This window comes from Poromitra crassiceps (genome assembly GCF_964638095.1).
Source record: "Poromitra crassiceps genome assembly, chromosome: 8".
Lineage (NCBI taxonomy): Eukaryota > Metazoa > Chordata > Actinopteri > Beryciformes > Melamphaidae > Poromitra > Poromitra crassiceps.
Genome location: NC_139629.1, coordinates 2,323,509 through 2,467,687, shown reverse-complemented (window position 1 = coordinate 2,467,687; position 144,179 = coordinate 2,323,509). Strand labels below are relative to the sequence as shown.

The 144,179-nt window shown below is 43.2% G+C and overlaps 6 protein-coding genes and 2 pseudogenes across 9 annotated transcripts in view; 4 read left to right on the top strand and 4 right to left on the bottom strand.

Annotated features, from left to right (window-relative positions):
* The window catches only part of map3k13 (mitogen-activated protein kinase kinase kinase 13), a gene marked incomplete at both ends in the record, with an annotated part of 26,178 nt that extends 13,411 nt beyond the window's left edge, over positions 1-12,767 (top strand). Inside the window, 4 exons of the mRNA XM_083642236.1 lie at positions 1,345-2,113; positions 2,278-2,348; positions 4,998-5,289; positions 12,606-12,767. Coding sequence (XP_083498362.1) covers positions 1,345-2,113; positions 2,278-2,348; positions 4,998-5,289; positions 12,606-12,767 — 1,294 coding nt within the window. The remainder of the gene's footprint in view (positions 1-1,344; positions 2,114-2,277; positions 2,349-4,997; positions 5,290-12,605) is intronic.
* Positions 12,768-18,419: 5,652 nt separating this feature from the next.
* On the bottom strand, positions 18,420-19,527 carry LOC310781844 (thioredoxin-like protein 4A pseudogene; annotated as a pseudogene). The gene is made up of 2 exons (XR_014554058.1): positions 19,398-19,527; positions 18,420-19,152 (listed from the first exon to the last, which is right to left on the bottom strand). The product of XR_014554058.1 is annotated as a thioredoxin-like protein 4A pseudogene (transcript).
* Positions 19,528-46,274: 26,747 nt separating this feature from the next.
* On the bottom strand, positions 46,275-50,455 carry LOC310781058 (thioredoxin-like protein 4A pseudogene; annotated as a pseudogene). 2 transcript variants are annotated; one of them, XR_014554057.1, is made up of 2 exons: positions 48,055-48,186; positions 46,275-47,808 (listed from the first exon to the last, which is right to left on the bottom strand). The product of XR_014554057.1 is annotated as a thioredoxin-like protein 4A pseudogene (transcript). The 2 variants fall into 2 exon arrangements; XR_014554056.1 differs by lacking the exon at positions 48,055-48,186 and adding an exon at positions 50,391-50,455 and having other exon boundaries at positions 46,276-47,808.
* A 1,112-nt stretch (positions 50,456-51,567) lies between these two features.
* pfkla (phosphofructokinase, liver a) lies at positions 51,568-78,752 on the top strand. Its single transcript, XM_083642135.1, has 22 exons — positions 51,568-51,810; positions 52,340-52,413; positions 52,680-52,757; positions 56,020-56,209; positions 61,390-61,555; positions 65,786-65,830; positions 66,152-66,260; positions 66,601-66,696; positions 67,029-67,121; positions 68,121-68,246; positions 69,572-69,636; positions 70,465-70,528; positions 72,114-72,260; positions 73,222-73,292; positions 73,810-73,897; positions 73,988-74,140; positions 75,201-75,365; positions 75,535-75,596; positions 75,852-75,963; positions 76,511-76,610; positions 76,853-76,958; positions 77,086-78,752. Exons 1-22 carry the CDS (start codon positions 51,726-51,728, stop codon positions 77,231-77,233), a joined length of 2,343 nt encoding a protein of 780 aa, XP_083498261.1. The 5' UTR covers positions 51,568-51,725; the 3' UTR covers positions 77,234-78,752.
* Positions 78,753-84,537: 5,785 nt separating this feature from the next.
* tmem169b (transmembrane protein 169b) lies at positions 84,538-87,469 on the top strand (the record flags this gene model as incomplete). Its single annotated transcript, XM_083641926.1, has 2 exons — positions 84,538-84,829; positions 86,832-87,469. The coding sequence occupies 2 exons, from the start codon at positions 84,538-84,540 to the stop codon at positions 87,467-87,469; spliced, it is 930 nt and encodes a 309-aa protein (XP_083498052.1).
* Positions 87,470-90,180: 2,711 nt separating this feature from the next.
* On the top strand, positions 90,181-104,661 carry LOC310781172 (X-ray repair cross-complementing protein 5-like). The gene is made up of 21 exons (XM_083641724.1): positions 90,181-90,230; positions 90,810-90,923; positions 91,027-91,210; positions 91,867-91,915; positions 92,050-92,172; positions 92,542-92,733; positions 92,911-93,025; positions 95,281-95,419; positions 95,626-95,738; positions 96,677-96,739; positions 97,544-97,681; positions 97,761-97,851; positions 98,082-98,212; positions 99,278-99,474; positions 100,236-100,326; positions 100,536-100,605; positions 100,782-100,891; positions 102,580-102,676; positions 102,887-102,954; positions 103,561-103,635; positions 103,848-104,661. The coding sequence occupies exons 1-21, from the start codon at positions 90,213-90,215 to the stop codon at positions 103,860-103,862; spliced, it is 2,193 nt and encodes a 730-aa protein (XP_083497850.1). The 5' UTR covers positions 90,181-90,212; the 3' UTR covers positions 103,863-104,661.
* A 286-nt stretch (positions 104,662-104,947) lies between these two features.
* Positions 104,948-126,475, bottom strand: LOC310780372 (collagen alpha-2(VI) chain-like). The gene is made up of 28 exons (XM_083640950.1): positions 126,373-126,475; positions 125,335-125,530; positions 124,509-125,116; positions 124,382-124,402; positions 123,525-123,590; positions 123,378-123,431; positions 123,204-123,248; positions 121,884-121,910; positions 121,777-121,803; positions 121,619-121,663; positions 121,472-121,525; positions 118,921-118,983; positions 117,782-117,844; positions 117,642-117,695; positions 117,471-117,506; positions 117,314-117,376; positions 115,903-115,965; positions 114,261-114,323; positions 114,101-114,163; positions 113,949-113,999; positions 113,771-113,869; positions 112,180-112,242; positions 112,049-112,084; positions 111,907-111,952; positions 110,119-110,271; positions 107,620-108,075; positions 106,820-106,858; positions 104,948-105,687 (listed from the first exon to the last, which is right to left on the bottom strand). The coding sequence occupies exons 2-28, from the start codon at positions 125,516-125,518 to the stop codon at positions 105,086-105,088; spliced, it is 3,144 nt and encodes a 1,047-aa protein (XP_083497076.1). The 5' UTR covers positions 125,519-125,530; positions 126,373-126,475; the 3' UTR covers positions 104,948-105,085.
* A 9,691-nt stretch (positions 126,476-136,166) lies between these two features.
* The window catches only part of LOC310781037 (E3 ubiquitin-protein ligase MARCHF4-like), a gene marked incomplete at both ends in the record, with an annotated part of 19,045 nt that continues 11,032 nt past the window's right edge, over positions 136,167-144,179 (bottom strand). The window contains 3 exons of the mRNA XM_083641572.1: positions 136,167-136,585; positions 140,994-141,186; positions 142,830-142,985. Of these exons, the coding sequence (XP_083497698.1) occupies positions 136,167-136,585; positions 140,994-141,186; positions 142,830-142,985 (768 nt within the window). The remainder of the gene's footprint in view (positions 136,586-140,993; positions 141,187-142,829; positions 142,986-144,179) is intronic.

The window sequence follows — 144,179 nt, the reverse complement described above, 5'->3', positions numbered from 1 at the left end:
AAGCACATTACCTGAAGTTGACTGTTTTTTTAAATATCTAAATGTGCATGTTAATTTTCCCTATAGATTTAGGCGATGTCTCGTCATAGACACTGGGGTAGCTGGCTTCCCAGCCAGCATAGTTCGCATTTGGCTGCTAGCCCAGCCCAGGCAGACAGGATCAGGGATTCAACCACCACAGTAAACGCACATCTGAACAGACCTGCTCTAGAATCCCCAATCCTGTAGTGTAGAGTCAGCCCATTGAGATATATGGGGTTTTTCCCCCCACCCGTCTAGTCTCGCGCGCCAGCCCTAGTAGCATTTTGTGGGCGTTCCCACACAGACCGACTGTATCTATTATTGTCTCCAAACAGACCAGCTTTCTGTCCAGCAGCTGCAGAGCTCAACTCAAGCCCCTGTTTGGTCCAAGATAGCTAGATTAGCTACATGTAACAACATCATGATAGCATACATGACCAAACAAGGCAGGTCCGACCTATTATGTAATGTGCTTTCTTTAATCTGGTGGAAGCTTTTTTCAATCAAAGGTGAAATGACAGAGTGACAGCCCACCGCATTCACTTCAATAGAACTGGCCCCAATCCGTGAGTGATGTCTCTTCCTTTTTTATAGGTTCCTTGGTTATAAGTACGCTGCATAGGTCAGCATTTGCAGGTTCAGCAAGGCAGGATTTACATACAGGACACTAATCCATCAAGTAATCCCCAAAAGCCCAGTAAAGTAAGACCAATTGATCTGTTTCAGTTAACTTATGTTCTGCTAAAACCCACAGTGTATAAGGGCTGTATACAGTATCATTAGTAGCCACTGCTTTCCTGGACATAAAATGATAATCGCTGGACAAAATAAAATGAACTTAAAGGAACACTCCGCCCATTTTCAACCAGCTTTGTATCATTAGAACATCAGTAGTATATCAGAAAACTGTAAACTGTTTTGAAGTCTGTCATTTAATTTGACAGTTAGTGAGTGTTAAAGTGTGGACCAGTGACATCACTGGTCCACACTAACTCAAATTAATAACTCATTAACTCAAATGAAGTCTCAATAACTGTCAAACTAGATGAATGATGAATAGTTTGACAGTTATTGAGAGTTGATTTGAGTTAATGAGTTATTAATTTGAGTTATGAGTTGAGTTGAGTTATTAATTTGAATTTGGTCCACACTTTAACACTCACTAACTGTCAAATTAAATGACAGACTTCAAAACAGTTTACAGTTTTCTGATATACTACTGATGTTCTAATGATACAAAGCTGGTTGAAAATGGGCGGAGTGTTCCTTTAAATGCCTAAAACTATATGATGTAATAATTATGTAATTATGTATTTCCTCCAGGCCAGATTTGCTTCGTTCTGACGGCATCCCCCGTGTCGATGCCCTCCCCTCCCCGTCGCCTCTCTCCGCCAGCCCGAAGGTGTCCACACCTCCTGGCAAGACACGCTACCGCAGCAAGCCTCGCCACCGCCGCGCCAACAGCAAGGGCAGCCACAGCGAGTTCCCCGGGGTGCTGAAGCCCGGCGCCGGGGCCGCAGAGGAGACCCAACCCCTGCAGGAGCAGCAGTACCTCCATCACCACCACCACCACCACCACCACCCACCACCAGAGGGCCCCTTCCTCCCCTTGAAGAGCCGCGAGGAGGCCGTCGTCAACTGTGCCAACAACCTGCGCTACTTTGGGCCGGCCGCTGCCCTCCGCAGCCCCCAGACGGACCATCTGCAGCGCCGCGTCTCCGGCACCAGCGGCCCTGACCTCATTTCCACCGCGGTGGACGTGGACTCGCGCCAGCGGGCCGCCAGCTCCGGCCCTGTCCCGGGTACAGGCGCTGCTGGGTCTCTGTGCCCCTGCTGCCAGGCCCACCCCTTCCCCGGCTGCCTACACTGTCAGGAGACCCCCCCTGCCTCCAGCCAGCCAGAGCTGCCCCACTACTCCCTGCTGAGCACCCAGGAGGGGGCGCCGTCTCCATTAGCAGCGCCCAGCAAAGTGCCTGAGCCGAGTGCAGACGGAGAGGCCACGGAGAAGGCAGAGCCCCCGGAACAGGAGGCGTCCCAACGAACACACACCCTTCCCACCGGACTGCCCCGCACGATCAGGCCACTCAGGAAGGTAAACACAACACCATGGACTTCCTCAGCGCGCGCGCGCGCGCGCGCGCGTGTGTGTGTGTGTGTGTGTGTGTACGTGTGTGTGTGTGTGTGTGCGTGTGTGTGTGTGTGGGATGCAGTGAGAGGTTGGTGCTGGACTGACGGCTGTATTTGCTCCTCTCTCAGGGTGGTGATGAGTCATCTGAAGAGGAGGAGGGGGAGGTGGACAGTGAAGTGGAGTTTCCAAGGAGAACGAGGTAAAACACAGCAAATCATGTTTGTTTTTGACCTTGAGCTTGACTTTTTTGGGGCACTATACAGTATATTGTGTATATGATGTATGTGTATACAGTATATTGTGTATATGATGTATGTGTATACAGTATATTGTGTATGATGTATGTGTATACAGTATATTGTGTGATGTATGTGTATACAGTATCACATGGAGGTCAAATGCGACTCAAAAGTTTTGTGACTGCAATAGGACCCACGTATGCCCCTCAGTGGCAGAGAAAAAGTACTACGCGACTTCCACCAAAAAGCAAGTTGTAAATGCGACTTTTATTTTTTTTAAAGCTACTTTTAGGTTTAGGGTTAGGTTAAGGGTTAGGGTTAGGGTTGGGATGTGATTTTTTTCCGGTGGTCGGATTGACTCGCGCATGGTCTCGTTGGATTCCTCGTCGAACAGGAAGCAAAAAACATGTGTGGCACTTTTCGGTGACGCCTTTCGACGCCGAGATATTTGCCGAAAACTGCTTAGGGCTAGGGCTAGGGTTAGGTTAAGGGTTAGGTTTAGGGGTAGGGTGTGGGTTAGGGTTAGGTATTGGGTTCTGGGTAGGGTTAGGGTTAGGGTTAGGGTTAGGGTTAGGTTAAGGGTTAGGTTTAGGGGTAGGGTGTGGGTTAGGGTTAGGTATTGGGTTCTGGGTAGGGTGTTACGACAGCTGACTTTCAAGCCAGGGGCCCCAGGTTCAAATCCCGCACCAGGTTAAGATTTTAGCTAACTCTGAGACTCGGCTGTTATTCACATGACCGCTAGAGGTCGCTTAACGTTGACACGTGGTTTTAGTTCGTATTCAGCTGCTTGTAAAAATGACGTATTGGGTCGTATCCACTTGGAGGTCTGTCTAAAAAAAAAGATCACTACATTGTAACTAAAACAGGTTGAATTTTTACAATTACCGTAAATTCCGGACTATAAGCCGCGGCTTTTTTCCCGTTTTTTGGCCCCTGCGGCTTATATAACGGTGCGTCTTATCTATGGATTTTTTCAGAAAAAAAAAAAAAAATACAAATAAAATCTCTCTTTTTTAGCACTCTTTCTAACTATAAATCCACTTCTGTTTTAATTTCCTCTCTTGCCCTCTTTTCACCACACCGCGGACACTGTGTGCACTGTAAAAATAAACAACGGTGGTGTTGTGTTATGTTGTTTTGTTGAAATGTTACGGTAATACGGTAAATGGGAGCTTCCTCAAACAGCCATCCCGACAATCCCCTCTGTGCGTGACCACTTACATATGGTAATTACGGTAAGCAAACGGCCACTCGGCCATCAACTCCCTCCCCCGACTACCAGGAGAAAATCACAAACTTCGGCGAATTCACACAAAGGAAGATCAAGGAATATTCCATCGAACCGGAGCAGATCATAAATATGGATGAAGTGCCTTTGACGTTCGACCTGCCACTCACTCGGACTGTTAACAAGAAGCGCCCTGGAGGATTCTTTCACCAAAAAAAAGCTTTGCTCGTTCTCGACAGCATGAGAACGAGCAGTAGAAGCAACACTCTCACTTACCATGGGGAAGGTACGCAGAAATTCACACGAGGCAGCTTTCAAGTTGAAAGCAGTCAATCTCGCATTAAAAGAGGGAAACAGAGCAGCCGCGCGTAACCTGGGCATCGATGAGTCAATGGTGAGGCGTTGGACGGTGCAGCAGGAGGAACTGTCTCAGCACGGAATATTATAGGAGTGTGAAAACATCCACAATCACCAACGGGTTCCAAAACGCTGGACTGCTGCGGGATGAAGAGAATGACGCCGCCACAGCTGGCGCTGAGGGCCGTCAGAGGCTTCAGAGGCTGTTCGATGCCGACAGTGATGAAGAGGAGTTCGTTGGTTTTGAGTGACAATGAAGGAGAGAGGAGAGTGGTTGACGAAGCCACCCTGAACCTGTTCGTTTCCGACACTGAAGATGAGGACTTTGGTGGTTTCAGTACGCAGGAAGAAGAGGAAGACGAGGATTAGTGACTTGACTTCTCTGGTTACAGGTTTGCTGCACATATAGCCTATTGTTGTGTGATTTTGTCTGGGGATTAGTGACCTGACTTTTGTTTTGTTTTGTTGAAATGTTAATAAATGGGAGCTTCCCCAAACAGCCATCGCTTTCCCGACATTCCTCTCTGTGCACGAACCCTTTCATATGGTAATTAAACATCAAAACACCCGCGGCTTATAGACCGGTGCGGCTTATAGAAGAAAAAAATAGTCAATTTTGGTCCCGCGGCTTATAGACCGGTGCGTCTTATAGTCCGGAATTTACGGTACTCTTATTTTTGAGAATATTTTACATTAACACAGTAAGCAACATTTCTGACAATCTACATATATCTCACTACGATAATAAGGCGAGAGGTTCCACGCGAGCTGCGTCTGCAACCATGAACCAATGAGGCACAATGGAAATGAGCACTGCCAGTTGAGCGGGGAGCACGCGCAACGTGTGCTGCAAATACTATTTCTAGTAGTGTATATATTCACAATGCTATGACATGTTGCTTTAGTGGTATGAGACATTAGCTTAACAACTCTTTGTCTCTATCCTTCCCTCTGCCCTATCTCTTCCTCTGCTCACCCCATTTTCCTTTCCCCTTCCTGTTTCCCCTTCCTGCCTCCCTCCTAGGCCTCACCGCTGTATGAGCAGCTTCCAGTCGTACTCCACCTTCAGCTCAGAGAACTTGTCGGTGTCGGACGGCGAGGAGGGCAACACCAGCGACCACTCCCACAGCGGCCCCCTGGAGCGGCTAAGCAACAGTCAGGAGGAGCACCTGGACGAGCTGCTGTCCCACACGCCCGACATCCCCATCGACATCTCCACCCAGTCGGACGGCCTGTCCGACAAGGAGTGCGCCGTCCGCAGGGTGAAGACCCAGATCTCCCTGGGCAAGCTGTGCTCCGACGAGCACAGCTACGAGGTCGGTACCACAGGCGGTGTGGTCTTGTAGTCTTGCCTCTGTGTTTTTAATGTGTATTTAGTAGGTGTGTCACGATACACTCAGTTCACGATACGATACGATACACGATATTGGGTTCACGATAACGATACGATACGATATTTTAACAATATGTTTTTGCGATTGATTTGTAAGTTGAGGGGGCATCCACCACGCTAATTTGAGCAATTTTCACCATTCTCATCCTCCGTGTCTGTAACGTCCCTCGTCTGTTCAAACAAAGCAATGAAAAGGAGAGCGAGCATGCAATCAGATGCAGATCAGTGCCACCATGTTCAGCTTCTTTTTCTCGCGATATGAGATTTCATCTCAATGATACATATTGTCACGTTTTGATATCGCGATATATTGTGGGACGATATATTGTGACATCCCTAGTATTTAGTAGGGGTGTGAATCTTTGGGTATCTCACGATTCGATTAGATTCAGATTCCTGGGGTCACGATTCGATTCAAATTCGATTTTCGATTCAAAATGATTCACGATCGAAAATCGATTCTCCATTCAGTACATAGGGGGATTTCGGGATCTACTCCAGTCCGCAGTGTGCTAAGAAAGGCGGTTGAGCAAATTATGGCATGAAAGCAGATTTTTTTTTTTTATCAACTCTTTGCTGCAATTGTTGTTTGTAGCGTAAAAATTGCGATGCAATTTGCAAAGTTTTGTGATTTTTTTTGCAGTAAAATTGCGGTAACTGGCAAAAATTGCATGTTGAGGAACCTGTTTTTTGCTGAGAAATTGCAGAAATTTTGAAAAATTGCAAAGCCCCGCAAATATTGCAGAGATTGGTTGAATTTGCATTAATTATTGCGATTACACAATCGCAATTTCCTGGAGGGACTGGATAATGTAAACACAGTACTCACCTGGAGGGACTGGATAATGTAAAGTAAACACAGTACTCACCTGGAGGGACTGGATAATGTAAACACAGTACTCACATGGAGGGACTGGATAATGTAAAGTAAACACAGTACTCACCTGGAGGGACTGGATAATGTAAACACAGTACTCACCTGGAGGGACTGGATAATGTAAACACAGTACTCACCTGGAGGGACTGGATAATGTAAACACAGTACTCACCTGAGGCCTGTACTACAAAGCAAGATTTAGGTTGATCCTGATAAGTTTGGGTTTAAACCTGGTTTAGCCGTACTACAAAGCAAGTTAACTTCTTACCGACATATATTTCCATAGCAACTTATGCTTCACACTTAACCTGGTCCGCAGCAGGTTAAGTTGCAAGGATAAGATTAGACCTTAAATACACCGCCCACGAACCAATCGAATCAGCAGTTTGGAAAAATGGCCAACCCCTTTCTGGACGAGTTTCCCATCAAGGAAGGAGCACAAATTGTAATGTTGAATTAATCAAGGACTAAAGCCTTGCACTTGTTGCAGGCTACATTTTAATTAAGCCCTACTTACCACTTTGGAATATGTTTTTATATATTCATTTTTGTGCTCTCAAGTAGCCTAGATACGTTGTTTGACCCCGCTGATCGATTGCAGCTGAATAGTGAGTGGAGAAATATCACTAAACCAGCATAAAAAGGTTACATAAACGTCTCCAAAGCGTACGGTTCCGTGTGCGCAACGGAGCTGAGACTGACATTGGGTTGGAATTGAAATGGTCATAGCCTACATGCTAGAATAGCCTACTACATCTAAGCAATTTAATATGGGATCACCTGCACACAGGCGATCCCATATTAAGATGATTCATATCTAGGCTACTCCTGCATTTTGCAGCTGCAACTGTGTTGCTGTATGATGTGATTGAACTTCATATTTCCAGCATCATTATATAAATAAGGATAAGGACAGCACTCCAAGTTAAAAGAATATTTATTGCCACACGGACGTTTCGGGGCAGCCGCCCTTCTTCAGCGTGTGAAGGCAAAAAAACACACAGGTGATTCACCTTCACCCTAATTAAGGAGTCCAGAGTCAGCAGGGGGAGTCAACAATGTAGATATACAGAACCCACACACCTGAGAATGCTATGTGAACATCAAAGTTAATGGATATACTTCAGAAAAAATATATATACTTTACAAAAAGATAAGGAAATTAGTATGTTTTACAAAAAACGATAAGGAAATTAGTATGTTTTACAAAAAACAAGTAAATGAAATCTCCTCATTCAATCCATTAGGAATGAGGGTGTGGAGGGAATGGATCCAATAAGTTTCTCTCTGAAGGAGGATTTTGTCTCTATTGCCCCCTCTCCGTGGCATATTAACTGTTTCTATGCCCATGTAGTGCAAGTCGCTCAAACTGTGTTTTAAGCTGTTAAAATGTCTAGCAACTGATGACTTCTCATCATGGTTGCGTATAGAACATTTATGTTCACAGATTCTTGTTTTTAACTCACGTTTTGTTTTACCAACATAGTATAGATTACATGGACATTTTAGCAAATACACCACATATCTCGTGTTACATGTAATCCTGCCTCTCACCTTAATGTCAGCACCAGACTTAGGATGAGTGAAATGATTTCCCTTGAGCATGGCATAACAATGTACACAATTATGACAAGGAAAATTACCACTGGACAAGTTAGAAAGAGAAAGAAAATGACTTTTACTTTTTGGCAGATCTGACTTAACTAAAAAATCCCGTAAATTGGAAGACCTCTTATAGAAAAATCTAGGTGGAGTTTGAAAAGCATTGGTGATATGAAAGTCACTTTCCAATATGTGCCAATATCTACTCACTACGTCTTTGACTGACTTAGATATAGGACTATAGGTAGACACAAATGCTAAACTCTGAGAAGAGGTGTCTCTGGACCTGGGTTGAAGTAAATCAGACCGCCGAACTTGGTTTATGCACTGCCGTCATATCTCAAAGACACTACAGACTTTTTGAACAAGTTGAAGGACTGTTGTGTAGACTCTAATGATTTTTTATGTACGATGGATGTCTCCAGTTTGTATCCTAGCATTCCTCATAAAGATGGTTTAGAAGCATTGAATTATTTTTTAAATCAAAGAATTGATCTGCATCCTTCCACAGAGTTTTTGTTTTCTTTAACCAATGAAGTATTGACAAAAAATTATTTTAAGTTTCAGGATAAGTATTACCTTCAACATCGGGGCTCAGCCATGGGCTCACCGGTGGCTCCGAATTATGCCAATTTATTTATGGGCAAATTTGAGTTGGATTTTGTTTATAACAACAATCCTTATTTTAAGTTTATTAAAAGTTATCGAAGATATATAGACGATCTATTTTTTATTTGGAGCGGTAATGTAGAAGAATTGAATGAATTTCATGCTCTTATGAATTCAAGAATGGAATCCATTAAATTTACATTGTGTTATGATTTGAAACAAATTTCTTTTCTGGATGTTTTGGTGCAAAAACTTGAATCGGGTTTACATACCGAAGTGTATAAAAAGGAAACCGATCTAAATACTTTTTTACAATTCAAGAGTTTCCATTCCCCAGCCCTCAAAAGAAGTTTACCTTATAGTCAATTACTGAGGATTAAACGCATTTGTGATTCTGATGATTCTTTTGAGTTACATGCTAAAAATCTTTGTGTTTGTTTTAAAGAGAGGGGGTATGAGGATTCATTACTGGAGAATCATCTGAATAAAGTACGCCAAGTTCGGCGGTCTGATTTACTTCAACCCAGGTCCAGAGACACCTCTTCTCAGAGTTTAGCATTTGTGTCTACCTATAGTCCTATATCTAAGTCAGTCAAAGACGTAGTGAGTAGATATTGGCACATATTGGAAAGTGACTTTCATATCACCAATGCTTTTCAAACTCCACCTAGATTTTTCTATAAGAGGTCTTCCAATTTACGGGATTTTTTAGTTAAGTCAGATCTGCCAAAAAGTAAAAGTCATTTTCTTTCTCTTTCTAACTTGTCCAGTGGTAATTTTCCTTGTCATAATTGTGTACATTGTTATGCCATGCTCAAGGGAAATCATTTCACTCATCCTAAGTCTGGTGCTGACATTAAGGTGAGAGGCAGGATTACATGTAACACGAGATATGTGGTGTATTTGCTAAAATGTCCATGTAATCTATACTATGTTGGTAAAACAAAACGTGAGTTAAAAACAAGAATCTGTGAACATAAATGTTCTATACGCAACCATGATGAGAAGTCATCAGTTGCTAGACATTTTAACAGCTTAAAACACAGTTTGAGCGACTTGCACTACATGGGCATAGAAACAGTTAATATGCCACGGAGAGGGGGCAATAGAGACAAAATCCTCCTTCAGAGAGAAACTTATTGGATCCATTCCCTCCACACCCTCATTCCTAATGGATTGAATGAGGAGATTTCATTTACTTGTTTTTTGTAAAACATACTAATTTCCTTATCGTTTTTTGTAAAAACATACTAATTTCCTTATCTTTTTGTAAAGTATATATATTTTTTCTGAAGTATATCCATTAACTTTGATGTTCACAAAGCATTCTCAGGTGTGTGGGTTCTGTATATCTACATTGTTGACTCCCCCTGCTGACTCTGGACTCCTTAAAGGAGGACTTACCCCCTAGATATGTATTAGAACAGTGATTTGAAAATACCTATGGAAAAAACCAAGAAATGACATATACTCTTGTCTATACTAGACTCTTTGGCTGTGTTAAGTCAAGATTTTTTTTCGGAAATCGACGCCATTACAGTTTGCCTACTGCCTCAAAAATAATTTATTTGAGAGGGGCGATATCTTTATAAATATCAACAATTAGCCAACGCTGGTGGCCTGTATGGAAACAGAAAATCCTGAAATGGTTGATAGTTATATCAATTTGGCCATTCAGTGGCGAACTAGAAATTTAATTATTTTTGTCCCATTTTGTCCCATGTGTGTGTGCGTGGCTTGCATGTGGCTTGTCTAAACTTACGTTAAGAGCCTCGCTGCTCGCAGCACACAGCACACAGTGAGGACAAACCTCTCGCTCTGGGGTAACACAATGCGAGATTTCTCCACGTAATTCCCTCGTCTAACTAGAGATAAACCGCGCAATGAAATCCGTTTTTAATTTGCGTTTTGGGGGGGCGCAGGAGGCAGCGCAGAGCTCTTCTCCTCCTCACACTGTTCCCATGCGAATCCCCCCGAGCAGCACACACACACAGACAGAGCCAGTCGCTCTGCTCTGCTGACTTGATTTCCATAAAAGTTGGCGTTGCTTGTACACAGTGATGATATTATATTAGCCGATATGTTTAGAGAAGCTTTGTCACGTTGTCACGTCGTAGTATAGCGTTATATTTTACATGTGCGCTAAACTGCGACCATATTTGTTTGCGGAAATATCAGACTGCTCTCTCTGCTGCTCAGAGCACAGAGAGCCCAGCTGCTGCTGGCCTGCTGCGCGCGCCCGCGGAGCTTGGGGCTCGTCCATGTAACAGTACGACTCTCGCCTGCCTGGGCTGGAGACAGTCCTTGCAACTCGGACTGATAATATAAACATCATCATTCGAGCTTATCCAGGTAAGATATCAATAAAGTAATGACACATTCAGCGGGAAACTAACTATAATTAAGACATGTGCCAACTTTGACGACGTTTGGTTCAGTATTTTAAGAGCAAACTTCAATAAGAATAGGCTTGGAGTTCTGAGGAGCTGAAAGGGTACAGGGGGGGTAGGGGAGTAATTATCTTGAAATCCCATAGTCTTTGGGAACACCGTGACGTAACGACGTGTCAAATATCCCATTCATTTGAGAGAGAAAAAAAAAGCAGTCTTTGACCCTAAGAGGGCGCTTATGCCAGATATGCTGCTGAAAAATGATACAAATGGTAAAATGGCAACAGTTTGGTGTCAAATGTGGAAATTCTGACCAGAATTCTTCACACATCACCCCCAAAGTCATATATATTGGTTAAAAGCTGAAAAAAAGTGTTTTGGAGGTAAGTTCTCCTTTAATTAGGGTGAAGGTGAATCACCTGTGTGTTTTTTTGCCTTCACACGCTGAAGAAGGACGGCTGCCCCGAAACGTCCGTGTGGCAATAAATATTCTTTTAACTTGGAGTGCTGTCCTTATCCTTATTTATCAAATGAACTTTTGGGATCCAGCACCCAGTTAATACTATTATTATTTCCGAGTTGAGCGTGTTGTTTTTGATTTTCAGCATCATTATATGAAATATGGAGATATGCGACTCTGCTGACAATAGCCTATATACTGTATGTGACCACAAAATAGGCTAGTTTTTATCAATGAAAACTATGCCCGCATCGTCTCAATTTAGTTCAGCAGTTTTCTCTTTTATATTAGGATATCATTATTTTATATATGAATTATTCGATCAGTGCAACCACACACATAATGAGTGATAGAGATCATTATTCATTGAGCATGCGTTTCTAAATCTATGGTCTAAATAGGCTTACAGATTGTGGAAATTTATAGACTGAGATTACACATTTACATTTACCCTCGCAAAAAGCTGCTATAGGAGACAGAAATCGCTCATCAAAGTAAATCAAATGACTGATGTGAATACAAGCGGCAGCTTTAGCAGTCCTTCAGCAGACTATATCCAACGCGGATTTTCATTCTGACATAGGCTACATTAAATATCTGCTAAAAACTCTGATCATTGAATGAGGAAATGGGTGTGTGCCTGCCGTGTCAACTCAGCTGTTCATAATGTGATTGGCTAGCGCACCTCTTTCGCATGGACGCGCGCCTGTGCACGAGCGAAAAACGTGCGCGTGCACAGGCAGATCCCAGATAAACCCAGCTTCAGTTATCGAGTAGAAAACCAGCGTCGTAGTATCGTTAAACTAGATAGCTTTGATCCTGTTCAGTCAAACCAGATCAAAGTGACAGATCGCGGATCTGTTAAGATAGCTTCGTAGTATAGGCTACTGGAGGGACTGGATAATGTAAACACAGTACTCACAAAGGCAAACCTAAGACAAATGGTAACATTTATTCATGCTCAAACTTCCAGATTTTTTGGGGACACACCCCAAGTATTTAGACACATACGTGATAGTGTATAGTGTATATATGCATCAAACAGAGAGGAATGCAAAAAAGGCAGTTGTATAGCTCTGTTTCCCTGCCATTGAATAGGTCACTCTGCATTAAATAGCTGCTAAGGATTTCATTGTTGAGTCTATGCCTGGCAAGGATAACCTTCTTGGGGAAACACTGAATATGTCTCATTCTTTGGCATGGAAATGGTAGAAAAAAAATACAAAAAAGTGTAGGTTGAATGTATGTATATTGTTATTGTGCACTAATGTCCCTCTGTGTGTTCACCCTCTTCCCCTTAGAACCCTCTACAGTTTGGAGACTCGGACTGTGACTCATCGGAGGCAGAGGGCTCTGATGCCACCATCAGGAACAACAAACCCTCTGATGCCACCATCAGGAACAACAAACCCTCTGATGCCACCATTAGGAACAACAAACCTGGAGCCCCCTCCTCATGGTGAAACACCCCCTCACCCCCCTCCTCATGGTGAAACACCCCCCTCACCCCCCTCCTCATGGTGAAACACCCCCCTCACCCCCCTCCTCATGGTGAAACCCCCCCCCTCACCCCCCTCCTCATGGTGAAACACCCCCCTCACCCCCTCCTCATGGTGAAACACCCCCCTCACACCCCTCACCCCCCTCCTCATGGTGAAACCCCCCCCCCCTCACCCCCCTCCTCATGGTGAAACACCCCCCTCACACCCCTCACCCCCCTCCTCATGGTGAAACACCCCCCTCACACCCCCCTCCTCATGGTGAAACACCCCCCTCACCCCCCTCCTCATGGTGAAACCCCCCCCCTCACCCCCCTCCTCATGGTGAAACACCCCCCTCACCCCCTCCTCATGGTGAAACACCCCCCTCACACCCCTCACCCCCCTCCTCATGGTGAAACCCCCCCCCCCTCACCCCCCTCCTCATGGTGAAACACCCCCCTCACACCCCTCACCCCCCTCCTCATGGTGAAACCCCCCCCCCTCACCCCCCTCCTCATGGTGAAACACCCCCCTCACCCCCCTCCTCATGGTGAAACACCCCCCTCACCCCCCTCCTCATGGTGAAACACCCCCCTCACCCCCCTCCTCATGGTGAAACACCCCCCTCACCCCCCTCCTCATGGTGAAATGCCCCCCCCCCTCCCTTCACCCCCCTCCTCATGGTGAAACCCCCCCCCCTCACCCCCCTCCTCATGGTGAAACACCCCCCCCCCCTCCCACCCCTCACCCCCCTCCTCATGGTGAAACACCCCCCCCCCTCACACCCCTCCTCATGGTGAAACGCCCCCCCCCCCCCTCCCACCCCTCACCCCCCTCCTCATGGTGAAACACCCCCCCCCTCACACCCCTCCTCATGGTGAAACACACCCCTCACCCCCCTCCTCATGGTGAAACACACCCCTCACCCCCCTCCTCATGGTGAAACACACCCCTCACCCCCCTCCTCATGGTGAAACACCCCCCCCCTCACACCCCTCCTCATGGTGAAACACCCCCCCCCTCACACCCCTCCTCATGGTGAAACACACCCCTCACCCCCCTCCTCATGGTGAAATGCCCCCCCCCTCCTCATGGTGAAATGCCCCCTCACCCCCCTGGGCTCCGCTCCTTCTCTTTGCCTGGAGGCCACCGTGTCCCACTAAGCCCTGCAGGAACTACAGCAATAAGAGGACCACACTGTAAACAAAGCTCCCTGAGCAGTCGCTCCTAGACCACCCCAAAACCCCCATCCCACCTCAAAACCCCCATCCCACCCCAAAACCCCCATCCCACCCCAAAACCCCCATCCCACCTCATCACTTCACTTCCCCCCCATCTCTAACCCAGCATCCAGGCAACCCAACGCAGGGATTCTCTTTTGAATGATATTGTACAGTAATAGTGTAACATTCATAATTTATTTTTGTCTGAGTTTTGAGGGAAAATTCAGGAACTCTGTACATTCTCTGAAATTAACAAACAAAAGAAGAACAACGACAAAAGACACATTTTGAAACTGAGAATGGGCTGACTGTTGGTGAGAGACTGGATGGAATGTATGAAGATACAGATGATGATGGTGAGCAGGAAGAGGAGGATGCAGTGAAGGGTTGATGCATGGGAGACAGGCTGATAATGATGGGGTTATAATAGATCTTGTGCGATGCCGATGTGTGCGTCTGTCAGTGATCGCTGCTCTCTCAGGTGACCCGCCCAGACCAGCGACCACAACAAGCGTCCTGATCTGGGGTCAGCAGGACTGTGAGCATCTTACTGCATTAGACCGACAAAAAAAACACACACACACACACAGAGTAACCAGCACTGTCTCCGTGATGACGACAGTATAACCCAGCTGCTTTATCACTGTCTCCATGATGATGACAGTATAACCCAGCTGCTTTATCACTGTCTCCATGATGATGACAGTATAACCCAGCTGCTTTATCACTGTCTCCATGATGACGACAGTATAACCCAGCTGCTTTATCATGAGATGACAGTACATAGCCCCTCCCCCACGAGGGACACCATGACAACAGTGTGATCACCAGCATGAACAGCCCATCCCTGTCCCCCCCCCCCCCCCCCTTCCCCGCCCCGGTCTGTCTAGTCTTCTGGATCCCTGCTGATACATCCCAGCATGTCTGTGTGGCTTGCAAAATGCTGCCAGAAGACTGCATGACGTGGACAAAGCTAGTAAGAGAGAGGAGATGCAGACTCAGCGGACATGAAGGGATACAAACAAACGACAGAAGACCTCCTTCCTCTCGACCCCGGCGGCTCATCCTTCTTCTCCCGTCTGGACCACATCGTCATCATCGTCACGAATCAAGATGTCACGAGCAGCTGGCGAGTTGTCAGTGTGTTTACCAACACCAAGCCTTTTCTCTCCATCATTACAGTTTCAAGTCTCATCTCAGGATTGCTCTAGAACTGTGAGGAACCAGACTGGACCAATGATTGTGTGTTGGAATGTTCTGGAGTGGCACATTATTATGAACCATGCAGGTATATTACAAAGTCTTAAGGATAGCCTTGATGTTCAACCCTTTATTGTTGTATGTAAACGGACATTAATGTCATGTAGACGAGTTTTTAGTTTGAGTCGCAATCACGGTGCAGTATCCCCTTATCTTAAAGTCATTGTAGGTTTCCGAGTCTAACCCATTTCCCATTTTCTAGCAGGGTAACAACATTCTGTCTGATATGAGTGTCTGTGCGTGATGTGACACCAACTGTGCTGTTTAGTGAAATGCAATGTCCCAAATACATACAGGCACCTGATTGTTTCCTGTGCTGCAATGAATGGAACAGCAATAACGTAGCTTGACGATGCTCAGGTTGCTAGCTCAGGATATGGGGTGTCTAGCTGGCTGGACACAACACAGTGTGACTGGTGGCTAGAGGATAGCAGCGAGTGGCAAACAAAATGAGAGATGCTATATTTTTAAACTGTCCCTTTTTGTCAACTTGCCTCTTTCCTGGTTTGATGCTCAGGGTTTAATTTGCAGATTGGGAGCCTGAGCAATATATGAAACAGCCACTAGATGGCGACAGCTACAATGATTTACTTTGCCTTGTGTTATATACAGTAAATGTACTGGCTTCATTCCCTTTTTCTACAGCAGGTCTATTTGAGTCTAATCGTAGGATTCCAGTAATATTACTTTTTTTGTCTCGTTCTCTTTGTAAAGGGATACTGCACCTTTGGAGAGCGATGATTTTAGCCCCGTTTCAGTGTTTGTCCTCCACTTCAATGATTTCCTAGTTAAAATAGCCAGCCAGGGTTGACTGATAACGAGCTACATGTCCACATGTCAGCTGAAGCGTATGAAGATGGCTGTAAGGAATATAAGCCAGAGACAAGCTGCTCATGGGTTTCTACAAGCTCATCTCAGTGTTAGTTGCACCTGTATATATAGAGATCTGTCAATGTCATGTGACCCCCACTTGACGTATCGCACGGCTCGCTCAGAGCTTTGGGCTTCTGTCGCTGACCAGCTGACTGGTTGACAATAAAGCAGGAAATGATTTAAAACAATACCCATCTGTGTTGCAGTCAGATCAAGGTGCTGAACCCAAAGCGCTGTCTGCTGATGGAATCTTTTGCTATAAAGCTTTGGAAAAATAGGCTACTTAGCACAGGGTTCCCTTTCCAAGAGCCTGTCCTTAACCTCCTTCACTCTGTTTACGTGCTGTGAACTCAAGTATAACTCTAGTGTATTGTAACTACTGGGTCATCAGACGAAGGTGTTAATATAACACTGTCTTTCTGGCATTATATCCTGTGAAGTATGATTGTTGTAAAGATTTAATTTAATTTTAATCTTGTTTTGTTTTTCTTTGTAGCTGGCCTACATGATTATTGGAATTTAATTTATTATTATGAATGACTGGTCAGGTGTAGCGTTGTTTTTAATTTCAGGCAGCTTTAGAAATGTTATGTAGGCTCTTGTCTTATGATTTCTCCTGATAAGTAGTATTGAAAGGAAGCACAACAAATTGGTTTGGGAAGAAGACAGTGTTGCATGGTAAAAAAAAAGGCATTGTCATTTATCTTTTTTTCCCATCCATGTACCATTCATCAATTAGATCCTCATGTACAATTATAGGGCAATCGGTAGAGTGCATGGGCCTACCTCTGCCACGGTGTGGTGGTGTTCCGTGAATCTGTTTGGAAGTTAAGGGCCTTTCTGTGATTAGACACACACCTATTGCCACACATCCGTTTGGCCAGTGGGCATGGAAAGTGAATCACTTTTAAGTTAGCCCATAACCTGCTTTTCTGCCAAGGTTCGTGCAAATCCGTTCATCACTTTTTATGATATTCTGCTGACAAACCGACAAACGGGCGAAAAACATAACCTTTGGCCCCTGCTAACTCCGTGGCGGAGGTAAATTCTCAATTCATGTCACAGACATAACTATGGATTTAGCTTTACATCAATAACCGGTCCGTCAAAGGACCATCACAACAGGGTAAATTAAACTTGATGTCTGGGGACGTGATGCAGGTTTTAGATCAACGATCTCTCCCTCTCCTCTAATCAAAATGCTAGTTACTTACACCTGAGTCTCTGTGAAAGTGTCTCTAACTCTGGACATCGTGTTGCCTCATTCCATGTATCAAACATCTCTTTCTTTGGTTTCCAATTCCATCTCCTGTTGAATGGCATTATGATCAACCAATCGTGTCAAGTTCCTGTATTACTCAGTGTACAGTGCAATGGGTGTCCAGGAGAATAAAATCTGAGCAAACAACTGCATGGAATAAATGCTGATGTACTGTACCAAACACCTTGCAGTCTGTGTCTCTCTCTTCTCTGCTCAAATACAACATGACCACTGATTTTCAACTTTACAATTTGTCCATAATGTAAAAGTGATCAGATGGAAAATAACAGACTCAGACTCAGACTCAGACTGCAAAAATATATATTTATTTGAAGATGGGGTCCCCTCATCTTTAATGCAGTGAAATGCCCTAAATCCTTCTACACTTGGCCTATCTTTGCCTGCCGGAACACCGGGCATTTGTTTTGTTTTTTTTTGTTTTTATATATATATATAACAGTAATAACTAGGGGTGTCACGATACACTCAGTTCACGATACGATACGTATCACGATACTGGGTTCACGATAACGATACGATACGATTTTAACAATATTTTTTTAAACTTGAATAATGACAATATATGACTGGAAAAGTAGTATTTTATTTGAAATGCACAAATACAAAACATGCTGTTGTGGGAAATTGTTATTACAATAACTAGAAAAAACATGAGATTGGAGATAAGGCTTATCTTGAAATAGAATGAGTTACACCGTCACTTAGATTTACTTTGAACTAAAAGGTTTCTCAGCAGTATAAATTCTCATTATGCATCTTCAGTTTTTCTTCAAACTCAAACAACAAGACTTTTCTTAGTCTATTTTTTATGCATCTTCAGTTTTTCCTGTCAAGTAAACAGTTTTGCCAGAAACTCAATTGAATGGTTTCTCTCCTGTATAACTTCTCATGTGTCTCTTCAGAGACTTGTTCAACTGAACTACTTTCCACACATTGAACTTCAACAAACAAAGACGTTTCTTTGTCTACTTTTGAAAAAAAAAAGAAAATTTTTTTTTTTTTTTTTTTTTCACGATATGAGATTTCATCTCAACGATACATATCGTGACGTTTTACTATCGCGAAATTTCGTGGGACGATATATTGTGACACCCCTAGTAATAACATTTATTGACAAAATAAGAAAATTGTCCTGTTTCACCGGGGATGAGGAAAACGTGAGTGAAAAAAAAGTTGGTTTTCCTTGACTTCTGCCACATATAATCTATTTGCCATCACATGTCACAACATAAGAGGAAAACAACTGGACTCCCCAAAAAATGGAAGAAAAAAAATCAATATCTGTATTTTGTAGAATAATCCTTAGGCGATACCACCAGACCTCTTCCTTTCCTTGCCCCTCGGTAAACTGTTTCAACAATGTCTATCATCTCCTGCTTGTTCTCCATGGTCCAGTTGATCTTGTTGTTGTTGCCAGTGCCCAAATCAATCATGATGTGTTTGTTCCTGAAGAAGAACATGAGGGTGCAGGGGTCGTACAGCTCGTACATCTTGTTGAAGTCAGGCACCTCTGTGATGTCCACCAGGTACATGACTGCAAAGTTCTTCACCTTTTCAGCTATGCTGTAGAGTACTTCGTCCATCTTCATACATGTCGGGTCCCAGTCGTGGCCAAAGCGGATGACCAAAACTCTGTCCTCCTCGGACAGAATGGCCTGGTCAACCTGCCAGCCATTGTGGAGATGTGGGAGCATGTACGACATCTTGATCCCGCACTGTTCTTTCCTCACTGTGGAAAAACAACACTTGTTATAGTGCGTGATGATACGGTGATTCACGTCGGGGAAGCGAAAGTTAAATGCAGATTTATCTTATATTATAACGTTAGTGATCTGATGGTGACCAAGTTAGCCAGCTAACGTTATCGGACAGCCGTGAGCTAAAGCTAGGATAACGTTAGCTGGGCATTCAGAAAGAGCACGGATGACAATTTTAAATTAGGAAACTAGTATATTATTGAGATACGGCACCTACCGTAAAGAAACAGCTAACGCTATACAGGCTGATAAACAGTGATTTGTCTGGGAGGAAAAAATATATAGTATAAGATACTATAAGGCACAACAATCTGTTAGCCAGTGTCAAATGAGCAGGAATTTCTGAGCAGGAATTTCTTACTTCCGGTCAGGATTTTTCAGAATAAAAGCGATCATTCAAACTCGATAAAATACACAAATTTAAGTGATATCACACAAATTGAATAACAATACACATGGAAAAGGTTATATTCCATTTAGATCTATATATCCTTTGGTATTGTAGTACTAACTACTTCTATATTATTATATTAAGCTTGCTCCAATCAGTCAGAACACAATGAAAACGCTCCGATTTTGAATAAAGATTAAAAATCTAAAGTCAATTGTTCCAGGGCAAACTCACTTGATCCATGTAGAGACATAGCCCAGCTATCATAAGGAAGTCATCTTGAGGCTGGATGGGTGTCAATTTTTCTGTTTTGGACATGTATGTACAGTGTCAAGTGAGCAGGAATTTTATAGCTGTCCGCTCCCATTCAGAACACAATGAAAACGCTCCGATTTTGAATAAAGATTAAAAATCTAAAGTCAATTGTTCCAGGGCAAACTCACTTGATCCATGTAGAGACATAGCCCAGCTATCATAAGGAAGTCATCTTGAGGCTGGATGGGTGTCAATTTTTCTGTTTTGGACATGTATGTACAGTGTCAAGTGAGCAGGAATTTTATAGCTGTCCGCTCCCATTCAGAACACAATGAAAACGCTCCGATTTCGAATAAAGATTAAAAATCTAAAGTCAATTGTACCAGGGCAAACTCACTTGATCCATGTAGAGACATAGCCCAGCTATCATAGCAAAGTCATCTTGAGGCTGGTTGGGTGTCAATTTTTCTGTTTTGGACATGTATGTACAGTGTCAAGTGAGCAGGAATTTTATAGCTGTCCGCTCCCATTCAGAACACAATGAAAACGCTCAGATTTTGAATAAAGATTAAAAATCTAAAGTCAATTGTTCCAGGGCAAACTCACTTGATCCATGTAGAGACATAGCCCAGCTATCATAAGGAAGTCATCTTGAGGCTGGATGGGTGTCAATTTTTCTGTTTTGGACATGTATGTACAGTGTCAAGTGAGCAGGAATTTTATAGCTGTCCGCTCAGAACACAATGAAAACGCTCCGATTTCGAATAAAGATTAAAAATCTAAAGTCAATTGTTCCAGGGCAAACTCACTTGATCCATGTAGAGACATAGCCCAGCTATCATAGCAAAGTCATCTTGAGGCTGGATGGGTGTCAATTTTTCTGTTTTGGACATGTATGTACAGTGTCAAGTGAGCAGGAATTTTATAGCTGTCCGCTCCCATTCAGAACACAATGAAAACGCTCCGATTTCGAATAAAGATTAAAAATCTAAAGTCAATTGTACCAGGGCAAACTCACTTGATCCATGTAGAGACATAGCCCAGCTATCATAGCAAAGTCATCTTGAGGCTGGTTGGGTGTCAATTTTTCTGTTTTGGACATGTATGTACAGTGTCAAGTGAGCAGGAATTTTATAGCTGTCCGCTCCCATTCAGAACACAATGAAAACGCTCCGATTTCGAATAAAGATTAAAAATCTAAAGTCAATTGTACCAGGGCAAACTCACTTGATCCATGTAGAGACATAGCCCAGCTATCATAGCAAAGTCATCTTGAGGCTGGATGGGTGTCAATTTTTCTGTTTTGGACATGTATGTACAGTGTCAAGTGAGCAGGAATTTTATAGCTGTCCGCTCCCATTCAGAACACAATGAAAACGCTCCGATTTCGAATAAAGATTAAAAATCTAAAGTCAATTGTACCAGGGCAAACTCACTTGATCCATGTAGAGACATAGCCCAGCTATCATAGCAAAGTCATCTTGAGGCTGGTTGGGTGTCAATTTTTCTGTTTTGGACATGTATGTACAGTGTCAAGTGAGCAGGAATTTTATAGCTGTCCGCTCCCATTCAGAACACAATGAAAACGCTCAGATTTTGAATAAAGATTAAAAATCTAAAGTCAATTGTTCCAGGGCAAACTCACTTGATCCATGTAGAGACATAGCCCAGCTATCATAAGGAAGTCATCTTGAGGCTGGATGGGTGTCAATTTTTCTGTTTTGGACATGTATGTACAGTGTCAAGTGAGCAGGAATTTTATAGCTGTCCGCTCCCATTCAGAACACAATGAAAACGCTCCGATTTCGAATAAAGATTAAAAATCTAAAGTCAATTGTTCCAGGGCAAACTCACTTGATCCATGTAGAGACATAGCCCAGCTATCATAGCAAAGTCATCTTGAGGCTGGATGGGTGTCAATTTTTCTGTTTTGGACATGTATGTACAGTGTCAAGTGAGCAGGAATTTTATAGCTGTCCGCTCCCATTCAGAACACAATGAAAACGCTCCGATTTCGAATAAAGATTAAAAATCTAAAGTCAATTGTACCAGGGCAAACTCACTTGATCCATGTAGAGACATAGCCCAGCTATCATAGCAAAGTCATCTTGAGGCTGGTTGGGTGTCAATTTTTCTGTTTTGGACATGTATGTACAGTGTCAAGTGAGCAGGAATTTTATAGCTGTCCGCTCCCATTCAGAACACAATGAAAACGCTCCGATTTCGAATAAAGATTAAAAATCTAAAGTCAATTGTTCCAGGGCAAACTCACTTGATCCATGTAGAGACATAGCCCAGCTATCATAAGGAAGTCATCTTGAGGCTGGATGGGTGTCAATTTTTCTGTTTTGGACATGTATGTACAGTGTCAAGTGAGCAGGAATTTTATAGCTGTCCGCTCCCATTCAGAACACAATGAAAACGCTCCGATTTCGAATAAAGATTAAAAATCTAAAGTCAATTGTTCCAGGGCAAACTCACTTGATCCATGTAGAGACATAGCCCAGCTATCATAGCAAAGTCATCTTGAGGCTGGATGGGTGTCAATTTTTCTGTTTTGGACATGTATGTACAGTGTCAAGTGAGCAGGAATTTTATAGCTGTCCGCTCCCATTCAGAACACAATGAAAACGCTCCGATTTCGAATAAAGATTAAAAATCTAAAGTCAATTGTACCAGGGCAAACTCACTTGATCCATGTAGAGACATAGCCCAGCTATCATAGCAAAGTCATCTTGAGGCTGGATGGGTGTCAATTTTTCTGTTTTGGACATGTATGTACAGTGTCAAGTGAGCAGGAATTTTATAGCTGTCCGCTCCCATTCAGAACACAATGAAAACGCTCCGATTTCGAATAAAGATTAAAAATCTAAAGTCAATTGTACCAGGGCAAACTCACTTGATCCATGTAGAGACATAGCCCAGCTATCATAGCAAAGTCATCTTGAGGCTGGTTGGGTGTCAATTTTTCTGTTTTGGACATGTATGTACAGTGTCAAGTGAGCAGGAATTTTATAGCTGTCCGCTCCCATTCAGAACACAATGAAAACGCTCAGATTTTGAATAAAGATTAAAAATCTAAAGTCAATTGTTCCAGGGCAAACTCACTTGATCCATGTAGAGACATAGCCCAGCTATCATAAGGAAGTCATCTTGAGGCTGGATGGGTGTCAATTTTTCTGTTTTGGACATGTATGTACAGTGTCAAGTGAGCAGGAATTTTATAGCTGTCCGCTCCCATTCAGAACACAATGAAAACGCTCCGATTTCGAATAAAGATTAAAAATCTAAAGTCAATTGTTCCAGGGCAAACTCACTTGATCCATGTAGAGACATAGCCCAGCTATCATAGCAAAGTCATCTTGAGGCTGGATGGGTGTCAATTTTTCTGTTTTGGACATGTATGTACAGTGTCAAGTGAGCAGGAATTTTATAGCTGTCCGCTCCCATTCAGAACACAATGAAAACGCTCCGATTTCGAATAAAGATTAAAAATCTAAAGTCAATTGTTCCAGGGCAAACTCACTTGATCCATGTAGAGACATAGCCCAGCTATCATAGCAAAGTCATCTTGAGGCTGGATGGGTGTCAATTTTTCTGTTTTGGACATGTATGTACAGTGTCAAGTGAGCAGGAATTTTATAGCTGTCCGCTCCCATTCAGAACACAATGAAAACGCTCCGATTTCGAATAAAGATTAAAAATCTAAAGTCAATTGTTCCAGGGCAAACTCACTTGATCCATGTAGAGACATAGCCCAGCTATCATAGCAAAGTCATCTTGAGGCTGGATGGGTGTCAATTTTTCTGTTTTGGACATGTATGTACAGTGTCAAGTGAGCAGGAATTTTATAGCTGTCCGCTCCCATTCAGAACACAATGAAAACGCTCCGATTTCGAATAAAGATTAAAAATCTAAAGTCAATTGTTCCAGGGCAAACTCACTTGATCCATGTAGAGACATAGCCCAGCTATCATAGCAAAGTCATCTTGAGGCTGGATGGGTGTCAATTTTTCTGTTTTGGACATGTATGTACAGTGTCAAGTGAGCAGGAATTTTATAGCTGTCCGCTCCCATTCAGAACACAATGAAAACGCTCCGATTTCGAATAAAGATTAAAAATCTAAAGTCAATTGTACCAGGGCAAACTCACTTGATCCATGTAGAGACATAGCCCAGCTATCATAGCAAAGTCATCTTGAGGCTGGATGGGTGTCAATTTTTCTGTTTTGGACATGTATGTACAGTGTCAAGTGAGCAGGAATTTTATAGCTGTCCGCTCCCATTCAGAACACAATGAAAACGCTCCGATTTCGAATAAAGATTAAAAATCTAAAGTCAATTGTACCAGGGCAAACTCACTTGATCCATGTAGAGACATAGCCCAGCTATCATAGCAAAGTCATCTTGAGGCTGGTTGGGTGTCAATTTTTCTGTTTTGGACATGTATGTACAGTGTCAAGTGAGCAGGAATTTTATAGCTGTCCGCTCCCATTCAGAACACAATGAAAACGCTCAGATTTTGAATAAAGATTAAAAATCTAAAGTCAATTGTTCCAGGGCAAACTCACTTGATCCATGTAGAGACATAGCCCAGCTATCATAAGGAAGTCATCTTGAGGCTGGATGGGTGTCAATTTTTCTGTTTTGGACATGTATGTACAGTGTCAAGTGAGCAGGAATTTTATAGCTGTCCGCTCCCATTCAGAACACAATGAAAACGCTCCGATTTCGAATAAAGATTAAAAATCTAAAGTCAATTGTACCAGGGCAAACTCACTTGATCCATGTAGAGACATAGCCCAGCTATCATAGCAAAGTCATCTTGAGGCTGGTTGGGTGTCAATTTTTCTGTTTTGGACATGTATGTACAGTGTCAAGTGAGCAGGAATTTTATAGCTGTCCGCTCCCATTCAGAACACAATGAAAACGCTCAGATTTTGAATAAAGATTAAAAATCTAAAGTCAATTGTTCCAGGGCAAACTCACTTGATCCATGTAGAGACATAGCCCAGCTATCATAAGGAAGTCATCTTGAGGCTGGATGGGTGTCAATTTTTCTGTTTTGGACATGTATGTACAGTGTCAAGTGAGCAGGAATTTTATAGCTGTCCGCTCCCATTCAGAACACAATGAAAACGCTCCGATTTCGAATAAAGATTAAAAATCTAAAGTCAATTGTTCCAGGGCAAACTCACTTGATCCATGTAGAGACATAGCCCAGCTATCATAGCAAAGTCATCTTGAGGCTGGATGGGTGTCAATTTTTCTGTTTTGGACATGTATGTACAGTGTCAAGTGAGCAGGAATTTTATAGCTGTCCGCTCCCATTCAGAACACAATGAAAACGCTCCGATTTCGAATAAAGATTAAAAATCTAAAGTCAATTGTACCAGGGCAAACTCACTTGATCCATGTAGAGACATAGCCCAGCTATCATAGCAAAGTCATCTTGAGGCTGGTTGGGTGTCAATTTTTCTGTTTTGGACATGTATGTACAGTGTCAAGTGAGCAGGAATTTTATAGCTGTCCGCTCCCATTCAGAACACAATGAAAACGCTCCGATTTCGAATAAAGATTAAAAATCTAAAGTCAATTGTACCAGGGCAAACTCACTTGATCCATGTAGAGACATAGCCCAGCTATCATAGCAAAGTCATCTTGAGGCTGGATGGGTGTCAATTTTTCTGTTTTGGACATGTATGTACAGTGTCAAGTGAGCAGGAATTTTATAGCTGTCCGCTCCCATTCAGAACACAATGAAAACGCTCCGATTTCGAATAAAGATTAAAAATCTAAAGTCAATTGTTCCAGGGCAAACTCACTTGATCCATGTAGAGACATAGCCCAGCTATCATAAGGAAGTCATCTTGAGGCTGGATGGGTGTCAATTTTTCTGTTTTGGACATGTATGTACAGTGTCAAGTGAGCAGGAATTTTATAGCTGTCCGCTCCCATTCAGAACACAATGAAAACGCTCCGATTTCGAATAAAGATTAAAAATCTAAAGTCAATTGTTCCAGGGCAAACTCACTTGATCCATGTAGAGACATAGCCCAGCTATCATAGCAAAGTCATCTTGAGGCTGGATGGGTGTCAATTTTTCTGTTTTGGACATGTATGTACAGTGTCAAGTGAGCAGGAATTTTATAGCTGTCCGCTCCCATTCAGAACACAATGAAAACGCTCCGATTTCGAATAAAGATTAAAAATCTAAAGTCAATTGTACCAGGGCAAACTCACTTGATCCATGTAGAGACATAGCCCAGCTATCATAGCAAAGTCATCTTGAGGCTGGATGGGTGTCAATTTTTCTGTTTTGGACATGTATGTACAGTGTCAAGTGAGCAGGAATTTTATAGCTGTCCGCTCCCATTCAGAACACAATGAAAACGCTCCGATTTCGAATAAAGATTAAAAATCTAAAGTCAATTGTACCAGGGCAAACTCACTTGATCCATGTAGAGACATAGCCCAGCTATCATAGCAAAGTCATCTTGAGGCTGGATGGGTGTCAATTTTTCTGTTTTGGACATGTATGTACAGTGTCAAGTGAGCAGGAATTTTATAGCTGTCCGCTCCCATTCAGAACACAATGAAAACGCTCCGATTTCGAATAAAGATTAAAAATCTAAAGTCAATTGTTCCAGGGCAAACTCACTTGATCCATGTAGAGACATAGCCCAGCTATCATAAGGAAGTCATCTTGAGGCTGGATGGGTGTCAATTTTTCTGTTTTGGACTTGTATGTACAGTGTCAAGTGAGCAGGAATTTTATAGCTGTCCGCTCCCATTCAGAACACAATGAAAACGCTCCGATTTCGAATAAAGATTAAAAATCTAAAGTCAATTGTTGCACACACACTCAGACCAGTGAAGATCCAAGATTTTTATTGTCACTCTGTAGTATCACGTCTGAAATTCTTGTGCTGTGGACTCCATTTACAACATAGTACACAATATAACAGGGCATATGTGTGCAGGAAAACAACAAGAGACACAACAAGTAAGCCAAATAAAAAAATGTTTATTTAAAAACAATGAAGAATCCAATTTGCATAGGTAGCGGCTCTAATCATCATCATCAACCTTTATTTAACAGGCAAGTTAATTAAGTACAAATTCTTATTTTCAAAAGAGGAAAAAAAAACTCCTGAGGGGAAGGGGGTTGGAGAGAAAATAAAAGCATAAAAGTTACACAGAGATAGGACAAGAAACAATTAGATTCAACAGAGACCACAAGATCTCAAGATAATATTAAGTATAGGTAATAATACCCAATATTTAAATTGGAGGGTGTGGTCTTGTGGAAATTATTTCTGCACATATGATTATGGCTTTAATAGGAAGTAGGTCATTGCCATTATGCATCCCCCAGTCTTCTGGTTTTCCAAAAATGACAGGAAACATGCCCTGTAGGAGAACAAATGAAAGAGTAGCAATCAGTAGTATGTCCTTCAAAAGGATAAATACTTCTTCAAATAGTGTCACAGCATCACTGTAAAATAGCACATCAAAGATACAAAGTACACATTGCCAATAAGGGAAGAGTAGATCTGAATGCGAACAAAAATGGAGAGGAAAAAATACACACACACACAAAAGCGTTTGCAAGATGACATTTTTTATTGACGCAGATGCTGTAAAAGCATATATGCCAAATTCTCCATATGACATCGTGGTCCCAAGTGCTGATGACAAGTAATGCCATTCATGCTATTCAAATGAAGTTATACTAAGCCATTAGCCATTGTATCCAATAGGCCCTTCTTGTCATAAAATTAACTTTTGCTCTGCCAACTCATATGCGATGCATTTTGCCTTGTCACACTCTTTGAATTTGTTCATTGTGACACCAAAAATGAATGACTTGGAGTGCAAGCAAGCAAAGATCCCACAGCTGCTACCATCAGTCTGTTGCAGGAAATTAGGGCAGCTATGATAGGATTCATAAATGATTGTAATATCCACAACCGATCCATACAAAGCCAAGTACTGAAGGGTTAAGTATCGCTGCACTAGGCGAAGAACAGTTTTCATCTGGCTTTCACACTGCTTGAGAGAATCCATCAGTTCAGCTGCCACAGTTACAGTTCCTTCTGTCATTTTTCTCTGCTTCATGTCTATTGCAATGGATACCCAATGGGAACCTAGATGGACAGGAATGACCACTTTATCATACTGCCACCAGTTTTCTGAAACTTTAGGAATCTTTGGAAAAATGTCAATATCACAGTATAGACTTTTCAACTGTTGACTTACAAAAGTTGCATTGCAGGCAAAGACAGACACGTTTCCTGCTTTGGCTTTGAGAAGTGTGTGGTAGCTATCAATAGTGCCATCATTAAGCCACCGCCCGCTTAGGATGTCAGAACTGTCATGACTTTGAGATGACATGAAGCCTGCTAGTGTGGAAGGAACTGATACATTGCTCTCCTGGTGTTCTTTGCATCTGTCTGAGCAACTGTGCTGTGTTTCGATCAGTCTATGGTGAAGTGTGTTGTCACTGTTTGTTTTTTCATAAGCAATCAGGTAAACGTTTGCTCCCGCCAACATTTTTAGAGCAAGGTCATAACTATACCCTACTGTCCCTGCAGAAGTGATCCACTTACTCTTGTACCACAACAGATGTTCTTCTCTGGTAAAGGACTTCACTGGGGAATTCTCTGAAAAAGCAATGATGCTGCCTATATCATAACTGTTAGTAGAGTATATGCAAGGTAGTGTGATTGTAGGTTGCAAATCGGTCAAGTTTCTCCTATAAACTAATAAGGTCTGTGGGGTGTGAATGACTTGGCTTCTCTGAAGTTTAAGGTTATGTCTATTTTTACATTTGATGCATGCCCTTTTGATGTTATCTGCCGACAGTTTCAGATGCATTTCAATCCCTCTTTCTGACACTAGCTCTGCGGATATCATGAGCTGTTTGAAATCATGCTGGCTGGAGTCATGGCACTCATTGCAAACATAGTCACAAAGAGTGTGCAGGTACAGCAAATCATTGGCCAGAAAATTGGCCAACAATACATCATTCACAAACCCTTCTATATTTTTTTCCAAAGCTTTAAAATCCAGCTTTTCATTTACATTCAACTGGCTTTGCTGTACCACTACTTTGTCTATTTGGTTCAGTTGGTTGAGTGCCTCTTTGAACTTTTTAGTGGGCAGCAGTGTGTGCTGCAATTTATCTGCGCTCTCTAGCCTTTCATAGCATTCCTTGATTGCAGATGTTTTGACCAAAAAGCAAAGTAACGGTACAGCACTGTCAACGGGGTCTTTGGTCACACTTTTGGCTACATGTGTAATATCAGCGGCTAAAGTGTTTGTGTGGCAGAGTTGTATTGACTGCTCATTGGAAAGCTCATAGAGGTGTATTACGCCAGCCCTGTCTACATCATTAGTGAAGTCAATTGAAATGTCAAGATCATCTGCCGTCATAGCAGTTTTGTCATAGACCAACCGTGACCAGTAGTGGCCCCTTTTTGCTTTGTTTCCAGAATGACAAATGCTTGCCCTCAGCTTGCACTTACATGTAGTGTCCTTCACAGGAACCTCAATGAAGTCAGATGGAGTCACCAGAGTTCTGCTTACGGAGGAATCTGTGTGTACTCGATTCACATAAAGAGCCAGCATAGCAGGAGAGCTGTCCCAAACAGTTTGTCTGACACAGTTCAAACCACATGTGCTGCACCTGTGTGTACTTTCCCCCTCTGTGATCACATGATGAAATGCATATGAAAGTGTCACCCCACCTTTAGGTAACGGCAAACTCCACAAAGTATGGTCTGACTCTTTCTCTTGCAAAACAGTTGTATTGCACTTGACACATTTGTGTGTGTGTGTTACTAACCCCCCAGTGTTCATGCCACAATCAGTTACCCTGTTAAGCCTTTCAAGAAATAACACACGGTCTCCTTTGTACAGTATGTCTATTTTCATTCAAACATTAAACTAGAGGTTTATCTTAGTGTTCGTATGTTCATACTACATGTTATATATAGTGTAAAAAAAATGAAACGTGCGCTCACTTGACACTGTACTACAAGATTCAAGATTCAAGATTCAAGTTTATTATTTGTCCCAGAAGGGCAATTTGTGTGCAAGCAGATATAAAAAGCATAGCGAATACATGAAAAAACAAAACATCAACAAATTAAAACAAACATGGAGCATGGCAGCAGTTTTCCAGCAGAAAATGGATCAAGTAAACACAGGATAAAAGTAAAATAAAAGCACACCTAGTACTTTAGATTTTTAATCTTTATTCGAAATCGGAGCGTTTTCATTGTGTTCTGAATGGGAGTGGACAGCTATAAAATTCCTGCTCACTTGACACTGTACATACATGTCCAAAACAGAAAAATTGACACCCATCCAGCCTCAAGATGACTTCCTTATGATAGCTGGGCTATGTCTCTACATGGATCAAGTGAGTTTGCCCTGGAACAATTGACTTTAGATTTTTAATCTTTATTCGAAATCGGAGCGTTTTCATTGTGTTCTGAATGGGAGCGGACAGCTATAAAATTCCTGCTCACTTGACACTGTACATACATGTCCAAAACAGAAAAATTGACACCCATCCAGCCTCAAGATGACTTTGCTATGATAGCTGGGCTATGTCTCTACATGGATCAAGTGAGTTTGCCCTGGAACAATTGACTTTAGATTTTTAATCTTTATTCGAAATCGGAGCGTTTTCATTGTGTTCTGAATGGGAGCGGACAGCTATAAAATTCCTGCTCACTTGACACTGTACATACAAGTCCAAAACAGAAAAATTGACACGCATCCAGCCTCAAGATGACTTCCTTATGATAGCTGGGCTATGTCTCTACATGGATCAAGTGAGTTTGCCCTGGAACAATTGACTTTAGATTTTTAATCTTTATTCGAAATCGGAGCGTTTTCATTGTGTTCTGAATGGGAGCGGACAGCTATAAAATTCCTGCTCACTTGACACTGTACATACATGTCCAAAACAGAAAAATTGACACCCATCCAGCCTCAAGATGACTTTGCTATGATAGCTGGGCTATGTCTCTACATGGATCAAGTGAGTTTGCCCTGGAACAATTGACTTTAGATTTTTAATCTTTATTCGAAATCGGAGCGTTTTCATTGTGTTCTGAATGGGAGCGGACAGCTATAAAATTCCTGCTCACTTGACACTGTACATACAAGTCCAAAACAGAAAAATTGACACGCATCCAGCCTCAAGATGACTTCCTTATGATAGCTGGGCTATGTCTCTACATGGATCAAGTGAGTTTGCCCTGGAACAATTGACTTTAGATTTTTAATCTTTATTCGAAATCGGAGCGTTTTCATTGTGTTCTGAATGGGAGCGGACAGCTATAAAATTCCTGCTCACTTGACACTGTACATACATGTCCAAAACAGAAAAATTGACACCCATCCAGCCTCAAGATGACTTCCTTATGATAGCTGGGCTATGTCTCTACATGGATCAAGTGAGTTTGCCCTGGAACAATTGACTTTAGATTTTTAATCTTTATTCGAAATCGGAGCGTTTTCATTGTGTTCTGAATGGGAGCGGACAGCTATAAAATTCCTGCTCACTTGACACTGTACATACATGTCCAAAACAGAAAAATTGACACCCATCCAGCCTCAAGATGACTTTGCTATGATAGCTGGGCTATGTCTCTACATGGATCAAGTGAGTTTGCCCTGGTACAATTGACTTTAGATTTTTAATCTTTATTCGAAATCGGAGCGTTTTCATTGTGTTCTGAATGGGAGCGGACAGCTATAAAATTCCTGCTCACTTGACACTGTACATACATGTCCAAAACACAAACATTGACACCCATCCAGCCTCAAGATGACTTCCCTATGATAGATTGATTGATTGATTTATATTTAGTACAATAGTATTACATAAAGTATGTGACAAAAAGTAGTACAAGGATAAAGAACACAGACAGTTGTTCAACTGATTTTCACTGTGGTCCCAAGAAGGATACAAAGAACATTTAATAGGCTACCTACTTCTCACAAGACCACATTGTTCATGCTTTGCATAATGGGTCACCTAGCCTAGCCTATAGCTTGATAATCTCTTCTATTGATGTCTTCCCTATAGAGGCCATAATCAGGTGAGAGGTAGGCCTAGCCTCTATTGACCAGTGTGAGCTATCGACACACCCTGTTAAGCCTTTCAAGAAATAACACACGGTCTCCTTTGTACAGTATGTCTATTTTCATTCAAACATTAAACTAGAGGTTTATCTTAGTGTTCGTATGTTCATTATATTGGACATAGTTACATTTCTACTTCAATTTTTATGGTTAAAAAAAACGAACTTTATCATGCTTTTACTTTGAAGGCAAAATCATTAAACCCGAGTGAAATTCCTGCTGGCCGGAAGTGAAATTCCTGCTCATTTGACGCTCGTAATCTGTTAGCGCTAGCTTGTTCCTGTTCGTTGTTTACGTGCTATGCACGTCATCAGCGAGCGACCGTCTGACGTCACTACGCAGACACGCAGCGTGATTCCGTCATGCGTGATTTCTAACCCCACAATAACCATAACCACGCCCTGTGGCGCCGGGATTGGCCAGGAGCACTGAAGCTTGGGACTAAAGCACCTGGGTTTTTTCATCTTTTAAAATAAAGATGTTTAAAAAACGATTGCTTGTTACATTTTATTATTATTATTACTATGCTAAGGAAGGTAGGTGACTGAGTAAGGTGACCATAATTCATTTCAATGTCCGCTCTCAATGTCTCGAAATCGCTGTCCGTTCTCAAGAGCACACAGTGGCTCGTTTGAGTTGACTGCCGCCTCGCCTGGAAAGCAGACGAGAGCTGCAGGCGAGCACAGTCAGGCGAGGCGTCAACAAGTCGAACACCCCCGACGGCACACTCGCTGCTGCTTTTCTTCTTCTACAGTTTTGTTTAACAGCGGTTTGTAAACAAATTAAAACATGCATTAGCGCCACCCACACTCACTGCTCAAATAACACAGCCCTTCAGATTCCTTATTTTTATTTTAATGTAGGCATTCCAGGTGGTATTTATGTAAAATATGGAGTGACAGCTTGGAATAGATATAAAATTGAAGTTTCTACTAGTCAGGGATCCAGTCACCCAAAATTTGAGAGGACCTGACATGGCATGCTATACTTTTTGTTTGTGTTTTATCTATTCATTTGGACATTAAGGTCCACTGAATGAGAGGTCTGCTCTGCCGGAAACCTCGCGAAAAAAAGTTGTGGCCATTTTTGGATATAAAGCCTTTATTTTTTGACCAAAAAATGTGAAAGAGTTTTTTTCCCTCAAAGTCCTCAGTGGGTTGCGTAGGCTGTCAATAAATTCATCCCAGGTACACAGAACATGTGTGTTGACAACACCAAGTTAAGAAATACACTTACAAAACCTTTCCAAATGATTTATAGCCATTTTCTATTACAAAAAAGCACTCGTTTTCTGAATTTTCTCCATTATTTTCATCTTTACTTTGTTAGTAAGCAATTATATCCTGAAATATGACATCAGCCAATGTGTCATTCTTTTCAGCAGATATTATAGTCATTCCACACTAAAGATGATTAAAATCAACTCAAAATCAATGGATCTGTGGTGATTTTGTTACCTTTATGCTCGAAATTCCTCGAGACATGTTTTTAGTTTTAACAAAACCCTGTACCCCAAAGACAATACTTGTAACACAAGAAATTCAAAACAACAAAATGATTTTAATCACAAAATGTACACTGCATGACAAGCCAACAAAACAATTATTGTTATACAGCTTAATTTGGATAGATTGTGACCAGTATCTAGAAAACATTAAATTAAACATTAGCTGAACAAAATTATTGAACACAACACATTAAAGAAAGAAAGAAAAAAGACTGGCAACAAGGTCTATAATATAACAAAATTAACTTTGCAATGAACAAAATAACTCAATCACTGTCACTGTCTTCAAGTGTGAGAAATAACTCAATCACTGTCACTGTCTTCAAGTGTGAGTTCAAACCTTGAACATTTGTTGGGGTCCCCAGTGCAGAGACATGCGATGACACACTTGACATTGGCTCTCACACAAGAGCATCCTCGGGCACACATGCTTTTCTTGCAGTGACAGTATTTCGTGTGTTTGAATTCTGCAGGTTTTGCCTCCTTCAGCATCATGGTTGCCATCAGCTTACCACTGACAAGCTCTCTGCCAAAGTCAATGGCAACAGGGTAGGTTGGTTGAGACATGTGTGCTCGCTTGCATACAGCCAACTGATGCAGGGCTCGGCGAAGGTGTAACTGGAACGAAGGCATCTTCGGTAGGTGGAAGGCAACGCATGTCTCCTTTGATATTGCCAAAGAGATGGGCTCGCAGTGCATCCAAATTACCACTGAAGTCACTCCTCTCATACAGTGACACCATGTACTGCCTAGCCGCTGTCACAACATCTTCTTTAACATCCAGGCTTTCCCCAGGGTTACCGTATCTGCACAGGGGCAGAAGGTCTTCCAGGTGATCAACGGCAGTTTTGTAGGCGTGCTTTTTTCCTCTTCTGTAGAGCTAGCTGTAGAGATAGCTCACTGTGTCACAGCACAAGCTCAAGGTCCTGGGACTAAACACAGCAATGTGTGACTGGATCCTGGACTTTCTGACAGACCGCCGCCAGGTGGTGAGAGTGGGCAACCTCACCTCCTCCCCACTGACCATCAGCATAGGAGTGCCCCAGGGATGCGCCTCCAGCCCCTTCTGGTACGACCTCTACACCCACGACTGCGTGGCGACTCAAACCTCGAACACCATCGTGAAGTTTGCAGACGACACAGCAGTCGTGGGGCTGATCTCCAGGAGCGACGAGACGGCCTACAGAAAGGAGGTGGAGGCCCTGGAACAATGGTGCCAGGACAACCACCTCTCTCTAAATGTCTCCAAGACCAAGGAGATCATTGTAGACTACAGGAGGGGGGGGGGGGGGGGGATCACCATCAATGGCACAGTGGTGGAAAAGGTGGACAGCTTCAAGTACCTGGGAGTCAACATCCACCAGGACCTGACATGGGCCAGCCACACCGACACTGTTGTCAAAAAGGCCCAACAGCGACTACACGGACTCAGACGCCTGAAGAAATTTGGGCTAAGGCCAAAATCCTCAGGGACTTCTACAGAGGCATCATTGAAAGCCTGCTGACTGGCTGCTTCACCACCTGGTACGGGAACTGTACCACCATGGACCGCAGGGCACTAAGAAGAGTGAGGCGCGCGGCCCAGCACGTAACAGGATGTGAGCTACCAGAACTGCAGGAACTGTACAATCAGCGGTGCCTCAGGAGGTCCCTGAAGATCATCAAGGACACATACCACCCCCACAACAGCCTGTTCTCCCTGTTACCCTCAGGGAGGAGATACAGGGTCCCAAAAGCATGAACAAATCGCCTGAGGGACAGTTTATTCCCGCAGGCCACGAGACTCCTTAACACACACAAATAAACAATCATGTAGCAGCTGCTACCATTACATATGATAATTATGCCTATGTTATTTGCACCTGTGCAAACAGAATGTTTATTTATGTTTTAAGGTGTCTACGCTAGAAAAGAAAAGGAAAAGTTTACTGTTATTGCTTGCATCTATATGCCCTGTTTTTGCACTGTTATACTGCACTATGTTGTAACGGAGCCTACAGCACAAGAATTTCACACGTGATACTTGTACTACGGAGTGACAATAAAAATCTTGAATCTTGAATCCAGTCAGTATGTAGGTGCTGAGGAGCATGGAGGAAAGATCTGCAGCTTGAACATCATAGTTCACTGCCAGAGCGTCTGCGATTGCATCTTCTTTACCCACAGCTCCTGCAGGCCATCCATGTAATTTTCCGTGATCCTGGTCGCACTGTTCTGTTAAAAGCAGATTGTCAAGTTGAGCTTCCAGAACTATCCTGTGAGAAGCATGAGGAGGCAGATACCAGGATGTTTGCCCACATTGCATACTCATTACAACATCTGCACCACAAACGGGCTGTAGTGGTGGCTACTGACACAGACGTGATCATGATGTGCATATACTACATTGCACACATGGATGGCCTGCAGGAGCTGTGGGTAAAGAAGATGGATATCTACCTGCTCATGCAATCGCAAACGCCCTGGCAGTGAACAATGATGTTCAAGCTGCAGATCTTTCCTCCATGCTCCTCAGCACCTACTGACTGGATGTGACACAGTGAGCTATCTCTACAGAAGAGGAAAAAAGCACGCCTACAAAACTGCCGTTGATCACCTGGAAGACCTTCTGCCCCTGTGCAGATACGGTAACCCTGGGGAAAGCCTGGATGTTAAAGAAGATGTTGTGACAGCGGCTAGGCGGTACATGGTGTCACTGTATGAGAGGAGTGACTTCAGTGGTAATTTGGATGCACTGCGAGCCCATCTATTTGGCAATATCAAAGGAGACATGCGTTGCCTTCCACCTACCGAAGATGCCTTCATTCCAGTTACACCTTCGCCGAGCCCTGCATCAGTTGGCTGTATGCAAGCGAGCACACATGTCTCAACCAACCTACCCTGTTGCCACTGACTTCGGCAGAGAGCTTGTCAGTGGTAAGCTGATGGCAACCATGATGCTGAAGGAGGCAAAACCTGCAGAATTCAAACACACCAAATACTGTCACTGCAAGAAAAGCATGTGTGCCCGAGGATGCTCTTGTGTGAGAGCCAATGTCAAGTGTGTCATCACATGTCTCTGCACTGGGGACCCCAACAAATGTTCAAGGATTGAACTCACACTTGAAGACAGTGACAGTGATTGAGTTATTTTGTTCATTGCAAAGTTAATTTTGTTATATTATAGACCTTGTTGCCAGTCTTTTTTCTTTCTTTTTTTAATGTGTTGTGTTCAATAATTTTGTTCAGCTAATGTTTAATTTAATGTTTTCTAGATACTGGTCACAATCTATCCAAAGCTGTATAACAATAATTGTTTTCTTGGCTTGTCATGCAGTGTACATTTTGTGATTAAAATCATTTTGTTGTTTTGAATTTCTTGTGTTACAAGTATTGTCTTTGGGGTACAGGGTTTTGTTAAAACTAAAAACATGTCTCGAGGAATTTCGAGCATAAAGGTAATAAAATCACCACAGATCCATTGATTTTGGGTTGATTTTAATCATCTTTAGTGTGCAATGACTATAATATCTGCTGAAAAGAATGACACATTGGCTGATGTCATATTTCAGGATATAATTGCTTATTAACACATTGACTGCCAGCCTTTTTTCAATGCTGTAGGTAGGTTCTGCCAGTTTTTTTTTTGAGGATTCTAGGCTCATTTTACAAGAGCCGAGGATTATTTTCTGTTAGGACTTCGTGAACACCAATCATCTAAAAAGAACTAATAGAAGGTGTGCTTTCTCTGTCTAAAAGAGTTAGTTTGTAGAGTTAGTAGTTATGTAAGCATTAGCAGTTGAATACAGCATGGTTTCAGCGTCAGAAAAAATATTCAGAGATAAACGGCTTTTTGTGAAATTCGATAGAACAGTCACTTTAACCATTCATTTTTGGCATCAGTAAGACCTAAACAATAGTTTTGAACAGTAATTTCCTCCATAACAGCAGGAAACTTCCCTCTGCTTCCAACTCCTCCCTCCGTGGGCATTCTTCTTGGCTGCAGCGCCGTGTCACAAGCACTTTCCTACCTGTGCAAATGCACTTTCTCATACTCTCGACCTCTCAAATAAATTTCTGAATAGAAATTAAATTACTCTAAATTAGAGCGAAAAAGAAACAAAAAAGAATGGGTTGAAAATCCCATTCTAAAAGCCTTTTATGGCTGTTTCCAATTTGGTGCTATTTTGCAAGGCAAAATGGCCTGCTGCACCACAAGCTTGTCACCAGTCTCACTGCTTTGCTGCTGCTGTGCGGCTGTGAGCCTGTCTGCGCGGCCGCTCTTTGAGGAAGTCTGGTTGGACTCGCTCGCTTCTTGGAGTTTTGGTTGAGAGCTTTGATAAAGCTTTTGCGATTCTGGTCATATTTATGCTGCGTGTTTCAAAGTGTGTTCCATCCGTAATATATTATGCAAATTTGCAATCCCGCACTGCCAGCAATCAGCGCGAAAACGAAAGCGTTTTCGCCAAACCATTTTCATGAGAATGGCTTCGTCACACTGCTTTTTGCTTGCCTTCCTCCTTCCTTGTCGCCACTTAGTGGGTCGGTGGAATGGGTTGTACACGTTGTACACGTCCAATACTTATATAAGAGATGTAAAAGGGTTAGATGCACATCCCACCGTCAAAAAAAAAAAATCGATTCTGACGACGTGTTAACACGTCGTTGGCAGTCAACAGCTGGATTCTGAAAACGTGTTAACACGTCGTTGGCAGTGAACGTGTTAACAAAGTAAAGATGAAAATAATGGAGAAAATAAAAAAAACAAGTGCTTTTTTGTAATAGAAAATGGCTATAAATCATTTGGAAAGGTTTTGTAAGTGTATTTCTTAACTTGGTGTTGTCAACACACATGTTCTGTGTACCTGGGATGAATTTATTGACAGCCTACGCAACCCACTGAGGACTTTGAGGAAAAAAAACTCTTTCACATTTTTCGGTCAAAAAATACAGGCTTCATATCCAAAAATGGCCACAACTTTTTTTCGCAAGGTTTCCGGCAGAGCAGACCTCTCATTCAGTGGACCTTAATGTCCAAATGAATAGATAAAACACAAAAAAAAAGTATAGCATGCCATGTCAGGTTCAACCCATTTTCTTGAGCTTTTGGGCCTGTGGATCCCTGACTACTACACTTCACTGTGGGTTTGTGATGCACCTGTGTTGAACCAATGGGCGCTCAGCTTGATGCGTTTCTCGTCATCCTCTGTCAGCCACAGTCGGGCGCAGTTGGTGGGGAGCAACTGCGGCGCCTCGCTCCAAATCTGCACCCGCCTCGCTCTCGCGAGAGTCACGTGACTCACGCAGTCGGGCAGGACGGAGCAAGTCGGACAACTTTCTAACCATCATGCAACGGGGCAAGCAAGGCGCTGGTCGAATCTGCGCAGAATTTGCTCATCTCAAACGAGCTAGTCAGTTGGTTCATGAAATCGCTGGGCTGCGTGCCCTCCAGTGTTGCTCCTGGCCAATCCCGGCGCCACAGGGCGTGGTTATTGCTTATCCTATGTGGGGTTAGAAATCACGCCTGAAGCGTGATTTCTGTATAGTGTATATATGCATCAAACAGAGAGGAATGCAAAAAAGGCAGATAGCTCTGTTTCCCTGCCATTGAATAGGTCACTCTGCATTAAACAGCTGCTAAGGATTTCATTGTTGAGTCTATGCCTGGCAAGGATAACCTTCTTGGGGAAACACTGAATATGTCTCATTCTTTGGCATGGAAATGGTAGAAAAAAAATACAAAAAAAGTGTAGGTTGAATGTATGTATATTGTTATTGTGCACTAATGTCCCTCTGTGTGTTCACCCTCTTCCTCTTAGAATCCTCTACAGTTTGGAGACTCGGACTGTGACTCATCGGAGGCAGAGGGCTCTGATGCCACCATCAGGAACAACGGTAACACTTTACAATAACGTACACAAATACTATAGTAGTTACTAGTAAACTAACCATTAACTAATAGCCAGTTAATGAGTAGCTAATGAAAAATTTGGCATTAGTCAATCACTAGTTAATCATAGTTAATGAGTAGGTAGTCATTAGTTAATGATTAGTATCTAATTTCCTGAGTAGAGTAGTTAATCAGTACCTAATGATTACTAAATTTCAGCTCGTGAATAGAGTAGTTAATCATTACTTAATGATTCCAAAATGTCAGTGCGTGAATGTATTAGTTAATCATTAGTTAATCATACATTGTGAGTATAGCAGTTAATCATTAGTTCATGATTAGTTGTTAGTTCCTTAGTAGAGTAATTACTCATTAGTTAATGGTTAGTCAATGGTCAGTTTGGGAGTATATAGTTAATTGTTAGTTATTCATTACTTAATTACTTAATTATTACCTGTCCATTAGTTACTCTTTTTGTGTACCCTATTGTAAAGTGGTGCATCATACTCAGTAGTTTATGAATACTGAATCATTACTTAATTATTACCTGTCCATTAGTTACTCTTTTCGTGTACCCTATTGTAAAGTGGTGCATCATACTCTGTAGTTTATGAGTACTGAATCATTACCTGTCCATTTGTTACTCTTTTCGCACCCTAACATAAAGTGAAAGATATCCTTATCAAATAAACACTCCCTCTAGGTGAGATTCAAACCCTGAACCCCAAGATTGTTAAATTGTAAGTCAGGTTCTCTACCATCTGAGCTAACCAGCCTGTTATTTGGTAGAGCCATACTATAGGTCTGTAGAGTCAGAGACTAAGTATTATGTCCTATCCACATACTACTTTCTGTTCAAGTACTTATAGTTTTTAAGATATATTCCACCCAAATACTACCTTCTCTCCAAATACCAGTACTTATAGTTTTAAGGGTATATTCCATCCAAATACTACTTCAGGTCCAAGTACTTAGGTATGTTTCAGCCAAATACTACTTCTAAGTCTAAGTACTTGTAAGTAATTGGACAGAAAGTAGTATTTGGGTGGAACATACCTTTAAACTATAATACTTGGTCTCCAGCTCTACATTCGATAGTATGGCTCCAACAAGTAACAGGCTGGTTAGCTCAGATGGTAGAGAACCAGACTTACAATTTAACAATCTTGGGGTTCAGGGTTCGAATCTCACCTGGAGGGAGTGTTTATTTGATAAGGATATCTTTCACTTTATATTAGGGTGCAAAAAGAGTAACAAATGGACAGGTAATGATTCAGTACTCATAAACTACAGAGTATGATGCACCACTTTACAATAGGGTACACAAAAAGAGTAACTAATGGACAGGTAATAATTAAGTAATGATTCAGTATTCATAAACTACTGAGTATGATGCACCACTTTACAATAGGGTACACAAAAAGAGTAACTAATGGACAGGTAATAATTAAGTAATTAAGTAATGAATAACTAACAATTAACTATATACTCCCAAACTGACCATTGACTAACCATTAACTAATGAGTAATTACTCTACTAAGGAACTAACAACTAATCATGAACTAATGATTAACTACTATACTCACAATGTATGATTAACTAATGATTAACTAATACATTCATGCACTGACATTTTGGAATCATTAAGTAATGATTAACTACTCTATTCACGAGCTGACATTTAGTAATCATTAGGTAATGATTAACTACTCTACTCAGAAAATTAGATACTAATCATTAACTAATGACTACCTACTCATTAACTATGATTAACTAGTGATTGACTAATGCCAAATTTTTCATTAACTACTCATTAAATGGCTATTAGTTAATGGTTAGTTTACTAGTAACTACTATAGTATTTGTGTACGTTATTGTAAAGTGTTACCGGAACAACAAACCCTCTGATGCCACCATCAGGAACAACAAACCTGGAGCCCCCTCCTCATGGTGGGGGCTGTAAACAAAGCTCCCTGTCACAAAACCCCCGTGCAGTCGCTCCTAGACCACCCCAAAACCCCCATCCCACCCCAAAACCCCCATCCCACCTCATCACTTCACTTCCCCTCATCTCTAACCCAGCATCCAGGCAACCCAACGCAGGGATTCCCTTTTGAATGATATTGTACAGTAATAGTGTAACATTCATAATTTATTTTTGTCTGAGTTTTGAGGGAAAATTCAGGAACTCTGTACATTCTCTGAAATGAACAAACAAAAGAAGAACAACGACAAAAGACACATTTTGAAAGTGAGAATGGGCTGACTGTTGGTGAGAGACTGGATGGAATGTATGAAGATACAGATGATGATGGTGAGCAGGAAGAGGAGGATGCAGTGAAGGGTTGATGCGTGGGAGGCAGGCTGATAATGATGGGGTTATAATAGATCTTGTGCGATGCCGATGTGTGCGTCTGTCAGTGATCGCTGCTCTCTCAGGTGACCCGCCCAGACCGGCAGCGACCACAACAAGAGTCCTGATCTGGGGTCAGCAGGACTGTGAGCATCTTACTGCATTAGACCGACAAAAAAAAAACACACACACACACAGTAACCAGCACTGTCTCCATGATGACGACAGTATAACCCAGCTGCTTTATCACTGTCTCCATGATGATGACAGTATAACCCAGCTGCTTTATCACTGTCTCCATGATGACGACAGTATAACCCAGCTGCTTTATCAAGAGATGACAGTACATAGCCCCTCCCCCACGAGGGACACCATGACAACAGTGTGATCACCAGCATGAACAGCCCATCCCTGTCCCCCCCCCCCCCCCCCCTTCCCCGCCCCGGTCTGTCTAGTCTTCTGGATCCCCGCTGATACATCCCAGCATGTCTGTGTGGCTTGCAAAATGCTGCCAGAAGACTGCATGACGTGGACAAAGCTAGTAAGAGAGAGGAGATGCAGACTCAGCGGACATGAAGGGATACAAACAAACGACAGAAGACCTCCCTCCTCTCGACCCGGCGGCTCATCCTTCTTCTCCCGTCTGGACCACATCGTCATCATCGTCACGAATCAAGATGTCACGAGCAGCTGGCGAGTTGTCAGTGTGTTTACCAACACCAAGGCCGTTTCTCAATAAGCATTCTTGTGTGTTCTTGCGTTCTTGTGTCCCTGTGAAACGTCATCAGTCGCAGCCCAAGTACTGTTCCAATACAAAGTTCACATTTCGCCAAGAACGCTTAAAATTCCCGGATGTGTTCTCGACACGCCCACTTTACCGAGGATGCTCTGGTTGGTGACTTGTGTCAACTTGGCAAGGCAGATATCCCAGCATGCATTTCGGCATAAGCAGAGGCAGAACGCAGCAGAGAAGACGCCATAAGCTCCGGAAAGTTTTTTACAATTTAAAGTTTTATTTCATCACTAAATTAATTTCTGATGACTTTTGATGCCTGCAAGCAGGGTAGTAGGTTTCAATAAGTGCCACTTTACGAACATTTATGGCGAAAAATGGCAAAAAGTTCCAGAGCACAATTGGCTGAATCTACATCAGCTGAGCTTTTTATTTGTGTAGTACTGCAGGCGGCCTCTGCGCTGGTATTGCGCAATACTCTCAAGAACGCATCGTCTCAAACTGCCAACAGCGTCATGTGTGCTTGTGACCTAGCAAGTTAATTCTTCCAAGAACGACTAGCAAGAACGTTCTCCCCAAGAACCCAAGAACAAGAATGCATTCTTGGTATTGAGAAACGGCCCAAGCCTTTTCTCTCCATCATTACAGTTTCAAGTCTCATCTCAGGATTGCTCTAGAACTGTGAGGAACCAGACTGGACCAATGATTGTGTGTTGGAATGTTCTGGAGTGGCACATTATTATGAACCATGCAGGTATATTACAAAGTCTTAAGGATAGCCTTGATGTTCAACCCTTTATTGTTGTATGTAAACGGACATTAATGTCATTAATGTCATGTAGACGAGTTTTTAGTTTGAGTCGCAATCACGGTGCAGTATCCCCTTATCTTAAAGGAGAACTTACCTCCAAAACACTTTTTTTCAGCTTTTAACCAATATATATGACTTTGGGGGTGATGTGTGAAGAATTCTGGTCAGAATTTCCACATTTGACACCAAACTGTTGCCATTTTACCATTTGTATCATTTTTCAGCAGCATATCTGGCATAAGCGCCCTCTTAGGGTCAAAGACTGCTTTTTTTTTCTCTCTCAAATGAATGGGATATTTGACACGTCGTTACGTCACGGTGTTCCCAAAGACTATGGGATTTCAAGATAATTACTCCCCTACCCCCCCTGTACCCTTTCAGCTCCTCAGAACTCCAAGCCTATTCTTATTGAAGTTTGCTCTTAAAATACTGAACCAAACGTCGTCAAAGTTGGCACATGTCTTAATTATAGTTAGTTTCCCGCTGAATGTGTCATTACTTTATTGATATCTTACCTGGATAAGCTCGAATGATGATGTTTATATTATCAGTCCGAGTTGCAAGGACTGTCTCCAGCCCAGGCAGGCGAGAGTCGTACTGTTACATGGACGAGCCCCAAGCTCCGCGGGCGCGCGCAGCAGGCCAGCAGCAGCTGGGCTCTCTGTGCTCTGAGCAGCAGAGAGAGCAGTCTGATATTTCCGCAAACAAATATGGTCGCAGTTTAGCGCACATGTAAAATATAACGCTATACTACGACGTGACAACGTGACAAAGCTTCTCTAAACATATCGGCTAATATAATATCATCACTGTGTACAAGCAACGCCAACTTTTATGGAAATCAAGTCAGCAGAGCAGAGCGACTGGCTCTGTCTGTGTGTGTGTGCTGCTCGGGGGGATTCGCATGGGAACAGTGTGAGGAGGAGAAGAGCTCTGCGCTGCCTCCTGCGCCCCCCCAAAACGCAAATTAAAAACGGATTTCATTGCGCGGTTTATCTCTAGTTAGACGAGGGAATTACGTGGAGAAATCTCGCATTGTGTTACCCCAGAGCGAGAGGTTTGTCCTCACTGTGTGCTGTGTGCTGCGAGCAGCGAGGCTCTTAACGTAAGTTTAGACAAGCCACATGCAAGCCACGCACACACACATGGGACAAAATGGGACAAAAATAATTAAATTTCTAGTTCGCCACTGAATGGCCAAATTGATATAACTATCAACCATTTCAGGATTTTCTGTTTCCATACAGGCCACCAGCGTTGGCTAATTGTTGATATTTATAAAGATATCGCCCCTCTCAAATAAATTATTTTTGAGGCAGTAGGCAAACTGTAATGGCGTCGATTTCCGAAAAAAAATCTTGACTTAACACAGCCAAAGAGTCTAGTATAGACAAGAGTATATGTCATTTCTTGGTTTTTTCCATAGGTATTTTCAAATCACTGTTCTAATACATATCTAGGGGGTAAGTCCTCCTTTAAAGTCACTGTAGGTTTCAGAGTCTAACCCATTTCCCATTTTCTAGCAGGGTAACAACATTCTGTCTGATATGAGTGTCTGTGCGTGATGTGACACCAACTGTGCTGTTTAGTGAAATGCAATGTCCCAAATACAGGCACCTGATTGTTTCCTGTGCTGCAATGAATGGAACAGCAATAACGTAGCTCGACGATGCTCAGGTTGCTAGCTCAGGATATGGGGTGTCTAGCTGGCTGGACACAACACAGTGTGACTGGTGGCTAGAGGATAGCAGCGAGTGGCAAACAAAATGAGAGATGCTATATTTTTAAACTGTCCCTTTTTGTCAACTTGCCTCTTTCCTGGTTTGATGCTCAGGGTTTAATTTGCAGATTGGGAGCCTGAGCAATATATGAAACAGCCACTAGATGGCGACAGCTACAATGATTTACTTTGCCTTGTGTTATATACAGTAAATGTACTGGCTTCATTCCCTTTTTCTACAGCAGGTCTATTTGAGTCTAATCGTAGGATTCCAGCAATATTACTTTTTTTGTCTCGTTCTCTTTGTAAAGGGATACTGCACCTTTTGGAGAGCGATGATTTTAGCCCCGTTTCAGTGTTTGTCCTCCACTTCAATGATTTCCTAGTTAAAATAGCCAGCCAGGGTTGACTGATAACGAGCTACATGTCCACATGTCAGCTGAAGCGTATGAAGATGGCTGTAAGGAATATAAGCCAGAGACAAGCTGCTCATGGGTTTCTACAAGCTCATCTCAGTGTTAGTTGCGCCTGTATATATAGAGATCTGTCAATGTCATGTGACCCCCACTTGACGTATCGCACGGCTCGCTCAGAGCTTTGGGCTTCTGTCGCTGACCAGCTGACTGGTTGACAATAAAGCAGGAAATGATTTAAAACAATACCCATCTGTGTTGCAGTCAGATCAAGGTGCTGAACCCAAAGCGCTGTCTGCTGATGGAATCTTTTGCTATAAAGCTTTGGAAAAATAGGCTACTTAGCACAGGGTTCCCTTTCCAAGAGCCTGTCCTCAACCTCCTTCACTCTGTTTACGTGCTGTGAACTCAAGTATAACTCTAGTGTATTGTAACGACTGGGTCATCAGACGAAGGTGTTAATATAACACTGTCTTTCTGGCATTATATCCTGTGAAGTATGATTGTTGTAAAGATTTAATTTAATTTTAATCTTGTTTTGTTTTTCTTTGTAGCTGGCCTACATGATTATTGAATTTAATTTATTATTATGAATGACTGGTCAGGTGTAGCGTTGTTTTTAATTTCAGGCAGCTTTAGAAATGTTATGTAGGCTCTTGTCTTATGATTTCTCCTGATAAGTAGTATTGAAAGGAAGCACAACAAATTGGTTTGGGAAGAGGACAGTGTTGCATAGTAAAAAAAAAAAAGGCATTGTCATATCATTTATCTTTTTTTCCCATCCATGTACCATTCATCAATTAGATCCTCATGTACAATTATAGGGCAATCGGTAGAGTGCATAGGCCTACCTCTGCCACGGTGTGGTGGTGTTCCGTGAATCTGTTTGGAAGTTAAGGGCCTTTCTGTGATTAGACACACACCTATTGCCACACATCCGTTTGGCCAGTGGGCATGGAAAGTGAATCACTTTTAAGTTGGCCGATAACCTGCTTTTCTGCCAAGGTTCGTGCAAATCCGTTCATCACTTTTTATGATATTCTGCTGACAAACCGACAGACGGGCGAAAAAACATAACCTTTGGCCCTGCTAACTCCGTGGCGGAGGTAAATTCTCAATTCATGTCACAGACATAGACTATGGATTTAGCTTTACATCAATAACCGGTCCGTCAAAGGACCGTCACAACAGGGTAAATTAAACTTGATGTCTGGGGACGTGATGCAGGTTTTAGATCAACGATCTCTCCCTCTCCTCTAATCAAAATGCTAGTTACTTACACCTGAGTCTCTGTGAAAGTGTCTCTAACTCTGGACATCGTGTTGCCTCATTCCATGTATCAAACATCTCTTTCTTTGGTTTCCAATTCCATCTCCTGTTGAATGGCATTATGATCAACCAATCCTGTCAAGTTCCTGTATTACTCAGTGTACAGTGCAATGGGTGTCCAGGAGAATAAAATCTGAGCAAACAACTGCATGGAATAAATGCTGATGTACTGTACCCAACACCTTGCAGTCTGTGTCTCTCTCTTCTCTGCTCAAATACAACATGACCACTGATTTTAAACTTTACAATTTGCCCATAATGTAAAAGTGATCAGATGGAAAATAACAGACTCAGACTCAGACTCAGACTGCAAAAATATATGTTTATTTGAAGATGGGGTCCCCTCATCTTTAATGCAGTGAAATGCCCTAAATAACTTCTACACTTGGCCTATCTTTGCCTGCCGGAAAACACCGGGCATTTTTTTTTTTTTTTATATATATATCACAGTAATAACGTTTATTGACAAAATAAGAAAATTGTCCTGTTTCACCGGGGATGAGGAAAACGTGAGTGAAAAAAAAGTTGGTTTTCCTTGACTTCTGCCACATATAATCTATTCGCCATCACATGTCACAACATAAGAGGAAAACAACTGGACTCCCCAAAAAATGGAAGAAAAAAAATCAATATCTGTATTTTGTAGAATAATCCTTAGGCGATACCACCAGACCTCTTCCTTTCCTTGCCCCTCGGTAAACTGTTTCAACAATGTCTATCATCTCCTGCTTGTCCTCCATGGTCCAGTTGATCTTGTTGTTGTTGCCAGTGCCCAAATCAATCATGATGTGTTTGTTCCTGAAGAAGAACATGAGGGTGCAGGGGTCGTACAGCTCGTACATCTTGTTGAAGTCAGGCACCTCTGTGATGTCCACCAGGTAAGTGACTGCAAAGTTCTTCACCTTCTCAGCTATGCTGTAGAGTACTTCGTCCATCTTCATACATGTCGGGTCCCAGTCGTGGCCAAAGCGGATGACCAAAACTCTGTCCTCCTCGGACAGAATGGCCTGGTCAACCTGCCAGCCATTGTGGAGATGTGGGAGCATGTACGACATCTTGATCCCGCACTGTTCTTTCCTCACTGTGGAAAAACAACACTTGTTATAGTGCGTGATGATACGGTGATTCACGTCGGGGAAGCGAAAGTTAAATGCAGATTTATCTTATATTATAACGTTAGTGATCTGATGGTGACCAAGTTAGCCAGCTAACGTTATCGGACAGCCGTGAGCTAAAGCTAGGATAACGTTAGCTGGGCATTCAGAAAGAGCAACGGATGACAATTTTAAATTAGGAAACTAGTATATTATTGAGATACGGCACCTACCGTAAAGAAACAGCTAACGCTATACAGGCTGATAAACAGTGATTTGTCTGGGAGGAAAAAATATATAGTATAAGATACTATAAGGCACAACAATCTGTTAGCGCTAGCTTGTTCCTGTTCGTTGTTTACGTGCTATGCACGTCATCAGCGAGCGACCGTCTGACGTCACTACGCAGACACGCAGCGTGATTCCGTCATGTCATGCGTAATTACGAACTGGATAGGGGACATGCCACGCCCACCCATGCATTCGGACGGAGCTTGCTCATTGGCGCATGAAGCCATACCGGGCGTTTGGGGTTTGAACAAACACACAGGCTCGTTTGAGATGACTGCCGCCTCGCCTGGAAAGCAGACGAGAGCAGGCGAGCACAGTCAGGCGAGGCGTCAACAAGTCGAACACCCCCGCTGCTGCTTTTCTTCTTCTACAGTTTGGTTTAACAGCGGTTTGTAAACAAATTAAAACATGCATTAGCGCCACCCACACTCACTGCTCAAATAACACAGATCTTCAGATTCCTTATTTTTATTTTAATGTAGGCATTCCAGGTGGTATTTATGTAAAATATTGAGTGACAGCTTGGAATAGATATAAAATTGAAGTTTCTACACTTCACTGTGGGTTTGTGATGCACCTGTGTTGAACCAATGGGTGCTCAGCTTGATGAGTCTTACGGTACGTGCACATCATGAAGCGCTCGGCGGCTTGCCTGCTGAAAAAGCCGCTTTGACGCTGCATCTTGATAGGCTGTCTTGCTCTATTTCCGTGTCTGATTGGTCCATTTACCTCGCGCCCCCTGCCGCTGGAACCGCCCACAGCGTTTCACTGTCGCAGAGCGTGAAACGCTGTGGGCGGTTCCAGCGGCAGGGGGCGCGAGGTAAATGGACCAATCAGACACGGAAATAGAGCAAGACAGCCTATCAAGATGCAGCGTCAAAGCGGCTTTTTCAGCAGGCAAGCCGCCGAGCGCTTCATGATGTGCACGTACCGTTACAGACTCGTTTGAGATGAGCAAATTCTGCACAGATTCGACCAGCGCCTTGCTTGCCCCGTTGCATGATGGTTAGAAAGTTGTCCGACTTGCTCCGTCCTGCCCGACTGCGTGAGTCACGTGACTCTCGCGAGAGCAGATTTGGAGCAAGGCGCCGCAGTTGCTCCCCACCAACTGCGCCCGACTGTGGATGACAGAGGATGACGAGAAACGCATCGAGCTGAGCGCCCATTGGTTCAACACAGGTGCATCACAAACCCACAGTGAAGTGTAGAAACTTCAATTTTATATCTATTCCAAGCTGTCACTCCATATTTTACATAAATACCACCTGGAATGCCTACATTAAAATAAAAATAAGGAATCTGAAGATCTGTGTTATTTGAGCAGTGAGTGTGGGTGGCGCTAATGCATGTTTTAATTTGTTTACAAACCGCTGTTAAACCAAACTGTAGAAGAAGAAAAGCAGCAGCGAGTGTGCCGTCGGGGGTGTTCGACTTGTTGACGCCTCGCCTGACTGGGCTCGTGTTACACCCTGAAAAGGGGGAAACTCAATGAGATACACGGAGACAGAGCTGTTTCTTTGATGGTAGCTTCATCGAGAATGCAAGTATTTACATAGGTACAATTATTCTTTTCAACGTGATATAATCCAGCATTTTCTCAGATTGCAAGGTCAATTTGAATCTAATAATCTTTAATCTAATAATCTAATTTCTTCTTTCTTTCACAGGTAACCAGGTAAGTGCATTCTTAATAACAGGCAAGTACAAATATTTCACTTTTTCTTTAACAGTTCAAATCAAATGTCACAGGTAAGTATCCAGGAAAATCGATAAACAAACTTCAATGACCAAACTAATCTTCTATGTATTGAAAAATAAACAATATAACATTACCATGTGTCTTGTCTCTTTACTATAAACTTGTTCCTTTTTACAGATTGTTACTCCAAGAATGAATACAAATGCTTTAGCAACACTGATTAATCACACACATAAACATTATGTAGTCTTGCCAGATATAATCCAGCTACTGCTAAGATTAGCAACTTTACACTCTGTATCATGTGTTTCACTAAACTAACCCTAATCAAAACGCGAACGCACGCAATGCAGATTGCACCAATAATGGTCACGTTACGCTCCGTGCTGGCACTGAAAGAATGCACTTTAGCTATTAGCTATTAGCTATTAGCTAGCTGCTACACAGAAAAGCAAATAACAAATAGAAACGAAATACTGCTACCAAAACAATCAACATTCGGTCCGGACATTCACAAACTACAAATGAACAATTTAGCAGACATATTCCACAGTTTCAGAGTGTAAATACTCTATTTACCTGAAAAGGGGGAAACTCAATGAGATACACGGAGACAGAGCTGTTTCTTTGATGGTAGCTTCATCGAGAATGCGCAAGATGGCTGATGCTCCCCCTTGTGGACGTCTATGCTTGTGGACTTTTGCAGACATGACTAATCGATCGCAGGCATCAAGACTCTACAGGTAGATCACAGATTAACGTAGACAGGTGGGTAATGGCTAGAGCTCCCTCTTGCGGACTCTGCAGGTAATTACTATACTTTTCCAAAGTTTTACCTTGTTTTCAATTGATCTCACATGAATTACATGTTAACTGTCTTAACTTATTCTTCAGGAATGAAACATTTTAACCTATTTCAGGACTTGAACCTTTTTATAGGACTTTTCACATCGACAGGCATGACCTATTTATGAATGAATTCCATTTTTAGCATCTATGACTGTTTGTCTATTATTGACTATTGATTATCAAGGATGAGCTTCCCAATAAAATCAATCTATCACACTCGCCTGCTCTCGCCTGCTTTCCAGGCGAGGCGGCAGTCATCTCAAACGAGCCAGACTGTGATCACCTACCTACGTGATCTCCTTTTGACGGGGAGGAGTCAAACCAGAGACCTTTAATATTGGGAAGAGACACCCCACTCCAGGCGCAGGCTCCGCCAATTGTAAGAAATTGTGTACTCTTCCGGTCTCCTCCTAAATGGGCCTTGTTATCAGAGCCGTATAATAGAAGAGTTCCGACATCTCCATTCACTCCAATGGACCAGTTTTTTTTCCAGGAAGTAGAAAGTGGAACTCTTGAGTAAAAAAAAGCAGCACTGTCGAGTTGCAACAAAATAGACAGTGTTGTACTTTGAAAGGGTTTTTCATCCCTTGAAATGAATCAAATTGTACATTATCGGCTTTATTTTCGCATGCAAAAGTAGCGCGAGACCCATTCCTGGCTGTTCATTGGCTAATGAGTCTCGCATTTTGGTCCTCTGCTGACGCCACTCTCTTACTAGAGGACACTACTTGTTATCAGCTTGTGATTGGCTGACTGTCAATGGTATGAAACTTCATTGGCTGACCAGTCTCCTAAGGAGGCGTGGCAGTGGCGAAACCTCCGCGGCACAGATACAGGAAGTGACTGGAGGTTAGGGTGTTAAAGGCATTAAAGGTCTCTACACAAACCCAGGCACTGAGGAGGGGGCAGTGCAAGACAGGACAACCCAACATCTGGCCAAGCCCAGCTTTACGAAACTCCAACTGTCGTCAGTTGAGGAATATCGGCGTAACGTTGTTTTCAGCTAGTTTAGCTAGTCTTGTTGTGTAATTTGTTGTGAGGTGAAGCAGCGAGGCGGCGGTCAACATGTCCTCCGTGGATCTGGAGAAGCTGAAGATGACAGGAGCTGGCAGGGCCATAGCCGTTCTGACCAGCGGTGGAGATGCACAAGGTAACTACAAACGTATCGCTATTATAGTAGCTTTAGTAAAGCGCTAGATTGTATTTACGGTAGTCAAGTGCTAGCCTCAACGCGAGACCCATCAGTCAGTCTTCCTTTCTGAAGGAAGAATGACTGACGAGTCTCGCGTTGAGGCTAGTAAAGTGCTAGATTTTAAGATAGCTAAATAACAATGGTTCCAGTCGTTTTAACCTTCAATTATGTAAAGCAGACTGTCCTCAGGCAGCCTAATGTTTAGGTCAGTGGGTGTGTGTATGTTGTAAGGAAGCCATACTGTAGTACGGTCTCGTCTGTGTGTCAGGGGGGGGGCGGGGCCAGCCCAGCAGAGCCAAGGGCTGTCAAGGTTGCAGTGGACCTTTTTATGCCCCCAATAAAGTCAGAGACTTGCAATGTTTGATGTCACCACCAGGATGCATGATGATGCAGCATATGGCGCAAGAGCTGCTATGGAATTACCATAGTACGTTAGATAGTAGCACTGAATCTAGTGACTGTCCTCCTTCCTTGTCATGTCACCTAGGAATGAATGCTGCTCTCCGAGCTGTGACCAGAATGGGCATTTATGTCGGAGCCAAGGTCTATCTCATTCATGAGGTGCAAGCTGCTTCATCCTCCTCCATATCCCACTACACACACACACACACACACACACACACACGCACGCACACGCACGCACGCACGCACGCACGCACACACACACACACACACACACACACACACACACACACACACACACACACACACACACAGTCCTAGTCATAGGAATGGCATGGAATTATATTATTATTATTATAGGCTACATGTGGATACATGCAGATTTTTTGTTGTTGCCATATTGTAATCAGTTACGTTGGTTTTAGGGATACCAGGGCCTTGTGGATGGCGGAGACAACATCACACTGGCCAACTGGCACAGTGTGACCAACATCATCCAACAGGTACGCTTAACGGGACTAGTATTACACTACAACAGTAGTAAAGATTATCATTTACTATTTATAGCTATAATGTTATGCTCAGACAGGACTAACACAGGACTAACACAGGACAGGACTAACACAGGACAGGACTAACAGTCTTCCTCAACAACATTACTAGTGCCCCAACATTGTTATGGTTTTGCCTTTTTGTTGTTTCTTTCTGGTCTTAAATCTTTCTCTCTCTCTTCCTTCTCTTTCTCTCATTTGTATGCTGTTGATAGGATTCTTCTTCTTTCATCCATCTCTTCTTCACACCTCCCCCTCCCTCCCTCCCTGCCTGTCTAGTCCTGCTTAGAACCTGGTAAGGGGCCTTGCTGCATGTGCTGTAGCAGCCATTAGGCCTCATCAGTGAAAGAAGCAGCAAGTTATGTTATTCAAAAGAAAATGGTCAACAGTATCATTGTCTTTTTTGCATTGCCAAAAAAGTATGACTGTACTTGTCTTGGATGAGTGCATCTAATGCGCATTGGGCATGTGCTTATTTTCAAATTAAATGTGTTGTTTGTTTTGTTTTTCTTTTTCTATTTGTGGGCCAAACCTTGAATGAGCTATGAGTCCTATGTGTTTTCTTAGAGTTCAACTTTTAAATCCGTGTTAGTGTGCTTGACAGTCGCCATTTGTTTTCCAAACAGCTGTGCATGACCTTCATCATAAATCTTTCTCAGACTAAGTATAGCAGCATCTGGATTGTGCCTGGCTACAAATCAATATGAAGATGTTTGTGGACTGTGCTCATTCTGTCAGATGTCTTCAGGATCCAAAATTAACTTTTGTGTCCACTGGCCAAATGGCTAGTGAATGTTAGGGATGGGGCCGATCCGATCCAATATCGGTATCGGGTGCCGATATTGCCACTAATTCACGTATCGGATCGGAATCTGTTTTTTTTGTTTTTTTGTTTTTGCAATTCCAGGGGCACAAATTACGCCCCTGGCGTAATTTGCCCATGTATAATAGTATCCTTCTTTGCCTTGTATATTTTCTTAATTTTGTCTGCTTTTTGCAAGGTATATATTTTTTTTTAACTTTAATTGGCCAAATCTTTGCCTATACTGTATATTCAAGAAAAATATTGGTATCGGCATAATATCGGTATAGGCAGATATCCAAATTCAGGTATCGGAATCCGATCGGAAGTCAATAAATGTGAATCGGTGCATCCCTAGTGAATGTTCAAATGTGACCAGCCACTCAATAGGTGACCATTGTTTGTTTTGGCTGGTGACCGAAGCAAATCTACCAGCCACTTATTATTTTACCAGCATTTGGCTGCTGGTGGCTGGTGCTAATTTTGGAGCCTGGATGTGTTAGTTGAATAGTGAGTTCACATTTCAACTCTTCTACAGGCTGGTCTTGTTTGTCATTGCTTTGACACTGGACTGACTCCATCTAGTGAAATCCATCCTGCAGATATGGATCTGTACTTCCCATCTCAGAAAGCCTTATCTTTGTCTTCCATATCCGTCCACTTCATTATCTGATATGTCTGATGTCCCATTAGGAGCCAGGCTGTCTGTTTAGCACGGCACATTACCAGCTCAGCTTTGAGTCCTTTCCTGCCTGTCCTAGTCTGGATTGTGTGACTTGTGGTTGTTGGTCTCTGCTTCAGGGTGGGACAGTGATAGTTGTTGCTCTCTGCTTCAGGGTAGAACAGTGATAGTTGTTGGTCTGTGCTTCAGGGTGAGACAGTGTGATAGTTGTTGGTCTCTGCTTCAGGGTGGGACAGTGTGATAGTTGTTGGTCTCTGCTTCAGGGTGGGACAGTGTGATAGTTGTTGGTCTGTGCTTCAGGGTGGGACAGTGATAGTTGTTGGTCTGTGCTTCAGGGTGGGACAGTGATAGTTGTTGGTCTCTGCTTCAGGGTGGGACAGTGTGATAGTTGTTGGTCTCTGCTTCAGGGTGGGACAGTGTGATAGTTGTTGGTCTCTGCTTCAGGGTGGGACAGTGTGATAGTTGTTGGTCTCTGCTTCAGGGTGGGACAGTGTGATAGTTGTTGGTCTCTGCTTCAGGGTGGGACAGTGTGATAGTTGTTGGTCTCTGCTTCAGGGTGGGACAGTGTGATAGTTGTTGGTCTCTGCTTCAGGGTGGGACAGTGATAGTTGTTGGTCTCTGCTTCAGGGTGAGACAGTGATAGTTGTTTGTCTCTGCTTCAGGGTGGGACAGTGATAGTTGTTGGTCTCTGCTTCAGGGTGAGACAGTGATAGTTGTTGGTCTCTGCTTCAGGGTGGGACAGTGTGATAGTTGTTGGTCTCTGCTTCAGGGTGGGACAGTGATAGTTGTTGGTCTCTGCTTCAGGGTGAGACAGTGATAGTTGTTGGTCTCTGCTTCAGGGTGAGACAGTGTGATAGTTGTTGGTCTCTGCTTCAGGGTGAGACAGTGTGATAGTTGTTGGTCTCTGCTTCAGGGTGAGACAGTGATAGTTGTTGGTCTCTGCTTCAGGGTGGGACAGTGATAGTTGTTGGTCTCTGCTTCAGGGTGAGACAGTGATAGTTGTTGGTCTCTGCTTCAGGGTGGGACAGTGTGATAGTTGTTGGTCTCTGCTTCAGGGTGGGACAGTGATAGTTGTTGGTCTCTGCTTCAGGGTGAGACAGTGTGATAGTTGTTGGTCTCTGCTTCAGGGTGAGACAGTGATAGTTGTTGGTCTCTGCTTCAGGGTGAGACAGTGATAGTTGTTGCTCTCTGCTTCAGGGTGGGACAGTGATAGTTGTTAGTCTCTGCTTCAGGGTGAGACAGTGATAGTTGTTGGTCTCTGCTTCAGGGTGGGACAGTGTGATAGTTGTTAGTCTCTGCTTCAGGGTGGGACAGTGTGATAGTTGTTGGTCTCTGCTTCAGGGTGGGACAGTGTGATAGTTGTTGGTCTCTGCTTCAGGGTGAGACAGTGATAGTTGTTGGTCTCTGCTTCAGGGTGAGACAGTGTGATAGTTGTTGGTCTCTGCTTCAGGGTGAGACAGTGATAGTTGTTGGTCTCTGCTTCAGGGTGGGACAGTGATAGTTGTTGGTCTCTGCTTCAGGGTGAGACAGTGATAGTTGTTAGTCTCTGCTTCAGGGTGAGACAGTGATAGTTGTTAGTCTCTGCTTCAGGGTGAGACAGTGATAGTTGTTAGTCTCTGCTTCAGGGTGAGACAGTGATAGTTGTTAGTCTCTGCTTCAGGGTGGGACAGTGATAGTTGTTGGTCTCTGCTTCAGGGTGAGACAGTGATAGTTGTTGGTCTCTGCTTCAGGGTGGGACAGTGATAGGCAGCGCCCGATGCAAGGCCTTCACCAGCCGTGAGGGGAGGCTCGGCGCAGCCTTCAACCTGGTGAAGAGAGGCATCACCAACCTGTGTGTGTGTGGTGGAGACGGCAGCCTCACTGGAGCCAACATCTTTCGCAGCGAGTGGAGCCACCTGCTGGCGGAGCTGGTACAGAAAGGTGAGACGCTCTCAAACAAACGGTTGTCACTTTGCCTTAAAGAGCATGGTGCAAGTTGGAGACCACATTGCATTAATATGGAGGGGGGGTTAAATCACACACAGATGCATCTAGACCACACATGGGCAAAATACAGCCCGCGGCCCGCGGGCGTCACCTGTGTGGCCCGCGATGGAATTGCATTTTTTTTTTTTTTTTTTTTTTTTACACACACCTGAACGCAACATGCAAGATACCCGCTGAATAAGTGTCCAAATGTTCATGTCATATTCTGGACAATACTCCACTTCTGTTATAGCATTTCAGTCTGGAATATGGAATATCTTTCAATAATCTTTATGACTAAAAGGCTACATTGAAGTAGAAATTTAAATAACTCAAATAACTCATTGGTTTTGGATTTATTTAGCTTCAAGAGTGCATTTTTGTTCGTGTGACCCTCAACACAGGCTTTGATCATCCAGGGACACTTACTGATACTTACGCTTAAATTAACCCACTCATATTCTGATTTATTTCAAGAAAAACATTTCAGCTAGTGGAAATTCTAATTGGCTGGTAACTTTAAAATCTAGCAGCCATATTGGCAGGTGGCCAAAAAAGTTAATTTCAAGCCCTGAGAGCAGGTGGTGACATAGGAGTGAGTGAGAAAAGGATCAAATATTGGTGGTTAAGACTGAATAATGACATCACAACTGTTAATTTAAAATGAGTTATTCCTCTAAACCTGGCTTCAAATGCACCAAATGTTTCGCGCTGGCGCCGTTCAGCCCTCAGCAAAACCTGGTAACGAGGACATTTTTTGTGGCCCTCTCTATCATCAAAGTTACCCATCCATGGGTTACGGCATAACAATATTTGTTCGCCCCCCGGCAACAATCTGGGTTTTTCATGTGGCCCCCCATGAAAAATAATTGCCCACCCCTGATCTATACCATTAATCTAGACTCATTTTTGTAAACTGCAGGGGGCACTGCTCCTGAAATGGAACTGTACACCTGTGATGTCACAGGGATGCAAACTCACCTTTAGGTGACAGTAGGGATGCACGATATATCGGCAATCATATCGGTATCGGCCGATGTTAGTCATTTTTTAACATATCAGTATCGGTCCGATGTTGCAATGTTAATATCGGTTATCGGTATCAGCCAAATTCTTCACATTGAGATGAAATAATGCAGTAAATTTATGATTTATGGGCTTTTTGGGCCAAAAGTTTTGGAAATAAAGAAATGCATTACTTTTTCAAATTCAGTGTTTACATGTGTTTTTCACTATGTACAAAATGTGATGATCATAGAAATGTGGTTTTACACAGATCATATCGACATCGGTAAACATCGGTTATCGGCCATAAGCGCAATGTTAATATCGGTTATCGGCATCGGCCAAAATTTTCATATCGGTGCATCCCTAGGTGACAGTCACCTTTTTTATCCCCCCCAAATTAATGATTTTGAGTGGCCTGCCCTGGTATCTGTCACCTTTTTCACTCTCCATGAGTTTGCATCCCTGTGTCAGCCCCAGCAGAACGTCCAGCAACAAGTGATGTCACAGGTGTTGAACGACCATTTAGAATGCCACCTTTTCTCCATATTGCTGCCCTGGGGGCCTTTAAATGTGTTTAGTTTTGTTCTGGGGGTATTTTCATACTAATCATGAGCCCAAAACTAAAAGAAATAACCTGCACCGTGCTCTTTAATGGAATAGTTCGCCCCAAAATGAAAACTCGGTCATGTCAGTAGAAACTCCATTGAAGTTCATAGTAGGGATGCGCCTATCTGACTTTTTCAGTCCCGATACCGATACCTGGGCTTTGGGTATTGGCCCATACAGAGTACCGATACCGATACCAGGGCTTTGGGTATTGCCCCATACAGAGTACCGATACCGATACCTGGGCTTTGGGTATTGGCCCATACAGAGTACCGATACCGATACCTGGGCTTTGGGTATTGGCCCATACAGAGTACCGATACCGATACCTGGGCTTTGGGTATTGGCCCATACAGAGTACCGATACCGATACCTGGGCTTTGGGTATTGCCCCATACAGAGTACCGATACCGATACCTGGGCTTTGGGTATTGGCCCATACAGAGTACCGATACCGATACCTGGGCTTTGGGTATTGCCCCATACAGAGTACCGATACCGATACCTGGGCTTTGGGTATTGGCCCATACAGAGTACCGATACCGATACCTGGGCTTTGGGTATTGGCCCATACAGAGTACCGATACCGATACCTGGGCTTTGGGTATTGCCCCATACAGAGTACCGATACCGATACCTGGGCTTTGGGTATTGGCCCATACAGAGTACCGATACCGATACCTGGGCTTTGGGTATTGGCCCATACAGAGTACCGATACCGATACCTGGGCTTTGGGTATTGGCCCATACAGAGTACAGATACCGATACCTGGGCTTTGGGTATTGGCCCATACAGAGTACAGATACCGATACCTGGGCTTTGGGTATTGGCCCATACAGAGTACCGATACCGATACCTGGGCTTTGGGTATTGGCCCATACAGAGTACAGATACCGATACCTGGGCTTTGGGTATTGGCCCATACAGAGTACCGATACCGATACCTGGGCTTTGGGTATTGGCCCATACAGAGTACCGATACCGATACCTGGGCTTTGGGTATTGGCCCATACAGAGTACAGATACCGATACCTGGGCTTTGGGTATTGCCCCATACAGAGTACCGATACCGATACCTGGGCTTTGGGTATTGGCCCATACAGAGTACCGATACCGATACCTGGGCTTTGGGTATTGGCCCATACAGAGTACAGATACCGATACCTGGGCTTTGGGTATTGGCCCATACAGAGTACCGATACCGATACCTGGGCTTTGGGTATTGCCCCATACAGAGTACCGATACCGATACCTGGGCTTTGGGTATTGGCCCATACAGAGTACCGATACCGATACCTGGGCTTTGGGTATTGGCCCATACAGAGTACAGATACCGATACCTGGGCTTTGGGTATTGGCCCATACAGAGTACCGATACCGATACCTGGGCTTTGGGTATTGGCCCATACAGAGTACAGATACCGATACCTGGGCTTTGGGTATTGGCCCATACAGAGTACCGATCCGATACCAGTGTTTATTTAATAAGCTGTGTTGTGTGCCTCACTGTGTGGAAGACACTGGGATCATTCTTTTATGTGCAACATATGACCTAAACATTGCTTTCCTAACTTTGTACAACAAAATGTAACAAATAAATAAATACATAGATATATATGTATATATATTATATATATATATTTAGAACACGGCTCTCTTGAATACTCGATTCTGATTGGTCAATCAACAAGATTCACCGGTCATTATTTCTCGACAACCGACCGCTGCTCTGCCACACCTGGATTAATCAGTTGATAAGAGCTTTTTGTCTGCAAACACTACTAATTAGGCCAACCAGTTGCAGCTGTGGTGTCTTGTGTGCCAATTACGAATGAAACCGCTTTGTCGTTGAAAACGCTATTAAAAAATCTATTTGAATAATTATTTTTGTCAGATTATTGAATGATTTAGTTGTAGGCCGTGTTCTAAGCGGGATAATGTATAGTGAGCCGGTGATTACTGGGAAATAATGACCTTCAGGTGACTGATTAAGCCCTCCGCTGCGCGTCGGGCTCAATCAGTCACCTGTCGGTCATTATTTCCCCCGTAATCACCGCCTCAATATACATGATCCCTTACATATATATATATATATATATATATATATGTACCGAATTGTTATTTATGATTGAAGTCAGGTGCCGTGGTTTACCAGCAACATCAGTGCGCTATTTCTTACAGAAGGCTTGGAACCCAAACATCTGAAGAAAGCCACTAGGGAGATAGCCATGGCAGCTGAGACCAGCTCAAGTTAGTTGTGGTTGACCAGAGCTCGCAGTTGGAACCCTTCTGCAGGCGAAGGTGAATCTTCGCTGCTCCACTCAGGCGAGGCGTACAGGCTAAGGGACGAAACGCTGGTGACCCTGAGATACCTGCTGAGGATGTAGACGGGTTCCCAACAACAATGCGAATGCTCTGACCACACTTCCACCAAGGAATACCTCTGTGAGGAGGAACCTGCAACACCGCATCGTGACTCCTGCAGTTTCTGTTTGTAGCAAAGCATCTTTAATGTTTATTCCACATGGTTTCCGATACCAGACCAGCCCGGCCCATTATCACAGAAGCCCGATCCAGCTAATTGAGTTGATCAGTATTGGACAGATATCGTAATATCGTATTGGTGCATCTGTAGTTCATAGTGCCAACAAATGTTAAGTTAAGTTAAGTTAAGTTATCCTTTATTTATCCCCATGGGGAAATTCATCCTTTTACTTTTACTTTACCGGTACTTTATTTGTTTATTTGGTCAGGACAGTACACATTAATGAACAGTTACCTGTACAGAGTCATCTATATGATAACAGTAAATATGTCGGATTTAGCTAAAAGCTCATTTGCATCCATAGTCCTCATGACATAAAAAACATACAAGATACTGCATTTGACCCATCCTCTACTAGGAACCTTCCTAGAACATGGAGCAGTGGGCAGCTGCAATGCAGCGCCCGGGGACCAACTCCAGTTCTTTTGCCATTGCCTTGGTCAGGGGCACTGACAGCAGTATGAACCCTAACATGATACAACTTTGACACATGCACAGCAGCACGTTAGCACGTTAGCCCTCGTAGTTCCATCCTAGTTAATGAAGCACTTTGTTTCCATAAAAGGCATAAATTGTCCATCAGACTTCTCAAAACTCATATGCAGCTTAATCAACGTGTTTTCTATCCATACTATTGCATCATGGGTCCAAAAGTCCAATTGTAGCTGAAGACTCTGCTTCCTACTGTAGGTCACATGACCAGAGCATTGTCACATGACCAGAGCAGAGCATTGTCACATGACCAGAGCATTGTCACATGACCAGAGCATTGTCAGGAAGTGATTATAGGAGATAATGAGGTAAAATATTGGACTTTTGTTTCAATGCCCAGGGCAGCAATTATTTCCTGCTTCATATTTAGACAGTCAAGTAACACCGTAAGTCATCAAGTCACCTTTTATGTTGAATTGTTCTCGTACTTGTGTTGTATAATGATGTTGTTTGATTTATTTTAATTGTTTGTGCCACTTACAGGAAGGATCACAGGCACCCTGGCCAAGCAGCATGACCACCTGAACATTGTGGGTCTTGTGGGCTCCATAGACAACGACTTCTGTGGCACTGACATGACCATTGGAGCCGACTCTGCGCTGCATCGCATCATGGAGATAGTTGATGCCATCACGACCACCGCGCAAAGGTCAGAGCCTCTGATGTTCCACTCTGACATCACCGAAGCAGCTGGAGCTTCATCACACCAAATGTCACCATGTCATACAGTGCTTCCCCTAGAAATAATGTTCAGGCCTGGAGGGATTTCGAAACGTACCTCGACCGCAACGGTGGGGGCCGTCGCTGGCGACGCTAAACTTTTAGCTAACCTGTTCACATCTATGTTCGCAATGGCATCCCAAGTATCATCATACTATTATGGGATGTGATGCGAACAGTTGTATTATGAAATGTGCGTTTCCCAGGCAACGACACACGTTGACATGTTTTGGGACAGCGCTGCACGCTGGCACAATGCTCCTAAAAGCAAAATGCTTATTGTTTTGAATGATTTTGCATCTTCTATTACTGTCAACACTAGTATTGCTGTATTGTAATAATATGCCATAAAGGTTTATTGAAATTTTGGGGAGAGCAGATTTTTTTTTTTTTTTTTTGCAATTCTTTTTCTGGCCTGGCGGGGGTGCCGTTGGCCGGGCGGGCCCGCCAGGCCTGTAGAATGTTAGGGGAAACACTGTCATATTGATCTGTTAGACCCACTGCACTAAGTGAATAATAGAATATGAAACTAGAGGGCACTCTGTAGAGTCACGGCATGTTACCCCCGTTGCCACGCCTCCTTTTGGCCAGTGGGCGTGGAAAGTGAATCACTTTGTCCTTGGCCCATGACCTGCCTGTTGGTTTTATTAAGAGAATGTCAACAATGACACTCAAATGAAACATGTTGTCAGCACCAGTGCATTACAGTACTGGCTTTCCTGGGGAAGCTATGCAGGTCTGGCTGTGGATACTCCTTGGATGCGAGACTGGTGCTGGAAGTGGTGTTGGACAACTAGTAGGAGGTGCTCTTCCCCTCTGGTCTCATGAATAATTCCCCAATGCCCCAGGGCAGAGACAGACAGGGACTCTGTCCTGTGAGTGAGCACCGTCCTTCAGATGAGACGTTAAACCGAGGTCCTGACTCTCTGTGGTCATTAAAGATCCCATCAGCACTCTTCACAAGAGTAGAGGTGTAACCCCGGTGCCCTGAGGGGTGTAACCCCGGTGCCCTGAGGGGTGTAACCCCGGTGCCCTGAGGGGTGTAACCCCCGGTGCCCTGAGGGGTGTAACCCCGGTGCCCTGAGGGGTGTAACCCCGGTGCCATGGGGGGTGTAACCCCGGTGCCCTGAGGGGTGTAACCCCGGTGCCCTGAGGGGTGTGACCCCGGTGCCCTGAGGGGTGTGACCCCGGTGCCCTGAGGGGTGTGACCCCGGTGCCCTGAGGGGTGTGACCCCGGTGCCCTGAGGGGTGTAACCCCGGTGCCCTGGGGGGTGTAACCCCGGTGCCCTGAGGGGTGTGACCCCGGTGCCCTGAGGGGTGTGACCCCGGTGCCCTGAGGGGTGTAACCCCGGTGCCCTGGGGGGTGTAACCCCGGTGCCCTGAGGGGTGTAACCCCGGTGCCCTGGGGGGTGTAACCCCGGTGCCCTGAGGGGTGTGACCCCGGTGCCCTGAGGGGTGTGACCCCGGTGCCCTGAGGGGTGTAACCCCGGTGCCCTGGGGGGTGTAACCCCGGTGCCCTGGGGGGTGTAACCCCGGTGCCCTGGGGGGTGTAACCCCGGTGCCCTGAGGGGTGTAACCCCGGTGCCCTGGGGGGTGTAACCCCGGTGCCCTGAGGGGTGTAACCCCGGTGTCCTGGGGGGTGTAACCCCGGTGCCCTGAGGGGTGTAACCCCGGTGCCCTGGGGGGTGTAACCCCGGTGTCCTGGGGGGTGTAACCCCGGTGTCCTGGGGGGTGTAACCCTGGTGCCCTGGGGGGTGTAACCCCGGTGTCCTGGGGGGTGTAACCCTGGTGCCCTGGGGGGTGTAACCCCGGTGTCCTGGGGGGTGCAACCCCGGTGCCCTGGGGGGTGTAACCCCGGTGTCCTGGGGGGTGTAACCCTGGTGCACCCCGGTGCCCTGGGGGGTGTAACCCCGGTGCCCTGGGGGGTGTAACCCCGGTGCCCTGGGGGGTGTAACCCCGGTGCCCTGGGGGGTGTAACCCTGCTGCCCTGGGGGGTGTAACCCCGGTGCCCTGGCTAAATTCCCACACAGGCCTTCCTTCAATCATGGTCACCTAATCATCCCTCGTTACTTAATTGGCACATTCAGTGCCCAACTCTCCACCTTGAGAGCTGATGTGTGCTGAGCGTTCTGGTGCAAACTGGCTGCCAGGTGGCTGCTACACATCAGTGGTGGATGAGTTGAGTCCCCCCCCCCCAAATATGTGAAGCGCTTTGAGTATCTAGAAATGCACTGTATAATTTAAATCAATTATTAGGGGTCCAAGCACGAAGTGCGTGGATCCCTATTGTATCTGTAATGTTTATTATTATTATTAGGGGTCCAAGCACGAAGTGCGTGGATCCCTATTGTATCTGTAATGTTTATTATTATTATTCTGCCCTAAAACAGCATGCACGTCAAAAACCGTAAGGGCTACAGTAGCCAGACCTTGCACATAGGTTGGAAATGTGCCCCACTGCTCAGAGACAAAAAATTAGCCATATTGGCCAGATGGTGGCGCTATAACAGACCCTTTTGCGTATTGACCCATAACTCACACCCATTTAAGCCTGCTAGATTTTCCAAAAAAAAAAACGAACTCGTCCTAGGCCATTTGCCCGAATGAGCCCAAACTTTTTCTGTGTCATCTCTGGACTTCCCTGATCTAAAGTTGTATAAAGAATTTGGATACGTGAAACTGTCTTGAAATGATAAATGTTTAAACTTTGACACTTTGAAACTTTGAAACTTTGAAACTTTGAAACTTTGAAACTTTGAAACTTTGAAACTTTCACCGGAAGCTTGGACCCCGCATCGTCGCTTGCGGCTATATTTATTATTATTATTCTGCCCTAAAACAGCATGCACGTCAAAAACCGTAAGGGCTACAGTAGCCAGACCTTGCACATAGGTTGGAAATGTGCCCCACTGCTCAGAGACAAAAAATTAGCCATATTGGCCAGATGGTGGCGCTATAACAGACCCTTTTGCGTATTGACCCATAACTCACACCCATTTAAGCCTGCTAGATTTTCCAAAAAAAAAAACGAACTCGTCCTAGGCCATTTGCCCGAATGAGCCCAAACTTTTTCTGTGTCATCTCTGGACTTCCCTGATCTAAAGTTGTATAAAGAATTTGGATACGTGAAACCGTCTTGAAATGATAAATGTTTAAACTTTGACACTTTGAAACTTTGAAACTTTGAAACTTTGAAACTTTGAAACTTTCACCGGAAGCTTGGACCCCGCATCGCCGCTTGCGGCTATATTTATTATTATTATTATTATTATTATTATTATTATATAGCTGTTTATTTATTTATCAATTAATTTATAAATTTATTTAGTTATTTAGTTATTTATTTATTTATCAATTAATTTATTAATTTATTTAGTTATTTATTTATTTATTATTGTTATTTATGTATTATTATTATTATGTATTATGATTTATTTATTATTTATTACTTACTATAAGCATTTACTGGCAAAGTAGTCTCGCTGGCCAGCCTCCCCTCACTTCCGTGAGAGGAGTCTGGCAGCGCTGGTCACCATTCTGGAATTGCGATGGGCGGCGCTTAGCGGCAACAATCCAACTTGCCATTTTCAGCGTGTGGCGACGAGCTAGCGTGTAGGTTTCTGCCGTTAGCTGGCTAGCTAGTTAGCGTTGTTGTTTTCACTGCGGCGGCAGGGGACTATTTACAGCGACACAGAGGGAGGAGGGAGCGGAAGCCATGTCATTGGCTCTGACATGGTCGGAGCCAATGACAGAGCTTGTAAGCGGGGAGCGGAAATCCGGCAGCATCTGAAACGGATGCCTCCAATGGGAGAGCAGCTGTAGAGCAGGGGAGGGGCTTATGCTCGCAGCCTGTTGACTCCTCTCAGGGAGGTGAGGGGAGGCTGGCCAGCCAGACGACTGGCAAAGCAACGTGAAAGTCCACAAGCCAACTGTTATGTTTATCTTTCTCCTCCATTCAAGCCAGTTTGGCATCATTTCTGTTATCTTGCCCATACTTGTTCCTGTGTCAGCAGGCTTCTGCTTTACACCAGACCATCTGAACATGTGTTCTCCAGTACTCATTGCACACTTCTTTGTTTGTGTGTTGACATAAGTCCCAAAACATTTTTTTTTTATTATTTTTTTATCTAATATTTATATTTTTTTGCTTCTCAATCAGCCACCAGCGTACATTTGTCCTGGAGGTCATGGGACGTCACTGTGGGTGAGTAACGCTTGGATCTGTTTGGCTCTTCCTCTGCCATCATATACTGCCATCCTCACATGTCTGTGTGTGACACTTTACTGTCATAGGCTACGTAACTTCTATTGTATTCTATTTGATTCTATTTCATTGTTTCATTCAGTCCTATGTCTCTTATAATGTTTGATGTTTATGTTGATATTTTTCCATGCCCGAGTACGAGCAACTGTAGCATGTCAGGTTTTTCTGATTCTGATTCTGAAAACATACAAATATTGTAGATCTGCTGCATATTATGTTGTTTAATTAATGACTTAACATGGGATCACATGGGTGATTTAGGTATCTAGCCTTGGTGTCAGCGCTGGCGTCTGGGGCGGACTGGGTCTTCATTCCAGAGGCTCCTCCTCAGGACGACTGGGAGGACAGAATGTGTGCCCGTCTGGAGGGGGTAAGACCAGAGGACTAGACCAGAGGACTAGACCAGAGGACTAGACCAGAGTAGATTTTTAGTCACAGCAAAGGCAAAGCTGTTGGCAGGTCACCTGGGTGGAATGTAGATGTTGATCTGAGATGTTGACCTATTGATCTACAAGCATTTCAGGGATATAGAAGAGATTGCAAAGCCTCTCTTTAAAATTCAGTTTTACCAGCAGGACTGTTTTTTTTGATTGAGATATTGATTGACATGAATGTACTGTGTATATATATATACATATATATATAACCATATATATATATATGTATATGACGTGATGTTTTTTTTAAATCTTTGTATGTTTTTTCTCTAGAGCCGCATTACGGGGTCCAGACTCAACATTATCATCATTGCCGAAGGGGCGATCGACAGAAAGGGCGAGCCCATCTCCTCAAACTACGTGAAGGATGTACGTTTTTACCATTTCATTTTTATTTGATGAATTGTTTCTGGAATTGACCCACTCCCAGACCAGTGCTAGACTAGACCATGTTATGAATATGGTGATGATTTATGTCCGCCTCTATAGGATCACTGCACTACCAACCTGTGTGCATTTTGCATAGTTATGGTAAAATATTCAAAACAAGCCTTTAGCACAGTTTAGAAATTCTAGGCATCTTGTGACTGTGATTGATAAAATGTCCATGTTTGCACTCATAATAGTCTCTCTGGAGTGTACGTATCTCTGCTCAAGAACAAACCTAGCATGTAGTAAAATGCCTCTGTGTCTGTGTGAAGCTGGTGGTGAAGCGTCTGGGTTATGACACCAGAGTGACAGTACTGGGCCACGTCCAGCGAGGAGGAACGCCCTCGGCGTTTGACAGAATACTGGTGAGTTGGAGGACATACAGTAACATCTCTATCCTGTGAAGGTACAGCGGTGAACCAAGGACAGTATGTTGAGGCAATGCAGATGAGCTTTGCGTTAGCATGGACTGCCACTGGAGCATGGACTGCCACTGGAGCGGACCAATTAATCGGGGGGTTGGTTGGTGGGGGTGGCGAGGTAAAATAAATAGAAATCACAATATGGAGTTATGCAATTACCAAATCTTGGGGTGAAAATATTTTCTTGAGGGAGAGGGGGGCACCCAAATTTGTTAGAAAAGTCACCTTTCTTGAAGACAAACTTTTTAGATCATTCAGCCTTACTTCCATACTTGCCATACTTCAGTACCATACTTGCCTGGGTCCAGACCTTTCGAATCCGCCCACTCCACTGAGTTGGGTGTTTCTGCTCTGGCATCGTGACGTGCAACAGCCATTTCCTCAGTTGAAAAAAACAACAACTTGTCCAATAAGTGCCGGGGGACTAACGATTAGCCAATCAGCATCAATAAACAGCGGGTGGGACTAACGATTAGCCAATCAGCATCAATAAACAGCGGGTGGGACTAACGCTGTTGTCAAGCAATTGTCAAGTGTCAATGCTAATACCATACACTTGTCTTCAGAAGACTTTGGGCAAAGCTCATGTATGCATGTATTTAGTCTGAGCATCGTGTATTTAGCCTGAGCATCGTGCCTGAGCATCGTGTATTTAGCCTGAGCATCGTGTATTTAGCCTGAGCATCGTGTATTTAGTCTGAGCATCGTGTATTTAGCCTGAGCATCGTGTATTTAGCCTGAGCATCGTGTATTTAGCCTGAGCATCGTGTATTTAGCCTGAGCATCGTGTATTTAGCCTGAGCATCGTGCATATAGATAGACAGTATACATTACTGAAGAGCTGTTGGTGACGTGCTTCCAGACTAACATAGAACTGTGTGTGTGTGTGTCTGTGTGTGTGTGTGTGTGTGTGTGTGTGTGTGTGTGTGTGTGTGTGTTCAGAGCAGTAAGCTAGGTGTGGAGGCAGTGGTTGCCCTGATGGACGCCTCTCCTGACACCCCAGCTTGTGTCATCGGCCTGTCGGGTAACCACACTGTGCGCCTGCCTCTCATGGAGTGTGTGGAGATGGTGAGTCCCTCCCTCACCTTGTCCTTCATTCAGTCTGAATGAACATGAAGAACAAAGTGTGAGGTTGTTCTATCTGTGGTTTAATGAACATGAAGAACAAAGTGTGAGGATTTTCTATCTGTGGTTTAATGCAGTGATACTCAACTGGCGGCCCTAACCGCGATGGAATTGCAAAAAAGTTTTTTTTTTTTTTTTTTTTTTTACAGTGCACCTGAACGCAACATGCAAGATACCCGCTGAATAAGGCCATGTTCAGACTAGGAGGCCAAATCTGATTTGTGAACTTTAGTGACCTATTAATGACTTTATCCAGATTGGTTTTATGAGTCTGGACGCTCCAAGTCTGATTTGTGTCACTTGTCCCAAACCACATTATGGAGGTAGTTTCCAATCTGCTTTCGACTGATGTGACTTGAGTGCGGACGCGCAGATCCACCAAATCTGATTTGAACGTCACTCGCAACTCGTCATCAAATGCTTCTGTGCAGGAAAACCACGTCACCAACGTACGTATTTACTGACGCCCACGTCGTTACCATAGAAACCCATGCAGATAGTCTGTTTAGGTCTGGACCACACAGATCCGACTTGAGAATCAGATTTGTGGCAGTGCGGACACACTCCCAAATCAGATTTGGGAAACCAATCAAGATAATGATGATTAATGACTTTATCAGCAAATCGGATTTGCCTGTAATGTGAACATGGCCTAAGTGTCCAAATGTTCATGTCATTCTGGCCAATACTCCACTTCTGTTATAGCATTTCAGTCAGGAATATGGAATATCTTTCAATATTCTATGATTTAGCTGCTAAATTGTCAAATACCGCCGTCTGCTCGCTACCCAGGCACTTATGTATGTACTTAACCTAACTAACTATCTCGTGTGCACAACATTGTCAGACTAAACTCCGGCTGACACCCCAAAAACCTACAATCCGCTACAGAAAAATGTATATTGATTGTTTATTAACTGGCCCCTGGCCTTCTATCATTTCACGAAAGTGGCCCCCGGGCAAGGAAAGTTGAGTATCCCTGGTTTAATGAACATGAAGAACAAAGTGTGAGGTTGCTCTATCTGTGGTTTAATGAACATGAAGAACAAAGTGTGAGGTTGTTCTCTCTATCTGTGGTTTAATGAACATGAAGAACAAAGTGTGAGGTTGTTCTATCTGTGGTTTAATGAACATGAAGAACAAAGTGTGAGGTTGCTCTATCTGTGGTTTAATGAACATGAAGAACAAAGTGTGAGGTTGCTCTATCTGTGGTTTAATGAACATGAAGAACAAAGTGTGAGGTTGTTCTCTCTGTCTGTGGTTTGCAGACTAAGCTGGTGCAGACGGCCATGAATGAGAAGAGGTTTGACGAGGCTGTCAAACTGCGTGGAGGGTGAGAGCTGGGGTTTAAAGATACATAGTAAATATTTTATGCGTCATTCCAAAATTGGACATACTTAAAAAAAACTACTCTCATTAATGAATGAAGTTATGAGTCATCTTCTATGAGTATCTATATTTTTTAAATCCAAAATTCATATATCAGGGGGCATTTGATCAAACACCATACCTGTATCTATCCCTTGTTCTCCTTTTTTAAATTCACCTCAACAACTACTAAACTATCTCTGTGCACCTGCACACTTATTTGTTGTGTGTGCTTTATCATTGCTAGGCATCTCGCGCGCTCAATTCCTGCGCCCGCCCTGCAGCTCGCCGAGCTGGCCCTGCAGCTTGCATACGCAGCTCGGCCGTCTGCCTGGCCTCGCCTGCTCTTGTGACATCACTGATGATGTCACAATGTCTGTGACATCATCAGTGCCTATGACATCTCCGTGATGTCATAAGATGATCGCTCTTATGACATCACTATATGACATCATCAGTGATGTATAAGATGAAATTGCGTCTTGGTCTCCACCAAAAGCTCTGTAAGCTTCCTCGGGGTCCCCTTTTTGCACACTTTATTTGTCTACACTTATGATGTACTGTATCACCCTGTCTAAAATAAAAGAATCTGAATCTGAATCTGAAAAAAATTGCTCTTATGACATCACTATGACATCATCAGTAGGACAAAAATTGAAACAGACAGATTGCCCACTTGCCCCTTTTATAGATAGATACATGCTTTATTACATTGTCCTAACACTTTTTTTTAATTATCATTGTGCAAATATAAAAAATAAAACCAAACTACAACTAATTTTTATATTTGCAGGAGTTTTGAGAACAACTTGAAAATCTACAAACTTCTTGCCTTCCAGAAGCCTGCCCAGTCACAAGTGAGTCTCCCTCTCTCCCTCACACACACACACACACTTTCTCTCTCTCTCTCTCTCACACTCACTCACACACTGTATGAACAAATACCACAGTTAAACACAGATGACGATCATTGATGTCTTGACTCGTGTCCCTCAGAGTGATTGATGTCTTGACTCATGTTCCTCAGAGTGATTGATGTGTTGACTCGTGTTCCTCAGAGTGATTGATGTCTTGACTCATGTTCCTCAGAGTGATTGATGTGTTGACTCGTGTCCCTCAGAGTGATTGATGTCTTGACTCATGTTCCTCAGAGTGATTGATGTGTTGACTCGTGTTCCTCAGAGTGATTGATGTCTTGACTCGTGTCCCTCAGAGTGATTGATGTCTTGACTCGTGTTCCTCAGAGTGATTGATGTCTTGACTCGTCGTGCCCCTCAGAGTGATTGATGTCTTGACTCGTGTCCCTCAGAGTGATTGATGTCTTGACTCATGTTCCTCAGAGTGATTGATGTCTTGACTTGTGTCCCTCAGAGTGATTGATGTCTTGACTCATGTGACTCGTGTCCCTCAGAGTGATTGATGTCTTGACTCATGTCCCTCAGAGTGATTGATGTCTTGACTCATGTGACTCGTGTCCCTCAGAGTGATTGATGTCTTGACTCATGTCCCTCAGAGTGATTGATGTCTTGACTCATGTGACTCGTGTCCCTCAGAGTGATTGATGTCTTGACTCATGTCCCTCAGAGTGATTGATGTCTTGACTCGTGTTCCTCAGAGTGATTGATGTCTTGACTCGTCGTGTTCCTCAGAGTGATTGATGTCTTGACTCATGTTCCTCAGAGTGATTGATGTCTTGACTCGTGTCCCTCAGAGTGGTTGATGTCTTGACTCATGTCCCTCAGAGTGATTGATGTCTTGACTCGTGTCCCTCAGAGTGATTGATGTCTTGACTTGTGTCCCTCAGAGTGACTGATGTCTTGACTCGTGTCCCTCAGAGTGATTGATGTCTTGACTCGTGTTCCTCAGAGTGATTGATGTCTTGACTCGTGTCCCTCAGAGTGATTGATGTCTTGACTCGTGTCCCTCAGAGTGATTGATGTCTTGACTCGTGTCCCTCAGAGTGATTGATGTCTTGACTCGTGTCCCTCAGAGTGATTGATGTCTTGACTTGTGTCCCTCAGAGTGATTGATGTCTTGACTCGTGTCCCTCAGAGTGATTGATGTCTTGACTCGTGTCCCTCAGAGTGATTGATGTCTTGACTCGTGTGACTCGTGTCCCTCAGAGTGATTGATGTCTTGACTCATGTCCCTCAGAGTGATTGATGTCTTGACTCATGTGATTTGTGTCCCTCAGAGTGATTGATGTCTTGACTCGTGTCCCTCAGAGTGATTGATGTCTTGACTCATGTTCCTCAGAGTGATTGATGTCTTGACTTGTGTCCCTCAGAGTGATTGATGTCTTGACTCGTGTCCCTCAGAGTGATTGATGTCTTGACTCGTGTCCCTCAGAGTGATTGATGTGTTGACTCGTGTCCCTCAGAGTGATTGATGTGTTGACTCATGTCCCTCAGAGTGATTGATGTCTTGACTCATGTCCCTCAGAGTGATCACTCCTTGGCCATCCTGAACGTGGGAGCACCTGCTGCAGGGATGAACGCAGCGGTGCGCTCTGCTGTGAGAGTGGCTCTCGCTCACGGACACAAGGTCTACGCTGTCAACGACGGCTTCCAAGGCCTGGCCAATGGAGCGGTGAGGCCTTCCTGCTGCTGCTACGTCTTATTGGATTTGATGAATGAGTCATTGATTGATGTGACACTGAGAGGAAGCTGACATGTGTCATGTGACACTGAGAGGAAGATGACATGTGACAGTAGCTGTGTTTCCATTACAGTTTTTCGCAAAATAATTGCGATATTTCTACAACTTCGACAATGTACAATTGCGACTTGTAGGCGTTTCCATTGAAGTTAAGTTTGAGTGACGGCGCACACACCTGAACGCAATTCCCCGTTGCAGCAGCTGCCACAGTGATTACGCACGGGGATCTGCCCCAAATCCCGTCCCCTGCATGCTCAAATCTAACCAATGGTCAATGCAAATCACAACATGAAGTTACAACGCATATAAACGAGCCTGATTATCAATTCAAAAGAACATGTTGCTGGCTGCGGTGAATGCAGTGAGCGCGAGAGGCAGAGGAAAAAAGGTAGCCTACAACTGCGCGCACACAGACAGGCAGCCTGTCACCATGGACCGATTTCTGTCATTAAACATGATCTTTTTTCCCCAGCTCCGCTTTTGCACAACACTCGTCTTTCTGCTAGGTTGCTGCGGAGGTTTTGCCACGGCTTATCGAACCCTTTCTCCCTCATTTTCCGCTCCTTTTCCAAAGGAGAATGGGTCACATGACGTGCAAATGCGGAAAAGTGTGTTTCCATTACACTTTTGCGATAAACTGCTATATCGACACGTCTGAAAAACCACCTCATGAGAGCGCAAAAACTTTTTGCGATATTTGGGAGGTTTTTCGAAATTTACGTGTTTCCATTACCCACTTTCTATTGCGATATTTAGATTTTGCGCATTTCTGATGGTAATGGAAACACGACTACTGAGAGGAAGATGACATGTGTCATGTGACACAGAGGAAGATGACATGTGTCATGTGACACTGAGAGGAAGCTGACATGTGACATGTGCCTCTCCACAGGTGACTGAGATGCAGTGGCACAGTGTGGCTGGATGGACGGGCCAAGGAGGCTCGCTGCTGGGGACAAAGCGGTGAGGCTTTCTCTCTTTCATTTGAATAATTGAACAGGGTTTTTAGAGGTTATGAGACTCCTCCTTACATGAGATGAGATGAAATCAACCTACTTATTACTGTCATGTTTGCAATTCTTTCCTGGTACCTTCCTGCATACTGTATTATATGTTCTGAGAATGTTCTGTGGTTGCCAATTTTTGGTCTTTCAATCTTTGTCAAGGTCCTTCCAATGTAGGATGGATTCTTTTCATTAAACGACGTGGCTCGGAGTAAGTGTAAGTGTACACTTGGAGTAAGCGTAGTAAGTGTAGGTGTACACTTGGAGTAAGTGTACACTACAGGCTCTACCTCTCTTCATTGATACAGCCTTTGCTGCTCTAGCGTTGCTCCTGCGTGATGTGACCCCTTCAATAGTGACCTGAATCCCACTTTCCTTATGTTTTACAATAGAATGTATATTGTTTTACTATAAAATGCTGATCTGTTTTGCCTCGTCTGAACTGAGAGTGGCTCTTTAATCTCTGTCTTCTTCAGAACCCTTCCAGATAAATGCATGGAGAAGATAGTAGACACCATCAAGACGTACCGCATCTCAGCTCTGCTGGTAGTTGGAGGGTTTGAGGTAACTGAATGACTTGCATGTTGATTGACACTTTACACTCGTCCTGTATGTCAGCGTGGTTTTCACTCTGCCCCCTGGTGTCTCTCAAAGGCATATGAAGGTGTGCTGGAGCTGTTTGAAGCCAGGAGTCGCTATGACGAGCTCTGCATCCCCATGTGTGTGATCCCTGCTACCATCAGCAACAACGTCCCCGGGACCGACTTCAGCCTGGGAGCCGACACCGCTGTCAACGCTGCCATGGAGGTGAGGCAAAGGAACTTATTCTTGCTTGACAGTCTCTGAGAGGAAGGGCACTGAGAGAGCCCTCTGGCCTGAGTAAGCCCCCCTTTAAACAGTCTCTTGGCCCATTTCCATCGCTGGTATCAGCGCAGCCCCGCCCAGCTCGTCTCGCTTTTTTGTCTCATTCCACCGATCAAAAATGACAGCCCGGGTTGAGTCGGGGTTGAGTCGTGCTAGTTTTGGTCCCTGCTTTGTTGAGGTTCCAGCGCTGTGGACCCGGTACCATACGGTGACGTGAAAACACTGCAGACGACTGATTGGTCAGGCAGAATCTGTGTACTGTATCCACTGTCAATGCTGGATACCAGTTTAGTGGGGCTTACCCTCTCTTTTGTTATTTCCATCAGTCTTTTGTGTTGCTGCCTTCGGCTCTGGTGAAATAAAATCGATCTCCTTGCTCAGCTTTAACATGACGGTGGTTTTCAATTGTTTTGAGAGAGAAAAAGTCCGCTCCTCGGGAAGCCCTTTGTAGTTGCGTGCTACGTCGGCTGGGAGGCGGGGGTTTAGCGAAGCCGCGGTCTTGCCTGGTGAGTTGCCGCCGGGAGGGTGGATTCCCTTCTCCCCGTAGCGTAACTCCTGTCCCCCGCGCAGCGCATGCATGTGAGTTTGAGTAACAACAAAGTGATATCCATTCTCCTAGCCGATTGTCACATTTGCCCATGCCATGTACACTGTAGGTCATTTAGAAACACCAGTATTTCATAACCAGTTTAAAAGTTCCATGTATGGATTTAATTTTAACGTTATACGTTATAGCCTACTTCGGCCATGGGCGGAGGGCAGATATGCGGTCGCTATGATGACCAGGTGTGGGCGGAGGCGAGTAAACTTGCTATGGAAACAGAGTCTATATCAAGTAGAGCCGAGTAAGACCAGGTCGAGTAGAGCTGTACTGTGCTGTTATATGTGGTGGAAATGAGCCATCTGAGAGGACGGGCACTGAGTAAGCCCCTCCTCCCCGCTGCCCTCTGGCCTCAGTAAGCCCCTCCTCCCCGCTGCCATTTCACTGCAATTTCCTCTCCAGGGTTGCGACAAGATCAAGCAGTCGGCCACTGGAACCAAGAGGCGTGTGTTTGTGGTGGAAACTATGGGGGGATTCTGTGGCTACCTGGCAACCTCCACTGGTATAGCTGTCGGTGCTGATGCAGCCTACATATTTGAAGACCCCTTCAACATCCATGACCTGAAGGTGAGACCAAAATTAAACTTGTCTTTACTGTTTAATATGACCTCATGTGCCTTTGCTTCCGGTTATTAATTTTTTTTAACACAGGATTTTCCATGTTATTAAGGCTGATTTTTAATTAACTAGTTAATTATTATTAATTAATTAATTTAATTAACTTGCCCTTTCACAGACCAATGTGGAACATTTAACAGAAAAGATGAAGAAGGATATCCAGCGAGGTCTGGTCCTGAGGTAAAGAACATAAACATTCAGCTCACACATCACCAGCTGCAGTAGCACTCTGAAAAGGATCTGTGCTGTTGTCAGGCTATTTACTGTCAACGTGTGTACATTGTTATGTGTATGTATATGTCCATCCTTTGAGAAAATAAATAAATAGATTCTGCATCAACTTCCATTTCATCAAATCAAATTGAAATGCATATAAAGAGATTGGTTTGGGAGATTGGAAAATCAGGTTGATCTCCTCATTTTCTGCATCTACAGGAATGAACGATGCCATGAGCACTACACTACAGATTTCATCCATAAGCTGTATTCATCAGAGGGGAAGGGCGTGTTTGACTGCAGAGTCAACGTGCTGGGACACCTTCAGCAGGTATGGAACCACCGTGCACCTCAGTTCATCTGTTACAGCAAAACACAGGCCAACAACTTCATATTCGGCGATAATATATTTCACTTGATACACAATGATGCTGAGAGGTGACTATGAGACCATTTACACCTGGCGCTAACATGCGTTTTCTGTGATCAGATTGCAATCAGATTGTATTTGATCACTTCAGCCTGATTCCATTTACACCTGGCGTTAACATGCATTTTCTGCAATCTGATTGCAATCAGATTGCAGAAATGGTTGTCCTCTCAATCCGCATAAAGTTGCAGTATCCAGATTGAGAGGACACATTGCATTTACACTTGTGTTCAATGTGTACACAATGCATCCCTGACCACCTCCGGAGGTGGTTTGGCCGATCAGATTGCAATCCTTCTTCAATGCGTTTTGGGGGTGTTTACACCTGTACTTTCAAGTGATAAAACACAATCTGATCACAGAAAACGCATGTTAGCGCCAGGTGTAAATGGCCTCCATGACTGTTATTGCCACTTGATAACTCTGTGTTTGTGTCTTCTCTCTCCAGGGGGGGGCGCCGACGCCCTTTGACAGAAACTTTGGCACCAAGTTGGGTGTGAAGGCTGTGCAGTGGATCTCAGAGAGAATAGCTGAGAACTTCCGGCAAGGTGCAGTAGTGATGAGTTGACAGTTGACATGAATAAACTGTTGCAAAATGGTTCAGAAACTTAACCCATTGATACCTGATGCAGCATTTGTGTGTGTATATCCCTTTAAGACCGCGTCACGCGGTTCGCGGTCTTAAAGGGATACACACACAAATGAGGGATATACACGCAAATGCTGCATCAGGTATCAATGGGTTAACGGCCAACAACAATGATGTCATGATTCCATTTCGTCCCATCAGGGCGTGTGTTTGCCAACTCAGCGGACACGGCGTGTGTGCTCGGCCTCAACAGGAAGGTCATCGCCTTTAGTCCCGTCACTGAACTGAAGGATGTGACTGATTTTGAGTAAGCAGTGCAACAACCCTGTTTCGTTTTTGTCACATGACCATATGATTATTCTGTAACTTAACCCTGTGAAATTTAAATCTCAGAAGCACCAGTATAGGGACTGTAATGCATCTTATTTTTGCAGGCACCGGATGCCCAAGGTCCAGTGGTGGTATAACCTGCGGCCCATGCTCAAAATGTTGGCCAAGTACCAAACCAGCTTCAACGAATACGTCCCAGGAGAGATCGAGCACGTGACCCGGCGATCCATCAGCATCGACCCTGGGTTCTAGTTGAGTCTCTCCGTATTGATCTCTTATCAATCCTTCCTGCCTGGTTCCACACAGAGCATTGATCTCTTATCAATCCTTCCTGCCTGGTTCCACACAAGAGCATTGATCTCTTATCAATCCTTCCTGCCTGGTTCCACACAAGAGCATTGATCTCTTATCAATCCTTCCTGCCTGGTTCCACACAGACTGCCAACTAGAAGAGCGGTTTGTGGGGCACCTATGCAAGACTGAGGGTCTGATGACATTTAAAAGTCGCATTGACCTGAGTCTCATAAGTCACAGTCACTGTAGTAGAGGCTATATTTAATTAATGCATAAAGAATGTACAAAAAGTAATTCATTCCTTGAATGAGGAAGACTGGGTGTACCTAGAAATTGGAGGTTTACTACTTAACAATAATATAACATGCAGAAGTATAAATGGTTTGTCTGACATACTAAAGGAAATACTGGCTAACATTTTTGAAATCTATGTTTTGGTTGTTGTGTATAATCTGACAGAGTAATGCTGTTGTAACGTGTTGTTGTGCTACATAGACTGTGTTGCATAGTTGATTTCTCTACTGTTGACAAAATGTTATATTGTAAGTCGCAAAGCGTCTGCTAAATGACGTAATGTAATGTATTAAAAAAACAACATTGCATACACTTAACTGTGTATCTGCTTTATGGCTATCGATTATGAAGTAAGGCCAATTGAACTTACATTTTCTATCTATCATATAGGCGAGATGAACCCAACGGAGCCCATGTCATGATATGATTGGTTGAAATGGGGTAGACATTTGATAGTGCAATGTGACGTCAGCAAACTGTAGATTACTGTTTTGAATGAAATCTTGAAAAATGAACTTTTGATGTGAAAAAGTGTGAAAAACTAAAGAAATTTGATTTTTGCGATTTCTTTTTGCATACATTATTAAATAGGTGCACCGAATACCCAGGTATTTGAACTCAAATTTAAAAAGTAATTTTTGGGTTCAGCTCGACTTTAAAGGTATTTGAGGCTAGAAGTTGGTGCTTATTAGTCCAATATCCATTTTAAATGTGTGTAAATTAATCTGGATGCTGTGCGTATGTGTGAATCACACACCTCAGTAGGACAGTATCGTAACACGCTAATGTACATTTTAAATGCTCCTGTATATTTTGCACAGAAACAAACTTCTTCTATTGTTGGTTTGTTACTCTATAGATATTTAACTGGACTGATGTGAGGCAGTCACATGACTTTCTCATGTCATGGGGCCAATTGTCCTTAGGAATGTGAATTTCCTGTTCATATCATTGTGTACAACTGAAACACTGCTTCTCTCAATTCAAACCCAGCAGCATGTCTCCACTAACAATATGCCGTTTACTACCCAATTATGTGCAAATACTTACTACGGCTAAATTCCTTTGCAGATTTTATTAACACATCATCATCAGTACTTGGAAATTAGGCATCTCTCAAAAGAAATGTGAATGTATGTCATTACATTTAATTTTGATACCAATGCTATCTCTTCAATAAAACTTGTCCAACAATATCATGTCTTCAATTTACTGTAAATAAATGTTAGGAGAAGTATGATATTAAGTTTTATTAAGCATAAACATAGATATAGCCAACTTTGAACATAACCAGAAAGAAATAGCTTCTGGGAAATCTCACTTAGATATTAAACTGTTAAACATCTTCAAAATTGATGAACGATAACGGTGTTAAACCCTGCAATCCTACGTTAAGTGTTAGTCACTACCCCACTAATATGACTGTTACTGCAGACAACAGCAAAAGGAACTGCTGTTACAAATAAAAGAATTCTGCATTTTTCAGTCCAATGTTTTTCTTAAAACTTGAATGAGAAAGGACATTCGTCCCTGGCCGTCTTATCTCGGTCAGCTGTGTCTCGCTGAGGACTGTTGGAGCCAAAGGAAAAGTGGAAGACTTCACCCTGCTCTGTTTGGTCAAACAGGAACCCCGGGCCTGCAGACACATATATATATATATATATATAACACTAACACATGGGCCTGCACAAACACATTCACAGCTCCAAGTGGGTAACACTAACACATGGGCCTGCACAAACACATTCACAGCTCCAAGTGGGTAACACTTAACACATGCACAACACTACATTCAATTATATTGAAAGACATTTGATATTTACCACTTGAGGATTTGGATTCAGACGTTTTCTGAAAAGAGGGATGAACAGAGTTTAGTATAGTTTTGTACTTTTGTTATTCATATACAGTATGAAGTAAGGGTCACAGTGAAAATGTGGTACCTTGTCACTGAAGTAGGAGCTGGTGAATCCGAAAGGTGAGTCCTGCAACGAAACGCTACATTAGTCCAACACTACAAAATCAGTGACGACTGTAAGTGTCATTTTTTTCTTCAGCATTCACCTCCTGTGCAGAGCCCATGTCAAATCCAAATCCAGAGAAACTTGGTGAGCAGCTGCCTTTGTCGGAGGTCATGGAGAACCCGAAAGCTTTGCCATCAGAGGTTCCTTCACGTGAGAATTTGCTGGGGCTGCGGCTGAACAGAACACCGGCAAACATGTTCATGTTATTGACTATCACGACAGTGGTTCAGTGATCTCTTTGTACAGCATATTGAAAGCTGTGTTCGACTTGACAAATAAAATCTTACTTGAGTGAGAATGTAGGGGTGGGAGACACGACATTCATGTTTCCCGGGGAGGACGGGGGTTTGGTTCTCGGAGGAGTACGCTGAGGAAAAGCAGTGACTCCCTCGTTGTCGTCCTCGTCGGTAATGAATGGTGTCTGCTCCTCCTCCACATCTTCTTTGTCCTCCATCTCCTCTGCCATTGCGTCCTCTATGCCTGACATGGACTGTTCCTCCTGTTTAGAAAATATCTTGAGTGTTTTCCACCAGGAAGAATGGAAGCCTCCAGAATAGTGACACTGCTTTCATCGAAACCGTTATTTATAGAATACCATTACAGTATGAACATTTAACAGGCTGATGCAATCACAGATTCAAGTCCCCGCCCTATTCTATGGTTTGTGCCTTTGGGAGGGAAGTGATCCAATTGAAACATAGGAACAGCATGTAAATGATTAAAGTTTAATATGTCACTTATTTAGTGAAGTGACTATAGATAGAACTATAGACTATAGATAGACTATAGAAGTGACTATAGATAGTTCTTTTGTTGCACCCTCAAACCCTCTTCAGGGGAAATTACGCTCAGTCAGTGTATTAAAAATGAATAAAAACAAAACCTGTTCCTCTGGTCCACTTTCCTGGTCCTGATCCGATGGTTGGCTTTGTTCTGGAAGAATAAATGAACTATTTTATGGATGAGGAGTCTGGGAATATTGTAAAACGTCAAAACATCTATAAAAAATATGTTAGGTGAATTGCAAGACAAGATAAGCACATTCAGTGAAATACAATGTCAATCTTTGCTACACATACCATATAACTGTTGAGACGACCACAGTTCATGCCTTGCTTCTTCTGGTGCTGGAGGATAGGAAACAGTATCCTGGGTCTTGCTTTTCTCATGAATCTCTTCAGTGTTTGCCTCGACTCCAAATGTTTTATGACCATCCTGCAAAATGTGTATAGGTTTATCAATGTAGGTAGTGTATAACACAATGCTAGTTCAAATGAAGGGTCTCCTCGTGGCTTATAAATGGTATAAGCAATGTTTACACTAGCCAGTAAAACAGTTTGACTTACACCTGCATTTACCAATTTGCTGACTTTCAGCACCTTTCAATGGCATTAATATCACTAAACAATGTACTGAAGGATATGTACCTTTGTTGGGGTGAGGTGAAGGGAGGAGAGGTCTATGATGTCCTTCTCTGTCTGATGATCTGACTGTTCCTCTGGTTCGGTTATGGTCGGCTCATCAGAAATACTAAGGGAGTAATGGATACAATCAGAGAAAAGTTTAGGTCTGCTGGAAGCTAGGCTTTGTTTGTTCCTCATATCAGTAAGCCTTCTGTGAAGGATACCTGTCTGGTGGTTTCTCAATGGAAGAAGGATTGTCTGTTTCACCTGGTCGGACAGAAATGAAATGAACCGTGTAAATAGCTGCAAACCTTCCAGCCACACCAGAACAAGTTATTCTTGGGAACATATAAAACGTTTATTACCAACTAGAGTGTCCAGCTCTTTCTGTTTCCTCGTTATCAGGTCCTCACAAGCCTTGATCCTACACTCCATCTCCTGCTTTTCAGCCTGCAGTGTGAGGAGCTTTTCAGCAAGAGGATTTTGGAAGTAGTAATCTTGATGCTCCTGGAACACTTTCCTGTAACTTGCGATCCTCTCTTCGTAGACTTCCCTTGTTGGGTTACAAATGTGCAACATGTCAGCTTTATTTGTCATCATCATCATACACTCAAATGTCTTTGGTGTCCAAATTCAACATGGCAGCTGAGCTGACTAAACTTACATGTCTTGGTTGTAGCTCTCTTTTCTCCTCCCTAGTTCTGCTTTCAGTGTCTTCTCATACTCAAGAAGTCGGTTGTTAGTCGCCTTCATGCTAGATGGACGGCAATGAATACAGACTTTACAGTAGGCTATTTTTTTTAACCTTTTATTTATACAGGGAGAGTCTCACTGAGAGCAATGCTCTCTTTTTCAGGAGCGCCCTGTTCACATTCACACACACATTCACACCTGGAAGCTGACCAGCACAACCACAGTCTGATCTGCTGGCCACTGATCAGCTCCACTGGAGCGGTTGGGGATAAGGGCCTTGCTCAAGGGCCCCTCAGTGGTGGTAATGAGGGAGGGGCAAGCGCTGCTTTTTCACTTTCCCCACCCAGATTTATCCTGCCGGTCCCGAGAATTAAACCGACGACCTTCCGGTCACAAGCTTGCTTCTCTAACCGTTGGGCCACCACTGCCCATGTTATATGTCATGGTATATGTAAAAAAAAATACATGCCATAATCCTACCTATAGTCACTGACAAGCCAGCTCCATGTTTCTACCACACTGCCATACCTTTTTGCATTTGCTCTGTAATGTATCACAGTATTCTGCTTCACAGTGATTTCTTCCTCAAGTTTCTTTTCATTTCTCTGGGTTGTTTCAATGTAAGACTTTATCTCGACAATGTCACCCCTGTAAACTGTTGACAAAAAAACACATCAGACTATATAGTTATCGTTACTAGTCACCAATTGTGTATGTTATTGGCTGACAGCGCAGGGCAGCTGTGTGTGTGTGCATGGTTAATTATTAATGCAGATATTAACGTTAGCTAGAAGTATAACGTTAATGTGGACTGATGTTACCTTTAATTTGCTGGTTGAGTTCATTCTTCTTTTGGGAAAGTTCCCGAGTTTGAAGAGCTGTTAAGTAATCCCACCAAGAAAAGCAGAGTTATATTAACTAACGCTAGTCTTAATACAAAACAAAAAGGTTACGTTAATTCCCTGGATTAGCTCAAATTAACATCATATTAGCTAATGTTATCTTAACGTGAATCTTTGGCCAAGCAGCTAGCTAATTAGCTAACGCCACGTTAAACGCCGTTAAGCTAAACGACTACAAAGCTAACGACTAACAAAACAAATTAAACGACAAAGCAAATAAACTGAACTCACCTAATTTAAAAAGGAGGTTATCGATATTACTGAGTTGGTCGCTCATTTTAGCAGCACGGTCAGGTCAGGTGTCAGGTTAGCAGTGTAGGAGGAGGAGGCAGGAGGCGTGTGTGTGTGTGTGTCGTCTCTATCAAACTTCACGCGCGCGGCGCTGTGTGTGCGTGTGTGCGTGTGTGTGTGTGTGTGTGTGTGTGTGTGTGTGTGTGTCGTCTCTGTCACGCGCGCGGCTCGGTTGGTGTCATGTAGTAGGGCTAGTAGGAAATCAAGTAGCAATGTACTAACGTTAAGTTATTCTATGCTGAACATAATCTCAATAAAGAAGCCGCTCGCCTCCTTTGCTTATTAATACCATAGACAGTAATACAGAAGAAAAAAAAGTCGAATAACGTGAATTGTTATGATGGAACTTTGATGTTGGGCAGTGATTTGATTCGACACGACAGTCCCTTCCCTTCCACCACGTCGCCTGGCTCAACAGACACAGGAGAGGTTTCTGTGGTAGCAGATGTGCAGTCAGATGATGGATTAAAGCCCCGCCCCCTCCCTCAGCAGAGCAGATGATGGATTAAAGCCCCGCCCCCTCCCGGCTCCCGTCACAGCTCTCCGTCATGTTCGTACAGTAGCAGTTCTTTCTCGCCGAGAAGAGCCTGGTGACGCGAGGTTACAGTAGCAGTGGAGTGGGGGGTTGTGATGAGGGAGGGGCGGGTTTAGTGCTATTCTGGAAAACAGTTTGCGGAGCGCATCTGTCCTATCGAACAACGCTGTGATGTGGAGAAGAGGAGCGCGTCCCTGAAATGTGTCAACCAAATGCAATGATTATACGAACGATAGAGCTATTTGACTACGTGCTTATCTTATCTACCCGCTGATCGTCCAGCCTCTTTAAGGTAAGTCTACAATACAACTGTACATGTATTCGGTGGCTCTCTGGCGGCTGCAGACAAAAGAGCGGACATGGGTGTGATTTAAATGGGAGGGGATCAGCTGTGAAGAAGAATGGGCGACATTGTTCATTTACCCCCTCCTCCTCTCTTCGAATTAGACATTCCTTTGGCAAAATCCTCCCATAACGCGTCTGTAGCTGATCTATATTATCATCTGCTTCTCTTAAGGTTAGGCTGAGCGAGGCCGACAGTATAACTGATCTCTTCAACACCGAGCGAGCGAGATGATAGCAGGGTGTCGGCGCGGTGACATGACGAGAGAGAGAGAGAGAGAGATCTTCTTTTGAATATTGTTCAAAATAAGATCTTAAGAGCAACATTCACCCTGTTTGTTTGTCATATGCAGCCTGCGACATGTTCGTTTTGTTCCTGTCTGTTCAGATGCTATATTGATCTGTGATAGCCTATAATGTAGTGAATCAATCGCAGGTCACGTGCACATCTACTGTAGGCTGCTGTGCAGAATGAAGGCCTGGATTAAATAGATAGAGGAGGATGTCATTATGTTTGACTGAAAGAAAGACAATCATCACAACCCTGCTTAACTTGATCTCTCTCTCCCCCTCTCTCTCCCTCTCTCTCTCTCCCTGTATGTGTGTGTGTGTGTGTGTGTGTGTGTGTGTGTGTGTCTTTGCTATATTTACCCTACTGCTCTCTTAGACTGAAAACGTAAAACACAATGGGTGGACATAGTTGGTCTCCATTGGTCTCCATTTAGCACTATAGTAGACTAAAAAAGAGTCCAAAATCATCAGGTGCGTGCGTGCGAGCATGGCCCAGGTAGAGGAGCAGCAGCAGCAGCCCGAGGGCGGGGAGGGCAGCCCCCAGATGATGACCTCCCTGAGGTCGGACGTGTCGGGGAACCACGTGGAGGAAGGAGAGGCGGGGCCTTCCTTGAGGAGGAAGAGGAGGAAGAAGAAAGAGCCGCGTCCCGAGTCCATTATCGTCTACCGCTCTGCCGACATGGAGAGGGCACCCGGTGAGGAGCAGGCTGCTGGAGAGGAGGGTGCAGAGAGGAGCGCAGAGGAGGGAGCCAAGTTCCTCTCTACGCCCACTGGAGAAGGTGAGAGGGAACGCAGAGCTCCACTTCGCTTCAATTCAATAAACCACGTAACCAGTTCATCATCGATGACGTTTATTCATTGTGACAATTGAACTCAGGAATCCATTTGACGCGTCTCGACATTTTCCACCATGCAAACTGAATGACATGTTCCTGCCACTGTATGAACAAAGCTTGAGGAAGATATGATGTGAGACCATGATAGTAGCACTACAAAACTCTTTCAAAAGCAACATTTGACCTCAGTTATCAGTAAGGCCTCACCTGTTAACCAAGCATGAGCAAACTAAAGTTAGACCTTGCTTTTTGTTATTTAAGAAGAGTTTTTGCACTGCCACTGTGATTCAGTGTTGTAGCAGCCATTAGTAAAGTAAGAAGACCCACCCAGCAGGGCTGAAGACGAGCAGCGGTGGACCCAGATCTAGGCTAGCACATCCAGTCACACATGCTTCTGTTTGTTTTTTTGTAATTCTCTTTTTATTTAGAAAAGTTTTTTCACATTCATTTCCGTTGAACATTTTACAGAGTAGAGTAGCCCTTCATTATTTCACATTCAACAGTACACATTTACTGTACATTACCTACTCCTTTCCAAACTTTTCCTTCTTTATATTATTTACTTGACATAAAACAAACCAAAAAAACAACAGAGAGAGAGGGGATGCTCTACTAGTTTGACACAATCATAAGAGGTACAAAGTTCTATACAAAGTCTCGTCTTTTAGGTGTTATAAATTCAATCCACTTTTCCCAAATCCTCTCAAATCTGTCCTTCTTGAATCTCAGCAAAAACGTAAGTCTTTCCATTACAAATATATCATAAACTATATCCACCCAGTCAGTTATTGTTGGTACTTGAGGACGCAGCCACTTTTTGGTTAGCGCCTTCTTACTGGCAGCCATTAACATTCTAAACAGTAAAGCATCCGTTCTACTCAGCTCAAATGTTTCGTGACCCAGATACATCACTTCACATCTCAATGGAATTTCAACCCTAAAAACAGCTTCCATGGTCCTGTGTATCTCTTGCCAGTATTGGGTGAGGGAAGGGCAATCCCAAAATATATGAAAATGATTTGCATTCTCACTTCCACACCGTCGCCAACATCTTAAACCTTGGACCTGATGTCTCTTCTGTAGAGGAGTGATGAAAAAACACATTATATTTTTCCAACTAAACTCTCTCCAAGTTTGAGAGGCAGTTGTCCTCCATTGTAATTCACAAATTGTTTCCCACTCCTCCTCAGTGAGAATCATATTGCCCTCCTCACATGCTTCTGTTTGATCACATATTTATTTACATATCCACCAAAGTTACAGATGACCAAAAACATTTGGTGTCTATGGCCATGTTCAGACTAGGAGGCCAAATCTGATTTGTGAACTTTAGTGACCTATTAATGACTTTATCCAGATTGGTTTTATGAGTCTGGACGCTCCAAGTCTGATTTGTGTCACTTGTCCCAAACCACATATGGAGGTCGTTTCAAATCTGCTTTCTACTGATGTGACTTGAGTGCGGACAAGCAGATCCACCAAATCTGATTTGAACATCACTCGCAACTCGTCATCAAATGCTTCTGCGCAGGAAAACCCACGTCACCAACGTACGTATTTACTGACGCCCACGTCGTTACCATAGCAACCCATGCAGATAGGCTGTTTAGGTCTGGACACACAGATCCGACTTGAGAATCAGATTTGTGGCAGTGCGGACACACTCCCAAATCAGATTTGGGAAACCAATCAAGATAACGATGATTAATGACTTTATCAGCAAATCAGATTTGCCTGTAATGTGAACATGGCCTAAGTCAATAAATAAGTACAATAGCAAAAGACGACTGTGGGCGACTAAACGTGCAAACATAACTATTATTTTATGTTTTATTCAAACTAGAAAATCTCACACTTTTTGGGGTTAGGGTTATTTTGAACTCTGTTATTCTAGTAATGAGATCTGTCACACAGTGAACTGTCTTGTCACTTGATCTCTGAACAGGAGGAGGCTGGAACGTTCCTCCAGACAGCCGCTATGTGACCCTGACAGGCACCATCACCCGGGGCAAGAAGAAGGGTCAGCTGGTGGACATCCACGTCACGATGACGGAGAAGGAACTCCGGGGGCTGGCCAAGTCCAAGGAGCGCCTGGACGCCGAGTGCGAGGCGGGGGAAGGAGCCAAGTGCGCCGCCTGCGGCTTCGGCTTCTGCCAGGGGCCCCACGTTGTCCTGTGGAGCCTCTCCTGCGCGCCCGTGGTCTTCCTCCTCTCCTTCGTCACCTCCTTCTACTTCGGCACGCTCACCTGGTACAACGTCTTCCTGGTGTACAACGAGGAGCGGACGTTCTGGCACAAGATCACCATATGCCCCTTCCTCATCCTCTTCTACCCCGTGCTCATCATGCCCATGGCGCTGTCGCTGGCTCTGTACTCTGCGGTGGTGCAGGTGTCCTGGGCCTTCGGCGAGTGGTGGCAGGCGGTGCGCGACCTGGAGAAGGGCTTCTGCGGCTGGGCCTGCGGGAAGCTGGGGCTGGAGGACTGCTCCCCCTACAGCATCGTGGAGCTGCTTGACTCGGACACCATCTCTGGCACCCTGCGGAGCAAGGCGCCCAGTGAACTCGCTCAGACGTCGTCCGTGTGAAGTAGGGGCGACGACGTCCGCGCCACATGCGTGGATCTCCACCCCGAAGTCTTTGTAAATGCGTTTGATGCTTTTTGATTGAGGATTGGCAGGTGAGGACAATGAAGTGGCACAAAGTTGAGTCAGATCACAGGGGGAGAAGAAAAATCGAAGTCACTACAATATACTTTTCTGTGATTGGCAGCCTACCTAACACTGCACTGAATTGTCCACATGATTTGACCCAGATCTATATGAATTCAGCTTCTTGAAGTGGGAGTTTTACTGCTACATCATGGCCATTGTTATTGTTCCTTACAGGTCAGCAGATGGTCAACATTAATTATTATAGAACAACACTCCTAGTATATGGGCCCTTGGTTCTGTCCTGTGGTAAGGTTTGGATAAGTCGGCTGTGGACATTAAACACACGCGCACACACACACACACACACACACACACACACACACACACACACACACACACTACTATCTGAAGCCTACAAGTTAAAGGAGAATTCTGTTTTTTTTACAACCCTTATTTCCAGCTGTATTTACGTTTTACAACTAACTCGCCCTCAGCAGAAATTTCTGAAAATAATTTACTATAAACCTAAAAATGCGCCGAGCAACGGCCTGGAACAGAGGCCATAGGGACACCTGCAAAGCGTGCATTACGTCCTATAAATATAGCTTACTTCCTGCCATGCAGCGGCTCATATCCTTATTATATCATATATAGAGGCAATGAGAAAATGAACGCTGCTGTATTGACCTGTTCAGCCTGTCTCTCTCTGCTGTCCATCACATTAGAGAGATAGAAGCTTCTCAGTTTGTTTCCATACAATGTTATTCTGAATCCATACAACGTTATTCTGAATCCATACAACGTTATTCTGAATCCATACAACGTTATTCTGAATCCATACAACGTTATTCTGAATCCATACAACATTCCGGCTCAAATAAATACGGCCATCAAATTCAAACCCATCGTCCATATTCTGGAAAGCAGATAAATATCCACGGTGTTTATTACTCCACAAGAAACATGGAGGCTTGATCCACTGCAGCTGAACTCTCAACTGATGTGAGACTCTGGTGGGACTTGATGACACAGTACCAGACAGCAGGCAATACAGAGGTCAATAGAGCAGCTCACATTTATGCCAGTATCATATAATAAGGATATTTATTTTTTAATTTTATTTATTTATTTGAAAAGGGATAGTGCATATTAATGAACAGTACAGACAGTACATGTAAATATGCCAGATTATAGCCCGAAGGCTAGTTTCCGTCTGCAGTCCCTTGGCCATATGAGCCACTGCATGGCAGAAAATAAGCTATTTGCTGGTGCCCCTATGGCCTCTGTTCCAGGCCGTTGCTCGGCACGTTCTAGCTTCATAGTGACTCGGTTTCAGAAATTTCTGTTGATGGCGAGTTGTAAAACATAAATACAGCTGGAAATAAGGTCCAGGTTGTAAAAAAAACTGAAATTATCCTTTAAACTGAGTTTCTACATCTGTAAATATCTGTATTTTAATGTACTGTAGGTGATCACTAAACTGTGCACTGTAATCCAAAAATGGCATTATTTCAAAAGCAACTGTTGAGTGTCATCATGATCATCCAGTCATGTTATATTTGAAGCCATAGTCACAATAAGCTGACAAATCACAGGTTTATTGTGGTGAATTGAATTTCCATAATGTCACACTTTGTTTTTCACCATCTGAATAGGTGTTTGTGATCTAAAACTACTTGTGTTGTCTTCACAATTTTGGTCTACACTCAACTAAAATTAAGTTGAATTTTTTGAATGTTGAATTTAATTTATTTTGACCATTTGAGTCTAGTAGACTAGCTCTAAGTGTTGTAGCGACTAGCTAGTGTTTTTTTTACTTGACACTTTTAAATAAATGTATTGAACAACAACTATTGACACAGCTGAAGGGGTTGGTTCAGGTAATTCCAGCTAGTTCGATGGTTTAAATATTTTTAGACCTTGGTAAACTAATTCTATAATATTTTCATACTGTATGACAGGTAAAGGCATGGATTAGTCAATGCTTGTGGATGGTTAAGTCTGTATGGGGTGTTTCGCATTAAGTTTGTTGCATCTAGATCTACTGTAGTAGAGGATGCAAAGCAAAGAAATACACAAATGAAATAAACTTTTGCAACATTAGACAGCAATCCTGTGATATTCTGTCAGCTTACTGGAATGATTCTCACTCAGGAACATTGTCTCATGTTTACAGGCGTGCCTTTATGCAGCAACACATTGTAGGTCATTGTTTTTCAGATGGCTTCATATCTCCTGAAAAGACAAGTCAGCTGGGTTTCCATTCTTCTCAGATGCAGATGGCTCTCTGTGGGATGTAAGGGGTTAACCGATCAATACCAAATATTTTAGAGATTAAAACCCATTAAAAGTTAACACATTATATTGGGTAACCTGCATTGGCGTGTGTATGTGTGTTTTAAATTCATTGTTATAATTCTTTTCTACATCAATCTAATCTATTTCATTACCACACAAATGTGGTACATTTGCAGTGCCTGTAACACAACGCTGGAGGGCGTTTGAGTTTGCACCATGGACTGTATAACAAGCACCACGAGAAATAAGGTGGGAGTCGTGGGACAGTATTCAGAGCAATACGGAATAGGAACCTTTATTTTGGTAATTCGTGTTTCCGCTCCGGAGTCATAACAGAGTGACGCGAGACCGGGAAGAGGGAAAAAACAAGAAAGAGAAAATGGCACGGGCGGCTAAGGTAAGTTTCGTGTGAAATGTCATACTGAATACCATCGTATCTAGTTATGTTAGCTATTTAAGCATTCATTTGTCAAAAGTTACAACCAAATCCAACGCTCCAACCAAATCAATACAACGCTAATTCGGACATGTAGCGACATGTTGAGAGTGACTGTCAAACGCTGTCACGCCCCCGATGGGACTGTGTGTGAAAATAATAACTCTATTAAAAAAGATTTGAATATCTGTTAACCTAAAAAAATAGAGAAATACCCGCACACTGGTGCAGCTCCAATATATTTAATTTAAACAGCTAGCTACTGCAAGCTTTCGACCCACACAGGGGTTTTCATCAGGCAAATTGAACAATATCTGTTAACCTGCCATAGATGGTGTATAAGCTCTAATGTATTGTGCTATTCAAAGAATATCACATTGATTGGTTAAATTAGAAAACTCATTTTTGCATCGTAAAAAAACAAACAGTTAACGTTATTACAGACAACACAGATTGTGCAGTAGTAACGTTAACAGTGTGAAAGTTTCAGTGTTGTTTTGATTTAGCTAGTGAAACGTGCTGCTGTTTCCTTTCATATAGACAGCGTTGGTGCTGTGCATGGATGTGGGCTTCACCATGGCCAACTCTGCCCCGGGCGAAGAGCCTCCCTTTGAACAAGCCAAAAAAGTCATCCAGAAGTTCGTCCAGCGGCAGGTACCTTAGGCTTCAACACATTTGTAAACAACCTCCAGCGAGAGTCCTCTGTCCTCCACGTTGACATAGAATGGAAAAAAAAAAAAAAAAATCTCCCCCACAGGTATTTGCTGAGACTAAGGATGAACTGGCGTTGGTTCTCTTTGGCACGGATGGCACCAAGAACCCGCTGGACGGAGACGGCCAGTACCAGAACATCACTGTCCATCGCCCTCTCATGATACCTGATTTTGATCTTCTGGAGGAAATTGAGAATCAGATTCACCCTGAGAGCCAGCGAGCTGATTGTATCCTTTTTCACCAGTAATTCCCCCTTGGTGCCGTGGGATTGTATATTCAGTAGGTGTATATAACCGAATGAAAAATACATCTGCTCAAATGATTGATAGCATGTTGGATTGAATGTTGAATGGAGCTGCTTACCTGAGAAACATGCTTCAACATAGCCTCGACTTTAGGACGTTGTCGGCGGCAGCTAGACTTACATACTGGAACGTCGGCTTGACGAAGGGGGAACCAGAAAAATGAGTAAGTTGTCTGATTTCACTATGATTTCAATGACTAGATGGCACGTTAGCCCAAGGAGTGAATGGAACGCATATACCTGGTCATAGCTTTCACTCTCTCCTGTTATCTCCCCATCTACATTATATTATACTCGCGCTGTTCGCGTCAGCTGCGTCGAGTCACATTTTCGAGGAGCTGCACGCAGGGTGCGCGCGCAGGTTCGCCAGCCGCGACGCACCCCTCAGCACATTCGGCGAGGTTTTTTGACGTGGATGTAAAGGCCTTAAAAAACATCAGGTTACTTAAAATGTGCAATAAAGTAGAAACCTTGGTGAGGTGAGGATCAGCCCACTTACTTTATCGATGATTGTAGAATCATATTTGTGTTCATCCTATTTTCTGAGAAGTTATTGCCTCCTTAACTGCTGTTCATCAGGGCTGGATGCTCTTGTTGTCTGCATGGATATCATTAGGAAAGAAGCACAGTAAGATTGCCTATCAACGCCTTTTTCTTAGAACGAGTTCTTGTCGTTCGCTGAGAAACAAAACACTATGTCTCGAACCACTAGAGCGACTGTTTTTTAACTTGTAGGACATTTTGTTTTGGTGTTGTTTTCAGAGTGAAAAAGTATGAAGCACTCAACGTTGCCCTCCTGACTGACCTCAGCACCCCCGTCAACCCCGATGAGCTGGATGTTATTATTGGAAACCTGAATAGAGCTGGCATCACCCTGCAGTTCTTGTAAGGTTCAGAGACATTTTAAAGCAGACATCTGTGTATGAAACCCTGCATATTGTTTCATGTTTTATATTATTTGAAAGCAGACATCTGTGTATGGAACCCAGCATATTGTTTCATGTTTTATATTATATCTTTTTGCATTCTGAGCTTTAAAACGCTATATTACACAAAATAGGGAAGATTCCATTATTTTGTTTAATCATTGAACCAAAAAGGGCATTTTTATCAAACCTTTTCTGATGTGAAATGAGTGTGATGTAAGGTTCCGTGAGCCTTGTTTCATGGCATTTGGTCACATGTATCCGTCCTCAGTCTCCCTGCTTGATTTACCAAATCTGACATTGATTCTGAAAAATGTGCGTTTTCTAGCTTGCCGTTCCCTGTGGAAGAGGATGGTGACGACGATGAGGAGGGTGAAAGAGACGAGGAGAGAAGAGGCTCCAGCCGGCCGGGCACAGGGAAAGGTCTGTCCACAGTGCAGCAGGAAGGCCTGGAGCTGGTCAAACAGATCATGCTGACTCTGAATGAAGAGGAAGGCTTGGATGAGGTTTACACCCTCAGGTTCATTTTTTTGTCTTACTACATTTTGTCTTGATGTACCGTACAGCATGCTCTGGTTTAATCTCAGAATATCAAGTCTAATCCTTCGAGAAGACATCAATGAATTGCAGTGAGTGAACACTTTGTTTGGATGAGATCCTTGACCTTCGTTCTTCCTGTGCTTGGCTGCTGTTGTAGTGATGCAGTGGAGAAGCTGTCCATGTTCAAGCGTATTGAGAGGAGGCCCATGGCCTGGCCCTGCCAGCTGACCATTGGCAGCTCTCTGTCTATCCGCATTGTTGGCTACAAAGCAGTAAGTCGATCATCAAGTACACGTGATTACTATACCGTACATGCTCATTAGACCGCTTTGTTGAATACTCAATTCTGATTGGCCAAGGAATGCATTCTGAGGACTGTTATTTCTGAAAAACAGGCCGCTGGCTCACATTTAATCATGTCAGTCCACAGTCAAAAAGTCTGCTTGATTCTGTCTAATCAAATTAACTAGCGACACACACATAGTGGCAAAAAGATGTTACTGCAGACAGTACTTTTTTTAATTATTATTCTCTATTATCATTATTATTATATTATGCGTACTTATTTTGCAGAAGCTTGTAAGTTACTGTAAGTTGAGTATTTTGTGTCAAATGGTGATAAATGTCTGTGTAATGAATTGGATAATGGGTACTTTTCATTCCAGAGGGCTAATCCCTACACCAGGGGTCCCAACCTTTTTTGGCTTGTGCTTCTACTTTGATGTCACAAAAATCTAGGGAGCCCAGACATTTAAATTTCGGTACATCGGTAATATCATCAGTGAGTGACATCATCAAAGATGTAACAGTATGCTGACTTTTCCCCTCAGAATTCTGACTTGAATCTGAGAATTCTGACTTTAATCTGAGAATTCTGATTTTAATCTGAGAATTCTGAATCTCAGAATTCCAACTTTATTTTCAGAATTCTCACTTTATTCTCAGAATCCTGACTTAAACTCAGAACTCAAATAAACTTTTCACGTGTGGTCTGAACTCTGAATCTTCTTCGGTAGTTTTAAATTGTGTGTGGTGTCATGTAATGTAATGTAATGTAATGTGTGTGGTGTCATCGCATGTGTCAACAAGGCAGACAGATGCTCATCAGTGTTGTCAAGAGGTTAAACTACTTTCACCGGCCATTTATCGGTTTAGCAGTGAGAATTATTGTAAGGTTCAATTAGGAAGTTAGATTTACATTTTTGTAAGTGAACTGGTCACTGCCGGTCGCCCGCCATTGTTGTCGTCATTTAGGCTGGCCCGTGACGTTGCAAAGAATTGTGGGAGCAAAGTGACCATTGCCAATTCACTTCGGAAACAACCACGACATTGGGCCATTTGAAGAGGCGAGTTTGACACACTTTGGATCGGAATGTCCTTCAATATGGCGGCGGTGGGCGTGGCCTTGATTATGTTCACTGTAACATGAAGAGCTCTACAATGTACAGCATGCTGGTCATTTCTACAAGATAAACCCCTTCAGGGCAGCCAGGTCTCCACATCACTTCAAGGATTGCAAGAATCACCCTGTCAGGGCTTAATTTGCAATAATTACCGTCTCACTGTACATTACCTTCTACATAATTATTGATATTTGAAGTATTATCGCATACTAGTAATGTGTAATTTTGGAGCAGGATCATTGCTTTATGATGGGGTAATTATGCAGGTCTGGGGCCGGTTGCACCAAGTGGTCTTAACTATGCCTGGTCGTAACTCCTACGTCGGTCTTAGTTAAGACCAGTCTTTAGAGTGGATTTATGCCTGTTGCACCAACATGGCTTACGTCTGGTCTTAACTATGCTGGTCGTAGCAATGCGCGTCCATGTGAATTGCCAGGGAATGCCCCCTGATTGGATGATGTTGCAAAAATGTGCCTCGCGACCTGCTTGGAGCACTGTGCCACTACGCTCTCTCAGCCACTACTGTATGTGCATCACTACACCCTCCCTCATCCCACCCTCCCTCGCTCTGGGGGAAAAATGGCGGCGATTGAGCCAGACAGACAGTCTGAATGAAATTGAATGTAACGTTCCCAATTCTATGTATTAAATTCTAAAAAATGAACGGCAACATTTGGGAAGGCTAAGCCACACAACTAGTTAGTTATAATCTAACATCGTGCTTTCAAAGACGGAGAACTGGCTGTGTTACGACGATGACGGTAAGGACTCAAAAAGGTCTCCGCGGAGACAGGCAGGCTCTACGCCTCCTCCTGACGAGGCGTAGGAGTTACGCCTGGTCGTAGTGAAAAGAAGGCTTAAGCCGTCTTGGTGCAACCGGCGTAGCTGTTAGGTCGTAAAGTTATGACCAACTTAGCTTAAGACCAGTGTAAGACCAGTTGGTGCAACTGGCCCCTGGTGTGTTGGTGATGTTTCAAAATAATATGTTTCCTTACTTTATTTCCATATCACTATTGGATCATCCAAACAACACACATCAGTAATAGTTTAATAGTCTTCCAGGTTGATCTGGTGTCATCTTATCTAGAGCTGCTTCCCTCATCGTGTCTCATCGTGTCTCTCAGGTGACTGATGAGAAACTGAAGAAGACGTGGATTACAGTTGAAGCTCAAACCAGCCAGAAAGAAGATGTGAAGAAAGAGACCGTCTACTGTCTGGACGATGACAACCAGACAGAGGTGCAGAAGGATGACACCATCCAGGGTGAGGATGTGCTGGCTCATAGACACACACACACACACACACACACACACACACGCACGCACGCACGCACACACACACACACACACACACACACCCCCACTGGAGTGGAGATGGTATTCAAGATCAAATTGCATGTTCAAGATGTGTGTTATTATACTTGTAAAAGAAGAAGAAAAGCAGACTCCTCATGTCTTTTCTTTGTGCAGGTTTCCGTTATGGAAGTGACATCGTTCCCTTCTCCAAAGTCGACCAAGACCAGATGAAGTACACCCACGATGGCAAATGCTTTGCTGTTCTAGGCTTTGCCAAACAGAACACGGTACTGTGCTGTACTGTACTGTACTTTTGATGTTGGTGTAATCGTAGGTGGTGTCTAAAGCAGGGGTGCCCAAATTCTTTCCCATGAAGGGCCAAAACTCAATCTGGGTGGAGGGCCGAGGGCCAAAAATAAACGTTGTGGAATTACATTAAAATGTATTGTGTTTTATAGAAAATTAACATTCTAAATCTAAAATAACATTTCAATATAATAATCTACTTTTTTATCTGTTTGGTAATTGTAATAATTTGCAATTGGTTATATATATTTAAAAAAAAAACATCTGCATTTGTGTGGAGCTTAAACATTTAATCAGTAAACACCCAGTTAAAAACAGTTGTATTTTCCACCTTTGTAATCAAGAGAGAAATCTGACTTAATTCACAACTTGAAAAATCCTCAAGGTACTTTGAAAATCAGCTTTATTGTCCATCTTTTGTAAACAATTTGCCATGACAATTTGACAAAAACATGCAATATCCTGGTTGCTAATGTGGTTCCTCCTCTGGTCGTTAAGGGCGCCTGTTCAGAGGGAGGGCAACTGGTTGGAATAGCGTGATCCTCCCACGTGCTATGTCCTACCGGTGAAGCTTCCCCTGTCAGGTGAAAAGAAGCGGCTGGCTAACTGCCCATGTCTCGGAGGAAGCATGGAGCCAGTTTCGGCTCTCCCCAGATCGGCAGAGGGTGGAGCAGCAACCAGGATAAATAAATTAAGTTAGCACTAATGGGGGATAAAAAATCTGGGGGGGGGAAACAAAAACAAATCCGTGGCGGGGCCCAAATTGGTCAGCACTGGTCTAAAGAGTATTGAGACCAAGTACAACAAATTTGGAACAATGCAAAGATAAATGCAAGGATAGTGAAGCTGAGCCGGTGTCACTTTCATTCTTTCATTTGTCTGTCTACATTGACCTACTCTGTTTTCACGCCGTCTGCAGGTGCAACGTCATCATTTCATGGGGAGCCAAGTCCTCAAGGTGTTCGCTCCAAAGGATGATGAGGTGAAAAATGAGCGAATGAGTCTATAGTTGATTCAGGGCTTTGTGATATATCATACAATATCGATATTGTGATATCAGACAATAGATATTGTCTGTGATTTTGGTTTTTGTAATATTGTGAAACTTAAATGTTACTTCTTCCTGGTAAAGGAATTCAATTTCATTAACTTAGCCTGTTTTGGCTGAGTAAAATATGACTGGCTTTACCTGTTCATCATATCCACATTACTTATTAGGGGTGTCAAAAATAATCGATTATAAGATGCATCGCGATGTGGACGTGTACGATTCTGCATCGATTCACAAATGTCAAAAATCGATTATTAAAAAATAATAATAATAATAATCAAATAAAATATAATGGAAGTACATGCAGTTGTTTATTTTAATTATGGATCATAATACAATGCAATTCCAAATGCACTTTTATTTTAAAAATAGCCACACAGTGAGAAAAAAGAAAGAGAGAAAAAATAAATCGAAAAAGTGATGCATCGATTTAAGATGTATCGAGATGCATCGATAATCGTAATCGAATCGTAGCCCTCTGAATCGTAATCAAATCGTGAGGCCAGTGAAGATTCACAGCCCTATTACTTATTATTGATTACACATTACTGATTACTAATGATCATTACTAATTTTCAAAATGGTCTTGTGTGTAAATATCTCAAATACTCATCCATGAAATATTGTCACATTAATGATATTGAAGTATCCTGTCTATAATATTGTGATATTTGCCCAACCCTAAGCTGTTTACTACATAGTGATGCAGATCTGTTTCCTTCTGTGTCGGAGCAGCATGCGGGAGTGGCGCTGTCGGCTCTCGTGCGAGCCCTGGACGAACTCAAGATGGTGGCCATTGTACGTTACGCCTACCACCGGGGCACCAACCCTCAAGTAGGAGCAGCCTTCCCCTGCATCAAGCAGAAGTATGAGGTGAGATCACGGTCTAAAACATGCTGCCTTTCCCACTAGATTGACAGAATCTAACCGCACTGTCCCACGCTCTCCTCAGTGTCTCATGTACGTTCAGCTGCCTTTCACGGAAGACCTCCGACAGTTCACATATCCTTCTCTTGAAAACAACAAGAAGTTCACTCCCTCAGGTACTATTGCTGCATCTGATGCTTACTTAAAGAAACAGTATGGTGCTTTAATAATACATACTTTTATTTCCACTTCTAGTAAGGCGTTAAAAAAGGATTTTCACTTGTGTAAGGTATGAGCTCTGGCTTTTCCTCAGACCTGGTTTATGTCCTCAAGGCAGAAACCAGGTCTGAAAGTTTGAAAGAGGAAGAGGAAAAATTTACTTTTGTGTGTTTTGTCCTGCCTCTAGAGGCCCAGCTGTCTGCTGTGGACTCTCTGATTGACTCCATGATGCTGGTGGAGGAGGACGAGAATGGACAACAAGTGGACATGTTCAAGTCCCACCACATTCCCAACCCTGCCTACCAGAGGCTGTTCCAGGTACTGCAGTCCAATTTGTTTGGGAACTTTTTAAAGAAATACAGCACTGTATGCGCTTCCATTACGTCTTGAGTGGAGCAGTTGGCAAAGTATTGCAATGTACTGTAGTTTGGTATGGTGGAGCAGGCAGTCCTTCCCCAGGTAATTGTTATTTTATGATTCTAAAATATTTTGCAAAGTTAAATCACACACACACACATTTGTAATTCTGTTTAAAAATGACAGTGGTTGCCGTTTTTATCGTCCCAGTTTTTCCACAATGCATGTCAAATGAGGCTACTTGCTAACAAGCAGATCATTAAAAAAATAAAAATAAATGTTTTGATGATCCTTGCAATCGCACTGCAATTAGTGCACAAATTACAACTTTTTAAAAACAAAATCAAGCATTCCCAGGAAAAACGTCTGGGTGACCTGGATAGTGGTCATGTAATCTCTTGGTCCGAACAACCATGCCACATGGTCAAAGCCACTGGGATCAAAATGTCTGCCCCCATTCTGATGCTTGATGACATTAATCCATTGATACCTGATGCGGCATTTGTGTGTGTATCCCTTTAAGACATTTTTAACCGCGTCGCGCGGTTCACGGTGTTAAAGGGATACACGCAAATGCTGCATCAGGTATCAATGGGTTAACTAAAGCTGCTGACCTGTGTCTGCATGGTCTTGTGCATTGCACTGCTGCCACATGATTGGCTGAATGGATAATTGCATGATTAAGCAGGTGTGTGTTCCTTGTATAGACGGTTTTCACCAGAGCGCAACCCCACAGCACTTCCTTTTTCTCAGCATTCAGCAAACTGCAGAAATATTCACTCGACATCGTTATTTTTGTTTTCGCCGCTCAGCCGTATAGACGGTTTTCACAGAATGGTCAGTCCTGCACTTGAATGTTTTTTTTTCTTTTATGTCCATAGCAAACACTGCAACAGGAAGTGAGCGGGGGTTCAATTTAGAATGTTTTTGTTGTCAAGTTAAAACGTCTATATTTTGCTAGATGCCTATAATACTTCTCCCTCAACCACTATGTATCTCACCACCCACCCCCACCCTCTGCCTCAGTGTCTGCACCATCGGGCGGTGAGCCCTGACACCCCCCTCCCCCCCATGGAGCCGTGGCTAAAGGCTGCTCTCGAACGTCCCAGCGCGGTCAGTGCACGATGCCAGGCTCCGCTAGAGACAATGAAGAGGCTCTTCCCCCTGAAGGAGGTGGAGAAGAAAAAGCAGGTGAAGACCAGTGCTCAGATCTTTGGAAAAGGGTGAGTCTCGAGCCTTTTAGTCATGTATGGAAAATGCATTATTTGGAGTTCCAACTTCCCACAGAATCAGAATCACTTTTATTGCCACAGGTCCTTGAAATCTTTGAAAGTTTGTTAATAATAATAATTTAAAAAATCAAGGCCTTAAACGACGAGTCATCGAAATGGCTTGAATTTATAGATTTTGTGGAAGAATATAAATTGAAGTTCTTTTGATATTTTTATAATGTTCGTGAATAGGTTTAACACAGCACAGTTGAGAAGTATTCACACATTCAGGCCTCTCTTTTGAATAGTTGTCTGTGAGCTTCTGTAAAGCTGCTAGTTCTCATGATAAAAACCCTCAGTGTTGTAACAGTAGTTCACCTTGATCCGTGTCTCAAATATTTATTTATTTTTATTTAGCCTTTATTTAAACCGGTAAACTCACATTGAGACCGAGGTCTCATTCACAAGTGCGACCTGACCTGACTATGCTGTGTTGGCTCCTTGAATTTGAGGGAATTGGATATTTAAGAAGGTGTGGGAACCCTGATATTGTGTTGCCAAAATCGACACCAGTATGGGATCATGAATGGATGCATTGGAACTAAACACAACATATTACATGTTCAGATATATAATATATTTCTTGTCTGTGTTGGATTTGACTAATTATTTGCTTTATCTTGTCCGTTGACCAGCAGAGCACACCTTAGTTCACCTTTGTCAAGAGTGTATTATTAAATCATTGCTAGTCTAACACTTTTCTTGCTACACAGCACTGAGGAGCCGGATGCCAAGAAGGCAAAAGCAGATGAGGAAGAGGAGGACTACAACCTGGCTGGCATTGTGGAAGGCACCGTTACTTCGGTGAGAGGCAGAGGGCGCTAGATGACATAATAATGTAATAAACCAATAAACACAAACGGATACTAATTTAGTCAGCCCATGTGAATAAAGTACTAGTCCACTTGTTCTAAAGGAGTGCTTTAAATTTACATAAAAAATTTGTATGTTATTATTTGGAATATTTAATTTAGGTTACATTGTATTCTCATCCATACTTAATACTTCACCAGGTGGGTAGCGTGGATCCAGCCCGAGACTTCCGTTCTTTGATCAAACAGAAGAGTCTTCCATTTGGAGACGGTGAGAATCACTTTTGATGTCTCTTCTGGGCAGCTGAAGACCAGCTGTCCGGATGAACATTTTGTTCCAGTTGCATTAACTGACCATGACTCATGTTCAGCTGTAGTAATTCTGTTTATCTTTTTGTTGTTGTCGTGACACCCCCCCACCCCCCCACCCCAACATGTCCTTCCCAGTCTGTCAGCAGCTGATTCACAGGATAGACCAGTTGCTTAGCAACAAGAACACACACTACTACATGAAGTGCATCACCTGTATCCAGACCTTTAGAGAGCACTCAGTTAAGGTAAATAAACATCCCCTATGATCTATGATCTCGGGCCGCACAATTAATCAAAATTTAATCCAAATCGCAATATGGCCTACTGCAATTTTCAAATCGCAGGAGGCGCAATATTTGTTAAAGGTGAAAAGTGTAAATAAAATTTTAGATTAAATCTGGTCGTGCTGCAGAGATGTCCTGGCCTACAGACTTAAGATAACCTCTTTAATTGTGTGATATAGATCCCTCCAAAAAATCATGTTTTTCAATGAAAATGCGAATAATGATGTAAAAACAGTGGGCATTTCAGCCTGCCTATTTTTGACGCCTATGCGGAAATTGCATTCTTTCAAATGGCCAGTGGGGGTCGCAGCTTGTGTAGCACTCCCAGGGGAACATCCATTCAACTATATGGGAAATGAGCCAACTTCTCTCTCGGTCTAGGTCTTATATAAACACATTCCAAATTAGTGTATGGTCTGAAAAAACAATTTCAAGTCTTTTTCATGCTCTAACGCGCTCCGTTTTCCAAATGATAGCTCATTTCGAGGAAAATTGACGACAAACATCGGATAATAAGAACAGTAATATTTCCGACCGGTAGAGGCAGCAATGTGCCGCAAGGCATCAGGTGGCAAGTAATAGTTGAGCAAGTTATCAGAAAATAGCGTTACTTTATGATATTTTAATAATGTTAGTAGACACACGTAACTATATAGATACCATACATCTAACGTCCATAACATGGCGGACCATTTAACGTTATTTATACCGTTAGATAAAGCCTTAAGCCTTCTCTGTATTCAGACCATTCAGACCATTGGATTCAGCACAGAAACCGGAGTACGTTAAGGTTTTAAATAGTCACGTTATAAACAACTAACCAACGCTGGGGGTCCGTATGGAAACAGTGTTACTCGAAATGGTTAAAAGTTAAATCAATTTGGTCATTCAGTGCCGTTTTACTGCAATGTAAAGTAAGTAGCGTTAGCCACTACATTAGCCAAAGTAGCTGACTACCCATAATGCATTACGGCGATAAGGGAGACAGAGCAAAAATTCAGATACTCCCCTGGCAGCCGCTAGGGGCAGCTGCCCCCTCCCCTCGTACTTCCGTGTAGCATTAATTCATTCAACCAATCAAACGAAATCAAACAATATCCGGAAGTGAGCTTAATTTTGCTGTGTCAAAGTCAATGAGCTATGTTGGTCCATTATATATAGGTCAATGTGTAAAAATGATGATTCCCTCTGATATCACAAATCATATCTTGACTTACTTGACTTAAGCCCTTTGCTCCTCTAGGGAGCCATTGACAATGTCCTCCACCTCACTTGGTGGTTGGCAGTTCTTTCTCCCCATAATAACCCGATGGCAATATCAGTCAAAATAATCGCAATGAGATATTTTTTCAAAATCGTGCAGCCCAGATCCATCTGGCTAATGCATGAAGACGTGAGTGCATCCATCTTAAGTGCTATATGAGATCATGTTGAGATCTCAGAATACATAGATTTGAAAAGATTACAGTGAGTCTGTCATGATTTGAACTGTGTGTACGTGCGCGCGCGCGCGCGTGTGTGTGTGTGTGTGTGTGTATGCGTGTCTGCATGCATGTGTGCGTGCGTGTGTGTGTACACGTAAAAGTGCATGTGGGCTTGGAGCAGAATCATAAATGGCTTGTGAATGTTTAATATCTTTCCTAATTCAGCTGGGGAAGGCTGATTTGTTTAACAGCTCCCTCCAGTCCCTGAAACAGAGCATTCCAAACAAAGGCCTGCAGGTGTTCTGGGACCTGCTTGTCCAAGGTATGATACGCCTCTTTATTGCGGGCAGCATGTTTTATCCCACTTGTATGAAATTTGTCCCTAATGTCTTTTGGGTTCATGATAAGTAGATGAGACTAAAAGGGGGGGTGGATGTTTGAAAGCCAGCTGAGCTGAGCTGAGCTGAGTCTGCTAGAGGTTGCTAAAGGTTTTCAGTGTTTGTGGGTTTCATCCTGGCTATTTGATTGACAGATGCCATAACTCTGATCAGCAAGGACGAGGTCGAGGGAAGCACCATATCCAAAAATGATGCTATTCAGGTACGTTTGTGGAAAACTCTCCTATTGAAACCGTTGTGAGGTGGTTTAACCCAGAGCCGTATAATAGAAGAGTTCTGACATCTCCATTCACTCCAATGGACCAGTTTTTTTCCAGGAAGTAGAAAGTGGAACTCTTGAGTAAAAAAAAGCAGCGCTGTCGAGTTGCAGCAAAATAGACAGTTTGTGTTGTACTCTTATTTTTTATTTTTATTTTATTTACTCTGAAAGGGTTTTTCATCCCTTGAATCAAATTGTACATTATCAGCTTTATTTTAGCATGCAAAAGTAGCGCGAGACCCATTCCTGGCTGTTCATTGGCTAATGAGTCTCGCATTTTGGTCCTCCGCTGACGCCACTCTCTTACTAGAGGACACTAGTTTAACCCATTGATACCTGATGCAGCATTTTGTGTGTGTATCCCTTTAAGACACTTTAAGAAGTCTTAAAGGGATACACACACAAATGAGGGATATACACGCAAATGCTGCATCAGCTATCAATGGGTTAATCATGGTGAAGAATGAGCATGTATTATTACTGTTTGTATTTGATCTTGATACATTGTCCGTGTCAGTACTGACCCAAGTCTATTTTTGTTGTCCTTAGTTTCTGGTTACAGAGGAGAAGAAACAGGAGGTGGCTGCACCAGCAATGGAAGATCTTGGAGATGTGGATGACTTGGTAAGGGTTTGTGTGGAATATGTTGTTTGAGACGGCCATCTTCGGCTCTCTCATGCTTGGCCTGTTGTGCTTTAAACACATGTTAACGCTATTTACCCGCCGGATGTGTCTGTGTGCATGCCTGATGACTGTGACTGAGGTGTGTTTGGCCTATTGAGACATTTGATATAACCTCTTAAGACCCATTTATTTTTTCTTCTCTTCCTGTACAGCTGGACATGATGTAACAAGAGAGCCTTATCCAGTGGACATTAAGAACTATGAGAAGAATGTCATCATTCAGCCAGACCAAACCCATTAAGCCGTCCATTGTTCTGCCTCTCACTTGGAGACCACAGATACTTTGTAGTACATCACACTACTGTGAGTAGTTTATACTGACTCACTACAGGGTTTAGTGTGGTTTGCATCAGTATGACTCATGCCACTTCTCTCTCAAATTGATCAGAACTACCGTACACGTAATGCAGACTGTGACAATGTCTCGTTTGTAGCATCTTCAAAATCTCAGATTTTAAATGTCAAAACCTCTGTATTAACCTTAAAGGAACACTCCGCCCATTTTCAACCAGCTTTGTATCATTAGAACATCAGTAGTATATCAGAAAACTGCAAACGGTTTTGAAGTCTGTCATTTAATTTGACAGTTATTGAGTGTTAAAGTGTGGACCAGTGACATCACTGGTCCACACTAACTCAAATGAATAACTCGTTAACTCAAATCAACTCTCAATAACTGTCAAACTAGATGAATGATGAATAGTTTGACAGTTATTGATAGTTGATTTGAGTTAATGAGTTATTCATTTGAGTTAGTGTGGACCAGTGATGTCACTGGTCCACACTTTAACACTCAATAACTGTCAAATTAAATGACAGACTTCAAAACCGTTTGCAGTTTTCTGATAAACTACTGATGTTCTAATGATACAATGCTGGTTGAAAATGGGCAGAGTGTTCCTTTAACCTTCAAGCCTTTGGTACTATACAGAAAACGGCACTCCTGTGTAACAAACTGCAGGTTTATTGTCTCAAATGAGTGTTTCAATAAAGCGTTGTGGTCGATGAAGAGTGCTCAAATTGTATTACATTGTTGTAAAAGAGTTTGTCCACGGTGAAGACATTATGTCCACGGTGAAGACATTATGTCCACGGTGAAGACATTATGTCCACGGTGAAGACATTATGTCCACGGTGAAGACAGTATGTCCACGGTGAAGACATTTTCCTGACAAATCTAGTTAAGCACAAACAATGAATATTACGTGACATCATTTGCATCCTTTACAATGCTCAGTAGAATCCATAGTAAACCAGTCTCTCAATGCTATATGATATGATATATATATATATATAACATATATATATATATATAACATATATAACATATATGATAAAACAGCAGTAGCACGGATACAGTTGTTTGTGTCCAGTAGGCAGTGGTCCCTCTTTAGCATACCCACTGGATGAAACGCTCAAAGAGCCTGGATTGGAATAGATCAGAGATATCTTTTCCCTTGAAGATGGCCTCCTGGTCGCCCATGGCCAGCTTCCTCAAGACTTCTTGGTCGACGTCATCTCCTACGGCGATCACTGTGGAGACGGCCTGTGCTCTGCGCATGGCGCTGACCGCTTCCTCCAGGCTCTGGCCGTCGGTGATGCCGTCGGTAATGAAAACAAATGAAACCTCCGCGTTGCGTCTGGTTTGACGGACGCCTCCGCTGAATAAGAGATTGTCGATGGTGTGGAGGATGGCGGGTCCCACGCTGGAGGAAGAATCCAAGTAAGACATGTGCGCAAAGCCCTCGGCCATGACGCCACGGTCATGTGTGAGGTTGAAAGCCACCTGGTACTCGTTCTCCTTTCCGTATTGGACCAGTGCCAAGCGCGCTCGCATGGCGTCGTTCTGACTCCGGGCCAACGTCAGAGACTCCGACACCTCCTGCAGAAATCGACGGATGTGGCGATAGTTCTCGGTGCCGAGGCGCTCTGAGCCGTCTAGTAGGAAGAGCACGTCCACCGGCCGCTGGGCACATGGGGCCACATCAGGCTCTGTGATGACAGTCAACAAATCACTCAGCTAGGGGGCGTCTGGTTAGTGTAAAGGTAAAAGCACTCCACTTTCCATAGACATTTTTGAAAAATCCTTATATAACAACTTTTAAGCCTGGAACCAGGCCAACTACAGCCACCTACTGGATCGTGAGTGACCATAAAACATTTCACTTGGAGCAAAAATAAAAAATAAAAATATATTTTTTAAATGTTCTTTTCCCAATGCTTTTTTATCCCATTTTTATCCCCCATTAGTGCTAATTTAATTGATTTGTCCTGGTTGCTGCTCCACCCTCTGCCGATCTGGGGAGAGCCGAAACTGGCTCCATGCTTCCTCCGAGACATGGGCAGTTAGCCAGCCGCTTCTTTTCACCTGACAGGGGAAGCTTCACCGGTAGGACATAGCACGTGGGAGGTTCACGCTATTCCAACGAGTTCCCCTCCCTCCGAACAGGCGCCCCTAACGACCAGAGGAGGCACCACATTAGCAACCAGGATATTGTATGTTTTGGTGAGGGGTTCCTATATGAAGGAAACCCCCAGGGGGCATGGGGAGAACATGCAAACTCCACACAGAAAGGCCCTTTTGACGACCCCACCCGGGCGGTGGGCACTCGAGGACATGCGGACGGGCACGCATTCCTTCAACGCTCACAGCGTCCCAGGTGAGAATCGAACCCAGGACCTTCTAGCTGTGAGGCGACGGCTCTACCACTGAGCCACCATGCCGGTGGGGTATGAGTGCTGGTCACTGCACTAGCGCCTCCTCTGGTCGGTCGGGGGGCCTGTTCGGGGGGGGGGGGGGGGGGGGGGGGGGTAGCATAATCCTCCAACACGCTACATCCTGCCAGTGAAACTCCTCGCTGTCAGGTGAAAAGAAGTGGCTGGCGACTTCACAGGCATGGGATTAAGCCTGTGCTACGCTCTCCCCAGATCAGCAGAGGGGGTACTACTGTAGAGCAACGGCCGGGACAGCAGGGGAATTGTCACAGCACAATTGGGGAGAAAATGGGGGGGGGGGGTTCAATAAAAAAAAAAAACACTCCGCTGTCAACTGTTGACTTTCAGTGGTAGGCCTACTGCATTCCAACTTTGGACAGACAACAAACTGACTATGAATCAAATGTACCATTTTTGCAGGGGAGATCCGGACACACGATCACCGGGTCTAGAAGGGACATCAAACAGACGAGAATGAAACAAATGGGAGGACAACCATTGTTCTGCTGAGCTAAAGAATGCTGACACTTAGCTAGACACTTAGCTAGGGTCAACTATAGGGGTGCTCCAAAAAATCGATTCTGAAAGGATCGCGATTCTTAACGCCACGATTCCTGGATCGATTCCAAACTCCCAAGAATCGATTCTTAAAATCGTTAAAAAAAAATATATGTATTTTTTTTTTACAGTGCACCTGAACGCAACATGCAAGATACCGGCTGAATAAGTGTCCAAATGTTCATGTCATTTGTGTACTGTACTGCCACGGTGCCACCACCTCTTACACTTAAGAACTCTGGTTAGCCTAATGTATTCCCCCCAAAATCTATAAATCCTTCTCAAAGTCTACAGATCCCCCCCAGCCTATAAATCCATCTTATCTGAAGAACATAAGGGGGGAATTCCCCCCTAGTTTGCTAAATGAATTTAGGCCCTGACTGTAATACAAGTTGAATTTGAAGTTCAGCATTAATACATTTGTCATTTTTTACCTTTGTGTGTTATTGCAATATAAAACTACATAATTGAGAATAGATTCTATATTCTGGAATCGAGAATCGATTCTGGAATCGGATCGTGACCCCAGGAATCGGAATCGGATCGTGGCTTAGCCGGATCGGAGCACCCCTAGTAAACTAGACCCTACAGTAACTCTTCAAATGTCATTACAGTCGAGTGTTATTCCTGGGTGTATCGTTAGAGGCTCACCGGGGCAGAGCACATTCTCCATCGTGTCTATGAAGTCTTCAGCCACCAAGTCAGCGAAACGCTTCATGCTAAGGACACGGTTCTTCTGTTTGCACGCTATCGAGCCCAGGATGTCATCGCTCTGTGTCTGTCCAAACATATCACCGACCCCAATGGCGTTCACCACCAGACTGTTATCATTGCAGAGGTAGGTGAGCAGAACGTCGTCGTCGCGCGGGTCAAAGCGGCCGTCCGTGACCACCACCACAGAGACTTTGGCCCTGGCTCGTCGGCTGCTCCTGATCAGGTTGTCGTAGGCGAACTTGAGAGCGGAGGGTGTGAAAGTGCCCCCAGCAATCCACTCTAGATTCTTCACTGCCGTCTTGAAGGCAGACATGGAGTTGATGTTTGCATCGTTGAGATGAATGGCCTCAAAGGTCCCGTTGTGACTGTATTGTACAACTCCAACTCTCGTGCCTAGAGGAGGCAGGCATGTTAGAGAAACATTTAAAACACATTCAATCAAGAAAGTATTTCAGTTGTTTATATGAACCAAACTGAAGTGCCAACTGTTCATTTAATTCTGTATAACTGAAAATGCAGTTATTATTACGCTGAGTCTGTAGTTTGACACCATAGTCATATCCAAAGTAATAATAAGAGTAGAGAGCCAACATAATATGTCCAAATACTTTTGGATCTCACTTTATGTCCAATATGTTGACGAACCAATTTGATCTTTGGAAATAGCTTGTCTTTTATGGCAGCCTCCGCTTCTTGTCCTTTTGAAAACCTGTCTGCAAAAGGATTTGTACTCTGTTTCTGTCCTCTGTGTTTTTGTACTCTGCTTCTGTCCTCTGTGTTTTTGTACTCTGTTTCTGTCCTCTGTGTTTTTGTACTCTGTTTCTGTCCTCTGTGTTTTTGTACTCTGTTTCTGTCCTCTGTGTTTTTGTACTCTGTTTCTGTTTCTGTGTTTTTGTACTCTGTTTCTGTCCTCTGTGTTTTTGTACTCTGTTTCTGTCCTCTGTGTTTTTGTACTCTGTTTCTGTACTCTGTGTTTTTGTACTCTGTTCTGTCCTCTGTGTTTTTGTACTCTGTTTCTGTCCTCTGTGTTTTTGTACTCTGTTTCTGTCCTCTGTGTTTTTGTACTCTGTTTCTGTCCTCTGTGTTTTTGTACTCTGTTTCTGTTTCTGTGTTTTTGTACTCTGTTTCTGTCCTCTGTGTTTTTGTACTCTGTTTCTGTCCTCTGTGTTTTTGTACTCTGTTTCTGTCCTCTGTGTTTTTGTACTCTGTTTCTGTTTCTGTGTTTTTGTACTCTGTTTCTGTCCTCTGTGTTTTTGTACTCTGTTTCTGTCCTCTGTGTTTTTGTACTCTGTTTCTGTACTCTGTGTTTTTGTACTCTGTTCTGTCCTCTGTGTTTTTGTACTCTGTTTCTGTCCTCTGTGTTTTTGTACTCTGTTTCTGTCCTCTGTGTTTTTGTACTCTGTTTCTGTCCTCTGTGTTTTTGTACTCTGTTTCTGTTTCTGTGTTTTTGTACTCTGTTTCTGTCCTCTGTGTTTTTGTACTCTGTTTCTGTCCTCTGTGTTTTTGTACTCTGTTTCTGTACTCTGTGTTTTTGTACTCTGTTCTGTCCTCTGTGTTTTTGTACTCTGTTCTGTCCTCTGTGTTTTTGTACTCTGCTTCTGTCCTCTGTGTTTTTGTACTCTGTTTCTGTACTCTGTGTTTTTGTACTCTGTTTCTGTACTCTGTGTTTTTGTACTCTGTTTCTGTCCTCTGTGTTTTTGTACTCTGTTCTGTCCTCTGTGTTTTTGTACTCTGTTTCTGTCCTCTGTGTTTTTGTACTCTGTTTCTGTCCTCTGTGTTTTTGTACTCTGCTTCTGTCCTCTGTGTTTTTGTACTCTGTTTCTGTCCTCTGTGTTTTTGTACTCTGTTCTGTCCTCTGTGTTTTTGTACTCTGTTTCTGTACTCTGTGTTTTTGTACTCTGTTTCTGTACTCTGTGTTTTTGTACTCTGTTTCTGTACTCTGTGTTTTTGTACTCTGCTTCTGTCCTCTGTGTTTTTGTACTCTGTTCTGTCCTCTGTGTTTTTGTACTCTGTTTCTGTACTCTGTGTTTTTGTACTCTGTTTCTGTCCTCTGTGTTTTTGTACTCTGTTTCTGTCCTCTGTGTTTTTGTACTCTGCTTCTGTCCTCTGTGTTTTTGTACTCTGTTTCTGTCCTCTGTGTTTTTGTACTCTGTTTCTGTCCTCTGTGTTTTTGTACTCTGCTTCTGTCCTCTGTGTTTTTGTACTCTGCTTCTGTCCTCTGTGTTTTTGTACTCTGTTTCTGTACTCTGTGTTTTTGTACTCTGTTTCTGTCCTCTGTGTTTTTGTACTCTGTTTCTGTCCTCTGTGTTTTTGTACTCTGCTTCTGTCCTCTGTGTTTTTGTACTCTGTTTCTGTCCTCTGTGTTTATGTACTCTGTTTCTGTCCTCTGTGTTTTTGTACTCTGTTTCTGTCCTCTGTGTTTTTGCTGAACTGTACCGGTTAGTGATGCGGGGTCATTGGCCATAGAGCCCAGTCTGTTGATTGTGTTTATAACAAAGTTCTTCTCCAGGGTGAAGTTGGTCAGCCCAACGCTCTCTGAGCTATCAATCACAAACACAATGTCCAAGGCTCCGCAGCGTTTCTCACAGTCTGGCAAAAGACAAGCAAAGGGATTAGCGTGTTGAAAGAAACTTTTTGGCTGTTTGCTTCATCCTTGTGTATATTGTCTTGGAGCATATCTTACTAACATAATATCCATCAACTGAGCATGCAAACTCCACCAACTGATGTCATACCCACTGGTGATGTCATGCCCCACAATCGTGGAGTGGTGGCCAGACTGAATTGTGGTGTGGCCAGTGGTGACTGATGATGTCATCGTAGACATACCCACTGATGTCATAGCCACTAATGTTGTCATTGACATCAGTGATGCCATAGAATAAATTGTGATGTCATAAATCACTGATGATGCCTTACCCACTAATGATGTCATCAGTGTTGGGGAGTAGTGAACTACATTTTGTAGTAGCTTGCTGGTAACCTCGCGTCACCAGTCTCTCTCTCTCTCTCTCGGGACTCGGGAGAGAGACTGGTTGTTATTACTTGAGGTTTTTGATCTCCGGTCTAAGACCCGCCCCATCTTCCGGTGGTTGTTCCGCTATAGAAATGCAGCAGTAGTTAGCCGCAGCTACGAGTTCGAGGGAAAAAAATAATAAGCATGGATATACCAAACAAAGTATTCCGAGAGGTTCTTGAAGAAACTTGCCGGATCCATAAGATTACATCTTTGAAGCCACTACAGAAGCTTTGTATCCGAAATTAAATTTTTGTTTTTTAGCTTCTGTTCTTGGGTAGCTGGATACTCGCGTCGCCAATGTTTTCTGAACGGAACTCTGCTCATCATGAACGGAATGCAGGAATGGAGCGGAATTGTTTCTTGGAGCACAGCTGCACGTTGATTGGTTCGTTCCTTTTGTTCCGCCGGGGGACGAGCCGGAGATCAAAATAACTAGACTTTTCAGCCCAGACTAGCTTGCTGGTAGTTCAACTAGGGTCTGCACGTCACAGAGGCATACCTCACCTTGTGACATCATCAGTGATGTCACAATGACTTGAGTGACAGCGTGCAAAATGTCTAGTCTAATAGAGAGCTCCAGGGATGACGTATTTTTGTAGGCTGAATGCGGAAGTCCCGAACTTCCTGGTTCTTCACTGTTTCTGTCTATGGGATTTTTGAATGGGTTTTTGGCGCGATGCTTCAAATAATGTCTGTGGGCAACGCAAGTTTAATCAAACGCGAACCAAGGTTCAGCGGGATAATCTTCACACATGAGGACCACTTTCATGAGTTTTGAAGCGTAACTGCGAGCCCTAGAGGTAAAAAGCTTGTGCTAAGCTAATCCAGAACTACACACAGTGTCGCATAGGCGTCCACGCATTGATTGCGAGAGAAAGAATTTCCGCGTTCACTCGTGATGACGTATAATATCCGTGCCGACATTGTAGTCTCATTTAGCCGTTTGCTAGCTAGCCACCCTTTTAACGGCACATAGAAGCTTCAAAACTCCTAAAAGTGGTCTTCATGTGTGAAGATGATGTTACTAAACACTGGTTCGCGTTTGATTAAGCCAGCGTTGCCCAGAGAGATTATTAGAAGCATCGCGCCAAAAACCCATTCAAAACTCCCATAGGCGAAAACTGTGAAGAACCAGGGCTGTTAGCATCGATGATTTCCGGACTCGTTCCTGGAGCTCTCTATGATGATGACAATTGCTTACTTACCACAACAACCACACGTCTCCCTGATGTAAGTCATGACATCACATTCCTGCAATGAAAGGGATGCAGATCAGTAGTAATGCATTGATGGGGAAATAGATGAAGATAACCGTTCAAATCGTAATGCTTTTCAAATGTGACTCACAGAGAGTCCAGGATCCCCCACAGGTCCAATGTCACCCTGCACACACAGAGCAGAAGCAGAGAGGGATGCAACTTGATCTGAAATATGCAGACAGTCAAGTCATTGTTTTGATTGTAGTGGCTGTTGCTTACATCAGGTCCAGATTCTCCTCTGGGCCCTCGCTCTCCCGGCCCACCCTGTGGACCTGGCTCCCCCTTAACAGTAGAAAACAGGCATTTTTCAGTGACTCATTTTTCCGCATAAGAACTTCACATTTCTTTGACTAAGTAACTATTGAAGCCTATGTCATTAGGTGGATGTTTTTATCCAAAGTGCCTTATACACTTTTAGCAAGGATGGCCCTGATGCTGCTCAAACCCAAATCCCTGCCAAAGTTAGTGGAATGTTTTGCTCATTTAACTATTCAGCATAAGGCAAAGTGATGGTCATACACCTTCACTTTTTTGGGCTGGGCCTTATGCCCAGACAATGCTCAAGACAAGTCGGAAGTTGGACGTTTCAACTCGAGATTTCCAACATCATTGCTTGCGTTCACAATGTTTTTACCTCGGGGCTAAAAAAAATAACCATACACAGCTAATTTCATTGGTAAAATAGCTGTTGAAATCAACATACTGCTATAATCAGAGTGAAATATAAACACATATTGCATAATTACACCTCCAATTACTGTAGGTCAACAAACACTTTGATGACGTCAACTCGGACAAACCGGAGCTCTGAAATGATACCATCATTTCCGACCTCAACAATTCATTTTTTACAAGTCGGAGTTAGTTTTCCCCCCGAGTTCCGAGGTGTCTTGAACGCAGCCGACACAGCACCATATCCCCAGGGCCGCCCAGAGAGATGGCAGTGCCCCTGGAAGGGTCCAGCCGCTATGCCCCCCCCTCCCCCGCACGCGCTTTACTCATATCAACGCTGCAGCTTTCGGAGCTGACTGAAAAAAGTTTGTTAACAGATTATAATTTGGGTCTAAAGCCCTTGCCTGCTCCCACTTTTTTTTGCCTTGCGATTTTGGCATCCTGACTTTTGTTTTGCTCCTGGCATTTTGCTATCACCGGTCTTGTTTTGTTTGCTATCACCTGTCTGTGTTGTGTGTTACACCATAAATGGTCCCTCTAGCTGCTGCTGCCCCAAGCAAAATGGTCCGCCCCAAGCCTGCCTTGTTCTTCTTCTTCTTCTTTTGGCTTTCCGGCAGACTAGATGCCTTGCGGCACATTGCTGCCTCTCACTGCACTGGTCGGATGGGGGATTACATCAGAATGGCACTATTTTCCACAGGAGCACTCCTGCCCAAGCATGCCTTGTTACTGCTGCTGTGTTTTGTGTATTTGTTCGACTCTTTGCAAAAAATTAATTAGTTGCCGCATTTTCAAGATTTTCAAGTTATTTTTTATTTGATTTTTTTGCCTGGCTCCAATGCCCCCCCTAGTGGCGATGCCCCTGGAAGCTTACCCCTTTACCCCCCCTTATGGGCGGCCCTGCATATCCCTAGTGAACATTCCTGGAGGTTTGCCTCATACACCAGAAGAGGGACACCGTCTCGTTGAGTTATACTCAGATCTTCCAAACAAGATGGCTCATAGGGGAGGAGCTTATCTCCTGTTCCTCTGGTATGAAGCAGCTGTCTGTTTACATGTATAAGCCTGGCTGGCCCCTCCCTGCACAGAACACAGGCACATTGCATTACATGTAGATGGGTTAATTCAGTCAACTTACAGGCTCTCCTGGTGTCCCGCTGTCTCCTGGTACTCCTTTGTGACCACATTCACCTCGGCCCCCGCTGGGTCCTTTTCTGCCCGGGTCACCACTGTCTCCCTGGAAGAACAGTGTTGGTTTAAAATGGGGGGGGGGGCTAATAACAGGATACTTTTACAAGACAAACAGGAAAGCGTACAGTGGGTCCTCTTGGTCCAGGATAGCTGAATCCCTCTCTTCCCTCATCACCCTTTGGAAAGAAAGAGATGAAACAAAATGTTAGAATGTTTAAAGAGATGAACTTTGCTAATTTTTAATATACAGCAAATATGGAAGATCATCTTTGCCCACCTTTGGTCCACGGGGGCCAGGGTCTCCTCTCGCTCCAAGATCTCCAGGGTTTCCCATGGTGCCCTGCAACCATATTCCATTAAATATCCACTCAAAACAAGATAGCGGGTTGTGTTAGTTTATCATGGTATATTTTAAATCAATGTTATAGACGGCATACATTTCCCCCAAGGTTTCCTTGGTCTCCTGGCTTGCCTCTCGGTCCTGGTAGGCCTTGGTCCCCCTAGAAGAGAGAAAGCAACACAGAGAAACCCACCATGGCCGGACGTCAGTGGTGTAGTGGAGGGTAGACGCAGGTAGACGGCAATCTCCTCTGATGCGCAACCATTCAAGTTTTGTCTCTTTTCTGCCTAAAGTCTCTGCCGGGCAGATTGAAATTCCACCAGGAAACGTTGCATTATGACCGCGAGGCGAGGTGGACACCAGAGCTGGTCACAGCCTGTCTAGTGTTGTGAACGCCTGTGTCCACCAGAGGCTCTCCGCTCTGCTCCACTAAATAAATCAGCCTGTGTATTTTCGCTTCTCTCTTTGAGTTGCGTCAAGCAGCACAGAGCAGATCGAGCTGGGCAGGAATTCATGAGAATAATAAAATAAAACATCCTGTCGATTTTCAAAATAAAACCTGTTACTGTATGTCACGAGAGAAACAGTCATTTAACAGCAATTTAGCCTGCTTTCTATAATAATGCATCCCTCAATTACTTGAATGCTTCCATTATTTTATGCTTTTGTTATTTTATTATATATGTATATATATATATATATAGATAGATAGATAGATAGATAGATAGATAGATAGATAGATAGATAGATAGATAGATAGATAGATATGGGCTATCTCGTCGTGTGGAGTTTGCATGTTCTCCCCGTACCCCCCAGGGGGTTCTTCCGTAGATAACCCCCCACTAAAAACATGCAGAAGATCGTCATCCGACCAGTGACGACAACATCTGAAGTTGGTCCAATGATGGTCCAATGATGGTCCCCGGGCGCTGGAAAGAAAAAGCGACCACTGCTCCTGGCCTGCCCCCTGGAGGAAAGGACAAGCCTGGATGGGTCAAATGCAGAGGACATATTTCACCGGCCACCGTCAGCATGAGTGTGTGTTGTGGCCGCATGCATGTGTTGTTAGTGTGTTCGTGTGACAATAAAGACGGGCTTCCGTCTGAAATCGTGTTTTTTTTATATATATCTATATATCTATATATAGATATATATATATATATCTATATATATATGTGTTATTTTATTAATTATATATATATATATATATATATATATATATATATATATATATATAATGGAAGCATTCAAGTAATTGAGGGATGCATTATTATAGAAAGCAGGCTAAATTATCTCTCTCTCAAAAAGCTGCCGGGGAGGAGGGAGGGGGGAGGGGGAGGAGGGAGGGGAGGGGAGGAGGGAGGGGAGACGTAGATGACAGTCTACCCACTCCTCCAGGGACCACTGCCGGACGTGACCTTTAACCAAAACACAGTTGGCTTTATTCATGCTGATGTGAACTTGGCATCACGTCACTGGACAAATGTAAAAAAGCTTATTTCATTTCTTTTGCGGCACAATTTTCAGTGAAAAATGCGTTTGGAGATAAGAGGCCCGGCTCAGGCTGTTCTGGCAGGACATCCAGTACATGAAGGCGTCACTTCAATGATGGAAATTCTAAAGGAAGCCTTACAGCTGCTGAGTCGTCTACTGTCTAAGATCCACCCACGGCACCGATCCCCCGGCCTCACCTTAGACCCCCCTCACCTTAGATCCCCCTCACCTTAGATCCCCCTCACCTTAGTGCCTTTGAGTCCGTCTTCGCCGGTTCGGCCTCTGCCTCCCTCCTCTCCTCGTTCTCCCTGGAAAGAAATGAACCACACCATTAATCAACAAGTGTATATACAGAACACAACACTAACAGAGAAGTCATAATTATATCATCGGCCAACAATGTGCAGAATTTTCCTGTGAATGTGGCTGGAAAACACTGAATGATCCTGGTTAAGGAGGTTTTTTATGATCTCCCTCTAGGAGTCATATAGCTTGCAGAAAGATTGAAATCTCACTGGACTAGTTTCTTTCAGTCTCTCACACTGTTGAAACTGTTATAGGACTGTGGGATCCACTGGGATGTGTTGATGCTTCAAAGAAGTTGTTTTCTGGCTTTCAGATGACCACTTACTGTCTCAGCTCTCACCAGGCCCGGTTTTACAGGGGTGCAAAAGCACGCATTGCACCCTTATTTTAATTGTCTGCATGCTCAGTTGAAAAGAGTGGTCTTTTTTTTTTTATAATTGTTGTTTTTCTTTGTTCTTTGATGTGAATTTATGGCTTTTTGGCACCTATATGTAACCTTTTAAGGTTGAAATAATTGTATTATCATTATATGGTTCAAATATTTCAGTAAAGCACTTGAAACACTTGAAATATTCTTGCTTGGCTGGTCTCATTCTACTTGAAATGATGGCAAAATGCATTATTTTTTTAGTAAAATAACATGTCAAATTGCACCCCTTCCTATCTAGGATGCATCCCTAGTCATCTTGTTCTGGAACCGGCCCTGGCTCTCACTGTCTTTCTTTTGATGTCTTTACTCTCTTGCACTTTGCCTTGCTTTTTTTGATGCATCTTGTATTAGGTCAGGTCGCTTTGAAAGAGCTTTTTGTTCACAATGGGATGGAAAAACAAACAAAAGCAAAACACCAAAAAATTACATTCATGACAGATTACTTTAGCCCAACCAAGGTCTGGAAGGCTGTATTTTACAGGGCTATAGTTTCATGGAACGGTCTTCCTGGTGATGTATGTTCCATCACACGAAAGGCAAGTTTGAAAAGGTAACTTGGATTTTATTTATTTTCACACTAACCACCCTTATTTTATCTTCTCTCTAGAGATTGAAAGTATCTTCTGATTGTAGTGGTGATATTCTGGATCTTGCTACTTTGTTCTATCTGATTCTAGATATACTTTTAATATTTTCTTACATTTTTACATTTTTCTTTTCTCTTCTCTTACTCTTATGTGACATGTTTCTATTCTATTTTATTGTTTGTCTGACATGTCATATATTTGTTGTCTTGGAGCCCAGGAAGACTAACTGACGCCATGGTGTCAGCTAGGTGTCCGCTATGGGGATCCTTTTTTAATAAACAATAAACGGAACAAATGATGTGTGGTTGAGCTCTACAAGAGCACTAAACTTACCATCTCTCCATTCAGCCCATCAGGTCCTTGTTGTCCCTTCAATCCAAAGTCTCCTCTCCTTCCCTGGTAACATTGATTTAACAGTCATTCATAACAACCTAAGACAAATTATCATAATCAAAACAATTTGCTTAAAAGAGAGAAGTGTTTGAAATACAGCTTCGCCATGTGGTCCAGGTGCACCGTCAAGGCCCTGCAAGAGTCAAACCCAATAAGTGTCATTTCAGATTCACTTCTGTCACATTCATCAACAACCGTAATAAAAATAGATCCTATTTAAAATAAATCCAATCTAGATCCTATTTCAAATAAATCCAATCAATCATACCGGTGGTCCGTTTGTGCCTGGCAGTCCTGGAAAGCCGGGATTTCCTATGTCACCCTGAGGAAAAGAAATGTGATCCAATGGTTCAGCTTAGAGTACAGGACAACATGCTTTCTGTTCCTTTGTGTTTATTTGAAGTCTACCTTTGGTCCTGGGTCACCCTCAGGGCCCGGGGGACCTGATTTCCCCGAGCGGCCTGGATCACCCTGAAATCAAAGACAAAAGTACATGCAGCACCCAAACATAGTTACGTTTGCGACAACAAAGCTTTGTAAAAAACTGTCTCTTCTGAATGAAGCGAGAATGAAGAACAATATATATAAATGAAGATAACAATATATAACATTGCAGCAGTGGCGTGTCCAGGCCGTTTTGACTGGGGTGGCCCAGGTGGGGCACAGACTCAAGCAAGGGTGGCACTGAGTGTGGCATTTTGGGAAGGATGTAGACAGGTTTTCCCTTGCCAAAATGTAGCCTAACTTTGGAGTGTTACTTATTTAACCCCCCTTCCCAAGGATCTCGCATGACATGGTTGGTGTAATGGATGCAGTGTTGGAGGTAACTCATTACAAAAGTAACACATTACATGTAATATATTACTTTTAGCAGTAACTCAGTAATATAACTTATTACTTATAGGATTTCAGTAATATTATACCAGTTACTTTGTCAAGTAACTCAAGTTACAAATTGAGTTACATTTTATTAAATCAAAGCAAATATTTAAAAAAAGATACAATCATTTCCTAATCAAACTGTGTGTTTTTATGCAAATAACCACTATATAGATGACAATAACAAAAGAAAAGAATAACATTTAGAATTTTGGATTGTTTACACTGACTTCAAGGCGGTTGAAATAATTTTTTGGGATGGTTCCGGGGCGGCGATGTCATTCTGCTGCTGCTGTTGTTTTGGTAAAAGTAATGCGAAAGTAGTGTAATAAGTAACGAGTTACTCTACACAGAAAGTAATATTGTAAAGTAACTTATTACTTTCAAATGAGAGTAACTAGTAATATGTATGTATGACAGTCTTGTTGGCCACAGACGCCAGCACCCTCAGGATTTTGGTGTGGCCATTCAGGACCACCTCCCTAGAAACGCTCCTGCATTGCAGTCAGGTGACAATTAAATGAGGGACTGACAGGATATAGGATGCTATTTCCCTTGTGAATACAGTTCATGCTATTTATCCCTGTCATTTGAGAAGATAAAACGGTGATCATCCTCTGGGTTTTGATTTGTACAAATCAGCCAGTGATTTCAGTCCACATACAGACCTTATCTCCTGTTCCGCCCGAGGGTCCAGTGTCTCCAACTTCTCCATGGTGTCCATCCGGTCCCTTCCAGAGATCAAACAAAATGTTAATCAAACATTAATTACGTAGAGTTCAGAGCAGGAAACTCACTTTTTCATTCACTCAAAAGTGGCTGATGGATTCTAAAATTCACCGGCTATTCATTTTGTTAGCTAAATGTGATTTCTAACATTTGGAGCTGAAGAATGTCTGGTTACCTTCCAAAGTGTTTGGTAGAGTAGATAAACGCACTCTCTACAGTCAAAATATACTTTCCCCCCCCCCCCCCCCACCCTATTACAGTAGATAATGCCAGATTTCTCAGTAGTGAATGTATAATTATAAAACAGCATGTCACTTTAAAGGACATCTCACTTTATTATTATTTTTTATTTTATTTTGGTATTGACATTCATCATCAAAAAAAATTCCATACTCTAAGGCAGGGGTGGGCAATTATTTTTCTTGGGGGCCACATGAGAAAGCCAGATTGTTGTCGGGGGCCGAACAGGGCCACAAAAAAATTTCCTCGCTACCAGAGGGCCAGATTTTGCTGAGGGCTGGGGGCCGAACAGTGCCTGCATGAGAAATTTGGGGCATTTGAAGGCAGGTTTAGAGGAATAATTAATTTTAAATTAACAGTTGTGATGTCATTATTCAGTCTTAAACACCAATATTTGATCCTTTTCCTCACTCACTCCTATGTCACCACCTGCTCTCCCTGCAGGGCTTGAAATTAACTTTTTTGACCACCTGCCAATATGACTGCTAGATTTTAAAGTTACCAGCCAATTAGAATTTCCACTAGCCAAAATGTTTTTCTTGAAATACACCAGAATATGAGTGGGTTAATTTAAACATAAGTATCAGTAAGTGGCCCGGGATTTTCAAAGCCTGTGTTGAGGGTCACACGAACAAAAATGCACTCTTGAAGCTAAATAAATCCAAAACCAATGAGTTAATTATTTAAATTTTTACTTCAATGTAGAACAGTCATTTCTTACACATGAGATTACTTTGAGCCTTTTAGTCATAAAGATTATTGAAAGATATTCCATATTCCAGACTGAAATGTTATAACAGAAGTGGAGTATTGGCCAGAATGGCATGAACATTTGGACACTTATTCAGCGGGTATCTTGCATGTTGAGTTCAGGTGCACTGTAAAAAAAAAAAAGTTGCCAGTTGCCCAGGTCTGCTCTAAGGCCTACAAAATAACCCTCCAGCCGGAGGCAGAACTCGTCATCTTCGGCTGCTCGGAGTCCTCTCTGAACTTCCCTACAGCTGTGCAACAGTCTCTAACGCAGGGGACAACTGTTGTCAAAAAACTCATTCTGAAGGAATGGAAGTCCCCCTCTTCACCTTCTTTTCAATTGTAGTTGACGGACATGACTTCTGTTACACGGATCCTGAGGACCAACTCACTTAAGAAGTTTTCAGCTGTCTGGGATCCGTTTCTAGCCGACCTCGATGAGGTTAGGGGCCACAGATGACTCGCCTGGCTGGTTTCTCATTGGCCCCTTGCGTGGGATCCCACATTTGTGTGCGTATCCCTTTAAGACCGCGAACTGCGTTAATGCGGTTCGCGGTCTTAAAGGGATACACACACAAATCCATAATATATCTCTTACAAGCACATAAACACCTTATGTGGCTGTTAGCACCACGTTGTAATATTGAATGTCGACTATATATGTATTTATTGATTTTTTTCTCTTCTTTTCTTTTCCTGTGTATGAGCCTGTTCGTCTGTCCTGTTTGTGTATTGTTCAAAGAAATTGAAAATAAAATATTGAATCCTCCCCATAAAATGTATTTCAGATACTGTATGATATACATAGTAACATATACATCACATAGTCTCCCACAAATCACACTTTTCAGAGAAGTTGTATAAGTAGAATGGTACAATTTCAGAACCAAAACTAAAATTCAAAAATAGAAAAAGTATTCTGTACCAAGAATATAGTTTCTTTATCTTATTATCATTCAAAATGATTTGTAGTCTTTCTTTTCATTTTCAGGAAATAACCATGAGAGAAGGAAACATAAAGATAACATGTCACAACAAAGGATTTTGCACTTTATAATTTGTGATTGTTTTCGTGTATTGCTTTGTCTAATACTATGTAGGAAGGACAGTGACATCACTGGTCCACACTAACTCAAATTAATAACTCATTAACTCAAATCAACTCTCAATAACTGTCAAACTATTCATCATTCATCTAGTTTGACAGTTATTGAGAGTTGATTTGAGTTAATGAGTTATTAATTTGAGTTAGTGTGGACCAGTGATGTCACTGGTCCACACTTTAACACTCAATAACTGTCAAATTAAATGACAGACTTCAAAACCGTTTACAGTTTTCTGATATACTACTGATGTTCTAATGATACAAAGCTGGTTGAAAATGGGCGGAGTGTTCCTTTAAGTCAAATTCCTTGTTTGTAATCTGATTACTTAATGTGGCTATTAAAGTGAATCTTGACTGTTGAAAACTAAATCATCATGTATGACTACTGGACTCACCTTATCACCTGGATCACCTTTGCAACCAGGAGCTCCAATTCGCCCAACTTTTCCCTGCAGATTTTGCACAAACAATCACATCAGCATCCGTAGAAGAGTAACACATCACTTTGTCTTATTAAGCTACAGCACTAGATTAAGACTCACCTTTTGTCCGTCAGTTCCATTCCTGCCAAATAGTCCTCCCACACCCTGATTATTCCAAGGACAGAAAATTAGTTATGTAAACATTCACTTAATAATAGAAGATGTAGTAACAACCGGCATGCATGTAAGCATAACATTTTAAAGGTAAAGTTATTTACCTTTGCTCCACTCACTCCAAGTTCACCCTGTGAAGGTAGAAGGGAACCATGTCAATACCATTTTATAGATCAACAGAAAAATATGAATATAGAAATGTAGCTCTTACCTTGTCACCTATCAATCCAATCTCTCCCTATATGGGAGTACAGAAGGACATGTTATTGATATGAGAGTATAGAAGGACATGTTATTGATATGAGAGTATAGAAGGACATGTTATTGATATGAGAGTATAGAAGGACATGTTATTGATATGAGAGTATAGAAGGACATGTTATTGATATGAGAGTATAGAAGGACATGTTATTGATATGAGAGTATAGGACATGTTATTGATATGAGAGTATAGAAGGACATGTTATTGATATGAGACTATAGAAGGACATGTTATTGATATGAGACTATAGAAGGACATGTTATTGATATGAGAGTATAGAAGGACATGTTATTGATATGAGAGTATAGAAGGACATGTTATTGATATGAGAGTATAGAAGGACATGTTATTGATATGAGACTATAGAAGGACATGTTATTGATATGAGAGTATAGAAGGACATGTTATTGATATGAGACTATAGAAGGACATGTTATTGATATGAGAGTATAGAAGGACATGTTATTGATATGAGACTATAGAAGGACATGTTATTGATATGAGAGTATAGAAGGACATGTGATTGATATGAGAGTATAGAAGGACATGTTATTGATATGAGAGTATAGAAGGACATGTTATTGATATGAGAGTATAGAAGGACATGTTATTGATATGAGAGTATAGAAGGACATGTTATTGATATGAGACTACAGAAGGACATGTTATTGATATGAGACTACAGAAGGACATGTTATTGATATGAGAGTATAGAAGGACATGTTATTGATATGAGAGTATAGAAGGACATGTTATTGATATGAGAGTATAGAAGGACATGTTATTGATATGAGAGTATAGAAGGACATGTGATTGATATGAGAGTATAGAAGGACATGTTATTGATATGAGACTACAGAAGGACATGTTATTGATATGAGACTACAGAAGGACATGTTATTGATATGAGAGTATAGAAGGACATGTTATTGATATGAGAGTATAGAAGGACATGTTATTGATATGAGAGTATAGAAGGACATGTTATTGATATGAGAGTATAGAAGGACATGTTATTGATATGAGAGTATAGAAGGACATGTTATTGATATGAGAGTATAGAAGGACATGTTATTGATATGAGAGTATAGAAGGACATGTTATTGATATGAGAGTATAGAAGGACATGTTATTGATATGAGAGTATAGAAGGACATGTTATTGATATGAGACTACAGAAGATGTTATGATGTTATTGAAAGAACAACATCCAGAGTGGAGAACTCGCTGAGCACATGAAGTCATATGAATCAAGTCCCCTCAACAAACCTTTCGACCAGGTCGTCCTATTGGACCTTCAATACCGGGGTCGCCCTGTGACATAAGAAAAAATCATATTAGCAGGACAATACAACTTTTTAAAAGAATTGTAAATGTAATTGTAATAATAAACAAATTGATTCAAGTTTAGATTGTAACTTCCTGTATTCAGAATCTGCCTACCTGATGACCGTTATCACCTTTTGGCCCTGGATGACCGCTGTCGCCTTTTGCACCCTATAAATGAACAAGTCACATTTAATTTGAAAAAGGTGACCTTTGACATATGTGAAATGGATCGGATGGGTTTTTCTTTTTTACGATACTCACTTTTGCACCTCTGTTACCTTCTGGCCCAGGGATTCCAGGAGTCTCGAAACATGAAGGTTGATAACACTACGATATCAGACAGCAGAGGATAAACACAATTTTAATTGGTAAGGAAATACAGTTTATGTGTATAGCATTGAATCACAAAGTGCTTTACAATATTAAAAATAGCAATCAGACGGCACGGTTTTATTCCAAAGCCTGTCTGAATAAAAGAGGTTTTCAGCTGCTTTTTAAAGATGTCAATGGAGGATCACAACGAGAAGGGGAGGGGATAAGGTAAGAAAACATTAATGCTGACAGTTTTGACACCAAGAGAGATTTTGAACAATTCTTAAAAGATGAATATTATCTGGTCGTCTGGGTAGTGTCGAGGTAAATCACTCGCCTACCACCGCGGAGACCCAGGTTCAATTCCCGGCAGCGGTACCTCTGGCCTTGTCAGATGTTATGATGGTTAGAGTCTGGTGCCTCCTCTGGTTGGTCGGGGGCGCCTGTTCGGAGGGAGGGGAGCTGGGAGGAATAGCGTGATGCTTCCACTCGCTACGTCCTCCTGCTAGTGAAACTCCTCACTGTCAGGTGAAAAGAAGCGGCTGGTGACGGCACATGTATCTGTGATCGGATCGGCAGAGGGGGTGGAGCAACAACCGGGACAGCAGGGGGAATTGGCCAAGTACAATTGAGGAGAAAATCTGAAAAAACTTGTTAACAAAAAAATATATAAATATTGTCCAAAACTCCAATATCACAGACTAGTCTTGAACCTTTGAATTTGCTCAATGTGAAATACTAATAAAGTAATTTGTGCCGTTTCTAAATACAAAGCAGAGGTGTAGTGTCACGCACAGATGTCTTACCTGTAAATAGGCTTGATATTTCTGTAAAGAAAAGAAAAGAAGCAGTCAGAAGTACAAATATACTTTACAAGCACACAAATAGCATTCCAACATAAGCATTCGATGGAGGGAAAATCACTTAGATCACCATGGCTTTTATGATGCGATCAATGGAATCGGTCATTATTTTCGGTCGCCCGCCAACGATCTCCACAGCTATGTAGTCATCGCGGTATATCTCAGTGGGAGAGCTGGCTATCTCCCTCATCCCTAGTTCATCAAGGTTCCTGGAGGCCGCCACTGAGAAGATCTGGATCCCCTGGTCCCTGGCTCTCTCCGCGGACACCTTGATCCCTCCGCATGGATTTCCCGTCACGTGACCGTCAGTGATCACCACAGAGAAGAGGGCAGCCTTCCTCCCAGGGTAGTGGTGGCTCATCTCATGGGTCATATTGGTGATGGCGCAGTCGGTGTAGGTGCCCTTGCCCAGGTATCTGATCCCACTGAGGCTCCTGATGAAGTTCTCTCTGCTGGAGAACTTGCTGAAGAACACCTGCTTCTGGGAGAAGTGCAGCCCCCCTATGGACCAGGTGATCCGCACGTGGCCCCTGTACTCCTCGTCGGCGAGCCTCTCGGCGAAGATCTTGGTGAACTCCTTGATGTTTTCCACCAGTATGCCAGGTGGGGACTCCTGCAAGGCGATGGTCTCAGAGGTGTCGATGGTGAAATATAGTCTGATGGGACAATCGACGACCGCTGTGAGAGAGAGGGGAGAGCATTGACTGGTGTTAAGATACTGTACTGTCTGGGGCACCATAGTGAAATGACAAATACATGACATGAAATTGCATGAATTCTAATGGAGTGGCTCCAAGAATAACATTGTAAGAAGTAAGTGTGCACATAATCTGTCATTTAATTGACCCCGAATTGAAAGATCCGGGCTCACGTCCAGAGCTATGAACTTCACTCACTCTCACAACCTTTAGGATTTGGTGGAGGTGGACGCGGCGCTGGAGTTGGGTCTGGCGAGTCGCCTCGCCTTGGTCCTGGTTGGTCACTTAGTCCTGGTACCGGCCTCGGTCCACGAGGGTCGACGCGTTGGGTGATTGCAGCTTGCAGGAGGCACAGGAAGATGAACCCTGAACTTATCGCCATTTTCCTTCAACCCTAAGGAATGAGGATAGAGGATGGATAAAAGACAAGTCATTCAATCATTAGGCCTACTCCAACGCACCCTTTACCAAGCAGGAAATAGCTGTCAAACAAGTGAGTGTTCACAGAAGGCATCTCCAGAGGGCTGGAATGTTTACCGTTGTTTTAAACAATGTCAGTGAATAAGCAGGTTTGTGTGTAAAAAGCAGACAATATTTACAGCTGAAATGGGAAAGTTGGCTGCCTCCCCACATCAGCATCCCGATCCAACCTCAAACGCAATGAAATCTACAGCGGCATCTGATCTGACACATCTGTATCTTGAGTGTAGGGGTTCCCCAAACAGTTTCATGTCAAGAGCCCCCCCAAATACACAAGAGCCCCCCCAAATACACGAGAGCCCCCCCAAATACACAAGAGCCCCCCCAAATACACAAGCTTGAGTTTAGAGTAGACAGACATGGTGGACCCCCATTGGACGAGAGTGGGTAAGGGAACCTCATCTGATAAGAGTGTTGCTGTTCTCAGAGACAACAGAGAACAGTCAGTGAAAATAGGAAAAAGTCTCATAAACTTCAAATCAATAGTGAGAATCAAAAATAAATATTGCTTATTTTGTTGCTAAAGTAGCCCAAGAACCACTGGCCTCCTTTCAATATAGGCTACACATGTAGGCTACATGTGTATCACATACTGTACTTTCTACAGCAGAATAAAAAATCCTCCAGAAAGCACACATCATCTACGTTTAGACTAGACTAGACATAGCCTAGATCCAACATGCCAGCAAACAATTAGCTCATATGTAGACAGCCTACTTTACACTGCACTAAACTGTTGAAGGAAAGTTTACTCACCTCGGCAACTCTATAGTAAAACGAACGTTGCGACTCTGGAAAATGTCAGGAAGAAATGTTCAAAGACTGTAGAGTGTAGATAGTCATCTCTGTCGGAAAACTCCCATATCGGCGAACTCGATCAACAAGGTGAACACGGTGGAGTGGCGCGGCTGGAGGAGTGGAGGCTCCAGACGCGTCTGCTGGTGCGCACTGCGCAGCCCTACATGGAGCCGAAATCCACCGTTCAATCAGCCCGTTATTGCAACTAGGCGGAACTGCAGGAAGTATAGCGGACTCAAGTAGGCTAATGTGACTGTAGGCTAATAGATGTTGCTACACCCAGGCCACACCATCATGAAAGAGCATCTAAACTTGTTTCATTATGTAGCCTGCTTATTGACTAACTACCATTGTGCGTCTAATGTAGCAAACTGACAGTAACAGCCTATTCAATCAATAGGCTAAATGTTAAAGCTAGTCATTTGCTGATAGTGTCCAGGTGCCATGGCTACTACTACTATAGGCTACACTACTACTTAGTAGCCAGTGTTGGGCAAGTTACTTTCAAAATGTAATATAGTACATATTACTAGATACTTTCATTTGAATGTAATACGTTACTTTACAATATTATAGTTATAATATCACTGTTGTTACTTATTACACTACTTTTCCATTACTTTCACCAAAACAGCCGCAGCAGAATGACATCGCCGCCCCAAAACAATTCTGAAAAATCATTTCAACCGTCTTGAAGTCAGTGTAAACAATGCAAAATTCTAAATGTCATTATTTTCCTTTGTTATTGTCATCTATAGTGGTTATATGCATACAAACACACAGTTTGATTAGGACATGATTGTATCTTAATGTGCTTTGATTAACTTTTTTTTTAACTCAATTTGTAACTTGAGTTACTTGACAAAGTAACTGGTAGCCTATAATATTACTGAAATCCTATAAGTAATAAGTTATATTACTTAGTTACTTCTAAAAGTAATATATTACATGTAATATGTTACTTTTGTAATGAGTTACCCCCAACACTGTTAGTAGCCTACTGAGGTGTTTTATTCAACTCTGAATGTGTGCGCTTTTTCTTGTCTTTTTTGATTAGTGAAGCCTAACCTGCTGAATGAAAGTTGTGATTTAGTGAAAATCTCATCAGGATTCCTTTGTCCTGACTTGGCTCAGTGTGATTGTGCTTTACAAACACTTGAACCAGACTGCTCCATAGCCTTACATGGAAAGAGCTGCTCAGGCTCAGGGTTTGTGTACATTTCAAGGCTGTAGCATGAATGATGTGTGCCTCTGCCTGTGGCCCCTCCTCTAGCCTAGTTCTGCTGCAACTGTTTTGATTAGGTTGACTTATTCAGTCCAATCACTCATAGCTTGTTGATTATTATTATAATGATTATTTTGGCACAATTAGTCCCGCTGACTCATAAACTACAAACAATGGGACTGATTGATTGATCACAGTCTAGGCTGCAGGGCCCTGCTGTGCTGGAGATCTGCTAAACCACATCATCTGTTGAACGTCTGTTGTGATCATAATCACAATTAGGGCAATTAGTGCATTTTGTGTTTGTCAAGTAACCTGTTCATTGCTGCTAGCAGCTTTATTTCCAATCCAACCTCTAGTCTAAAGGAGGCGCAACATCCAAAATATAACATCCTGTTTAGTTACTTTGAGATCTTTAGCCTGCTGCACCGCGGCATCCTGCATTACATCACTGGCTTGCTGGGGGAAGCTAAGCAGGGCGGACTCTGCTAGGCCCTGGATGGGAGACCAAGGGTGGATAGGAGACCATGGTGGATGGGAGACCAAGGTGGATGGGAGACCATGGTGCTGGAAGTACTAGTCTCTCGAGCTATCTCTTCCACAATCTCTGAATGCTCCAGAGACAGTACCTGTTAGAATTTGGCCAGAGGAAGTTGTCATCTTTAAAAAAAAAAAAGCTTCAGACCAGAGGAAGTTCAATGTTATTGGACGAATCACGTCACGTGTAAACAAAACCGAGGCAGGTGATTGGAGAAATTAGCGAATGTCCCACCTTGAGTGGATGTCCCGCCTTATATCCATTTTGACCAAATCTCTCCTCTAGGAATTACAGACGGGAGTAGGCAGGAGCATTTGCAAATTGCAATGGAGCCAACGCGTCTCTTTTAAGAGACTATGGAAGTGGGGTGTTGGGGAACCAGTAGGAGACTCTGGTCTTATGAATATTCCCAATGCCCTCAGGGCAGAGACAGGGACTCTGTTCTGTGAGTGACCACTGTTCTTCGGATGAGACAAACCGAGGTCCTGACTCTCTGTTGTCAATAAACATTCCATAGGCACTCTTCGCAAGAGTAGGGGTGCCCCACCTGGTGCCCGAGCTAAATTCCCACAGAGGCCTCCCTTCCATCATGGCCACCTATAATCATCCCTCCATATCTGATTGTCATCTACTCTCCACCGTGATGATATCTGATTGGCTCTTTCAGTCTACTCTCCACCGTGATGATATCTGATTGGCTCTTTCAGTCTACTCTCCACCGTGATGATATCTGATTGGCTCTTTCAGTCTACTCTCCACCGTGATGATAGCTGATGTGTGGTTGGTGCTACACATCGATGGACAAGTTGAGTCCCCTCTCCCCATATGTGAAGTGCTTTGATTAGCCTATTTAGAAAAGTGCAATATAAATGCAATCAATAATAGAGACAACTTAAAGGGACATGAATGACCAGTGATGTCATTCATGCACAAATGACATCACTGGGCCACAACTTAACTCAAATCAACTCTCAATAACTGTCAAACTAAATGAATGTCTGCAAAACTGTTTACACTTTTCAGATATGTGTACGATTATGTGGAAAATAAATCAGCATTGAAAATCAGCAGTGTCACTTTAAGTATTTTCTAAACCTGATGCGTGTATCTTCCAAAAAAAATCACATCCAGGTGTTGAAGTAAGTTATGCAGGTTTGCACAGGTCGGACCCTTCTCCCCCACCCCACCCTCTCTCTGGCACTGTGTGTGTATGTGTGTGTGTATGCGGCTTTGAGCCATTTTCTGTTTACTCTCTCGCTTCCTGTAGAGCCAGGGGGAGGGCCAGTCTACATCTCACAAACGGAAAGACGGACACACATTAAGGCCATTTACACCTGGCATTAACATGCGTTTTCTGTCATCAGATTGCAATCAGATTGTGCTTGACCACTTGAAAGTACAGGTGTAAACGCCCCCAAGACACATTGAAGACGGATTGAGATCTGATCGGCCAAACCACCTCCGGAGGTGGTCAGGGACGCATTGTGTACACATTGAACACAAGTGTAAATGCAATGTGTCCTCTCTATCTGGATACAGCAACTGTATGCGGATTGAGAGGACACCCATTTTGGGTGATCAGATTGCAATCTGATCACCCAAAACGCATGTTAACGCCAGGTGTAAATGGCCTCAATGTCACTTATCAGCGGCTGGGCACCACTTAAAAATCACACTAACAACTGTGAAGAGCATGATGGCACTTCAGATATAGCAGAACGTGCTGCATACCTCGCTCTTACTTCAGATATAGCAGAATGTGCTGCATACCTCGCTCTTACTGCCATAAGATGTCAAATCCATTTTTCTTTGTCTTCTGTAACAGATGAAGGACACTCCTCCTTGCCGGTGCTGCAGATAGATCATTGCAGATGACCTGTCAGTCTTTTTTCATGCTTCCTCGATTTTATTCATTTTTTAATAAATCAAGGACAGGGACGTGTCCTCTCTGCATTAACTGCAGCGAGGTCATTCAATGGCTCTGGTGATTGAAACTTTATGCTTCATTTAACTTCAGCACTTACACTCAAGTACAGATATGCTGTTGTAAAAATGTTATTAGAGGAACTTACAAAGCACTCTGGAGTGTGTCAGTTTCCCCCTGGACCTTTTCTTGAAGTCGCACAAGAACTCACATACTTTATATGAATCAAGTGCTTTGAATTAGGCTTCATTCTCGTTGCAGTCCTGGGGGTTATTGTATATTATTATAATTATATATATATTATTATTGTATATCCTCTGCCTGAGAGAAAATGTGCTGTAGGTATTAATATTCATCTCATCTTAGTGATCCCATTTTTGTTAGAAGATACACTCAGGATTTGTTTGAACATCTGCATGTTATGTGTATTCATATGAGTTTGACTCCAATGGAAACTTATTTTCCATTGAAAATAATATGATTATATATATATTTTGTATATTCTTAGATCTTTATAACTCAGATAACAAGTAGTAGTAACAAGTAAACAGTGTAGTGTTTGCTTTGTGCACGTCCTAGAATGAGAGGCCCAGATCAGTTTTCCGAATGAAATCAGTAGAAGACAAATCTGCTGTCTTGGAAGTTCTGGATGTCGGATGTTTTCACCATGAATGCAACTGAAAAACAAGAAATCTTCTAACGGAAATTCCACAAAAATTGAATCAAGTGGCCCTTGCCCCAAGGGCTACAATGTTGCCAAATCTGCAAAGCGTGCTAACAGAGAGGCAGACAGGGTGTGAATAGAGAGGCAGGCAGAAAGGGTGTGAACAGAGAGGCAGGCAGACAGGGTGTGAACAGAGAGGCAGACAGGGTGTGAACAGAGAGGCAGGCAGACAGGGTGTGAACAGAGAGGCAGACAGGGTGTGAACAGAGAGACAGACAGGGTGTGAACAGAGAGGCAGACAGGGTGTGAACAGAGAGGCAGACAGGGTGTGAACAGAGAGGCAGGCAGACAGGGTGTGAACAGGCAGGCAGACAGGGTGTGAACAGAGAGACAGACAGGGTGTAAACAGGGAGGCAGACAGGGTGTGAACAGGGAGGCAGACAGGGTGTGAACAGAGAGGCAGACAGGGTGTGAACAGGGAGGCAGACAGGGTGTGAACAGAGAGGCAGACAGGGTGTGAACAGAGAGGCAGACAGGGTGTGAACAGAGAGGCAGACAGGGTGTGAACAGAGAGGCAGACAGGGTGTGAACAGAGAGGCAGACAGGGTGTGAACAGAGAGGCAGACAGGGTGTGAACAGAGAGGCAGACAGGGTGTGAAGTGAACAGAGGCAGACAGGGTGTGAACAGGGAGGCAGACAGGGTGTGAACAGAGAGGCAGACAGGGTGTGAACAGAGAGGCAGACAGGGTGTGAACAGAGAGGCAGACAGGGTGTGAACAGAGAGGCAGACAGGGTGTGAACAGAGAGGCAGACAGGGTGTGAACAGGGAGGCAGACAGGGTGTGAACAGAGAGGCAGACAGGGTGTGAACAGAGAGGCAGACAGGGTGTGAACAGAGAGGCAGACAGGGTGTGAACAGAGAGGCAGACAGGGTGTGAACAGAGAGGCAGACAGGGTGTGAACAGAGAGGCAGACAGGGTGTGAACATGGAGGCAGACAGGGTGTGAACACAAACGTTGTAGGCTGAAGTCAAAGAGGAAGAAATGGGCTTTATCTTCAGTCATTCATATTGCAAACAAAGTGGGACAACGGCATCTTAACAGACATTATTGCAATTTGGGATTGAGCCTTTAAAGAGGAGAATGATGAGGAAAGATAGCCTCCTATGTGTTTTAATCAGGTCATGTCAACATGGAGCTTGCCTGGCTGTCAGTGGTGATGCATTATAAGCATGTCTGTCTCTCCACGTTCAAAGGCAGCCAGCTCAGGAAGCCATCAGCAGGGGCTCAATTAGAGAAACCCAGGGATGCTGCCATTGACCTGCTCACAGAGTGCAGGCGCTGTTTATAGAATACTGTGTGTGTGTGTGTGTGTGTGTGTGTGTGTGTGTGTGTGTGTGTGTGTGTGTGTGTAGGTGTGTGTGTGTGTGTGTGTGTGTGAGAGCATTTGTGTGTGTGTGTGTGTGTGTGTGTGTGTGTGTGTGTGTGTGTGTGTGTGTGTGTGTGTGTGTGTGTGTGTGTGTGTGTGTGTGTGTGTGCGTAAGAGCATTTGTGCGTGTGTGTGTGTGTGTGTGTGTGTGTGTGAGAGAGCATTTGTGTGTGTGTGTGTGTGTGTGTGTGTGTGTGAGAGAGCATTTGTGTGTGTGTGTGTGTGTGTGTGTGTGTGTGTATGTGTGTGTGTGCGTGTGCGTGTGTGTGTGTGTGTGTGTGTGTGTGTGTGTGTGTGTGTGTGTGTGTGTGTGTGCTCCTGAAAGAGATAAAGAGATGCTGAGTGAGCGAATGTGTAATTAAAGTGAGAGGGAGGCTGTGTGTGATTCTTTCTCCCAGGCGAACAATCTTTGAAATGGCCTCCTGCATCTAGATGACATGAGCGATTACAGGTGGACCAATTGTGCTAGATGAGAAGATGGAAAAATGGACTGCCGTAATGTATGCCCATCAAGCAGTATAGAGGCCTCCACAACTTTCATACAGAGTAGTAACCTACTGTACTGATACCCTACTACAGGGTGACTATCATCACTACTGTAGACCGTTTCAACTTGACAACATAAACATTCATATTTCCTGTTGCAGTGGTTGCTAATCCTTGACGGTCTAAAGTAGGTTGCTACAATAACTGACAGGAAATAGACTTGAGTCCAAACTGTTTCTATAGCAACAATATTCCGATGAAATCGTCGAACATCTAAAATCCTTTGATCAAATCAAGGTTTTTTTCTTCAGATACTGGCAGAACGTCTAAATGTCCTGGGACTAATGAGCCTCCATCATGCCACAGTTTATGATATCAAAACTGTTTCACACTCTAGTGCTCGGAGAGCTCATCCCGCCACTAGCAGGTCACAGGTTCAATCCCCATAACAGTATCCTGTGGAAATGCACTTGACACCTATATTACTCGTTCATTGTAACTTTGCTGCATCCGCTGAAGGTCAAAGTTTTAACTGCATTTTTGCAACTGTAACAGGTTATCAAGGGAAGAGCGCACAAACTGTGAGACAGAGGCGTGATGGTGGCAAACAGGGGAGAGGTTTTGCAAGTCCTCAAGTGCAGTGCCTGAATGAGACACCAGGGGGGACACTAGCTGCAAAAAACATGATGGTGAGAATAATTCACTACTGATTTCTCCAGTATTGTGTTTGAGCGATGCTGGCCACCGGCTATACAGCACCTGCCCTGTCATTTCATCTCACCAGAAAAGAAGCAACTCCTCAAGATCCATCCATTTTCAGAGGACAGAGAAGTTCAGAGGAGTGAAGTTGCTGTTATTTGACAGTATGATTCAGACTTGAAATCACCTGTTTGAATAACATATTAGCATTAGTGTTCTATAGGCTATAGTCTGCAAACATCATTTTTTTGGGCAGTTTTTTTGGGGTCAGGAAAGTAGAGCTGCAATGATTAATTGATTAGTTGTCAACCGATTATTTATTGATTATTTATTAGTTTGAATATTTTTTTTAAGAAAAAAAGAAAATAATTTATTCAAGCTTCTTAAATGTGAATATTTTCTGGGTTCTTTATACTCTATGGCTATATATATACACTATATACACTATACTATGACAGTAAACGGAATATCTTTGGATTTTGGACAAAACAAGACATTTGAGGACGCCATCTTTGGCTTTGGGGAACACTGATTTACATTTTTCACCATTTTCTGACATTTAATAGACCAGAAAACTAATAGATGAATCGTGAAAATCATCGACAGATTCATCGACAATGAAAATCGTTAGTTGCAGCCCAGATGAAACCAATGAGAGAGAAGACCCTAAATCTGGCATCTTGCAATCATACACAGATATAATAAACATAGCTCTGCAAAAAGTCTATAGAAACTATAAAAACTATAAATAGAAACTTGATGATTTAATTTAAAGAAAATCTGATTTGTCAGAGTTTATTGAATGATTTGGCTCTTATAATTCCTTTGACTTGGAAATGGCAAACACAAAAATCTGCCTTGGTTTCGATTTGGCTTTGATGTTAATTTCTTTATATTATTTCTGAGGGGCAAAAACTATCTAGTGATTAAATTAAACCTGGAGATTTCGCAAAGGTATCCAGTCCTTAAATTGAAGCTGTATAAAATGTGCAAAATGCAATACCCTGTAGGGGTTGGTGTATTGTTTCAAATAGATGATGTTGAGAACAGAGATAACATTAAATGGCTGATACAGCATTAAAAATAGCCGGTGTATCATGTCTTCACAACTGAACTACAGGCAGGATTTTCTTTCCTCTGCATGAAACAGATATATCAACATAATGCAACATAGTACATTTAAATATTTAAAGCTGTGCAAATGACGCTCGCCATACTAATCCTTAAGGAGGACATTAAATTAATTCCCATGAAGTTGATTTGATTTGACTTGTTCCTTCTCGAGTCCAGTGTGAACGAGCCTTTGATTTGGGCTTCATCAAAGCCAGGTGTGTGTGCAGAGTGAACTCATAGTGACACCGACAGGGTGTGAAGAGGACTGAGGCAACGGATTCCCGCTGAACTCTCTGTAACCTCCCAGCTCCTTGCAAGTTGCTGTTGTACAGTAGCTCTCGATATCAGCAGTCGCTGTCTTGAATAATTCAGCAGAAAATCATGGAGCTCCCTGATTCTCGGCACATGCTGAACGCCCGGCATATGATTATAGCAGAAGAGCAAAGTATAACATTCACCAGATCATGCAAAAATGAACGAGAAATAATAGTAAAGGCTACACAGAATGCAGAGTTCAGAAAACAAACCGTGCACGTTACAAGTTGCATTCAGCTTAATCAAATTCTCAGATAGTTCAATCATTGTTCTTATTGTTCTTCAATTATTCATTTCTTCGGAATAACTGCTGTGTTACAAAAATCTACTGGAATAAATAAAACAATCAAAAATGATAGCCGACAATGCATAATTGCATGATATAGAGCGCCAGCATCACTTTGACGAATGCAGATGATATCTGATGTCTTTTTGAGCTAATGATGTGCTTTCATTTAATGAGGCTCAAAAACATTTGAACACTACGATCATCTTTGCTGCCTTTTCTTCTTCTTATGATGAATAACATGAGCTGCAAAATGTTTTTGGGAAACCATGTCCTAATGAGCTACAGTAACACACAGGCCTCATGTCCTAATGAGCTACAGTAACACACAGGCCCCCCTGCCTACGGTCACAGAAGCAATCTGTTGATGCAGAAGAAAGTTGGGGGACATCAATAAATGCCCTGCTATGAGAATGTTTCTAACAGTGCTTCTGCCGTCCCACAGCACAGCATGCTTCTGCGCTCTAGTGTTCCTTTGTGATGGACAGTGATCTTCACGGACACGAAGTGTCAAAGACAAAGAGCATTATCTGATTTTGATAAAAGAGGAAACTGGGAAACCATTGGCTCTGGGAGCTGGAGATATAGACAGAAATGAATGTATGCCACATGGCCTGCAAATGACACTACTCCTTTTGAGGAGAAACTGATTTTGCCCAACTAATTATGCAATTAATTGATTTGTGAATAGGACTGTAACTACTGTATAAACATTCAGTACATCAAAATGTCTAGCTCTAGCTAGTATTGCTGACAAGAGAAGAGAGAATTAAATTGTTCAAAACATGATTTTTTTTTGTTGCATTATTGTCACGTGATATAGACAGAAGTCCTGATTGAAAAAAAAATCATAATTATTATAAGAATCCCCCCAAGTAATTATTTTCCAACCCATTCTGCAAACAAACAACTTTGACTTTTATTCAATCCATGTACGGACATCAGAGATGCATTTGAAACAAACAAGAACATTGTATTAGTCCAGTGCAGTGAGGGCAAAACCCTGTTTGACCATGTGTCTGCCACTTCATAAACCTTCCACCTCCGCGCAGGATAAAGGCCTCAAACTGAATCCTCAGACCGTAGTGACCCTCATGACCAGTTCTCGTGTGCTGCTGCTGGGCTGGCCGCGGGCCTCGGGCTGCCTCAGCTGGCTGAGGAGGTGGAGGATGCTGTAGGGACAGTGTTGGTCGGGCACTGTGCCGGGGTCATCGTGCGCACCCGCTCCTCCTCCTCCTGTGGCCGTCACCACGGTGGTAGCGTTGGAGCCGGGGGTGGTGGAGGCTACCACCATCAGGGAGGAGGTGGAGGTGGACACTCCTACCCCAGTCTGATAGCCCTGGCTGGGTTGAGAGAGCGTCCTCTCCACGGCGGCCTGCTTCAGGTCGACGCTGTCCATAGACTTGTCATAGTTCAGGACCTTCCACTGCTGGTTCACAGCCTGCCAGCGGTGGAAGATGCGAAACACAGAGGGTCCCTCGTGGACAATTAGCGCTGTGGAGATCAGAACATCAATTAGACAATGGCTGGGTTTCCCAAAAGCTTCTTTGCGCTAAGAAGCTAATTCAACCCTTCTTAAGGCCCCCTTAAGAAGCAAACGCGTTTCCCAATTGCTTCTTTACGAAGGCATGCGTTTCCCAAAAGCTTCTTAGCGCTAAGAAGCTTCTTTGACCCTTCTTAAGGCTCCCGTAAGAAGCCAACGAAGCCAACGCGTTTCCCGATTGCTTCTTAGCCTAAAATTATCTTCCAATTATCCTCCGTTAAGAAGGCTGCGTTTCCCAAAAGCTTCTTAGCGCTAAGATGATCTTTCGTTAAGAAGGTTTTGTAAGAAGGGTCTGGAGCCTTCTTAACACCTTCTTAATGACAAAACACTGGCAGATCCAGCCGCGTCAGGCAAAAGGAGATACTTGTTCCTCTTGTGTTTTTCCCTTTTTCCTTTCTTTCATGCACCCTTTAGTGTTTAAAATTGGGGAACACTTGAAAATCTCCCCTGTATGTATGGTTACTTGTGTTTTAAATGTTTTACTGTAGGCTATATTTCTCTAATCAGAATGGATTCCTTTTATAATCTTGCGGATTTATATAGCACCTTTCACAGAACCCAAGGTCGCTTAAATTCTGTAGTGTTTCTCTGTTTTGTTGTATGCTGTGTATATAAAGCAATTTGAACTGCAGTCCATGTCTGAAATAAATAATGTTTAATATTGTTTAACATGACCATGATTAGGTTATTCTACAACAGTGTTTCTCAACCACTGTGTCGTGGCCCACTGGTGGGCTCAGAGTGCCATCAAGTGGGCCGCAGAGGACCTCTCACATCGAGATGGTGGACAGCTCCAGTTAAGATGCTTCTTAAGAGCCTTCTATTTTTTTTATTTTTCTCGACTGTTAAGAAGGCGTGGGATTCGAAATAACGAAGGTTATGCCAAACCCCACATAGGTTACGCTAAAACCACCACCGCAAAGCGTCCTGCCTGTACTTGGCCAGTCAGCAGGAAAGTATCGCGGGACTTCACGAGACTTGGTGACTGAGATCACGTTTGAGGTAATTTGATCCCTGTGGGACTCCAGGAAACAGCCTTTGGCGAAATATCACTGTGGTGCTTCTTGAGGGATCAGATTCTGACGATATTTGGCGAAAACGGGAGTAAAAATAGCTATTTAGATGCAGTAAAGACAGGCTCACACTTGGCCCCAAATCAGCTCCATTTTACAACTGACTTGGACCCTATTGATCTCAAAACAACGCTAGGACGGCCAGAAACGCCGCGGAGATCACTGGGTGAGTCGTCAGATCTTAATTAATGCCAGGAGATGGGTCCAGGTTCAAAAAAACCGAAATTCTCCTTTAAGGCAGGCAGACGGTGAAGGTGAAGCCCACAGAAAGTAATCTTAAAGCATCGCACCGTAACCCCAAATAGAAGATCTTTATTTCTGTAAGACATGGTACAACCTGCAACACTAATACACAGCAATTTTAGGTTTTAGGTTAGCAAAGATGATGTATTCGTTCTGTGGGTTTGTTCAATAATATCTTATCACAGTTCAAAATTGCTTATTGATTCGTCCAGATTGAACTCAGTATGCTGGAAAATTGAAATCATTATCTGTCAGAAGAGATGCCTGGAGCCCAAGATTTTACAGCCTGTTTCTGTCATAGTCAATTCATGTAAAGGGGATCTTGTGCTTCGACAGTAGCATCACTATCGTTATAGCCAACAAAACATATTGCCGTTGTATTCATTATAGAGCAACATAATTATATTATAATGGCTCACTACGTATTTCCTTACAATTAAGCAATATCCCACGAGAGGGAGTGCGGTTGTTGGCTAATATCGGCACTGCTGTGACTCGGTCGTAGGCACGAGGCCGCAGGCCGAGTGCCGAAGATAATCACAGCTGTGACGATATTAGACAACAACAGCACGACCTCGAGTGTGATATTGCTTTTATACAACAGTTCTATTAAACAAAGCTGATTAAAAAAATGACAAAAAGCTGAGAAAATATATGATTTCTCTATTTATTCCTCCGCCAACAAAAATATATTCCCTCAGCTTTCTGCTTTGCCGAAAATGTAGCCTAATCAGCCTAATTAACTGCAGGCTGTCTACTTTACTACTGTCTACTCTACAGCTGTGAAGCGTTTTGTTGATTAGCGCAGCTGTGAAGCGGAGTGATCTACACACAGTGAAGCGCCAGTGCGTTATCATGAAATATTGGCACTGGTGGGATCCCTCTTGTCCAATCAAATTGCCCGGCCGGAACTAACTGTTGTATATGTAAGGGATAATGTATATTGAGGCGGTGATTACGGGGGAAATAATGACCGACAGGTGGATTGAGCCCGACGCGCCAGCGGAGGGCTTAATCGTTCACCTGAAGGTCATTATTTCCCAGTAATCACCGCCTCAATATACATTATCCCGCTTAGAACACGGCCTACAACTAAATCATTCAATAATCTGACAAAAATAATTATTCAAATAGATTTTTTAATAGCGTTTTCAACGACAAAGCGGTTTCATTCGTAATTGGCACACAAGACACCACAGCTGCAACTGGTTGGCCTAATTAGTAGTGTCTTGCTGACAAAAAGCTCTTATCAACTGATTAATCCAGGTGTGGCAGAGCAGCGGTCGGTTGTCGAGAAATAATGACCGGTGAATATTGTTGATTGACCAATCAGAATCGAGTATTCAAGAGAGCCGTGTTCTAATAATTAGTATAATATTGTCATCATTGCATATGAGCCTAAGCTTCAAGCCGTGCAGCAACCGCAGTGCGAGCAGTTTCCCCAAGTATGGACAGGTAATAATCCCACTCTCCTCTGTTTGTTTACCCAGTTTAATGATAAGAAATGCTGTTTCACCTTCCCGGTTCTGTTTCTCTCCCACTCCGTCTCTGTCTGCTGATAAGAGAAAGTCAAGTCTTTTCTCTTGAATGTCTGCCAGGTGACGAGCTAATCTGTGTAAAGTGCAGACTTAATGACTCCACAGTCGATCCCTGCTACCAAACCGGAGACAATAAATCTCCTCCTCCTCTCATCTTGCTGTCTGCTGCAGTGGCAGTTAGGTTCTTCTCAATGTGAGATGCCATCAAACAGTCATCGGAGCACACAGGCAGCCAAGCTGGAGAGGAGCGACGCTACACCATTTCCTCCGGGTTTAGAGCTTCAATTACGACTCCCACACAAGTTCAGAAAATAGTTGAAAATGCGCCGTGACAGTTTTGTCTCTGAGGTCGTGTCAGAGGATAGGGAGGCTGTACTGACACTTGGAAACATGCTGCATGCCGGTTTCATTTATTTATCAAGTCCATTTTGACCCAGCATCTCATCGTCTTTCAACACTGTAACACACAAATATTGTTGAAGCCGATCTGGGGAGGAGCCATAGAGACACACGCTTCCTCCGATACATGTGCAGTTGCCAGCCACCCTGACAGCAGGAGCTCGTGGGAGGATCACGCTATTCCCACCAGTTCCCTTCCGCCCCGAACAGGCGCCCCGACCGACCAGAGGAGGCGCTAGTGCAGCGACCAGGACACATACCCTCACTTTCCGGCTTCCCACCTGCAGACACAGCCAATCGTGCCTGTATGGACGCCCGACCAAGCCGGAGGTAACACAGGGGCGCGAACCTGTGACCCTCGTGTTGAAGGGCAGGGAATCTACCGCTACACTACTACCCGGACGCCCAGAGAGTTGATTTGAGTTAAGTCATGCACAAATGACATCACTGGTCCACAACTTAAATCAACGCTCAATAACTGTCAAACTAAATGAATGTGTTCAAAACTGTTTACAGTTTTCGGATATGTGTGAGATCATGTGCAAAATAAATCTGCATTGTTTTTCGGTGAAGTTCTCCTTTTAATATTAATCTCAGAATCCAATGTAAAGATGTACGTACTCCAATTATATTTGATCCAAAATCACAAGGCCATTTCAAAACAATTCCAACCATACATTCAGGCGGTGTCTCGTCATAGACGCGTGGTCAATGGGTTAGCATGGGGGAAATCCTCCCATATTCCCCATTCAGCATAGTTAGCATTTAGCTGCTAGCCCAGCCTAGGCAGACAGGATCAGGGATTCAACGCACATCTGAACAGACGTCTATGGACCTGCTCTTGAATCCCCAACCCTGTAGTGTAGAGCCGCAGCACCTTCCGCTGGTGAGTCAGATTGAGATATATGGGATTTCCCCGACTGTTTAGTCTCGCACGCCAGGCAGCCGTAGTAACATTTTGTGGCTGTTCCCACACAGACTGACTGTATCTAGTCAGTCTGTATCTAGTCAGTCTGTATCTAGTCAGTCTGTATCTAGTCAGTCTGTGTGGGTAATGAAGTAAAGTAATGAACCAATCCCCTGTAATATGAATATTAGCACCTTACCAATGCAGACGACGTCCATGAAGCCGTACATGCCGTAGCAGATCTGGAACAGCAGGTCTTGGCGCTGCCAGCGGGCTGAGGGGCTGAAAGACGACCACACCAGCCAGGAGATGCTGGCCATCAGGAACAGGGAGCCCAAGATGGCTGCTGCTATCTGCACCTTCTCTATCATGGTCAGGGAGATGGCCTGCCACTGCATGCAGAGATACAGTCCAGAGTACAATCAGTTTAGTTTAGTTTTTCTTTGAACCTTTAGTTAGTTAGTTTTTCTTTGAACCTTTAGTTAGTTCTCAGAAAAGAACTGCGTAGGTAGGAGAGGAGTGCAATGTAGAGAGAAACACAAACACGATAAAGACACAAACAATATCTACAGTCATCAATTAAATCATTCACAAACCATTAAAACATTCACATTTAGGATCTTCATCAGATTCCTGAAGTGATCCGTTGCAACCAAAGCATCAAGCTTCAACGTGTTCAGCAGTTGTCTTCAGGGTATAATTATCATCAATAATCAATATATCAATTAACATCTAAAGACAGTGTTTCCCAGGTCAGACAGTGCTAGTCCTGTGTTTCCCAGGTCAGTGCTAGTCCTGACAGCATTTCTATTTCCAGTCCAATTCCATCTCTCCAGTCAACCATGCAAGATACAGCAATAGTTGAGGAGAAGAGTTTTAGCAATCAAACAAAAACGTGCTCATTTTTGCTATAAAATGCAGTATTTCCAGTTACAAATGAATGGGTGGACAACATCTATCTCTACTTGGAGTCTATTGAATGCCTACAGATTATATCACCAAATACAAACTTTCATTCTCAGCTTTTTTCCCCCTTCTCAATTCATGATCTGGGCAGAGCTAGAGTTTCTGTAAACAAACGTAAACAACGTTTTAGGTGCTTAGCTCTCCCCTTGAGATGGTCGGTGCTTAGCTCTCCCCTTGAGTTGGTTGGTGCTTAGCTCTCCCCTTGAGATGGTTGGTGCTTAGCTCTCCCCTTGAGATGGTTGGTGCGTAGCTCTCCCCTTGAGATGGTTGGTGCGTAGCTCTCCCCTTGAGTTGGTCGGTGCTTAGCTCTCCCCTTGAGTTGGTCGGTGCTTAGCTCTCCCCTTGAGTTGGTCGGTGCTTAGCTCTCCCCTTGAGTTGTTCGGTGCTTAGCTCTCCCCTTGAGTTGGTCGGTGCTTAGCTCTCCTTTTGAGTTGGTCGGTGCTTAGCTCTCCCCTTGAGATGGTCGGTGCTTAGCTCTGCCCTTGAGTTGGTTGGTGCTTAGCTCTCCCCTTGAGATGGTTGGTGCTTAGCTCTGCCCTTGAGATGGTTGGTGCTTAGCTCTCCCCTTGAGATGGTTGGTGCTTAGCTCTCCCCTTGAGATGGTTGGTGCTTAGCTCTCCCCTTGAGTTGGTTGGTGCTTAGCTCTCCCCTTGAGTTGGTTGGTGCTTAGCTCTCCCCTTGAGTTGGTTGGTGCTTAGCTCTCCCCTTGAGTTGGTTGGTGCTTACTGTAGCTCTCCCCTTGAGTTGGTTGGTGCTTAGCTCTCCCTTTGAGATGGTTGGTGCTTAGCTCTCCCCTTGAGTTGGTTGGTGCTTAGCTCTCCCTTTGAGTTGGTTGGTGCTTAGCTCTCCCCTTGAGATGGTTGGTGCTTAGCTCTCCCCTTGAGATGGTTGCAAGCACATATTTTGGCACTCAGTGTTCCGAGTTTTTGATTGGAATCTAACTTTACAGATTCTCTTAATTATTTCCAAGAACCTACTCTACTATCTTGGCCATATGTTCCCTAAATTCAATATCTGGCTCAGCTGTTTTCACTGTTTTCCATTTCGCTCTGTAACACCAATAGCTCACCTGTAGTGGGTTCTTAGTGCTGATGGCAATGACCTGGTATTTGTAGTAACATAGCTCACAGGCCCAGGAGCCTCTCTCACTGATCCATTTGATGAGGCAGGGCTGGTGGGTGCAGCGCACCGAACCGCTGCAGCGACACGGGCTCAGCAGCTCCCCCTGTGGGACAGAGACAGGAAGTCAGCACCAGAAAACTACAGCTAACGGACAAGAGTTTATTATTATTCAGTTAATTCTTTTAATAAACAATAAACAATTGAAGTTGATAAATAACCTTTCACAGCCGAGTTTAAGATCATCCTATTATCTTAGGCTTAGGGCAGGGGTGTCCAAACCTTTTTGAATGGGGGCCAGATTAGATCATGTGAAAATACCGGGGGGCCACCTGCTTCTTGCATCAAAAATAAAAATAAATCCCGTACAATTGTATTTTGTTTACCATCTGAAAACATGAGTTCTGCATGTGCTGTTCCTACTTGGTGCTTGTCTACAAACTGTATGATAGTGCTGTCATCGTTAGGTGAATGGAAAAAATGCAAATTGAACTTGCTTGATTAACCAATACTGTGTGGAGGGCCACATATAGTATATTTTGAGAGACAAGCCGAGGGCCACTTAAAATCTGTCCACGGGCCGCAATTGGCCCCAGGGCCGGACTTTGGACATGCCTGGCTTAGGGTTTTTTTTTCATTTTACTTGACTTCTGGTAGATGTCTTGTATGAGCAAGTTGTAGTGCAGGTCAAACATAAATGTGCCTACCTACAGTATAGTATGTTGAACTGATTTACCAGTTAAAAGTTTACACAGACCTGATTGAATGTACTAATATGTTTGTCATTTTGATCTAAAGGCGTATGCTTAAATGCTTGAAAAGCGTTTCCTAGACAAATATGAATTTATTTCCAAAGCCTTGGCTACTTTAAAGAATCTAAAATATAAGAATACATTTTTGCTCACTGCATACTTCCATTTGTGTTTTGATGTCTTTACTTGTATTCTAATAGTGAAATGAATGTCCAAAAACTTTGACTGGTACTGTATAAGAAAAACATGGTCCTCCTAACAACACACAGAATGCAATGCAATACTGGAGACTTGCAGATGAAGCAAACTAGTATTCTCTGCTTCACAACATTGATGGACTGGAGCCACATTAGGTGGAGTAGTGAGTTCCTATTTAGGAGAACCATCTGCCCATAGCAATCACTACCTAAGTGATTACACCTTATGTACCCTCTCTGTAGAACATCCTTTTACAGGCAATATAAATCACCTATCATCTACAGGTATATGGATATATGTTTGCAGTTCGTTGCAACGTCTTATTGATTTCCTCAGAAGTTGATACAAAG

Coding starts and splice junctions, on each gene's coding strand:
- LOC310781172 (XM_083641724.1), top strand. Junction 95,739..96,676: donor GCTTTGCCAAACAGAACACG/GTACTGTGCTGT, acceptor CGCCGTCTGCAG/GTGCAACGTCATCATTTCAT. Junction 100,606..100,781: donor GAGTCTTCCATTTGGAGACG/GTGAGAATCACT, acceptor TGTCCTTCCCAG/TCTGTCAGCAGCTGATTCAC.
- LOC310780372 (XM_083640950.1), bottom strand. CDS start 125,518: ATGGCGATAAGTTCAGGGTTCATCTTCCTGTGCCTCCTGCAAGCTGCA. Junction 124,403..124,508: donor ATCGCATCATAAAAGCCATG/GTGATCTAAGTG, acceptor TTTTCTTTACAG/AAATATCAAGCCTATTTACA. Junction 117,507..117,641: donor CAGGCACAAACGGACCACCG/GTATGATTGATT, acceptor TGACTCTTGCAG/GGCCTTGACGGTGCACCTGG.
- pfkla (XM_083642135.1), top strand. CDS start 51,726: ATGTCCTCCGTGGATCTGGAGAAGCTGAAGATGACAGGAGCTGGCAGG. Junction 66,261..66,600: donor TGTGTGCCCGTCTGGAGGGG/GTAAGACCAGAG, acceptor TTTTTTCTCTAG/AGCCGCATTACGGGGTCCAG. Junction 72,261..73,221: donor AAGGCCTGGCCAATGGAGCG/GTGAGGCCTTCC, acceptor GCCTCTCCACAG/GTGACTGAGATGCAGTGGCA.